The 121,738-nt window shown below is 33.8% G+C and overlaps 1 protein-coding gene and 2 pseudogenes across 15 annotated transcripts; 2 read left to right on the plus strand and 1 right to left on the minus strand.

Moving 5' to 3' along the window:
• Positions 1-2,078: 2,078 nt before the first annotated feature.
• C2CD5 (C2 calcium dependent domain containing 5) lies at positions 2,079-82,197 on the plus strand. Of its 15 annotated transcripts, XM_039882515.1 has the most exons (28): positions 2,079-2,343; positions 2,426-2,544; positions 11,187-11,273; positions 16,689-16,860; positions 18,914-19,009; positions 21,244-21,399; positions 22,566-22,764; positions 27,737-27,888; positions 30,995-31,186; positions 32,804-32,889; positions 38,045-38,153; positions 49,601-49,715; positions 52,336-52,431; positions 55,323-55,514; positions 58,210-58,396; positions 61,183-61,347; positions 64,203-64,343; positions 66,229-66,292; positions 66,684-66,745; positions 66,957-67,055; positions 67,549-67,638; positions 68,118-68,205; positions 68,999-69,085; positions 74,776-74,826; positions 75,720-75,821; positions 77,101-77,291; positions 79,895-80,041; positions 80,732-82,197. In XM_039882515.1, exons 1-28 carry the CDS (start codon positions 2,226-2,228, stop codon positions 80,861-80,863), a joined length of 3,495 nt encoding a protein of 1,164 aa, XP_039738449.1. In that variant the 5' UTR covers positions 2,079-2,225; the 3' UTR covers positions 80,864-82,197. The 15 variants fall into 15 exon arrangements, with proteins under 15 accessions (XP_039738449.1, XP_039738438.1, XP_039738437.1 ...); XM_039882504.1 differs by lacking the exon at positions 30,995-31,186 and having other exon boundaries at positions 52,336-52,482; positions 75,750-75,821; positions 80,732-82,063; XM_039882503.1 differs by lacking the exon at positions 30,995-31,186 and having other exon boundaries at positions 2,080-2,343; positions 52,336-52,482; positions 80,732-82,063.
• On the plus strand, positions 19,365-21,212 carry LOC120618576 (leucine-rich repeat-containing protein 34-like; annotated as a pseudogene).
• LOC120618690 (uncharacterized) lies at positions 42,856-42,974 on the minus strand (annotated as a pseudogene).
• Positions 82,198-121,738: the final 39,541 nt, after the last annotated feature.

Below are 121,738 nucleotides of genomic sequence, written 5' to 3' on the forward strand. Positions count from 1 at the left end.
ACTGAGAATTAAGAGATGAGTAGGAAATAGTCCTCTCTTCAAGATGCTCAAAGTTTAATAAGGGAGAGGAAGACAGATAATTATGTATAGGGACAGTGCAATAGATGTGTTAGATTTAGTGGTAGCACAGTAGTGAGAGTAGAAAGTATGTTACCAGGCAGGAGATCAGGGAAGACATTAAAGTAATATTTAAACCGAGTTATGATTTTTTTTTAAAATACCTACGGCACCTAGTATTCCTAGGTGGTCTCCAAGTACTAACCAGGCCCGACCCTGCTTAGCTTCCGAGATCAGACGGGATAGGGCACATTAAGGGTGGCAGGGCAGTAGACTGAGTTATGAATTCTTAAGTGTTTACTAGAATGACTATGAGAAAGACATCCCAGATGGAGAAAAGCATAGTTTATTGGAAAACTACAGTAGCTTTTAAAGAGCATGAGTTCTTAGAATCACCATGTCTAGATATAAATCTTGCCTCCAGCATTACCAGCTCCATAACTTTGGGTTATCATCATAGCTGTGTAAAGCCTCGAATTCCTTACCTGTACAATGAAGGCCAATAATTCCTATCTCACAGGATTTTAGGGAGGCTTAAAAGCTGTGAAACACTGAATTCAGTAGCTGGTACTCAATATACGTAAATACTTGTTATTATTGTAGGATTTAAAATGCAAAAAGAGTAGCAAGGTTATGAAGCTAAAGATAATCAGAAACCATATCATGAGATATTTATTACAAAAGTCAGCATTGTTCCCAGCATTAATTAAAACAAACTAGTACAATTATTAGTAAACGAAATGAAGTTAGGCTTAATTCTACTAAAAAAAATCTTCAGGAAGCATCTTAATTATAATTTCCTGTTGATGACGCCTAAGGCACCAGGTATGTACAAGTACCTTACAGGCTACTAATTAAGAGGCTGAGATTGCTAACCTCTAATTGTTCAATTTGTAAATTATTATTTTTTACAATATCTTATAATACCGTGCATTATTTTCCATTAACATTGTTGATAAACTTCATGTTTCTAATTTTTTAAAAATATATTTTGGTATTTTTCTATTTTAAATGAACTGGTAGTATGGTAATTCTTTTAGTAAAAAGGCTGTTTCATATCTACCACCAAAATGCACCCAAATTAACTAGATAGTGTAGCTCACTTTAAGAGTATGGTTAAGGGCATTTTAGGGTAGAATTAGGCTCCACAAAAAACTGCAGGTGGATCTAAGGATATTTGCATGGGGCCTCTATTCTTCCGTCATTTTGGATAAAGTTTTCTCTAGTCCCACAAGTCAGCGATTTATCTTTCAGATTTTTATTTTGAGGAAGCTTTATTTTCTCTTTGGAAGAATTCAACTTCTCACTTATGTGAACTATATTCCCTCTTCAGGAATAATTTTGGCATTGAAAAAATAATTACGGGTCACCACTGCCTAGATTACTAAATTTAATCCGCTGAATGTTTATATATGTATAGTATATATGGTCCTGAACTCCTGACGGCAATGTAGGTCTTCAAGCTTGTAGACACTTACTAAGCACAGAGGATATATGAGGGCAGGGCAAAAACTACTTCCAGCAGTGGCTTTGGATTTCAAAGTTTTGTTTGCCAAGATCTATAGTGACATGTGTAATCCTGCACACAGTATACGTGTATGTGATGGAATAAAAAAATGTAGCATAGAATACTTTATTTGACTGAGATTCCCCCGAAATTTCTTTATGTAAAGCGAAAACTTCACTTCTTCTAGGTAGAAACCAGCTAAAATGATTTTACGAACTACTAAAGGGTCGTTAAAGGCAGACTGAAATCGCTCCTCCAGCTATCTCCGCTGCTGTCACAGCCCTTCGGAAATTTGAGGATCGCCCGCGAAGTCACCAGCGTTTTGTCCCTTGCCCTGGGAGGATGAAGCCGGCCTCCCTGCAGGGAAGCATCACCACACCAACCTACAGCTCCAACTCGGTGGATGATGCAGGGTTCGACCTTCCAGCCCGTCCCGCCCCCTTTTCTCCGCGAATTTAATTTCGGCCCTGTGAAGTGGGTCGAGCGCCGAAAGATCGATGCTTCCTCCACGCCCTGAGAGCCGCCATTTTTGGGGGGAGGAGAAACGCTAGTAACGGCGGCAGAAGCTCAGCGTGATGTTGACTCGCTTTTGCGTCTCTTGCCAGCACTGTAGGACCGGGGCAGAGGAATCTACCAGGGCCACTCCGGCTGTCTCTCCGGAATGAGGCCTCGGTTCCCGCACGGGACGGCCCCCTTCCTCCTCCAAGAGTGCGTGGCGCCCCGCAGCGCGGCGAACCCTCGCGCGCCCTCCGCTGTCAGTTACCCGCGCGCTCCCGTTGGTGCGCGCCGCTCCCCTCCGGCTCCCGCTCCTCCCCCGCCCGCCTTGGCGTTAGGCGCAGACTCGCTTGTTTGTTTCTGCAGGAGCCCAAGGAGAGGCCGAAGCCGAGACGATGCCTGGGAAGCTGAAGGTGAAAATCGTGGCTGGGCGCCATTTGCCAGTGATGGATCGAGCTAGTGACCTGACTGATGCCTTCGTGGAGGTTGGTGCAAGGTCCTGCTCCTCAAACACAGGGAGTGCCAAGCCCTGTGAAGGATCCTACCCATCTCGGCCCCAGCTCATTCCCCTTCCTACAGTCCTGTGTGCCTTCTTGTGTAGCTCTCCCTTGAGGGCTGACTGTGGAGATTGCAGCCCATGTGATGGGCGCACGGCTTGCTGTTGTCCGCGGCACACTGCGCCGCGCCGGGAGGCTGTTACTGCCCTGCATGTTGGGGTGACCTTTGATGTCAGGACTCATAACAGGCCACCTGCCAGTACAGAGATCTCAAGGCGTGGCCCGCGCGGCTACCGAAATACACACACATACATGCATCCTTCTTTCGGGAGGGGTGGCTCTTCAACTAGAGTGATGAAGATGTTTAACAAGGTAGACACGGCCCCTACGGGCACTTGAAGACCTACAAGGCTAGGAGATCCACTCTTTAGCATGGTATTTTCTGAATCAGTATAAGTTCTAAAACAACTAACACTTTCTGCTCTTGTATGGACTGGTAGGTCTGATGAACTGTTTCAGGGTCATTTAGTGCCTTGGGGTAGGAAGCCAATTAAGTGCCATGGATTTAAATTGCAAAATTGCTTTTTAAATCTAATGATTAGTTTACAACGCATGCAAATTATCACAAGCCTAGGGCCTGGAAAGTAATAACCCAGAGTATGAAAGAAGCCAAGTAAAAATTGTAATAAAAATTGACGTGATGAGCCAGAGTATTAGAACAATAATCCTTTGGGCTATTAGTGCGTAGAGTTGATAGATACATGATAACATACAGCCTGATTTCATCTCAATATAAAATATTCCTGATGTTCCATAAAGGTTCTGTAACCTAATGGCAGTTTTGCCCCCAAACATAATTTCAACTTCATTTTCATTTGAGAAACAGTTACTGAGTGTGTTCTTGGGCCAGATGTTAGGTAATGGGGATACACAAGTTACCAAACCATAGTTTTTGCTTTCAGGTAGCTCAGAGACTGGCCTGAACACTTTAGGTTAATAACATGCATTGAGTCTTATTATTGCCAGGTCTCTGCTAAGTACTTTAAAATTTTTAGTTCTCAAAACAGTCTTGCTATTGTATTATTATTCCATATTACAGTTGAGGTAACTGAGACCTAGTCATAGTAAATAATTTGCTTAAGGTTGCCAAAACTTGTAAACCTCGGTAGCCTTGTGGCCTATTACTTTAATCACTGCTTATCTTGCCTCTCTAGGCAAGGTGATGAATGTTGTTGTAGAATGTGGAAACTTAATTCTGTCTCTGAAGGTATAGGGAAGCTTCCTAAGTGATATTTGAGCTGGGCCTTGAAGGATATCCAGGATTTTACCAGGCAGAGGGAATATTAAAGGCTCAGAATGGGTTACATGGTATGTTTAGGAAGTTTGGTATGTTTAGGAAGTTTGGCATATATATAGAGTAAAAGAGGATGTGTGGTAGTGGATGTCTTGGGGGATAAGGTGGGAAAGGTAATTTGGAGCCAAACCTCCTTTTCTATACTAAAGAAAGTTTCCTTTATTCTGTAAGCAGGGGGTTAGCCAGGGGAGCTTTTTAAGCAGAAATGAAATAAGATCATGTTTGTATTAGGTTGTTTCTTTTCTAGATCACTTGAATAATAATGTTATTGTTGGGCTGGACAGATGAGAATGGGTCAAGGAGATCAATTAAGGAGGTGGTAAAATTATCCAGGCAATAGGTGCACGTTTAGAATGGCAGTGGGAATGGATTAAAGGAGAAAGATTTGAAGGACATTTCTTAGGTAAAATTGTCAGGCCTTTGTAACAAATGGTTTTTGCTGGTGAGAGAAGAGTTGGATTCAAGGCTGACTCATTAATTCCTTTCAACAAGTAGTTTTGAGTGTCTCCTATTTGCCATGCACCATGCTAGTCACTGGTCTAGCTGATGCATATATGATGTTGAATAAAGTGTACTTGGTTCTTGTTTTTATGGACCTTATATTTTGGTGGGAGAAACACATTAGGAAGTAAAAAAACAAATATATCCATGTGATGAGAGTCATAAAACAATAGGAAGAGCATAAGAGGGAATATCTACTTAAGGCTGAGTAATCAGGGGAGGCCTCTGAGGAAGTGTCAGTTAGGCTGACCTACTGGATGAAACTGGTAGCTGCTCAGGGAATGTGTATGTGTATAGGGAAGTTTGGAGCAAGAGAGGCTGGAAGAGAAAAGAGTCTCAGCAGAGGGAAGATCCTGAGGAAATTTGTTGTTTTAGGAAGTGAAAGAAGATCTTTTGTTGCTGGCATGTTGTAAGTGAAGAGGAGAGTTCAAGATACAGTTGGAGAGTTAGTCAAGGAGCCAATTTTACAGGATCTTAGAGGCCCTGATTAGGAGATTGGATTTTATTTTAAATTCAGTGGGAAGCAGTTGTCAAGATGAGCACTTATGTTGCTATCTGAAGAATGGACGAAGAGGGGAAAGAGCTAAAGCAGGCAAATAGTTGGAATATTCTATAATCGTTCATAAAAGAGGTGGTGAGGGCCAAGGTGATGGTTTTGGTAATGGAGAGAATGTGGATGGATTCCAGACATACTTTGAATAAAGACTCTAGAGGATTTGTTGGTAGATTGGAGTACAGGAACAGGGAAAAGGAGACTAAAAGATGACTCTTAGCTTTTTGGAGTCATTGGGGTAATTTTCCAAAACTCCTTGGGGTTGATAGAGATTTATTGAGTGCGTGGAGAATCACATTCCATTTGGGAATGTTAAATTTGAGGAGTCTTTGGACCTTCAGTCAGAATTGTCAAAGAGAAAGTCCTATTTGTGAGTATAGTGTTCAGAAGAGAGGTATGAGTTGAAAACGAGCTCACAGGCCAGTTATTCTCAACTCTGTGAGACCCAGTATTCCCTTTATATAGCAGGTATTTTGAAATCTACTCTTTAATATCTTGGCATGATAATAATAGCTAGTATAACCTATCTATGCTTACAATTAAAAATATCTAACATAATGCTCTAGCTATAATATGATAGAGAAATAAAAGTATTTTATCATATGTATTTCAATATGAAAGTACGTGTTCATGACCACAGTAGAAAACATGAAGTAATAAGATTGAATCTATGAAAATTTTCGAGCCTTTGTATATATCAGATATTGTACTGGGTGTAATACGATGTGCTGGGGCTATAACAATAAAACAATTTTTTTTAGTCATGGAACTTACGTTTTAGTGGGAGTAGGGAGTTCATAAAGATAAAGTAAAAGAGAAGTTCCTCATGTGGAGAAAATAAAGCACTGATGAAGGGTAAGGGAGTGCCTCACCTATGTGTAAAATCAGATGAATATGACAGCTCCTAAAACAGACAGTTTTGTAGTTTTGACATCTCGGATAGGCCTTAGTTGCCATTGGCTATCTGATTTTCCAAAATGGTCAACTCACAGGAAAAAGACTTGTCCCTTCACATACATGATGGTTGTATTTCTTGACAATTATGTATATTAAAACCCTATCACAATACTTTTATCTGTAAAACTGAGATTTTATTCTAGGTGGGTTTTTCACCCATGTAATTATCTGGTGGGACATTTGAAAGTCATGGCATGAGACAAGTCTTCATTGTTGGGGACTATCTCTCATTGCAGGACACTAACATCTCTGACCTTGCTCACTAAATACTGCTACCTGTCCCAAACATACCCCTAGAAATTTCTATAGTTCCCGTAGAAGTTGGTTCTGTCTCTTTTGCACATTTCTGATTTAGGGTTAGAGAGAGGAGAGGTATGGATCTTTGAAAAACTTGACATTAAGAATTTTATTAGATGTGGAAGATTAGGGGAAGGGAACAGATTGTCAGCCAGTGGGTAGCCCATAAATCAGGAAAGTAATGTTCTAGAAGGCAAGAGAGGAAGTTCCTAGAAAGAGGAAGCTCCTAATTGTCAAATGGCACTGAAAGGCCAACTAAGAGGACAGAGAAATCACTGGATGGATTGTTAATGGTTGTTAATGATCCTGAGTGATAAAGGTAGACGTCCATATTTTAATTTAGTTGAAGAGGGTAAAGTACACAGAAGATGAGGAAGTGGGAGTGGTATGAATAGGCAGCTGTTTCAAGAAATTAGGCTACGAAGGGGAGAGGAGAAATAGGGTGGTATTTGGGAGAGTATGTAGTTTCTAGTACTTTTTGAAAAATAAGATAATTGTGTGCTAATAGGAATAATCCAGCAGGAAGGGGAAGATTAATGCAGGAAAAAGGGGATAATGAAGAGTTATAATAAAAGGATAAATTGTATGATGTGGACTATGATTATTATATAAGCTCATAGGAGAGGGACATAAACCTGGGCTGGTAATGAGAAATCTTTATGCTGGGCTTGGGTGATAAAATTTCCACAGGCAGAGAAGAAAAAGGGACATTTTTCAGATGAATAAGACAGACTTGGTAAAAGCAAAAGGCAGGATAGAACATATGTGATTGAAGGGAGGGTTCTTGTCAAATAGAAGTGGGAAATAAAATTTGGCTTGTTAGATAGGGATTCAGATTACCAAGTGGTCTGAAAGCTAGGGGGAGAAGTCTGTATAGTAGAAATTCTCTTAACCACTTCATTAATTCATTACAGTATTCTGCATTCCTTCTATAAGCATGTTCTTTACTACCCCGTATAGTTAGATTATTCTCCAGCGTACCTGTGTGCCTGCTTCTCCAGTCAGTAGACTTATATACTTTACCAAGAGGTGGTTGTCTATGCTGACTCTATATGTTATTGTAATTTATTTAAACCTTATATAAATCGATGAAATGTGGAAATTAAGTTGATAATGCTATGTAAAGACTTATGGATACAGTCAATAAAAAGTACTCGAACTAGATGAAGATTGTAAAAAAATTCTAGGATTCTATGTTCATGGTTTTTTTCTTTTTTTAAGAAACTCAAACTGGCAGTCACAAGTGATAAATTATAGGTGTGGTTTATGCAAAAAAAGATGATGTAGAACTCTAAAGAATGAACCCCTACTCAAAGAGGCCTTAGTCTTATATTAAAAAGTCAAAGAATGAATATATGTTTTATCTTAATGCATTAACATACATGTTACAAACTGTTCTGCTAAACTACATTATCATTTGTGTTTATCCAAGAGCCTTTGAGGGAACAGGGAGAGGAAAAGAAATTAATATTAAATGAGTATTTTCTGTTATCAGATGTTTTGCTAGGTCTCTACTTGCATTATCTCATGTACTGCTCATAGCAAACCCCCCTTTTCAGTGGGAGAAGCAGCCTTAAGTAGCAGATTAAATAACTTTCTCAAGATAATCTAGCTAATGATTGGGGAAAGAGAATGCTTTTACTTTATTAGGGAATCTCATCAAAATCCCTGATGTTCTTTAATAAAGCTGTAAGGCACTCAATTGTGAGTAGTAAAATCTTTGAATTAAATAAGACCTAATGAACTGGATTCTTTAGTAGAAAGGGAATCATCACAATGTTGGCAAAATTTGCACGCTAACCTTTTTCTAAAATCTTGTTTTTTGTATGTTTAATGCAGTGTGAGGACTGCATTATCCTCACATTATCCTCAGATCTTTACTATATCTAGAATGGACAGTTGACCAAAAAACAAAAAAAAAAAAGTGCAACATAGCACTATAGTATGGTGGGACAAAATTGAAGGGGGCTTTAAATTGTAACTTAAGAAATATGTTGTTTTTAGCAATTGAGCCAAAACCCTTAAGTACATTTGGATTTTGAATGGTTTTGAATGTTTTTATGAATCCTGACAACATTTTACTTCAAATAAAACAGTTTTTAGGTAAATTAAACATTAAATGTTTCTTTCGAATATTGAAATGTAATGAAAATTAAATTAGTAAATGAGCAGTAACCTGTGTTTTTCCTGGGTTTCTTTTTCCCTGTTAGATTTCATTTCTTTAACATTTGTGATTTAAAATGAAAAAAAAATTATGCAAGTAGTACATGAATAGCTCCCATTTCAAAATATTTGAATACCCAGAAGTGAAACTTGAAAGCCCCTTACTTTTTATTTACTACACTGTACTGTATTGCTTACACCCTGTCAGTTCCTTCTTGAGAGATAATTGCTGTCATATATTTTCTACTACTTGATCTATTTTTTTTCAGTTACGTCGATATTTTCCCATAACGGTACTTATAATTGACTCCATTCTTTAACAGGATTCTTTAGTCATTTATTCAGTCACTTTCCTGTCGAACGACTATTTAAATTTTTGTGTATTTTTTGGGAGGAGACCTTATATGAAAGTGCTTCTTTAGGATAAATTCCTGGAAGTGGGTCCAGAATTCTGTAATTCGAATCAATATAAAGTTTTTGCCACTTGGACATTTTTTAGTTTTTGGTGTTTTTGAATTTTAAAATTATACATTTATAAAATAGGTAATATATGTGCATGGTTCAAAATTAAAAAGATACATAATAAGTCACCCTCTCATCACCTTTTCTTTAACCAATCTGTTCTGTTCTTTGTAGTTGCCACTGTTAACATTTCTTATATATCCTTCTAGAAATAATCTGGGCATGTATAGGCCTATATTATATGCCTTATAATGTTTTGTTATTTCTCTATGCGAATTATGCCATACACACTGTTGTGCAGTAGAAAGATGTATCTTGGACATTGTTCCATACCACGGCTTATAGAACTGCTTTATTCTTCTATTTAGGACTGCACTGGGTGTTTTTACCATTATTTAATTTAACCAGTTCCAAACTGATGGACAATCTTTTGCTATTATCATGTTCCTTCTGTACGTCGCATACTTCTGTGTGAACTTAAAGGGTAAAGACCTTTAATATTTTGATAAATATTGTCAAATTGTACTCTGTAGAAATTGTTCTAATGTACTCTCACGTCAAGAGTATGAGAGTACCTCGCTAACACTGTTTTCAAACTTTTTGATTTTTGCCAACCTGCTAAGTAAAAATGCTGGTTTAGTTTGCATTTATCTTAGTGTGAGTGAGGTTGATCATTTCTTGACATATTTAAGGCATCTATATTTCCATATCTTTGAATTGTGTTTATGTCCTTTGCCCATTTTTCTGTTGGTCTGTTGATCTTTTTCTTATTTGTAGGAACTCGTTAAAAATTGAGTAAATTATCTCTGTGACATATTTGGCAAATACTTTTTCTTAGTTTTTTATTTATCTTTGATTTTGTCATGCTCCTTATCATGCAAGAAGTTGTTATTCCTGAGTAATTTTTAAACCTTTTCTACGCTCTAACCAAACTGCTTAGGTACCACATGGTTGGTATCATTACCAGTAATTCAAATTGAATGATAAAATAATTAGAAAAAGATACAGAAGATAAAAATAGTTATGGTTTTGGATATTGCAGTTTTAGACTATTTCCTGGACTGATTAAACGTTAATATCTACAAGTAATCTAATACCAAAAATAGGATTGTAGGTAAAAAAAAGAAAGGCAATTTCATAGATTACCTGATCGAACCAGCATTTCATAAGTATCTGCAGTGTGCAAAACTCTGTGCTGGATATTGTGATAAAGGGGAAACCTTTTAGTGAATCTTGAGGTTAAGAAAGATACTTAATGGTCATACCTGATAGGATTAGGGAAGACTTGACAAGATCAGATTTGAGAAAGGTGAGGCAGTCTGGGAAGCAGTTGCCTAGCCGTTTTGCTCTGAAACTTCCCGACCACTTCTCAAGTCCAGTCTGAGGTTTCATAGTCTCCATTCTTGATTGGAAGCAAATCCTAGGGATCTAGCCTGCTTTCCGCCTTCTTCATTTCCTTCTTTATTTTTGGATCTTTGTGATTTAGTGTTTGCCAAGATTGGCTGTGAAATAAGTTAATCTCTCCATCCAACTCCTTTCATTATCCCTGAAGATAGGAACATAAAACCCTTATTAACCATAGTTTAATGCTGATCACTGTGTGTGCACAGATAAGGAATTAAAAAAAATATGGGGAGGCTAGAAAACACCAGGATATATTACTGATTTCTTATAATAATGGGTTGTAGTTCTGGATTCCCTTGCTGAGATGTTAAGGGAAAACTGGCCTTTTACCTTCTGATTTTATCTTTGCTCGTTCTTTGCCCTTAAAACTTTACCTGTTGTCTGAGCCGTGTTTAGTGAAGGCCATACTGATTCCTTTCTCCATACTGACATAGTTGTTTATGTTTCTGATTCCCCTGTGGAGCTAGTCAAGCAGAATAGTGGGTAATTCCTTGTTCCACGTGTAGTCTGTAAACTTACCTGGACCCATCTATACTTTTACTTTGCCTCAGGGATAGTTTTCTTTTTCCCCTTCCAGGGTTAATCTTCCCATTGCTTGGCTGATAATAGATTTTGTTTTTATTCACATTCTCCGCCCCGCTTTAATTCCCCACCTCGCCCCCACTTCCACTTCTGACCTATGGATGTTGCCATTTCTTCTTAAGAACTAGATCTCTGAAGGCAGGGCATCTCCTCCCACACGCTCACAGCGTGCACCTGGTGCCTGACACACCTGGCGCACTAGGGGGCTTGGCGCACCCAGGGTATGGTCCGTGCCTCCACCTGGGGCACGAACCCAGGACCTTCTGCGTGTAAAGCAGACGTGCTAACCACTACAGTATGGAGCCACCCCTCACATTTTTGATATTTATATTTTAATTGTTTCTTATTTGTTTTTAGGTAAAATTTGGTAATACCACCTTTAAAACAGATGTGTATCTCAAGTCCCTCAACCCTCAGTGGAACTCAGAATGGTTTAAATTTGAGGTAAGTTTTTAAATGTCAGCATTTTTGAGTGTGTTTTTTTTGAGGTGACCCTTTTCCCAAAGAAAGATAGCAGTACCTTTTATTTCAGGTATGGTGGTTTTCCCATACCATAGACATATTTCCCAGGAATATTAAGTTTTTAAAAAATATTAGGAAAATAGAATATATGAATAGGAGAACCTAGATTAAAAAAAGATGATATTATTTTAGTAATTTTCTTCGAATACTGCCGTGTACCAGAAATTACTGAAGAACAATGTACAGATTAAATTTTTAATTGTGGTAAAAAATCATAAATATTGCCATTTTAAAGTGTACAGTCACAGTGTTATGCAAACATCACCACTGTTTATAAAAATGTATCACTTCAAAGAGAAACTTTCCTCATTCAGCAGTCACTCCCCATTTGCTCCTCTCTCCAGCCCCTGGTAACCTCTAATCTGCTTTCTGTGTCTTTGAATTTGCCTGTTTCATCTAAGTGGAATCACAAATATTTGTCCTTTTATGTCTTGCTTCTTTCACTTAGCATATGTTTTCAAGGTTCATCCATGGTGTAGCATCTATTAGAATTTTATTCCTTTTTGTGGCCAAATAGTATTCCATTGTTTATATATACCACATCTTGTTTATCTTTTTTTATCTGTTGATAGATACTTGGGTTGTTTCTGCCTTTTGTCTATTGTGAATAATGCTGCAATGAGCATTAGTGTACAGTATCTGTTTGAGCCCCTATTTTCAGTTCTTTTAGATGAAATGGCTGAATCATCTGGTAAAATCCGTGTTTAGCTTTTGGAGGAACTGCCAAACTGTTTTCCACAGTGGCTCTGTCATTTTAACATTACCACCAGCATCTATGAGTGTTCTAGTTTTTTCATATCTTTGTCAATACTTGTTATTTTACTTTTTTTTTAAAATGTAAGCCATCCTAGTAGGTCTGAAGTGATAGTCACAGTATAATTTTAATGTACATTTTTATTACGAATGAGGTAACTTATGATTTCTTATGGATGAGGGCCATTTGTATTTCTTTTACTTTGAACTATCTCCTCATATTTTAACCCCGCAAAGAAGATATTTAGATTATGGAGGTAGACTTCATAGGACTTGGTGACCAGCTTAATATGAAGAATGTAGATATGAGGTGGTATCTCATTGGTTTTGATTTACATTTTCCTAGTTAATAATAGTGTTGAGCATCTTTTAATGCGCTTATTGGCCATTTGTATATCTTCTTTGGAAAATTGTTCAGATCCTTTGCCCATTTTTAAGTTGAGTTGTTTATTTTTTCTTATTGAGTAGTTTTTTTATATTCTGAATATTAAACTCAAATATGATTGGTGAATATTTTCTCACATTTAGTGAGTAGTCTTTTCACCTCGATGCACAAAACTTTTTAATTTTGATGAAATCCAGTGTATCTTTTTCTTTTGTCACTAATGCTTTCGGTGTCAAACCAGAGAATCTATTGCCAAATTTGAGATTATGAAGATTTACCCTTATGTTTTCTCCTTAGAGGAGGATAGCTCTTATATTTAAGTGTTGATTCATTTTTAGTTAATTTTTGTAATGATCTGACATAAAGATATAGCTTCATTCTTTTGCATGTGGATATCCAATTGTTTCAGTACCATTTGTTGAAGAGACAGTTTTTTTCATTGAATGGCCTCGGTGCCCTTGTTAAAAGTCAATTGGACATAGAATTATGGGTTAATTTCTGGACTCTTCGATTTATTCCATTGGTCTATATGTCTATCCTTATGCCTTTACCATACTGTTGGTTAACTTTGTATTAAGTTTTGAAATCAATGACTCCTTCAACTGTGTTTTTCTTTAGTGTTGATTTTTTTGTCATGGGGTATTTTGATTCCTTTTTTGTTTTCTTTTGTGTATATGTACAGATTTTTTTTTTTAGTTGTTTCCAAAATGACATTACATATTTTGAAAGACCCAGTATTGCACATGTACTAAATCTGTTGTCCTTTTAAATTATTATTTTAAGGTAAAAATGTGGAATATATGAGTTAGAGAAAGTAATTAGAATAACTTGCTTATGTGATTTCAAATGGAATTAGAATTGCAAAGTGCATCTTCATTACCCTAGAAAAACATTAAAATACTTACATATCTTCATGTGGACATAAGAAATGTTGATGCACAAGAATAGTGGACAGGGCTTGCTTAAAGCAAAGTAAACCTTTTACTAAAAAAGTTATATGCCTGGGGCGTGACTTCCCACCATGACCTGTCCAGTTAGGAATTTCTGATCAGATCGCTCTGTGAGGTTACTTTCCTCACTGGACTTGTCAGTTATATCACAGAAACCTTTTTCATCCACAATCATTTGGATGATTTTTTCTTTTTCTCATAACCTAGAAATGATTAGAAACAAATGCTCTTGGTCAATTACATCATTTTTGCAATGGTAGAAGCAGGCAGCCTTTATGTATTAGTCATTTTCATATACTATGACATTAATATTTAAGAAAATGGATATTTCATTATATTGACTCAATACTGGTAATTTTTAAACGTACAAAGTACTCAAGTAGCTTAGATAACTTCAAAAAATAATATATTTGTACTTTTCTGGAATAAGGGGTTTTAGTAATATTAATGAGCTTTAGTAACTCAAGTTACTAGCCATTCCTCTTATAATTTCCTAATTTTACTTTCTGGCTAGTACTCCTAATAAAAATGTAGATTGTTTGAAATGTGTCCTTAAACTTTGTGTTTGTAGTTACAATTAATTATACACTTCTTTTTTAATCTTTTATCAGTTGTAAATTACATTCAGTTATATATGTCATGAACTCTCAAATAAAACAGATGTTTAATTTTCTTTCATGTAAACAAAATATTGAGCCAGGCAGTGTCAGGGTATTTTTAGTAGCTCCATGGAGTGATTTGGGACCCAGGTTCCTTCTTTCTCCTCCGTCGTCCAGTGTAGCCTGTGGCTTCCATACTCAGGTCACTGTAGCCTGACTCCAGATGAGCACCTGGAGTTTCAGTAATCACATCAGTGTTCTAGGCTGGAAGGAGCTGGAATAAGGATAGGGCAGGAGTGGCTGTGAGTTAACATTTACATTTTAGCTGAGCAAACCGTGACTAAGAAGTTTTTCCCACTAAATAGAGTTCCTGAATCCAATTCCAGTGTCGGGTAGGAGTTCCCCCCACATCAACAAACAATTCTCAAACACCAGCAGGGTATCTGAGAATTCAACTCAATTCTGACGTTGTCTACCTGGAGATAGCATCTGATTCCACAGATATAGGGCTTAGTCCCATAAGATTACCCTCTACTTTAGATGCTAGTGCAAACCTAGGCTCTTAATTGTGCTTCTGACTGGTTTGCTACAGATTGCAGGCTCCCACCACTCCTTCCTCTTGGGTTGGATTACTTCGCCCAGCACAGTGGCATGGTAACACGTGGACGCATTCTGCTTCCCCAGTGCGTAAGCTCTTTGAAAAAGGACCAGCAAACTCTCCTCTTCGGTTTTTATGGAGACTTCATTTCATAGTCATAATTGACTAAGTTGTTGATCATTGGCAGTTGAGTTCAGTCACTAGCACTTCTTCCCTCCCCGGGAGTTGGGGGCTTGGGACTGAAAGTTCCAAACCTCTAATCATGTGGTTGGCTCTCCTGGCAACCAGCTCCCACCCTTGGGTGGCATCATTAACGTAACAAAAGATGCTTTATATCATTCTTAACACTTGGGAAATTCCAAGGGTTTGGGGAGCTGTGAGCCAGGATGAAGACCAAGTATCTTAAACACTTAAAACATTTCTGAGAAAGTCTTAATTAAAATTAATTCCTGAACTTCTCTATTCCAATTATTCATATAATTTTACACACACACACACACACACACACACACACACACACACACACACACATCTCATGAACTATTTTCTAGTCACTTAGTTAGTATGGAGCCCTATAATGTAAGGGAAGGGATACCTTAGTGTCCCCTGAGACAAGATGATAGATAGATAAGGTGAATGTTTAGATGGATAAATCAGTGTACACAAAAATGTTGTTAATGGTTAGCTAGAAATTGGAGGGTTGTCTTTGGAAGAATGGTTAATGGCTTAGTTTATGACTCTTTACCTTTTGTAAATGTATAGCTCATGCATTAGTGATAGAGAAAATGCCATTGATGACGTTGATAATTCAGAATGGATTGGAATTCAAAATGATTGTTATATTTTAACCTTTCATTATGGAAATTTTCAAATATGCCCAAAAGTAGATTAGTATATTGAACTACCTGTGTGTCACCTACCTTTACCTACCTAAACTGTCTATATTCAGTTCTTGTTTTATTTGTTCCCCAATGCCCCATTTTTTTGGGGGGGGGCGCATTTTAAGGCAAATTCAGGACATTATACAATTTGATCTATAAATTTTAATTATTTCTTTCTTATAAAGACTCTCTTTTTTAAAAACAAATCATCCACTCACATTATCATATAAATGATAGCAACAATAATTCTTTCATGTATTTTAATTCTTAGAATAATCTTCAGAGGCTGGATTGTTAGCTTAAAATCAATAAGAAATTAAATAGGGGTTGGAGAAATGCATAATATTTATAATTAAATTTAAAAATTGAACCAAAATATAAGGATGCAGGGATAACACTTGACCAAAGAATATATAATGAAAGTATAGAGATTTTAACCACAAGCTCTATCTTAATTAACAGTATGTATGTCTGCTGTAATGACAGACATTCATAGACTGCATTTAAAAAATATATTTTAGTTATAATAATCCTTTTGTATTATTGCCTAGTCTTATTACTACATATTATATTGTGTTCTGTCTAACCACTATATTTGATGAGGAATACTAGAAATTATAGGTTGGCATGGTGTCCAGAGGATGGCAGTTAAAATAGTGAATATGTGTGTCTTCTAGGAGTAAGAAGTCTTTTTTTGCCTTGTTTTTTGTTTTGGGCTGCTGTAGCGGAATACCATAGACCGGGTGTCTTAAACAATAGTGTTTTATTTCTCACAGTTCTGGATGCTGGGAAGTCCAAGGGTATCACCATGGTTGGGTTTGTAGATGGTTGGATTTCTTGTTGTGTCCTTCTATTGTAGGGAGAGAGAGAATCTCTCCCTGTTTCTACTTATAAGGATACTAAACCCATTAATAAGGGCTCCCAAAGGCCCCATCTCCAAATATCATATTAGGGATTAGGGTGTCAACATTGAATTTTGGGGAGACATTCAGTCCATTGCATCTCCATTGTAGTCCCTCTCTTTGGCATAGGAGTTACAACTTTTTGTTTGCTTGTTAATTGGACTTTTTTTTTCAGAAATAAGTAATCTTTTGCATTTGCTCTCTCTCTATATGTATATGGTAATGAAGATTTTTAAGTTATAAGATTTAATTTTAAGTTATATTTTTAGGTGGATGATGAAGATTTACAAGATGAACCTTTACAAATCACAGTTCTTGACCATGATACTTACAGTGCAAATGATGCCATTGGTAAAGTGTACATTGATATTGATCCTTTACTCTACAGTGAAGCTGCAACAGTCATCTCAGGATGGTTTCCAATTTATGATACCATACATGGTAAGGAGTATATTTTAAGAAAATAAATAATGAACTTTTAAATTATCCTTAAAGACTTTTGTGCTCTTCTTGGTGGTTTTAAAATATATATCTTTAAAAGATGTTTTCTTTTTAGATGTAGTAGTAAAGTATTGTTGGTAGAATTGTCACTTTTCTGAACATGATTTGAAACATAATTTTCTGAGCTAAATTGGTGTAATATAGTAAGTGCGTTATTTAAAAATCATCTCATTCATACTCAGTACCTATAACATTTTCAAACTGTATTTCATTAAGCTAGACATTATAAAGATTTGCAAAAATGCAACACAGTGCCACTCATTAACATTTTTGTTTTCAAAATAGTTATTTTCATTAAAATATTGTTTATATTAACATATTTATTACTTTAAATGCAGTAATAAGTAAATTTTTTTTAATTCTCAATTTTAATTTATAATATGGTAAATATTGATAGATATGAGCCACATAAACAAACTCTTTGAGGTCTTCACTAATTTTTGAGATTTAAAGGGGTCCTGCAATCAAAAAGTTTGAGAACTCCTGGCCTAGAAATATGCTGTCTCTTTAGAATGGTAAATGAACCCATAAGGAACTGGCAGATGCTTCTATCTGCAATATTGCATCTTTCTGCTTATTTTACATTTTCGACCTGGCAATTCCATTGGTGGTCATTTTTTGTAAAAAATATGTTTGCTTAGATTTATTCATGTTTATTACATAGGTATGTATATGTTATTTGTTATTGTAATGTATGCTATTTGTATTCTGTTATTATTTACTAATGTTTAATTGGTAAAATAAATTGGAAAACAGCATTTGCTTAAATAATTTAGAGCATATATAGACCATAGTTGCACAGCCAGAATAGAAAGCATATTTTCAGAATACAGTGGCATAAGAAAATATGCATGATGTAATATGAATTGCAAAACATTATTATAGGATGATCCCAAAGTTATTTAGAAATAAGAGAATTGCATATATGTGTTATCATTGGATAAATTGGCAGAATACATGATAAAATGTTTATCATTAGATAGTTTTATTTCTGGACTATAATTCTGCTTTTCCTCTTTGTGCTCTTTTGCTTATTCCATAGTTTCTAGAATGCTTATCTTTGTAATCAGGAAATAAGATTCAGTCAAGTGTTTTATTACCAGTAAAAAAAGTCACTGGAGAATCTGAGCTTGGATTAAAGGCAGTAGCTATATGAGTGAACAAATTTTTCAAACATTATATTAAATATTATTTGTAATTCATTTAATATGTTATGTGGGCCCCTTGTTAGGAACATAATCTCTTATTATTTCACTTGGTAAATGAGCAAGTCTTCTTAGAAGTTATTCCACCATAAGTATGAATTTGACAGGAAGGTAGGATAGTCAAATAAAAAGACCTACCTTAATAAATATTCAGAGATAGAGGCTGGGTCATTTTTTTTCTCAGAGCATTTTCTGAAAACCCCTTTTTTTTGGAATTTCTTAACTTATTACTATATATTCATTGAAAAGAATAAAATTTATTTGTGTTAACTCAGATTCTTGCATTAGTTGTTAAGAGCATTTACTCTGGGATAATAAAGATCTGACTTTTAATCTTGGCTTCACCACTTACTGGCTATTGACGCTATGCAAATTATTTAACTTTTATTAAACTATAGCTTCTTTCTCTATAAAATGAGGATAATAATACTACAGAAATTACCTCACTGGGTTGTTGTAAGCACTGTAAGGTACTACTTGTAAAACATTTTAGAACATTACAATACTCGGCAAATATTATCATCATCAATTTAAATAGGATTTCTTTCCAGTTAGATTGGTTCAAATAGAGACTTGTGGTAAAAAGGAAAATTATTCATTCTTTAATACATACATGTTCTTCAGAAAATTTAATAAAGAAATTACGTAGAATGAAAATAAGAAACAAAGTTAGCATTGCTATTATGATCGATATATTATTTTAAAATCATTAATTGGCATTTATTTGCTTACTTAATTATACTTTATTTTCTTAAGGTAGAAATTTGATTTTCCTTTTGAAATTATAGGTATCCGTGGAGAAATCAATGTAGTTGTCAAAGTAGACCTCTTCAATGATTTAAATCGATTTAGGCAGTCATCATGTGGAGTCAAATTCTTTTGCAGTAAGTAAATACATTTTATTATTCATTTAACAGGAAATTTAATAATTAATAAATTTGGGGAATCAAATTAATGTTTTAGAAGGCTAGTGGAAAATGTATTATACTTTGGTTTTAATGCCAAAGAGAAAATTGTTAATTTTTCAGAAACAATTGCTGTAGCTCAGAGGACTATTTATCTCATTCTAAAATAAATGATATCTAATTTTTTCCAAGTTCATAGAGATTTTTGTTAGGAAAATTTATCGGAGAACATGTGCTCATGATTTTCATGACAATGCCACTGTGGCCTTTTCCTACTCCTGCCCTTTCACCAGCTGCTACTCCAGCCTCCACTCTGGCCTACTTACCAGCATGATTAGAAGGAGTAACATTAAACATCGCCAGTAACAGTTACTAGAAAGAGTAACAGGTGAAGATTTTTGGATTCTTTTCAGAATCTTAAAGGAGAATCCATATATTAATGAAACAACTTAATCTCATATACTTAAACCTTATGTTTTATAATATTGGGCCTCAAGGTAGAGAATTGATTGTTAGAGCTCCCTACCTGAGAAGATAATTCAGATACTTTAGAATGACTGGAAACAAAATTGAAAATAAAGGTGGAATGTTTTTGCTGCAGTGCTACAATTAATTCGTCTTAGAGAAGTTTTCTAGATCTGGATGACTTTTATCTGGGAAGGCAAAATGTGATAGCATTTACTATATAGTCTTAACTGAAAACCAAACAATTAAGGGAATAAACCTGAACCGGGCTATCCTTTTTGACGAACAGGAAGAGTCCACAGTTCACCTAGGCCACATGTGGAAAGAATATCACTCTTTATTGAACTATATATGCATAAGTATATTATAAAAAATTGTGGTATAGAACAGGTGTTGCACCGTATCTGAAACATAGCCTATGCTGCCTTTATGTCAGCTGGTCGTTAATAGTCAGCAACAACATAAAGGGAGAAAGACTTGTACTTTCTCAGTCAATGAAATCAAGTTTCATACTCTCAGAATTCATTCACACAGGCTGTCTAAAACTAGACAACTCAGATGTGGAGCCGTTTGTGGTAAATGGATGCATGTGTGTCTTGCAGAAGTCTCCTGTGGCTTTAAAAAGCATAATTGTTGGACATGAACTTATCGGAGAGCTTGCAGCCACTCATCTAATGCAGATTTTTCCCTTGTACCAATAGGTCAATCTATGAAAAACAAGCTCAGAAATAATTTTCACATATTTGTTTTACTACTTTCACAGAAATTAATAATTTATTGCCGATTAAATTTCATAAGTTAAAACAAGTTACTTTTGTCAAGCATGTAAAAGATATGACTATATTAAACTTTGTATAATTGTAAAATGGAAAAAAGAAAAATCCAGTAGTATTTTACTCTAATACAAGACACTGAAAGATAGGAGCAGAGCATTATAGCCAAGCACTGGTGTTATCCAGAATTACATAGGCTTCTACAGGAATGGAGACCCGTGAAAACCATGCAATATGGATTGAAATCGGGCACATCTAGGCAATTCATAGCCAGTCTGGATTAATAGAGTTAAAAGCTCCTAAGTGGTTGAATTAGCTTCAAGGTGCATGGAGACTAGTTTGATGTAGATGTTCTCAGGTTCTCCCCTTTTTGAATCTGACAAGATCTTATTTAAATTCCAATGACATTTGTTGTCCTACTTATTAAATGGATGTGTTAAGTTGTACAGTGAGTGCTGAACCAGTTAACCACATGACCATGGATTATTAGAAACTTCAGGGCTCTGTGATTCCTCAGATTATGTCAGAAAGGTAATGGTTTGATTTTTGAGGCTGCAGTATGTAGTATACAGAACTTTTTCAAAGAGCTTTGAATAAGTTTTTTGTATTCATACCTACTTTCTACCTATTTGTAACAATCAGCTAGCTGACTTTGTTTTTTGAACTTTGTATTCAATGCTGTTTAAGAAGTCCATCGATGGTTTCTAAATTATACAAATACAGTTTATATCGACTATGCTTACATGAGAGAGGTGAGAGGTCTCGTGAAAGAAAATGATTATTTCTAAGAATGAAATGAAACTTAGAAGAAGACTATTTGATTGGAAGTATTATTATAATTACATTGAGATTATTATAGTAAAAAGATGTTCTTGTACTATATATCCAAAAAGTAAGAACTTAGTTGTACATTTTTAAGAAATTGAATTTAACCTTTTGATAAATAGAAGCATAATAGACAATTTCTTTTAACAGCAACATCTATTCCAAAGTGCTATAGAGCAGTAATAATTCATGGCTTTGTAGAAGAACTTGTGGTCAATGAAGATCCAGAATATCAATGGATTGATCGAATTCGCACACCAAGGGCATCAAATGAGGCCAGACAGAGACTCATTTCTTTAATGTCAGGTATTTAAAAAAAAAAAAAAAACTTCATTACTGATTGACTTCATACTTCAAATATTTTCACTTCCTTTTGACATGCTACGAAATTTTACAGTGAAGATTGTAAATTGTAAGTGACTGATTCTCTACCCCTGGCCCCATCCTCCTGAACACACATTACGTTGCCATCCTGTAACAAGAATAAATCTGAATCAGAAGCTTATAGTTCCTTCTTCACTAGGTAGTAAAAGGATATTGTGCTCATGAAGTGGCGTAGTGGAAAGTGCCCTGAGCAAGGAAGTAGGAAATTGGGTTCTAGTTTTTCTCTCTCTAGCATTTATTTATAATCATAGTTTAGGTAATTGCTCTAATGCTTTTTGTTCAAATGTTGCTTTTTCATAGTCCTTCTCTATTTGTGGCTCCTTCTACGCCTCCCTGCCACTCCTAATCACTTTTCTTTATTTTTCTTTGAAGAATGTATTTATCATCTAAAATTCATATTTTTGTGTACACACATAGACAATAAATCAGTGTAAATATTATATTTATATATAATAAATTTATATTTTTAAATAGAAAATACAAATATATTTATACTTATTTTAATATTAAATTAATTATATTGATATTTATAAATAAGTATAAATAGGTTATATTCATTTAATGTGTATTACATTTTTAATATAGTAAATAATATATAACTATATGTATTACATTCTACATATGTATAGTAAATGATATGTAATCATATTGTATAAGTTATTATTATATTAGACTATATTATGTTGCTATGTAGTATATGCTATATTTATATTATATTTAATACTTATATTTGTTTACCTGTTTTTTTTCTGTTTTCTCCCACCATTGTGTAAACTCCACCAGATTTGGGGCTTTATCTTTCTAGTTCGTCCCTGTATCTGAACTCTAGTATGTAGAAGGAGTAACGCCAAGCACACAGTACACAACCAGAAATTATTTGGTAAATTAATGTATGAATGAATGAAGCTTACCTGCCACATCTGTAAAATGTAGCTAATAATATCTTACTTCCCTGAAAGTAGGAGTATTAACCAGATAATCTTTTAGGTTCCCTTCAAGTTCTAAAATATCTATGATTTTTTTAACTCTTTTTATTACTATCATATCTAGTTTTATATTATGAAGCAGAATGTTTTCTTCTTTTGTAGGTGAACTGCAGAGGAAGATTGGCTTGAAAGTACTTGAAATGAGAGGAAATGCTGTCGTCGGATACTTACAGTGTTTTGATCTGGAAGGCGAATCTGGGTTAGTGGTGCGAGCCATAGGAACAGCGTGTACTCTGGATAAATTAAGCAGCCCAGCAGCATTCCTTCCTACGTGTAATTCTCCATCCAAAGAAATGAAGGAGTAAGTATGAATTAGTGAATTGTTTTTATGGACCTTTTTATCTTTTACCTATATATTTTCATTTGATTTGAAACATTTTAGCAGTGTTCTTCAACATACCTTTTTTTGCTATGGTGATTTTTCTGATTAGAGATGACTGTCTACATTTGACACTTAAAACTGTTTAGATATTCCTCATATTTATAGTCTTAAGAAATTTAAATTAAGTAATGTAAAATTAAACTTATTCCAGATCTTTAGACACTGTATATCTAAAGCATAAAATGAATATTTATGTGTTGTGTGGAATTTTACTTATTCTTTTGAGAATGCTTAAAAGTTAAGACCAGGGTATCTCCTTTTTCTGCTACCCTCCAGCTTATCTACACTGCCTGATGATTCAATTATGCTTATTATTAGCAACATATTATAGAAAGCAGGAGAGGTTGACTTGTGCATGAGTCTCAAACTCTAATGTCTACAGAGGCCAAGCAGTTTATATAAATAAAACAATTGGGTATAATTAAATAGGTAATACTGGGGACTGTGTAAAGCAGGTGTTGGCAAAATTTTTCTGTAAAAGGCCAGATAGTAAATATTTTAGGCCCTGGCCACATAGTTTTATCTTCATTTTCCAGAAAAAGGAGTTTGCTGATCTTGCTCTAAAGGAATTTAGACTCATATATATTCGAAAAAACTGTGTGTGATCCAACAAAAATTTCTCTTGGCCGGATTGGGCCTATGTGTGTTATCATTCTAAATTGGTGGTGCTGTCATATGATTGGGGTAAGGGGGACAATCCTGTTGGGGACTAGAAATGCTGACTATTCTACACAGCAAAGGACAACTCCATCCTAATGCCAATAGTACTTCCATTGAGAACCACTGATGTAGAGATTCTTCTAGATCAAGGGTCAACAAACTTTTTATGTAAATGATTAGAAGGTACAGGTAAATAATTTAGTCTTTGCTAACAGCATCTACTCAACTCTGCTGTTGTGTGAAAGCAGCCATCACCAATATACAAATTAATGAGTTTGGCTGTGTTCCAGTAAAACTTACTTCCTTACAAAACAGATGGCAGGATGGATTTGGCTTGTAATATGTAGTTTGCTGATTCCTCTCCCGTATCATCAGGGAGTCAGAATTCTGTAGTCAGAAAACCTGAAATGTTTTCTAGTTTAGCAGTAGTCTAGAGAGGTTGACTAAAAAACAAATTTTTTTTAAAACGACATTTTTTAAAATGAGATTTTCCCGTTTATCTTAAGCTTATTCTTTTTGTTTAATTATTTCCTTTCTTATGGCATTTAGTTATTTGGATTAAATTTTAGTCACAAGAAGGAGAGCACATATATTACCTAATTTTATTTGGAAATAGGTTACAAGTATAATAACTTTTAAATAAATTGGAAGAGTAAATTTGCTTTATGTTCCATTTAAAATGTGTCTTAAAAAGATATAAACTGCCTGCTGCTACAGGTAAAGTCAGATTGCAGGGGTAACTTTTTGAGAGATTCAATTTTTTTTTCTCTTTCCATAGTAAAGTTAAGTAAAGACTAGAGTCTCTCCTTCTCCTGCTACTCTCCAGCTTATCTACACTGCCTGAAGCAGTCTGGTTTTTGCAGCTGTGATGCGTAAAGTTTTCCTCTTTTCACTAAATTTACTAGTGGAATGAGAAAGCTATATTACCTTGTTAGTGCCTTAGAATGATATGTGAGTCAAGAATAAGTCTTGTCCGCATCCAAGAAGTATTTCAGTAATGTAAATTTTCTAGGATTTTGTAAGTTTTCTCCTTTTCTAATTTTGTTGTGGCTGTTTGCTTTAAATTGTCAAATACTCATACCATGAAGAATTTAAGTTATTTCATTAAGATTTTCTGAAAGGTATGTTACTACACATCATGATAACTTAAAAAAAAACCACCAATAAAATACCTCAATACTCAGGCTGCTTTATTTCAACTAGCTTCTTTGTATTGTTGATAATGAGTCCATTTGAGTGCTAGTTTAAAATTGTTTTATGATTCAGTTGATTCTAATTATTCTGATATTATAACATTATGGATTCTAGACAGAAATTGTATAAAAAGGTAGTTCGGAATATATTTCTGTTTGAATGGATTTAGTACTAGAAATACCACTATGGTATCACTTACTGTATAGCAGCCTTTCATGTAAGGAAACGGATAAGAATTAGAACTCCACAAATACATTAGGGGATGCCCCAGTGTATTTGGATTTTAATGTGATGTCATAATTTGAACATTTTACAATGTTTATTTTATTTTATTCATTTTATTTTATTAATAGTGTGTTCTCCTACAGTTGTTTTTTTTCCTTTTAAATGTTCAGTGTAATGCACAAATATAAATCTCTTTGGTGTTTCCTAGCTGAATTATTTTGATGGTAGAAAGTGCATTTAAATATGATTTATTGCTTCTCTACTTTAGAAAAAAAGTACTTTCTAAAAGACGAGCTATAATTTCTCCTCTGTATGGCACTGATTTTTAGGCTTTTTAACTTTGTTAGTTACATCAACAGAGAAAGAAAAAACATAAAACCACTCAGTTGTTTGTATGCAAGTAAGTCACCAGTGAGATGTTTGATTTTTAATAGTTATGTTAAACACATTTTTAAATTAGCAACAAAAGTAGAAACATTTATTCTATTGTAAAATCAGTGATTTTTCAGAAAATAGTCTGTAGACCCTATGAAAGACTATGATTGCCAATTAATGATAGCTCATGTTTGAAACTTGACAAATTTTGATTGTTAAGAATGTTCCTTGGGCAATAGAAAAGAACAAAAGGCCAGGAAAAGTTAGCTTCTTGGCTTGCTCTTAATTTGAATTCTTAAAAAATGAGGATATGATAGTTTTTCAGTATATTCGTGTTTGATTCTTCTCACCTCATTGTGCATAAGGGAAAGCATTGCACAGTGAAATAATTGCTAATTTGAAGTCTAGAATTCTTATATAATAAACCTGTTTTCCCCATTCAATGTAACTGTCCTCTTAGCCTAATTTCTTTGTGAAAAATTTAAATGTTATATATGAATATATATCTGTATCTGATCTAAATGTATCTATACTTGTGCAGATGTGGTCCAATGCAGGATATAAGTTGATATCTTAGAAAATTTCAATTCAGAGGGTAGTTTAAATAAATTCTGTTTAACTTTAAATAATATATTATTCTTTTTGAGAGCTAGTCAAAAATCATTTACATTGCTTTATTAACGTGTTTTTTTTTTAAAAAAACAGTTTTCTTGTTTTCCCAGTGCAATCTGGTTTTAAGCTATATACTTGGTATGTTAAAATATGGAATGTTTATATCTGCTTATATCCATTCAGTTCACTCATTTCTGTTTATGTTGTCATTTTTTATATCCTTAAGTACCCCTATCTTGAGATTCTAGACACAGTTTTGTTAAACTTTCTTCATAGAAAAAGTAATTATATCAGCAATTATTCATATGTCAGTTTCAAAGGTAATATAAGAACTTTATATTTGACTTTTCACTTTTATAGGTGTTTTCTCCCTAAAATATTGTGTAGTAACTTCTATGGTGATCAAAATAATAACGAACATTTTAAAGAAACTTAAAATCTAAATCTTAGTCTTTTTAAAAATTTAATTCCACCGACAATTCTGCTTGCTATTTTTTTACTCAGTCCTAATTTATTAATCTGATCTTTTATAACTATATCTAAAGAATGAATATTTAGTTTTTTAAAAAAAATTTCAATTTGATTTTTTGCATGCTAGGGATTAAAAAAACAATTCCTCTCCTCTAACTAAAGCTCCTTTGAAATTATTTTAACATAACTTTGCTATCTGTCGAATGTATTGTTTTCTTTTCTTCCACTTTGACCACAAATTCCCTCAGGTCTCCGCTGGTTCATCCTCCAAGCCACGGATGCCGCTCGACCCACAACAGCCCCATTCACACTGCTACTGGCTCACGACTTACTCAGAACTTCTCTGTGTCTGTTCCCACTCTCATCTATACTGGTACGAGACTGCTCAGACTCCGGAGCTGGGGAAGGCAGGCCACGGGCAGAGTGGCTGCAGAGGGCAGGCAGGCAGGTAGCATAGGCAGGTACCACAAGTCTTGGCTTCCTCCTTTTCTCACTTGAAGTCCAGCTGCAGTGAAAAAATCTTATATTTAGCCAACAGAGTCTCTAACTACATGGAAGTTAAAGTGTTCTTCCAGCTTCCAAAGTCTCTTCCATAGATCCTCTAAGGACCCTATCTTGTATAGGTATACTCTGTGTTTTTAGGAGAATCCTCCAGTATGTATTTTTGCCATTATAACTACATATGGTTAGAAATAAAATTGAAGATTGGATTCTAATAGCTGCCAAAGTTTCTGATTTGCTCATTTTCTTGGTGTACAAAACTTGTTATAGTAGGATCTGTTTCATTCTGTGGAAGAGAGCTGTTGGAAAACAGGTAAGCCATTATTCTGCGTAAAATGCAATGTTTCTGTGTAGCTATATTCATTTCCCTCTCTGCTGTGTTTTTAGCTGTGGCACTCTTGATGCTATAGGATAAGGAAACATTTTTCTTTTGAAGATATTTGTGTGTGTGTGCAAATATAAAAACAACTGTGAATATTTACACACACAATTTGCAATCATCATTTTTTCATTTGCAACCTAAAAAAAAGCATCGTTTATTTGAAAGTATTTTCAGTCATGTATTTATTCTTTTTGTTTACTTCTTTTAATATTTTTTACTCCTTTAGTCTGTCATTTCATTCTTTTTTCTTTTTTACTTGGCTTCTTAACTGTTTCAATGCAGATAATTATTTATCTGAAGAATGATGAATGGTTAAACAGCAATTGGTTGTCTTTGGCCTCATACCCAGCTCCACACTTAAGAAATGACTGTTGGCCCTGCCCCAATACTTTCCGGGTGTTTGGATCATGCTGCCTTCATCAAGTCCTCTGGCACATGATTACTTAATATTTCTCCACCTTCTTCTGGCAGGATTCCCTTCAATGAAGAGCCCAACCCCAATACTCACTCATCAGGACCCTCAACCCCTCTGAAAAACCAAACTTATTCCTTTTCACCTTCCAAGTCCTACAGTCGACAGTCCTCTTCTTCTGACACAGATTTGAGTTTGACACCCAAAACTGGTAAGGCGCTTCCACCCACCTTTTCTTTATTCTTTTTTTGTTTTTCAAATTTGTTTCTGTTTCATATTAGCTTTCCATCCAAGCCTTTTTTCCTGTTTTTGGCATTTAAGTTAAAAGATAATGTGAATACTAATTATTTTCAGTTGCTACAATTAAAATATGAAAATTTCGTGTAGTTCAAAAATTATCGTGTTCAGAGATCTACATTTTGTCGATTTAATCATAGTGTAGATGTGAAGTCCAAGATTTTTTTGTATGTAGATACTTTTCATGCTCAAATTAAGAGGAATAACATTTTAAAACATTTGAATACAAAGTAAGACTAGTAGCTTGCAGTCCTCATGCAGTGTAAGCATTTTGAATTAATTGTTTCTATGTCCGAATTCTAAGATTTTATTATGAAAGAAATATTAAGAACAAGTAGAATGGTTATATTGGAGTATATATAACTATCAATTAAGTTCTTGTTATTTAAAATGTTTGGTTTTGCTAGTCTTACTTTCTAGATTAGAAAATAGCAGTTTTGCTTTACTTATTCTTACGTATTTTTCAATGTATGGAATTTATAATTTTTCCTTGTGTATTTTGATAATCTTTGAGTTTTTATAAATGTTTTATGACAAAAATTGATAAAAAATTAAACTAATTCCTTGCTCCGTAAAATAGAATTAACTTATTAATCATGAAATTAATATTCTCAAGAAAAATAAACAGTAAACAAAGCATTTAAAAGTTAATAGTTTGTAATTTTTGTAAATAGTATTTTTGTCTGGCAGTTTTTTTGCCAGATTGGTGAAAACATTTTGCATAGTTCATATTTTAAATTTATCTTTAATAACCTTATTTTTATGTTAGACAAGAAATTTATAAAATGACCTCAGATTTTACAAAGGCAATGAAAAGAAGTCTAATTCTAGAAGCACTGCTACTTCCAAAGTAAAGATAGAACATTAAAAACATAAGCCTGGAAATTTAATATCTATTTTAATGTCATAATATGTAAAGATAATCCGAATACCTAATTATTTAAAAAGAACAGCTTTATTTTTACATATATGTAATAACAACATCTAAAAATAAATGATATTTGATGACAATGCCTGCATTGGCATGTGGCATCTTAACTAGTCACGTCATAAAGTGGAACCATTCAAATTTTAGTGGGTTTTCATTTCTTTTTTTTTTTTAATAAAGAATGAGATTCTGGCCTTGAATTTATGACAATCAAAACAAGAAAGACTTAATGTAGTATTTGAAGAATAAGTTTTCTTAAAAATATTTTTGAAGCTCTGCCCATTGGCTGTTTATTTGTATATTCCAGGCCACTTTCATATATTCTTATCTTTACTTTTCTTTGCCATACCACAGATACATTTTTGAAAGTATTTCTTTGGTCTTTCTATTTCTTTTTTAAAAATTCATCATAAAGGCCAAGCCTAAAGAAGATTGTCAAGTAATAAATTAACTGAAGCTCTTCTCTTAGCTTTCTAGTAAGCAGTCAGTTGTACTATCAAATGAAAATTGTTTTGCATTTTGTTTCCTAGCTCTGCATTTTTAGTTTTTAAAAATTCATTTATGAGGTTATTATTCCATGTATTTCTATATTTATAAGCTACCTCCAAATAAATAATTTTCTTTTGCCTATAATTATTTGCAACCTCAGTAGCATATTTGTAGGATATTAGTCATTTTTAGGCCTTTGGCTTTATCATGAGTCCCTGAAAATTTTCAAATACTCCAAAGGAGCATTCTCATTTCTTGTGGAGATTTAAAATGACAAAATTATGATTGTTCTAAAATTTCTGAAACTAATTCAGCATGTATTTCATGACTCTCTGCCTTCCGATTTACCTATACAAAAAAATCAGTCTCTTGAGAAATAGAATAAATAAGCTGATTATGATTGATTTATTATATGTAAACTGGGGAGCCAAAAATAAAGTTAATAAACCCTAGATTGAGGAAGTTGTTTTTTCCATTGGTAGTTAAAGCTATCACCTGTTTTTCAGATAGGTCTTGTTTTTAAAAAATTCGGTCTGTGGCCATGCTACCCTGAACAAGCCCAATCCTGTCTGATCTCAGAAGCTAAGCAGAGTCGGGTCTAGTTAGTACTTGGATGAGAAACCACCTAGGAAGACCAGGTGCTATAGACGTAAAAAATAAAAAATAAGGGATTGTAAGCTGACAAGGTTCTTGCAATCTATGAGGTCAACCAAGGGTTGCCTTGCCTAAAAAAAAATTTTCACATTGATTTATTTCTAATAAATTCTATTTTTTGACATTTTACAGGGTTTTTTTCCCTCCATATTTTTTCCCAAGTACTCAACTAGTCACAGCAGAATTTTAGAATGCTATTAATAGGATATTGATTTGACACCTAACTCAAGCTAATTTTTACTAAAAAGTCGGATTTTAACCATGTATAGTTTTTGAGATCCAGAGGTTATTTGGCTCTTATGTACTCAGATCTTTGTAAATGCAAGCAGTACTATGGTCAGATTTGAACAGATAAAATTTTAGAGGGAAAAGTATTAACATACATCTTGAAATTAGAAAGAAGTTAATATTTTATTTAAAATTAATAATGGCAACTGCTTAAAGTGGTACTGTTTGATTTTTGTGTGTGTGTGAGTATTCAGTTTAAATACTCATAAGGGATACGTTTTAGGAACATTCGAAGAACTGTGCTTTACCACTTTAAATAAGTGTTTACATTTGAGGCAATAAGTTTACAAATTTACAAATTTGAAAGATGTGATATGTTTTAACCTTACACATTCTTAACAAAAAAGGGCAGGCAATTTAAGTGTTTTTAAGAAATCAACTAAAAGTGATTAGAATGGCGTAAAATCTTATATTAGTGGTTTAAAAAATTTTAATAAATGTAAAGTTTGTAAAGGTTTTGTTAAGGTTTAGACTATGCCTTTTATTTATATTACCTTGGATAGATGGTCTTGCTAATGACTTTATATGCTTAGTGTAATTTGTGTATGCATTTTAAAATTCATTTTTACTGTTATGTTTTGCTTCATCATTGCTTTCCTTATCCTGCATTTTCTGATCATCTTCTGAATCTACATCTTTTCTCTGCTACTTTCCTCCACAGCACCTTACCCACAGGGGCCTAGGATTTACCTGTATCCCAGCTCCCCCTTTCTCTCTTGTGGGTCCCTTCATCTTAAAAAGTCCTGTCTCCTCCTCTCGGAATCTAGCCTTCCCCCTCATCATTCTAGCCTTGTCAGCCCAGTTCTGAGGAAAAGTGTTTCTTTCAGTGAAGAGCTGTTCCTGGCTGCTTCTGGTAGGATCACATTATGTCAGCTTTTAATCCCTTTATTTTGAATCATCTTTGAAAAAAATTATTTCATACTACAAAGAAGTAGTGGGTATTTTTACACAGGATGTACTTCTTATTTTTCTTATTGGCAGACAGATTTAAATGATTGGAACTATCATGAGGACATGATTGAGGATTACTTGATGGATAATTATGAATATTCTGCTAAAATTATTTTATATGTTAAAAAAGTTTTATGACTAAGGACATAGATATGCATGTTTCCAAAATTATTAGGTTGTCATTACTCGAGTTTGTGTTTTAGATGCTTTACTTTCTTTCCCTTTACACCAACTCTATTCACATTGGACCTGTACCATCATGTTGCTAAACCATATGGTTACATTAATAAATTATTCTGTTTGAATCAGTTTAAGTCTCATTTTGGTAATATTCTTTCATTATTTTTTTCTGTCCATTGCTTTAATTTTCAAATTATTCTGCTGTATTTTCTGATATTTCATTTATCTCTATAAAATTACATTTTATTTTATGGCTTTCAATATGCTTCATATAAAGATCTTAGTTTCATTTATATGTTTAGTATTGTATAGTCTCAAAATCATGTTTAGGTTACTGCAAGAAAAGTATATTTCCTTTTTTATTTTTTAAATAACAGAATGGGACTATACATATGCTAATCTTGTTTCCTTATCCAAGAACAGCTAAAAATGTAAAAGTAAATTAATTACATTTTTAAGTTATTATAGTAAATCTGACCATTGTATCTTCAGTTTGAAAGGGTGGGATTGAACTTTTAACTCTATTCTGTAGAGAATTGGCTTCTCACCTGTCCCTTGCTTTCTATAATTCTCTGACCATGGTTGGTCTATTGGTATTATCAAAAGAATAAAGTAAGGTAGGGAAAGAAATTTAAAATTAAGCCCTTAAAAAATACACCGAAGAGCTTGGGAAATATAATTCTTTCATCCATAATTATACATTTGTGATGTGTCTATTATGTGTCTGTGATTTTTAGTTATGTAAAAAAATTATGTTGATTTTTACAAACGAATGTGGAAAACAATGGATATCATTATTGTTTTGTCATGAATGTTTAGGAATGGGAAGTTATCAGAAAATTGATTTCACTATATTTCAAAATTGCCTAAAATTCATGCTCTTTAGAGGATTTTGGAATATTTTAAGTCAGCACAATTAGTGCTTTCCCTTTCTGTATTTACTTTTAAATAAACATTTAATATTTCTCATTTCTTTTGCTATTCTTAAATTAATATAATAAGTAATTGGTATTATCTTGATAATTATTGACTAGAAAACTCATCTTTTAAAAATTGAATGTTATATAAAAATTCCACACTTTAACATAATTTAAAAAAATTTAAAGCAAATTAAGTCTAAAACTAGTTGTGATCAATAGGACTTTGACATCTTGCTTTTCAAATAAACTTTTTGAATAAAATAGGGTAAAATATGTGCTAATTAGTTGCCATCTCAGATATTTTATATGTTTGGATCATTTTAACAGATTTTGACTCATGGTATTTATGAAGATGAATGCAGTTAACCTTTATGTTTCTATAGTTGTTTTTTGGTTATTTATGTACTGATGTTCTGTAGGAATGGGAAGTGGTAGTGCTGGAAAAGAAGGGGGGCCATTTAAAGCTCTTTTGAGACAACAGACTCAGTCAGCACTGGAACAGAGGGTAAGAGTCACTCAAGATTCTTTATTCTTATACTGTCAATGTGGTTTTATTATCATGCTTCCACTAGTACTTTTCCATACTAATTTTGGTTATGTACCTGTAATATTGTAACTTCAAAGTCCAATATGTATTTAAGGAATCAAAGTAATTTGTTTATGAATAGTTACTTGTAATTTGGAATAATTTTACAACTATCTTTTCTCCTGTCTTTTATTAGAAATAGTCCATTAAGAAATAACCATTGAATGATGAAATCATTTCTAATTTTGCATTAAAGTTATATAAAATAAATCGGACATTTTTCTAGAAAAATATTTTAGTTTTATTATATTAAAATAATTCTTTTGTATATTTATACATTTATTTGCTGAGATTGTTTTTATTACTGGCTAATCTAAGGATAAGAAATGTACAGATTTCATATTTATACAGATTAACATAAATAATGTAGTTATTCAGTATGTGAGTATATTTTTATTGTAAGTTTAATATTTTATTAAATATGTCAAATAGGAAAATGAATAGTTAAAGTTTTTGGATGATTTTTCTCTTTTTATTTTTATTTTTGTATAAACTTCATTGCTAAGGGAGGATCGCCTCATAGGTTCTGTAGAAGGCGGGTATGTTTCTGAACATGTGTGAGAGCTTATTTCTTGTATTGGTAGCTTTTCTAGTTTTAATATTGATCATTTAAGTTTTATTTAAGCTTTTAACAAATGTTGCCAGCTTTTGTTTTCTTTTCATAACGCAGTTTGTTTCTTTTTTAATTTAGTAGCACTATGAAGCTCATTTTTTTTCCTACTTAACTAATATAGTGCATGATTTTATATGTCATGTCAATTACTTTAAGGCACATTTCCATAGCTCTCATTATGTCTGATCGGAAGTTATAAGCATTTATAGAATTTTTTTACAAGTTCTATTTTACATTAGCATTTTAAAAAAAGATGAAATAACATACGTGAAAAAGGATGCATTTTATAAAACAAAGGTATTTCTTTTCTAGAGATTGGCTTTTAAGAATACTAGTGGTTTTCAGATCCTATTATTATAAACAATACAATTAATTTTTTTTTTTTACTTTCTTTCCTTGTGCTGACGATATCTGTGAATGCACTGTTTGCCTTTTAGACAAGGCTGAAGAGAGCAGAGGTGAACTAAGCAGAGTGATGAGACTTTAGCTGTACCCATTTCTTGGTCTTATCCTCTATCAAGCAGCAATTGCCTTTCAGCTGCACTCACAGCTTGCAGGCATAGCGATTACTGCCACCAGAAAGCCCACCTAAACATTCAAACTATCCACTGAAATCAAATATAGAGAAAGACTAAAACCATGGAGGGTCAGAGTGAAGGTGTGTGTCTACTTATCATTTCTTAGTCTAGAATGCTCTTATACCTCCTCCTCCAGTTTTATATTCTCTACAGAGTCCTTCACACTGGGAATATTTCCTATAACCTAATTATCATTCTAGAATTCACAAGAACAGAAAAACTTGGGTTGCCTTGATATTCGATATAATGAGAATTTGCCTGTATGTTGTGCCTGTGACTTAACGCTCTGTACTAAGTAAAAACTTATTAAAGCATCTAGCTTTAAAAGAAAGAAATCTAATCAATGAAAATTGTTTTGGATTTAGTTTGGATAAAATTTGTTTTCAAACATGCTTTAAACATTCTTAAAATTTTGGACACATTAATATGCTGGACATACATTACTAGATAATCTTAATGGAATTAACAGCAAAGATGTAGAGAACTATAGTTTTCATTTACAACTTTGTAAAATCTGAGTTAGTAATATATTTACATAAGCTAACCTTGAAGTCACAGTTACTTGAGTTTATAAGACTACCTCTCTACCCCGTGTATGAAGTAAATAGAAAAAGCATTATCATCCTATTCATCTGTGGCTGCCATCAGTGTGGCTTTGTTTTGGGACAAATTTATACAGAAGTATAAAGAATTCTCCCCAGTTAAAGAGATATGCTTAACTTTGGAATGTATATTTTTCTTAAATAAAGAAACCTAATTGACTTAGTTTAACCTCGTGTTTCCTAATTATATTTTACCATGGAATCTTTCATTTAAATACCTGTTACTGAGGAACACACTCTGGAGAAACACTGATATAAAGCAAACTCTTTTAATAAATTCTGACCTTTTTAGAAGTAGAGGTAAAATTATGTAATAAATCATAGTAGGAATCTGGCATGGAGTTTTATATCTAGAAAGTTACTTTGATCTCTTGGAATAATAAAAAGAATATTTGATTAAAAATAAACTATTTAAACATCTTCTAAGAAAAAATCTTATTTAAATCTTAAAAATGATACTCTCCTTGTGTTCTTAGAATTTTCACCTAGCCTGTCTTGAGCACATGCTACTAAATAGATTTATGCTGTATGCACTTGGTTTATGTCAAAGCATCAACATATGAAGTCTTATCTAGGTACCACAGGGCAAGACACATTAAGTAGAAGAGCTTCACAGAGACTTTGTCTTCTACAGTTCCTAAAATTTTCATCTAAACATTAAAAGTGGGATATGCTTGGGCTGATCTTAAGGAAGCTGTTCTTTTCAGTGGAAGAGAACTTATAAATTCATCAGCTATAATAAGAGAACAGAAATTAAAATCAACTTTTTAACTTAGTGTTTTAACCAGAAATGACAAAAAGCCAGATGATAAGGTTTGTTGCTCAGAAAGAATCTAGTCTGTCTCAAACTCAATTTTCACTTAAAAAAAGTGGAGATAATAGTGCCTCCCTCACAGGATATGGGAAAGTTTTAAAGCGTAGTTTTAAGGTACTTTGCAAAGGCTGCTGCCTTGTAAGCACTCCATAGTAGTCACTGGGGAGGATGATGGTGATGATAGGTGTTTCACATTTGGCTGTAGGTATCAGCATAGCTCTTCTGAGAAGGTTGTTTGAAGATGTAGTTTTGGTAAAATAACTGCCACTTTTATTTGGGTTAAATTTTTTGTGTTAAAGTGAATGGATGTGCTGATTGGACTAACTGGGGACATGTAGGACAGAGGTTAAGTTGACAGAATGGGCCTCTGCCTCTTTGGGCCTCCATTCTCTTACTTTTTCTGCTATGACCACTCTAGTATGATCCTTTCCCTCTCATCGCTTTATCCCATCTTCTAAAATTTTGAGATACAGAGTCAATCCCAAATAGAGAAATCATTTAGGTTCATTTTTTTGCATACTTAATCTAAAGTCTTATATACAGATCTTTTTTCAATATGTGAATTTATCCAGTTGAATTTATCGTAGTTTTAGAAGGGAGTATTACTTTCCATTTAGCTTATAAAAACGTTATTTTCAATATCTCTTGTCCAGAATATTTAAAATGTTTAAATATAAAGAGTAAATATAAAGTGTGATTTTATTTTATGCCTCAGAATTTTGAGGAAATTAAAAAACTTTAGTATTGCTAAAATTTAAAAAAAATTTAAGATTTATCTTATTAGGTAAAATACTAAAGTTTCTAATAACATAAGCTTACCTGTACATTCTTCATTTAAAACTTACATTAAGAAAATTCAGATGGCAGTAAGGAGGCATTTTGACTAAACATTTTATAATGCATTTAAGTGAAATTTCTCTTCTGTCTTCTCTCTTCTCTTCCTTTTCCTCTGCCTGTCAGCTGGACCAAAGCAACCCACTTCTATAGACTGTTTTTTTTACTTTTTTTTTTTTTTCACATAGCTTAGGTTTTCTTGCTCTTATTAATTTAAAGATTATTTTAAAATTCTAACTGAATTAATATCTAAATATGTGTGTGTGTATATAAACCCACATACACACATATTTTATACGATATCTTCCTGGGTTACTGAGGTTGCAGGACTGTTTGCCTTTGTGCTGAATGACTCCAAGTGGCCATGCTTTGTGAACTATGCTTTAGTGAGTTCATATTCTTCATGCTTTAAGTTTGTATTCTCCAGTCAGTAATCTTGCTGCTTTCAATGTACCTGCTTTTAATCATATCCTGTATCTCTTTGTCTCCTGGCTTTTATTTGCTTCATTTAATCTACCGTGGTCTAGGGAAAAAAAAAAAAAAGTTTTATATATATATAAAACTTTTTTATATATATATATATATATATAAAATTACTATAAGCCTTAGTATGACTATGATCTATGATGATCTCTTATGAATAAAATATATAAACTTTAGTACTTAGAACTGTAGCAGTTGTTTTTACTGTTCAGAGCCCTATTTTGTTTATTTTTCAATTATCAGCTAGGTTCCGAATAGCTGAGGCTACTGGTAAGTGACTTCTGGTTAAGTGAGCTACATTAATCTTGCATCCAGGCAAGTCAAATATTTAGTTTCCCTGACACATCCAATTTGTATAATGTGAGAGATCTCTATATTGGGGCAGCTACAGGAGCTCCCTTTCTTCCTGGGTTCCATTTCAATGAATTTCCTTTCTCTACCATTTCTCTTTTGTATGCTTCTCTTTGTCTCTAAATTGACGAGGAGAATTGATATCCTTGAGAGAGAAGGGGAGAATAAAGCTTCAAGAACAAATAGAATTGTATTGCCTCCCTTATTGTCATCTACATACCTCTCCCCTTTCTTTAATATACATTTATGACCTTACATTTTCTCCTGTTGCCCTGGTGTTGACAGTGTATTTCCCATATCTTCACCTTTCTATGTATCTCTTATCTCATAAGGTCATCCCTTCACTCCCCCCTCCCTCAGTCCCACATTCTTTTGGATCTCTTGCTCTAGATCTTCAGAGTCTTTACCAGTAGCCTGGGATTGGGTATGCATGTGAGTAGGGGAGAGTCCACCCCACTGAGGAGCTGGGGAATCCCTTCATCTCATTGCAGTTACATCAGAGTAGGAAATTGATAGGAAGGAAATGAGTGTTTAAGTTTCTCAAATTGGAACTCAGAGCATTTTTCTCATTGAAAATTGATAAAAAGATTAGATTCTGTATAATATGATATATATGGGAAAATGAATTTGAAACTCTAAAACATCCAAGGAAACTTAATTACAAAGCATGTGTAATGTATAATCGGTAGCCTTTTGTTAAGGTATAGAATTCAGTTCTCCATGATAAATTTTGTATCAACAAGCAAATTTTGTATTTTACATATGGTCAGTTCTGTTTTTCCCCCATTCTTTCTACTAGGAATTTCCATTTTTTACCCTGACGGCGTTTCCTCCTGGATTTCTTGTGCATGTTGGGGGAGTTGTTAGTGCACGCTCTGTGAAGCTTTTGGATCGTATCCACAATCCTGGTATGTTCTTTAAAAGTTTATTTTCAGTGTTTCATTTACTTAGAGATTATAATTATTGAAGTGATTTTTATAATGTTTTTTAAGCCAAATGTATGTGAAAGAGAAACGAAAAAGTATAAACTGACACATGTTGCTTTAAAATATTTGCAGTCATCTTAATTAAAAATAATCAAACTAAGTATAAGTATAATTTAGTTAATTTTTTATACAAAACAGACAAATCTTGATTCATTTTTGGTCAGGATGTCTCTTTGAGGGAATCCTTAAGTGACTTTTTAGTCAGCTGTTTTCTTTGACCCAGGCAGGTAGCAATTTACAATTTGACCATTGTCGCTAAGGTGTTAATTCTTTTCGCTAGCAATACTATAGATTATTCGAGTCATTTCTTTATTCTTAAAAAAAGTATTCTTTTAAAATATAATTGTAAACATTGTGTAGAGTATTTAAGATTTAATGAAAAAGCAGCTACTGTCTGATTCCTCGGTTTCTTTTACGTAGCTATTTGTTCTATATAAGCAAACAAGAATAGTAGCTTACTTCTTTAAAATATGGGGCCGTGGTTATAAAATAAGAAAGTCCTAGTAATTTTAGGCCCTTGGATTAGAAATACTTTGGTGATTTTTCTAAATCTAAAATAAGCATGATAATTGTGGAAGGAACTTTTTTATATGGAACGTGTTCTTGCATCTCTCATTGATGCGATACCCAATAACTTGCTTAAGTCACTTATTTTAATGACATGCCTTAAACCTGAAATTATATTAGCATTTTTATTTGGCGTATAAACATATAAATTTTTGAAAATTATAAATTGTTACTTCTAATAACCTCTTCCTGAGGTTTGCACTGACAGTTACAAAAAGAGTAAAATGCTTTGAGATTATTGTATGCAAAACATTCTTTTAAAATTAAAAAAATTAATCTGTGCCCTGTGGTTTAATGTCATTTGCGTTAATAATTATAGAGAAAAGAATGAAATTCTTCTAGATCCTGAGCAAGATTTCAGAAAAGCAATACTAGCTAGGATTATTTTACTCTGAGGCTGAGCAAATACATTTTTTAAGCATCAGTCTTCTCTTTTTCCTCTATGGTTTATCCCCCTCCCCTATTTCTTATTTTTCTGGTCAATTAAAGGTCTTTTCTTCCTGTAGTATTTGTATATTATGTAATAATTAAAGGCAAATTTAGACTGATGCCAGCCTAATGTATTGAGACCTTGAAGACTATGCTAAGTTCCATATTTCTGTGTTTAGGAACTTGAATTATTTGGAAAGTGCAAGGAAGTATAGGGTTAAGATACCTGACATTGGCTATGTGACCCAAAGTTAGTTACCTGAGTTCCCGTGGACCACTGACTCAAATATTTTGATAGACGGCACCTACTGATATAATAACTTCAAAAATAGTTTCAGGAATTTTTCAATTATTAGTGATATCTTCAGTTTACTGAAAACATTTTGATTTTATTGTTGCTTCCATGTACTCTGAGTAAGCTGTAGAGTCTGGGAGAACAAAGGAAGGTTACATAAATAAGTTTAAATAGAGAGCTGTATTTACAATCATATAACTTTTTACAAAAAAACTGCTTTATGAGGTTTATCATACTTGCCAATTTGTTCTAGCTGTGTAAGAAATGTAAGAATCCAGGCCCAGGGAAGAAAATAGAAATCCTTACTACAGGATACATTTTGTGTATTACAATTACCAGCTTATCCATCCTCTTCCTTTCTTTCCCTTTCAGAAATGTTTTCAATTCCCATATGGAAATTCTCAGTTACTAATGGACTGTTTCCCAAACAATTATGGGCATATACTTATAAATGCTTTTAATGATATATGTTAAATTTTAATTTTGTTTTATTTTCAGTTAAATACAAATCAATTATATATTTGAATGGTTCCAATATTATATTATTTTGATATAAATATGACATTCTTTGGATTGCTTTTCATATTATGCATTAAAAAAGAACATTTTAAGAACATTTTATTAGTCTTCAGACCCCTTAAATAATTATTTATGAACAGTATTTTTATTTGTTGAAAAAAGCTGAATGTTAAAACAAAACTTTAGATTAGTGTCTACATAAGGAGCACTACATAATACATAATGATGAAGTATTAATTTTATGACACTGAGTTAGTCTGCTGAGAGAAACTTTGGGTAGATTGAGATGCATGTGCTAATATTAAAAGTGCTGTATTCGTACTCTCAAATGAATCTTGCAGCTATTTTTTTCACTAGTGAACATTGGAAATTTGCATTTCACACTGAGTGTAGAAGGAAAAAAAAATCTTATTTTAAAACCACTACCACCTGCTAATTCTATGGATTATTATTTTGAAGTTATTGCTTCTAGGACTTTCTCCTTTGTTAAATATTAAGCAAACAGGATTACATAACAAAAGAAAGAATGGGGTGGTTTTAAAAATCAAAGTAATTATCTTAATTAGATTTTAGTTAATGTTAGATTATGATAGCATGCTCCTTCTTCTCTTTCTATTTCTACTTCTTATTAACTCTGCTGTCTGTGTCTTTCCAGTTCCTGTCGAGTGGTGTTGTCAATTGTGTTTTGTTTGTAGTGTTTTATGTTTTTTCCCTACTATTCTGCACCTAAAACTGATCTACTAATTTGCTGTTTTGAACTCAGCCTTTGTCGGAATTATGGGTAACACAAGATCTTACAAACTGCTAGACTGGAATAGTTTCAATTCAGGTATTTTAATGGTCATTCAGTACTACATATGCTGACAAAAATTATGGCAGCTCAGTGAAGTTTTTAGAAATGTTTTAGATTAAATAGGTTTAATATCAATTCAGTTATGCAGATACATTCTTCAATGTATATGTTATAACTTGTAATTTCCATGGAAATGCAAATATAAAAATGTGTTAACTCAAATGAATTAATCAAAACCATAGAAATACCATAAGTTATTTTGTTAAGTGATTAACTTTGAGAATGATGATTTTAAATTATATTTATTATGTTTTCAACAGTTTTTTCCTATGAGATAAATGACAAAGGAATTAGCTTAATGATTAAGGAAACAAATTGTTAAATATAAATATTAAATGACTCGATAATATTAAAATATATTTAAACCAGTTCAGATTTGAATATATTTAGCATTCTATAAATACAATAAAAGTGTAACTATTAGCATTTTATTTATAATTTTAGAAGTGTTCCAAAATCTGTTGAGTAAGAACAGATTTTGAGGGGATTAACAGCTTTCATAAGCTTTCCTCCTTCCTCTTCCACGTGAGAATGTAATTTTTTTAAGTAATTTTACATATGGATATTGTTTATAGCTTTTAAAGAAACTGAACTAAGTTAACTTTACAGCTGGTGATGTGGTTTAGAGTCGAAGCTAGTTAATTTTCTTTTTGGTAAAAGCATATTCTCTCAATAATACAAATATTGAAATTTTTGTCATTTACATATTAGAATTAAATAATAGAACCATCTTGATTCAGCATCAGAAGCTGTTATTTTACCTAAAGAACCTTTCAGCTTTGTGTCAGAAAATATATTTATAGAAAAACAAAACCAGAAACATCCAGAGTCTCAGCATTTTAGATAATATCCCATAATCTTTTCAATATTGTAAACTTTTTTTGTTCTTAGGAGTCCAGGATGTAAGTTCTGATGTAAGTAACGCATGTTTGACTATGAAGTAACTCGTTTATCATGCAGATTTACCTAAATGCAGTCTAGTAAATAAGCTGATTAGGTCCAGTTGTTGCAGTTGTAGACTGACACCAACTGGTAAATCTTTAGGGAAATTATCTCTATTTTCTATCCAACTTTTGCCAGCATACTGTTCTCACATTGATTATAAGTAAAATAATCATTTTTTAATGTAATGCTGTATACTTGGTTTTTAGCAAGAAATTAAAAATACCCTGGTGGATTAGTTTAATAAAAATAAGAATATATTTTTCAAACATTAGGCAGATTAAGTGTAGTGTCAAGAGAAAAAGGCTTGCTATGTAAGAACACTGAGAGCGGATTGATCATTAATAATTTAAGGAGCCGAATCTTGTCAGGGCAAATATGTTTAGGGTGAGATTTATGTTAGTCAGATGATAGAACAGTTCTCAAAAATGGAAAAGGCAAAAGTTAAGTCTTATAGCATAATAAAGACCTTGTCTCGTGTAAGCAGAGTGACAGAATTTGTCAAGGAGAAACATGATTAAGGGATCAGTATATCTTGCCATCATTTAAAATAAAGTCTAGTAGGCAGTAAGTGTATGATAAAACAGAGATGACTATAAGTTATAGAATATTCAAAGAACATAAAAGATGACTGTCAATTTAATGTTCTCATAGTTGTATGCTTTTGATTGAGGAATTAGAACTGTTATGGTAACGTCTGGTACATATTCAGAAATCAGGCTGATTTTGGTGTTTAGGAAAAATAACTTGATAATTCTGAAAAAAAAAGTGACATTTGGTAAATATATTCAAGTTATTCATGTATTCTTCTCTGTAATTAGGGAATATTGCTGTCCTGTATTGCCATAGTGAATCAAGTATTAACCATGTCAAAGAGAAAACTAATTTTTGGTATGGTTTTTGATTTATTTATTTTTATTTTTTATTTATTTTTATTTTTTAGATGAAGCAACCTTTGGTTGACCTCACAGATTGCAAGGACTTTGTCAGTTTATAATGCCTTATTTTTTATTTTTTTATGCCTACAGCACCTGGTCTTCCTAGGTAGTCTCCCATCCAAGTACTAACCAGGCATGACCCTACTTAGCTTCCAAGATCAGATGGGATCAGACTCGTTCAGGGTAGCATGGCCATACACTGTTTTCTTTCGTTTGTTTGTTTTAATTAATGCTAGAAATTGTTCATACTGTGTTTCCTGGATTCTCTGATACCATGTATTATATGATGTATCATCAGTTTAATTATAGCCTTCCAAGAGCAAAAGGAAAGAAACACTGTCATATTAAATATACTTATCAATTATTAGACATTCTTATTTCACAAGCCTTAAAATGTCGGGATAAAACATTTATATTACACAATAATAGTTCATGAAATATGTTATGTCATGTAACCATTTACTAGAATATATTTTATGCCATGCAGTTTGCTAGATAATAGATGTGCAAAGATGGCAGTCCTCCTATTTTTACAAAGCTCATATTCTGGGAGGATAGAATAATATGTAAGTGGTTTTCTGTGTGCTGTGGTATTACAGTGTTAAATAGGAAGGAAGGCATGATTAACTCTGTGTAGCCAGGAAGCTTATAGAGATAGTTCTGGAGCTCAGTTTTTGAAGACTATATAAGAGATTCACATAAATTTATATTTCATATAGTGTACTTGGAGCCATGTTAATATACATCCTTTGACTGTAGTTCTGAAACTTCCATCATTTGTAAAATAATATCCTAGCCAGTACTCATTTGATAATGTTAGTTACTTGATACTTAAGTTGTTTGCCACTGAGTACAAAATGTCTTAGTTTAGCTTTGCTTTTTTTTTTTTTATGTCTCCTTTCTCTGCTTTGCTATCTTAGTTTGTGATAGAAAATATTTTTATAGAGCAGGAAGAAGGGAACTCAATATCTGAGAATTTATTTAAAAATTATTACTATTTTTTTAAATCTTGCTTCTTATGTTTCTGGCCTGGTAACAGACCTTGAGAAAGACAAGATGAATCTTGGTACTAGGAAGGAAGATGCAGCATTTGCAAATCTTGTGGGTGACATGCTAGGAACAGGGGAACATAGGAATAAGAGAGGGTAACCAATGGTTACATTTGTGTTACATCATTGACTGTAGGATGGAGAAGGGATATAAAGGCAGCAAGACCAGAAGCAGGGAAACCAGTTAGCAGACTGTATTCAGTGGTGATCGGAGAGCTAAAGTTTATAGAACACTTACTGTGTGCCAGGTACTCTTCTAAGTTCTTTATGGTGGTAGGTCATTTAATCTTCAAAATACAACTTTGATTGAGGTAGGAACTATTCTCATTTAATATATGAACAAAACGCAACATAGCAATTTTTCCAAGATACAATGCAAAGTGGCCAAATGACAATTGAACCTTAATTCTCTGTCTTCAGGCCTTAAACTCTTAACTGTAAATTTCTAAAATATTTAGGATGTAAAACGAGCAAGACTTGATAATCAGTAGAATGTGGCGAGTTTATAGGCTTTTGGCAATTTTTAGCTGAGAGTGAGAGAAATATAGATCATGATTATCCCACATTCAAGTCTATTTGAAAGTTGAGTTTTAAAAAGTTCTTTAAGAGCAAATTTTAATAGTCCTAGTTTATTGTTTCTTGAATGGCTGTGATCTTTTTTTCTTTCAGAAGAGTTTACCACTAGAAGTATTTTTAAACAGATCACACAAATAACTTCACTTCATAGTAGTTTTAGTGTAGTTGAGGAAAATTTGTTATTTTCTTTGTATGGATGAATGTCAGTTTAGGTATTTTTTTCAGGATGTGACAAGAAGAAATATAAAGTAGTTATATAATTGTTTGAAAAGTACTGAGTCAGGTGATATTTAAGGAAATATTTATGGAATATACACTATTAGTCCAGTCATTCAAATTTTGTTTTTAGTTTTAAGTAAAAGCCTTTTATTCAGTGGATATTCATGGAGTGCCTGCCATATATTGAGCACAGTATTGGGGATTGGGAACACGATTTTTCAGCTAGGCAAACATTCTATTTACATACCTGGTGTAGGCTATTTCTCATACTCTTTTGGTGTGCATGTGTGTGTGTGTGTGTGTGTGTGGTGTGTGTGTGTGTGTGTGTGTGTGTGTTGTGTGTGTATTAGTTAAATGAAGATAGACTTTCCTGGAACTTGAATTCAATGATGATCTCAGCACTTATTTTTTTTACTACGTCTGAGAGGTACACATGAGCAGATGTGTTAACTAAACCTGAAATAGTTAAGCAGCTTTTATTTTTTAGTATTTTAATAAGGTTTTCAGAATGTTGCTATATAGAATTCAAGAAGGCATAAATATAGCATGTATGCTATGTGAACTTTTTATATGTAAAGTGACATAAATATACATATAATTTTCTCTATATAATATAACTGGATATTACTACCTACTCTTTACTATCTATAAAAAAATCAGATATGTAATCTTTTTAATTGTGTAATTTTGCTCTTTACATATATACAAACTATAACTGGATATTCATTACATTATTATAATGTAACATGTAAATGTAATATATTATTTTCTGCATATATAATGTAACATAATGTAACTTGTTTCTAGTTACATTTATATATATGTAAAGAGTGAAATTTTACAAATAAAGAGATTACATATCCGTTTTTTTAAACAAATAATAAAGAACTCCAGTTTGGTCCAACATGAATTATATCTCAGCTGCCATCCTAACATCCCAAATTACTACATCTTGATGTTTGCTCTGAATTTGCACATCACTTCCTATGTAATAAGAATCTTTCTATTGGTCTGGTACTGAATCTTCACCCAGTTTGAGGCTGTATACTCCCTTGACCCTAAACTCTGTACTTTCAGTTTCGTTAGGAGAAATCTCTCTTCAAAGATTGTTTTGAGAATGTAGCTTTTTGTGCTGTCTATTAACAAGGTAGAATATCATTGTATTACACACCTTTATTTGATCCTACTTAATGGTTTATTTCTTCTTATTCATTTAAAAAATTTCCTTTTTCCTTTCAAACAGATTAAAAGATTCTTAAGGGCAGAGTTATTCTTTTCTAGAGCTATGTAAAAATAGAACTAAGTTTAACACTTTAGGTACTTGGTATTTCTTAGTTGAAAGTGTGTGATTGCCTAAAATCTCACAGAGATTGAGTTTGATAAAGGCATATTACGTAGAGTTGTTCACTTCTTTACTTTCTGAGATATAAATGATTTTTGTTATTTTAGGAATCTTTACCAGATTCACCTGCATTTCAGAAACAAAATAAAATGCTAAAAAGATGGCAAGATATCAAGCTATGGCCATACACTAGAAAAGTAACATTAGTAAAATGAATTGCTTATGATGTCAATGTCAACCCAAGTATGCAGACATTACCCCTAAAAGAGGCATCGGTGAAGTACTAATCTAGAGCTCAGTTCATGCCTACCATTAAAAGGACATATTAAAAGATTTGTGATATTATCTATGAAGAGTTTTGACCCATAGAAGAAAAACATAAAATAGTATGAAATATAATTTTTATAAGTAAATTATAAATACTCCTAAAATTATATCTTCATAATTATAAATACTATAGATTTGGGAGGAGCGTGGTATTTAACGTGAAGGTATTTTTTTCTTAACACCTCTGAAATGTTATCAGTTGTGACCCTCACATCTTAACTGTATATCTTCCAAATGACTAAATTTTATCCAGTTTCATGTCTGGCATGTATAGTTGCCATAAATTTTTAAGCCAGACCCTTTTGCCTTTTATATAAGTATGGTAGATCCTCAATTTTGACTTATGTAGGATGAATAAAACAATTCAAATTCACTAGTGTGTTTCCTATAAGATATAGTTAGCAGATTTTAAGCTTTCAAAATTCCGTTATAAGATTAAATACTATGGTATTTCTGAATTTTCAGTTGTAATAAGTTAGGGTAAATCATAATTACTACTTGAATTTTCTCTGGCTCATCTCTGGCATAAGATGTAGGTGTTGAAGATAAGTTAAAATTTTTCTTTAATATTAAATAAATTAACCTTAATTTTATTTTAATTAAATAATCCCTAAATTTAATAACCAAAAAATTCATCCTTTGGCTTTTTGCTTATAGTTATAGATAATTATTGTTAATCCAATTACTAGTTTGTGATTAAGTGCTCCCTACTGTATGCTTGCCTTGCTTTCACCTAGAACCTAGGGCCATTACTTTCTGTAACCATTTCAGTGAGCTGCCATAGTTTTCAGTCTGTACTGTCACCTGATCCAAGCATGCGCCAAAATATCCACTGTTTCTGGCTCCTGTCTGCTGAATCTGCTTTGCAAAACCCTTTGTTCTTTGAGCTTTTGCTTTAGCCAAAAACCAAATTTAAGAAATTCTTTGGAGTGTGGACATATGCCATTTGCTTCCTTAGCTCCCATGTTATGTAACTCTTTAGCTTTTATTAAACTTGTAAGTAAATACAACAATGGCATCCCCATGTGCAACTGTGTGGCTCGTGTGTCAGAATAAAGGCTGCTTGTAACCTTGTCAGAAGAATATGAATGCTCCACTTGTGCTGCATTCAGCTTTTTTTTTTTTTTTAATCAGCCACCTATTCTTTCATAGTGTTTGGTTTAATTATCTGATTATTTTATGTGTTATACCAAGGTAAGTTTGATGTAAATAAACTTTGTATTCTATGTGATTACATGTATCTCATAGTAATTATTATTACATACTTTTCCATTTAGACATGCTGGCTATTTTTAAGTAAATAATATTGAACTTAAACTAAGTGGCTTCCTCCATTTTTCATTAATTTAAAAAACAATGTCATGGATTACTTCTTGTAAAATTCATTTTAAAAGAGAAAAGCTACCATGTATTATTTGTAGCATAGATATAGGCATGCGTAATGTGAGAAAATCTATTTTTTAAAAATGTAGTATACAATTATTTTAGCAAGCAATATTTTAAACTTCCAGAATGATTTAAAAAGTAAAAAGCAGGACTTACTAGTGGATTTAAGAAAAGTTAAGACTTTATTTTACATGGTTTTTCAGAAAAATAATTATTTTCTAAACTGATAAATATATTATTTGTGATATCTGTTTTCAAAGAATCAAATAAGTTGATAGATTTAGCAACTACTTAAGTAATAATTTGTCTTATGATATAAAAATTCCCTGTTAGGAAAGGATGATATTAAATAGATATCCAAACTGGTCTAGAAACATGTATGTCTTAAAAGAAAAAGAGAGGATGGACTTAAAAAGTGTATTTGTGCTGTTAATGTCTGCATTTCAGTTAGGAATATGAAGAAATTCTTTAACATAATAGTGTATGTGCAAAATAAGGCCACCTAATTGTCTCGCATTTACTTCATAATGTTGATTGCTAACACCATATCGTAGTCTTTTCTATTTCTCTTCCTTCTTTATTTTATCTCATACTTTGATCCTTTCCTCAGTTTCCTGGAGTCTGCATTTCTTTCTTTTCTTCTGAAAAAGTTTTAGGGTAGCTCTGTCTTACCAAAACTTTAATTCAAGAACTGGCTGGAATCATTTGTAGTTCTGGCTTTTATCTCTTCATTTCTTCTTTTTGCTGAACACCTCCCTGTGGAGGAATCAAAATTACATCATAGAAATGTGAGCTAAAATAAACCTTTTAATTTTTCTTTACTTTGCTGTCTTCAGTATTTTACTAGTGAGTATAATTCTACTTATTCTCCTTATTTTTAAAACATACTTTGAAAACGATTTACACCAAAATTAAGAATTAGAGTTTTGGGATTATTTGATTTTTAGCTTTAATAGTGCCTTTTTATAGAAAATTTACAGTAGGAATTTAGCATCCTATTTATAGTTGGTTGAGGTTTTTCTATTTTAAATTGTTCCCAAATGGAATTGGCAACAAAAAGAAACAAATTAGGATATACTGTTTATAGACTGTTTCTGTTTTTGACACCTTTGACATAAAAAGTTACTATAATTCACAGCTGCTATTCACCAGTAGTTTGCAGCTGACTGCAAGTGATTAGGAAGTATGTGTGACAGATGCCCCATTTATAATGCTCCATTACAATCAATATTGGACTCCTCTATGGTATTAAAATACAGTTCTGTGATTCTAAGGCATTTTCTTAATTACAGAGCCATACATGAAATTATAGTTTTCTATCTGAAATTTGTTCTGGTATACAGTAGCCAAATTATTTGTATTAACTCTTTAAGTGTATTGTTTTATTTTGAATTGGCTAGTCCCTTTGTTTCTCGTCACTTTGCTTTAAGACGGCTATAGATAACTTTCTCCTTTTTAACATCAACCAATCTTTCTTTGCCTTGGAAAGAACCCAGAATATATTGGGTTATAAAAAATGAAATCAGAATTTAAATTAAATTTATGACTATGACTCATAACGCGTATTCTCAGCGAGGTGAGATATTGGATATCCTCTCAGTTTAAGATTAGAATCTGGAAAGTCTGGGTCTACATTTTAAGTTGTACCGAATAAAATACGTTTCTATAGATGTCCCTTAAAGTAATAAAGTAAATAGAACTAGATGGTTTATTTTCTAGCAATCAAGTTTAAAATGTTAAACTTTTTGAGAAGTAGCATTAAACTAAAATGTTAAGCTTTTGGAGAAGTAGCATTTTAAATATATGATGTTTCAAAATTTGTAAAACAGTAATTCTTTGCCTCCCAGAATATGTTTATTTTAAACATTTCTTGTTCATTTAGACATGTGCTATTGAGTAGTGAACTGATGTAAAATTTATTTTTCAGATGAACCAGAAACTCGAGATGCGTGGTGGGCAGAAATCAGACAAGAAATAAAATCACATGCTAAAGCATTAGGCTGTCATGCTGTAGTGGGCTACAGTGAATCAACTAGCATCTGGTAAATGATAACAACTTGATTTTCTAGATGCTGTAATTTACAGGTTGTCATCTGAAAGGGGAAAAGCCTTATGCAAATATAGAGAAAAAATTAGTGGAATGATCCAGGAGCATGGGCTTTAGAGTACATCACACTGAGGCGAGGTTCATATGCATTTTTTGCCACTGCATTGCTATGAAACTTTGAGAAAGTTACTCTGCACCCCTGAGCCTCAAGTTATACAATGAAATAGAGTTGATAATCACCTATCAAGATTATTGAGGAGTTAAATGAGAACATAATAGTGGCACATAGCAAGTATTAACTCTAGGCCTATTTTACTCCAGTTTGTGACTCTGCTAACTCCTTCCTCTCAGATCTTTGAAACCTTCGTTCTGTTGTAAATGAGCTGCCTTGTGTCTTTAAAGTTCATCTCTAAACCCTTTCTACCTTCTTTTACTAATTGTAACTTACCTTTCTCCTGCGAACAAATCGTCCTTCCTAACGCTGCCAAGTAATGCAGGGACTTCCATACTCTTAATTCTCAAAACCTTGTTTTCCTACCTTTCATTCAAACAACTTCTCCTCTTTAAAGTCCATACTATTCCACAGTTCCGACTTTCTACCTCCAAAACGTTATTCTGCCTTTCTCAATCCCTCTGCCACTCCTTCAGTGAAACATGACTATCTTCCTTCTAACAGCCTAGCATTGTACTTCTCATTCTTAAGTCCTCTGACTTTCTTGTCCTCTTGGCTTCAAATCATGTTTTGGACCTCATTATCACTCGAAACTATTGACTTTTAAAAATTTGAAACTGTGAAATTTCATTATTGGATCCCAGCTTAATATTTTTTCACCCATATTGTTTGCTCATTTACACCTGGTTTATTTTGACCCTTATCTTAAACCAAGAGTTTTCCTTACTCAGGTTCTGACTTTACTTGCTGTAGGCCATCTTTGAACCCCTACTATCAATCCCTTTAAAAGTTTATAATAGATATTACTTAGAAACTGTTTGGCCTTCTACTATTTTTCTACCTTCTACTCTTGGGTAATGCTTGCTGCCAAGTATTTCATGGATAATTCTCTTGCGCTTGTGGTGATCGTTATTAGAGAAACATGATTAGATTGTAGTAAATATGGACACCGCAGAGCCATGCTATTTCATCTTCTGAGGACCCTTTTTTTCTCTTTGTAGACCATGTATTTTACTCTTGAACTTTCTAATCCCATTGTAGTTGTTCTACTCTAAACCACTGACTTTATTATGCTTATCCTGCCTTACTCCGCAGTAGATAGTCTTGCTTCATTCATGGATTTAGTGTCATACACTTCCAGGACCTATGGATATGGTTTTAAAAGACATTATTCTTGCCATGAGATTCACATTCTCCTGGAGAATTATGACAAGTATAACATATTTTATTATGGATCCTAAGATGCTTTGGAATCCCAGAGGTTTAGAGGTTAGAGGTAGGATTGGAAGTTAATGAAATAACTGAAGTTTAAAGTGAAATTTGTAAAATGAATATAAATTATATAAATGAAGAGAAAAGGCATAGGAAAAGTGTTCAAGGCTAAAAGAACAGCATATGGAGAAAGACAGAGATGTGTCACAGATGCAAGATTCTACAGAAATGAGCCCAATTAATTTACTTAGAAGTTCAAATTCATCTGACAGTCTTTTTTTTCCTTTGGACCTCAAAAAATTCATTGTATTTAAATCTCCTCTTTAATAATTTGTTCGGTTCTAAGCCATCCTACTTACTATTACCAGGTTAAACTCTTTATAATGCGCACTTCTGCTCTTGTAGCTCCTTGACTAAGTGCCGTCAGTGGCTCCACGTTATTCCTACTGACATTCTCAGTGCCCACTTAAACATTTTAAGCTTGGCCTCTGTGTACTCAGTTACAAATCAAGTGACCATTTCTTTCATGTTCTCTTAGGCTTCTGGTTCATTTACACTTCGTTTCCAGTGTTTTGTCCCTAGGCTGCTGCTTTTCTCATTTGCTTTAGGTGATCTTTTCGATTAATTGTGTTGACTGTTTACTTTTTTGGCTTTCAAATTGGGTGATATATAATAAAGAGTTTCAAAGAATTCTTTTGAATATCAAGTTTTAACATATATATCATGATGTAGTTTAAGTTCCATTTAGTATATATTGGATATTGTTTCCGATACCTGTTTAATATTAAATTCAAATTAGGTTATAGCAATATTTACGTAGTTGTGTTTTTAGAATAATTTAAGTAAAATTTAATGTGTATTCAAAGAGTATTTTAATACAGTTGAATGAGTTATTGCTGGATTCAACAGTATGGTTTGTAACTACTTTTATTTTGAAACATTCTAGTCTTTATCAGCTTTACCATATTTTAAAGGACTCTATTATTAATATTATACTTTATCTTTCACAATTTTTAAGTAATAAAGAACTCTTGCCCTCTCCACTTTAATAACATCATATTACTTCTGTTTTCTTTCCTAGGTTTAAGAGGTAACTCTGTAATGTTATTAATGTTTAATAGAGTTTAACCTGAATTTAAATTGTCACACTTGTGATTACTTTGATAGTTAACATTTTCCAAAGTTAGATTGCCTGAAAATGTTAACTTGTTTATTTTTTTTTCTTTTATAGTGAAGAGGTCTGTATTTTATCTGCATCCGGCACAGCAGCTGTACTGAACCCTAGATTTCTGCACGATGGCACTGTGGAGGGCTGTTTGGAACAGAGGTTGTCATGGCAGCCTGGCTTATTTTCCATAAGGGCAGAGAAGGGAGAGAGGTTGACTGTTTTTCTTTCAGAACTGAGATAATTCTCCCTGAGGGTGGGCTACAGTGGTACAGTGTCAGGCCCTTTACTGACTTTTACATAATACAGCAACAGAGAAATATTAGAATTTGCATTACAGGACACACATTATAATTGACACACTTGATAAGTGACATGTATAACTACCAATTGAAGAATTTCAAGGATACATTTTCTTGTTTGTTAACATTATAGAAATAATTTTTAAATTCGATTTGTCTCTTTCTTTTCCCTTTGTCTTACTTGCAAAACAGAAAAAGGCCATGAAACAGTTTTCATATAGAAAAGTCTTCATTTATAAAACAATCAAAACACTATATTGTACCAAAATTATATATAAAAGCTTCATGGAAAGTGAAATATAACTTTAACATATGTAAAATAGAAAGTAAAAATGAAAGTATTAAGTAAAATGAAATTACTTTTTGGCTTATTTGATTATTGGTCCCTTTAATCTGTTAGCTTCCATAAATGTCAAAATGCTTTCCATGAACAGATGAAATTATCAAATAAATATGCAGAAAACTATTAGTTTGGTTCCAGAGTCTACTTGAATAATGTAAATTTTAATTACCCCTACCCCACAGTATGCATATTTGCTTAAAAAAATTTTTTTTTAGTATTAGTATATTAGTATATATTAAAGAAAAAAGCAAAAAAAATTATATATCAAATTTAGTGCAAATTTGTAAGTCTGTATAACAGATATTTTTGCTGTGGTAGACACACAGAATACTTTGGTCAGTGTCTTTTGTCAGTATTAAAAATGCATTTTGACCATAATATATTTTAGAGAATTGTAAGTCATCATAAATAGGGAAGTGAAAGTGGAACATTTGAAGTACATTGGAATGTTCTACTGAGAAAACTGACCTTGCCAGTGAGTTCTCCCAGTGATACAATATAGTTCTCACACATGTTGGTAGATTTCATTCTAGAGTAGATAGAATCTTAACTTTTTTTTAATTAAAATTATTAGGGCAGCATTGGTTAATAAAACCATTAGGTTTCAAGTGTACAACTCAGTAATATGTCATATGTGTATTGCACTGTGTGTTCACCACGCAGAGTTAAATTTCTTTCCATTACCATATATTTGACCACCTTTACCCCAATCTCCTTCCCCTCTCCCAAGAAGCCTAATTTAACAAATGACCTTTCCCATGCAGCTAGGTTATTTCATTGTTGTGGCTTGGATGGATATAGAATTCTCTTGTATGGTGGTCCAGTGCAACAGATACCATCTCTATTTGTAAAAGAGAAAAATGTCCTTTTTTTTTCTGCTGTAAAATTACTTCTGTTTACTGGAGAAAATTTGGAAAATATAGAATAAAAGGAAGAATTCCCTGTGAACTCAGTATATTTAGACAGTCTCTTTTGTACATTTCTATTTGAAATGTTTTCATAAATTTTAATACTTTTATTTTTTATGCCTTACGATGTTGCACCACTGTTCAAACTTCTGTGAGGTGTTTAGTTAAAAGTTGTTCCAGGTTTTATCCTTTTCTGTCCCCTTGTAACACATGGGCTTTAGATTTAAACAAACTGGCATTAAAATTTGAGGTCTCCTATTTAGTGCTTAGTGTAACTCAGGTTGGTTTCAGGCCAAGTGACATTATTAGTTTTTTGTTGTTGTTGGCTGGGCTTGATATTGGTGGTGGTGGGATGGTGGTTTGTGTTTGCCTGTAGTTTTCTTATTCTTCAAAAAATAAAAATGAAAAGAACCTTTTTAGGTGGATTGCAATTCCCACTTTATAGAAGAGTCTCTGAGAGGTTAAATAACTTGTTCAAAGTCATCTCTGAGAGGTTAAATAACTTGTTCAAAGTCACATAGCTTCACTCAGATCTTCTGATTTCCCTTTTACTTCTAATATAGCAGAATGCTATCTCAACAATAAAAGAATGGTATCTGGGAGTAAATTAATTTTGATTTAAAGGGTTATTGTGAAAATTCAGTGATAGTATGAGTTTCTTTTTTAAAATTTGTCTTCTTGCCAAGTTTCAATTTCTGAAAGGTTGCTTTAGTTTAGAGAGAAGTGAGAACCCATATCTTTCCAGAGCCCTAGATGATGTGGCTAGGTGAAAGTCTGAAGTTCTCCCCAGAACTTCCTGTTTCTCTATCAATTCTCCTGACTTCCTCAGATTTAATGAGTGAAAAAATACTTATTCTAAAATGAGTTTGTAAACAGCGTATTACAACAGACATTTTGCAGTGAATGGGAAGGTCGTGGGTTATTTGAGGTTTTTGTATGATATGGATGTTTTTATGAAACAGGTTTTTGGTTTCTCAGAAATGTTAAAACAGCCTTTGGAAATTAGAAATTTTAGAGTGTGCCTATTTTGACTTAATTTTTTTTTCTTCTTAAATAGATTTGTTTTTAACCATAAATTTATTTTCAGATTGGTTAAAAAATGTTTTTTCTTAGAAAATTTTTTAAATTATATTTGTGTTATATTTCTCAGACAGTAAAAAATTGTCACCCTTATTGTCTAAACATTTATATTTATGCTGTATCTCAAAGAAAAAACTTTGAAATAATAGTGATTTTTGTCAGGTGGTAGCCACCACACATAAGAATTGTTGCAAAATCACTTTCTACTTGTATAAGCCTTTTCTGTCATAGGAAAGTGTATGGTTACCATTTCACTGTCATTTGTAATTTTTATCAGTCATAGTGGTGCTCTTAACCACCTACTGTGGTAGAAGCTATGGCGTAGTTTGTGCACAAGTACTGTGTATACAATATATGTTTTTGAAAAAAGCACAGAATTTTCAAGAATGCCTTATTTTTTTTTCTTAATTATTTACATAGGCTAGAAGAAAATTTGCCTGCAGGCTGTGGATTTTGCCATATACCGTATGATGAACTGAATATGCCATTTCCAGCTCATCTCACATATTGCTATAACTGCAGGAAACAGAAAGTTCCTGATGTTCTCTTTACAACTATAGACCTCCCAGCAGATGCAACAGTTATTGGAAAAGGTTGTCTAATTCAAGCAAGGTATGTTTGCGAAAACGGTATTTGGCATCCCTGAAAGAGTATGGACTATGGAGTTGAATCGACCTATTTTCAAATATCTGCTCTACTGTTTCCTTCTTATCTGTGGGATCCTGGGCAGGCTGGGCAGTTCTATCCGAACCTCTTAATTTATTGTATGAAAAACTGGGAGGGAAAATAGCCTCTTTATAAAGCTCAAATATGTCTATATTTGTTTTAAACATTTAAATTCTGTATAAATGCTTGTTATTGTGAGAATTATTAATTAACCTGTTGCAGGCTAGGGATGTGACTCAGTATACATGAATGAAATTAAATATGTAATACATTTTGGAAGTTGATGTTTTCTTTTAAATAACAGTGCTATGTAGTATTTCTTTTACTACTTCACTTAACTGTTAAAAACTCCTTTTAAAATGTACTGCAGTTAGGCAATATTCAGTTGTGGTAGGCATATAGGAAGCAGGTGTTAATTAACTGTCTAGGTCACTAACAACTGCCAGGTGACCAATTCAGTTGAGCATTTCTGTCCTCATCTTACTTGCCATCTCAGCAATATTCATTCAAGTTGATCGTTGTCTCCTTGAAACTCTTTTGACTTCACAGTGCCACACCTTCTGCCTTTTCCTACCTTTGTGTATAGTTTCCAGTCTCTTTGTTGATTTCTCTTCGTTTCTTGATCCTTGAGAGCCATGGGTCTGGACCCTCTTTTCAAAGCTCTCTCCCTAGTTGAATTCATCATTTGATAGGTCTATATGCTACCTTTGTGTCTTTGACTTCCAGATTTATAACTTCAGTCCAGAACTTTCTTCTGAGTTGCAGACTCATATACTTACTTGTGTACTTCAGACCCCATTTTGATGTGTCAGAGGCATCACATACTTGTTCCAAATTGAACTGCTGATTTTCTCCACTTCTTTCATATTAGCCTTCTCTTTTTTAATAAATGATACCTTGTTTTATCCAGTTCTTAGTGTCAAATATGGTATTCTTTGACTGTGCCCTTTTTCCTAACCTCCTCACTTCAGAGTTACAAAGTTATGTTGCATTTTCTTCTAAAATATGTTTGTAATCCATTTCCTTTTGTCTTATTCTTTCTTGAGTCTTAGGCCTTTCCATTTTGGATTGTTTTTCTTTTGCCTGAGGTATATACTTCAGTATTTCTTTTGGTGGGTCCGATAGTGATGAATGCCTGTCTATATATGCGTTTATTTTATCTTTAAAAGATATTTTGGTCTGGCATTATTTTATTTCAGCATGTTGAAGATACCCTTCCACTGCCTTCTGGCTTTCATTGCTACTGTTGAGAAATAATATATTAGACTAATTGTTGTTCCTTTGAAAGTATTGTTTGGTTTTTACTGAGGCTGTGTGTAAACTATTCTGTTTGTATTTGGTTTTCTGCAGTTTCCTATGAAATATTAGGTACAGAGTTATCTTTATCTTAATTGTTCTACATTGGGCTTCTTGAATTTGTAGATTGGTGTCTTTCATGTGTTTTAGGAAATTTTTAGGTATTAATTCTCCTCTGTTTCCTCTCTTTTCTCTTCTTGATTCTCCACTTCAAAATATGATAGACTTTCCCACTGCCTCTTCTAAGTCTGTTACTCTCTTCTGTGTTTTCTATCTTTTTGTTTCTCTGTGCTATACTTTACATACTTTCTTATCTCTTCCAATTTTTAAATTTTCTCTGCAGCTGATTCTAATATGCTGATAGGCCAAATAATTTGTAATTTTAAATTTTTGATAATTTATTTTATTATTTCTAGAAGTTTTGTTTTTCAAATCATGTGTTATAGTCTGACTGATCCTCTAACTAATAATTTTAATATCTAAAATCTGTTTTCTGTTGGTTATTGTTCATTGTGTTTTGTTTCTTTGACTGTGATAGACTCACAGGAAGTTACAGAAATGGTATAAAGAGTCCTGTGTACCTTCTCTCATTGTTGACATCTTATACAGCTGTTGTAGAGTATCACATAGGAAATCGACATTGATATAATACTGTTAACTGTACTTATTCACTTCACTTCACTTTAGCTACAATAGTCTCCTTTTGGTTCTTCTGGTATGCCAGCTCCTTTCCATAATTGTCTTTATCCAATTCTCCCAGTTTTAGTCTTTACGGTCCCAACTCAGGTATCATTATCTTTCTCTTTAGTTATTTCCACTCGCTTCACCTGGTTTATTTTCTTCAGACACCTGATTCTTAAACATAGTCTGAGGTTGTGTTTATTCCCACCTCCCCTCTATTCTCTCACTGAGAACAGGGACTTTGTGTTATTTTCATTGATCAGTGCTCACCACCTAGAACAGTGCCTGGCACATGGTAGATACTCAAGTAGGTTTTATGTTCTTTTAATGTGTAAATTAATTTTTTCCTCTGCTATCTATCCATCATAAGATCATGTGGAATTAGGAAACCTAAGATTTTACATTATCTTCTCTAGTGATTTTAATCAGTATTTATTTCATTTCTAGAGATATTGAGATTTTTCCTTTTTATTGAAATAAGATTTTTAGCAAAAAATGTATACATTGAAAAAGTGACCGAAAAGATTACTGATATAACTTAATAAGCCCATTTGAAACCAATAAATGTTTTATCAAGCACACTCTTACACAGTTTTAAAAATTGGAAATTTCTTAAGGTGGTACCAAGAATATCATCCACTGACTAAATTATTTTTTAAAACAGGTTATGTCGCTTAAAAAAGAAAGCACAGGCAGAAGCAAATGCCACAGCTATCAGTAATCTGTTGCCATTTATGGAATATGAAGTGCATACTCAGCTAATGAATAAGCTAAAACTCAAAGGAATGAATGCTTTATTTGGACTGAGAATTCAGATCACAGTGGGCGAAAATATGTTGATGGGCTTAGCGGTAAGTTTACATGTTTTGGTTTTGTTTTTTGATTCCTATAGTTGTAATAGATTCTATTTTATGTGATTCAAAGAGTCTCCTAAAAAGAGTTATTTAAAGAAACTGGTATCAAGACCTGTAAGGGTTGGAGACATTATAAGAAGTAACAAATCTGATGATAGGCTTTCAAATATTTTATTTTTATATTTAATTATGAAATTATTATCTGTTATTTTAAATTATTATATAAAATTTATATTTATGTCATTATTATGTTTTTATATTCTGACAATAAGCCCAATAGTCAGATTTCTAAAAATTATTATGTGTAGCTTGTTTAGTAAGTTGGCCACCATAGTTTTGGATTTTATTATTGTTTATGCATCGCTAAAACAGGGTTTCTCCTTCTTGGAACTATTGACATTTGGGGTTGGATAACTCCTTTTTGTAGTGGGTTGTTTTGTTCATTGTAGGATCAGTTTAGCAGCATCCCTGGTCTCTGCCCACTAGATGCTAATAGCTGCCCTCCAGCGTGACAACCAAAAATGTTTCCATACCTTACTAGATGTTTTTGGGAGGCAAAATTACTTCTGAGGTGAGAGAAGACCATTGTGTTAAAATAATCATTCATTTTAATGGAGAAAATGAGGCAATACATATGAGACACTACCTACTGTTTGAGAATTAAATTTCATCATAAGTGTGCCCCCATGGTTAGTAGACCATGTGTGTGTTTCTTAGGTGCTGATAGATTGTGAGTCTGTAGAAAGCTCTATATCTCAGCTTCATGTTTACCTTCGCTTGTTAGAAAACAAGTCCTAACTAGAAAATCGTCATTGGGGAAAGCGAGAGCTACCTTTACAAATAGCCTGAGGCCCAGAGAACTAGATGCCTGCAAAATATATATTGATCAAATGGAATCTGATTAACAATATTTATGAAAGTCTTCTCATATTCTAAACACATTGCTAGCCAGAATTTTTGTCTGCGTCACTGGTACTTTTTAAATGGGAATTTTCAGCCATCTTTCTGAGATATGTATAGAAATTTAAGGAATTTATGGGACTTGGATTCTTTTTCTCAGTATGCATTTAGTAGATAAAATGCTAAATAGTTTCTTGCTTAATCATTTTTTTCTATAAGCAATTAGGGAAATTTTTGTATGTGGGGGTAATCGTATGATGATGATTATGTAATCCTAATTTTTTAACAAAAAAAATTTGTAATGATTAATGAAAGTAATCAGATTTATATTAAAATATTTGACATTTAGATTAACTTGAGGAAAAAAGTGTTAATTATAATTAATTTGTCTAAAAACTCCCATGCTTAGCAAGGACATAACATAAATGTGTAAATTGTACTAAACACAAAATAGTAGTTATTGGGGGTGTCTTTGAGAACTAGAGCTTGATTCCAAATCTTTTCCTTCTAGATCACTAGTGACACCAAATACAACTGTTTGAGATTTTAATCTTTGTTCTGTGTTTTAGTTTGTGCACTTAAGTCTCAAGGTCCCAAGAGTAGTTTCTGTGATAGTTGATCTCTGATGAATGCTACTGGGTGTCTGACATTGTGCTACTCCAGAAGGAATATAATATTATCTTTATAAAATGAGAAAGTCAGTGCTGTGATAGTTGAGACTAGTCCAGGGTGCTTTGGTTGCATGTACTGGAACTGGATTTCAAACCCAATCCTGTCTAGTTCCAGAGTCTGTGTTCTCAACCATTCTGGGCTGCTGCCTCGTTTGTTAGTGAATGCAGTTAGGGAAGTGTTGGAGATGGTACACTAAGACTTCCTATGGCACAGAGGGCGTTCTGAGGTTGAGCAAGGGACTGAGTCAGAGGTGTAGTCGTAGACACTAATGAACGAACCAGAAGAGAGAGCTTCTGAAGGTCAGTTTCATCTGCTGCGCAGACTTCGTCATAGAGTATCATATACTTTCTAGGATGGACTTTTATAAAATTGACAATTGATTAATTTAAAAACAATGATGACTCAATTCAAAATAAATATCCAGAGTTAAAAAAAATTATCTTCTCTTTCCCCATTCTACTCTTTTGATATTAATTTGATATTTATACTTTTATGTATGTTTTGGCTTTGCTTATATAAGCATATTTTAACCTAAATGCACATAGGATTGTGTGTGTGTGTGTGTGTGTGTGTGTGTGTGTGTGTGTGTGTTGTGCTGTTTTCTATGTCACCTAATAGTTTTCCAGTACTCATGGCGTGTAGTACTGTTACAGAGTCAGAAATTAATAAATCTGTATCAAGTAAAATTTTCTTTCTTGGTAATTATGGAGGTGGGCTGGTATAGGAAGAAGGCCTTGGCTTTCGGAGCAAGGGACAGATTCGAATCATATTTATTGACAGTATGATCTTGAGTAAGTTTCCTATCCTTTGTGCACTTCAGTTTCTTCATTTGCTTTGCAAAACTTTCCCTTTCACTTTTGCCATATAAAAGGTAAATTATCTACTTATACATGACAAATTTACTTTTAATGACTTTTTATCTTTATTTTCTAAACTTTTTTATAATCATAAAGTAAACAATTTTATAATACAGTTGGGTATGCAGTGAAAAGTAAATGCTCCTTTCACTGCTGTCCCCATCTACCCAGGGTTCTCACCAGAAGTAACCAACCCCTGTTACCAGTTGTGTTTTTTGTGCCCTTTCATATACATCCTATACATGCATGGATGGTAATTATATCTTTTTTCTACAGGGCAAAGACCACATTCCTAAATATGAAAACTGTTATTTTTTAGATATTTTTTGATCATTTCCCCATTATTTTTACAAGTCGGCCACAGGTGTATATTTAGCAGCGTTACCAACGCCTGGAGGAATTCAGATTGCTGGGAAGACTCCTAATGATGGCTCATATGAACAGCATATATCTCATATGCAAAAGAAGATAAATGACACGATTGCTAAGAATAAAGAGTTATATGAAATCAATCCTCCGGTAAGTAAAATAAATCTATATTGGGAATACATAAGTTGTTTAGATGTTAGTATATTTTTAGGTTATCTTATTTTAGACATTAAAAGATTTTTTTTCCACTGTTTGAATTCACATAGGCTGAATTGAAAGAGATGCTGGAGTTAGAATGAAACTATTTGTTTTTATGAGTCTCTGATAATGAAATACTTCTGTAAAAAGATCGTATTTGGATAAGAATATTATTGTTGTTTTTATTTTGTTTTATATAGACTTGAATTTTGTTTGGTCTTCTGGAACAGTGCATCTGACTCTAGCTTCAAACATAGCTTTCTGGCAAAGTTGTTATGCTGGGAGGAATCATAAGGATATGACCTAAAGCTACACAGTTCAGTATGGTAGAGACACTGGCCACATGTGATTGTTGAGCACTTGACGTGTGTGGCTAGTCCAAAATGAGATGTGCTATAGGTGTAAAATAGACACCAGATTTTGAGGATTTGGTAAATGAAAAAGCACATAAAATATCTTATGAATATTTTTTATATTGATTACATGTTTCATTTGTTTATTACCTATGAGGCTTGCTTTATATTTGTTGAACAATGTTGACATAGAACATGTTTAAATTCTTTGAAAATGTTGATCTGTTAATATATTTACTTCAAGAACCTTTGTAAACTCTTTCCTCATAACATTTTATTGACTACATATTTGTAGTACTTATTTTTCTTTTATAATTATATTTTGATATTTGAACATCTCTAATAGTGTTTATGCCTGTTGGGGAGAAATAATTGGCAAAGCTATATGTTAGGGTTCCATTTATCAGTTCTAATGATAAGAGCTAAATTCTTTTGTATAACCAAGTTTATCAACTCTGTTCTTCCATCCTGATCTCCCACAGGACCTGCTACCTCGTTTGTGTTCCTATTGTACTTGTATGTGCTTCTAGCATAGTGCCTGTTACATATTATTGCACTTAGTTTTTCCATGTCTGTCTTCTTTACTATAATGTGAGCCCCTTGAACAGAGACATATTTAGAGAATGTTAATCGAGTTACTTAATCTATTCAGTAAATATTTATTGAACTTCTATTTTAGTAGCATATTTTAGAGAAGGAAATAAATCTTTTATGAATTTAAACATTTCAGCATATATGAGTTTCATGTGCTGAATATGACTGCATTTCTACAAAAGGACTAATCAATTTATGAATATTCTACTATATCTTATTTCAGATACTGACATTAGTCTTTTAGCATAACATCTCAGAATTTTTTTGACAAATTTGGTGTACCACACCACTACTCATATCACAGTTTAGTGTTTTCAGTTTTCCAAAACAATGTACGCCCACCCTGTAAATGTAGACCAGAGTGTGCCTTTTCTTAGGAAGGTAGCTCTAGCTGAAGTTAATACTGTTGTTTGATTTTTTTCCCTCAATATATTGAGAAATGTTTCTAATGCAGAAATGTAGTACCACTTAACTGGAGATAAAAGACTTCTCAGTCAGCTAAAGACGTTAAAATAAGGTGCAAAACTTTTATTTGGAATAACATCACCAATGGTGAAACTTCTTTACGAATCTAAGGTATATTACATTCCGGATAGTTATATTTATTAGGTCCATGATATAGTGAACAGAGGTGTAACCGAAGTTTAAACTAGTATAAAATTATAAAAAAAGGATGATATCTATTGGGAAGAATTCTGCACTCAGTCAAAAGAACTGACCCAGTTTCTTCATTTACTAGTTTTCAAACAAAGACAAACTGCTTTACCTCTGAATTGCAACTGTTTATCAGTTTCTAATCATTATAATAAGCACTCTGTCAAATTTACATAGGTCAGGTTAATTTGGAGTGCAAACAAAATAAATGGATGTGAGAGTACTCAAAAGATAACTAAGTTATGAAACTGCATGGTGGTAGTCTTATGTATGGTATGCAGTAGAAATGAACACTTAAAACTATATTTTTGAAAAACTTATTTTTTAACGTCATTTTTAAAAAGATAGGTCTGTTACACCAATAATAGGCTATGCCTTCTGCATCTGTGCTCCCATATCCACATTCTCTCAATACTCCTGTTGCTAACAGATATTTAGAACCTCTAGTTAGCTCTTATTTTGGCTATGTAGTAGGTAAAAAAGCTTATGAACCCATATAGGATTGCACTGTACACTGACATCAAAAATATCATTATTATAACTATCAAAGTTTATTTAGCTAAATAAGTTACACACATGTGTAATAAATGTATTATGTACATATGCACACACATTGTTTTCCTCATTTTACTATGTAGAGCTTTGAAAAATGTCACTGAATAAAAAAAGATATAGAAGAGTAGAATTATATTTGGGAACATAGATCTTTAATTCTTTATGGGATATTATGACCCTTAAATGTTGAGTAGAAAATACTTTCTGAACTGGAAGGACTGCTGGTTTCCTACTCATTGTACTTTCTTCTCTGTACTAGATGTCAGTAATGTCTCTCCACGTCTGTGAAAATGAATTATATATATGTTTCCGAATTAGTATGTCAAGGCTGCTATTATCGATTACAGAAAATGTCCGTGTACATACTCTATAAACGGTTAATTAGTCATAAAGTTTATAATTAAATATAGACTTCGAATATACATTACAGACTCCCCACCCTACACGTAATTGTCTATTAGTATAAAAATTTTAAACCAAACTGAAGTATGCAAATATCAAATCATTATGTTGTATACCTGAAACTAATATAATGTTATATGTCAATTATACCTCAATTTAAAAAAAAAAAGGAAAAGAGATTGCAGTTTTAAAAAAAAAAAAAACCTGAAAAATATGATCATATAATATAAAACAGTTATTTTTTTTTAGGAGATATTTGAAGAGATTATAGGTTCACCCATCCCAGAACCTAGACAACGCTCAAGACTTTTAAGATCTCAGTCAGAAAGCTCTGATGAAGTTACAGAATTGGACCTTTCACATGGGAAAAAAGATGCTTTTGTTTTGGAGGTATTATGGCATTGGACTAATTTCTTAAAGTATTTAGAAAATAAGATGTGCATTTTTACAATTGGATCCTAAATCGATGTGATACTTTTGTGTCATTACAACTGTTATAAATATCAAAAAGTTTTATTATAGACATTACAACAGATTCGAAAATATCAGAACTTGGTAATATATTTTTTGTTCAATACCAGATGACTGATACAATAATGCAGATGGTTCTGGAAAAATTAATGTATTGGTTAAAATTAAAATAATAATAAACTCTTGGAGCTATTTTTATAAACTTGAATGAGAAATTAAAGTACTATTCTATCACTTATTATAATTACCTGTTTTGTATGTTACAACATGTTATTATAATTATAATATTTTACATGTAAAAATATAGGCTCTATGAATTCTGAGTGGTGTTTCCTTAAGTCAGAAGATTTCATTGAACTTTCATTATGAAAATACACTCAGAACTGGCTTTTCTGGAGCATTAATGTGGCACAAAAGATTTATGGAGCCTCCTCCCTCACAAATCTGTGGAACAATTAGCTTTGAAAGAGATAGATAATCTTCCTTTGATGTTGAAGGAAAGGAAAATAAATGAAGATACCAAGAAATGTTCTGATAAGGTACCAGTTGGGAGAAAAAGTCAGATGCTTTGATCTCAGTGCAGCAGGGAGCTAATGGTAGAATTGTATTGGGATTGGATAGGAGGTTTAAAGAGTTTATATAACAGAGTCCGTGAATGTGATCTGGATGTCAGCCATGGGAGATGCACAAGGCTTACCTGAGGTAAGAGTGTTGATTTGTAGAAAACTATGGATTTATGCCTTTTTCTCATATTTTTCTACAGTTTAATAATAGAAAAAAATGGAGGTTGGTCAGGTTAAGAAAGTAAAAAGATCCAGGGTACTGTTTAGAGCAGCGCTACTCAAAGTGGACTGTGACAACTTGTAGCATCAGTACTGTCTGGAAGCTTGTAAGAATTATAAATTCTGGGGCCTTTACTTTGGACCTACTAAATGAAAATTTCAAGGTGGGGCCCAGGACTCTGTTTAACAAACTCTCCAAGTGATTCTTAGCATTACCTGAAGTTTGATCTAGGATATTATTGATATTTCTGATCCTGGATCCTGGCTAAGTAGAGAACAGAAGTGCTTCACATTTGGGCAGAAGTATGAGGGCACGGTGCAGCTTCAGTAAGAGAAAGGACAAAGAGACAGAGGATTGTAGTTGGAGAATGCTTGAGGTCTGGGTGTTTCTGGAATGGTTTTGGGAATAGCATGGCCACGACTGTGGGTAGCTAAAGTAGAGTGGAAGTGATAGTGGTTCTTGATGTCCCAAGGAGGATATGAGAGGAAGCTTAAAATGTGAGTCAGGACTCAGACCCCCGATATACAGATAAAAGTCAATATATATCCAGTTGGATATTTTTACTCTTTATTATTCACAGTGGTCTATTATGATGTAAGAATAGGATTTAGACTTATTTTGTTTAGACGTGCCTTTAAATTAATCCCTACATAATTCTATTTTAAAGCATTTCTGTATTTAGTCAAATTTTTTTTATTGTACTTTAATTAATTTAAACAAATTGAGATAATGATTACTTATGATACCTTTGTGATTATTTTGAAACATGCCATGCTTGAGAAAACTTTTTAAAAACTCAATATGTTATGTAATATAAAATATTTTATTTAGAAGTATTTATAATTATTATTGTGGAGAAATTTAGATATTAGAAATGCTTTTAAAGTTTTATATTTTAACTTAGGTAAAAATGGCTCTAGTGTTTTGACTTATGTTTTCTATTTAGTAATAATAAAAATTTTAATTTGAAATGATTATATATTTACTACTTATGTAATAGTTTTAATCTTTCTATTTTCAGATTGATGACACAGATGCAATGGAAGATGTACATTCTCTACTTACCGATGTTCCTCCTCCTTCAGGTGAGCAGAAAAAAATTACCTTTGAAATGAAACTATCTTGTTTTTGCATATCAATATTTTAGTTCATAATTATGGTACTAACTTTATTTTAAAGGCTTTATCAATGTCCCATCCTTTCATGTACTTTGCTGCTTCAAAGGCTGAAAGCATATAGTTTAAGAATATTTATGTTAGAACTGAGGTGAACTGATTTTTAATCCTTTTATAAGTACACATTTTTAAAAACCTGATAATTTATTAAGGTGGTCTAAAGTTTTCTAAAGATACAGAGTTTTAGAAAAACAACAATGAACAGATCTTATAGTTAGAACTTCATGTAATAATTGAAAATGTTATTTAACACAAAAATAAATGAAATATCGTATATTTTAACTATAATTTATTTTGACAGGTTTTTATAGTTGCAATACAGAAATTATGCCTGGTATAAATAATTGGACATCTGAAATACAGGTGAACCTTTCATTCTTAATTTTAAACAAATAAAATGTAAGTGATGTTAGCAAGTTCCTATGTTTTCTTTTTGACCTTATTGCAGTTAAAATATTATCCTTTTTTCATACCACATCAGTTATTATTGTTCATTATTTGACAGTTTTATTAACTGTTACAGTATTTAGTTAAAATAATAAAATGACATGCTATTATATCTTTCTGTATTTAGATGTTCACATCAGTAAGGGTAATCCGGTTAAGCAGCCTTAACCTGACTAATCAAGCCCTCAATAAGAACTTTAATGATCTCTGTGAAAATTTGCTCAAGGTAGGAACCTTTTGACTAACTAATTTTAGTTAAAACTCATAAGAATCATGAAATTAAAAAAAGAAAAGTGTATATGTGTCTGGAATACCTTACACAGTTGTGGGCTGAATTATTTTTATTTATACAGTATATCAATCTTAACTCTCATCAGGTAAAATGCTAAAGTTGCCCTCTCCATCTTAATATACCATACTATAAAAGAAGTATATTTTAAGATATTTCGTAGCTTTAAACTTCATAAAAATCTGTTTTATATTTGTAAATTTTAAAAACCTTGTTATTTTTTATGACTTACAGATAAATATGATTACATCTTATTGTCTGCTTAAATATTAAAAATGTATTCTTAATGTAAGAATTGACAAAATAGAGGTGGGCCAGCCTTGTTTTTATCTTTCAAACTTTCCATTTGCCATAATGTACATTAAAATGTTAAGTTTTATAAATTTTTAAATTAAAAGAAGTAATATTACTAATATTTTCTGTTGTGTAGAGCCTGTATTTTAAACTACGGTCAATGATCCCCTGCTGCCTTTGCCATGTAAATTTTACAGTATCTCTGCCTGAAGATGAATTAATTCAGGTAATTAAGATTCTGTCTATTCTTAAAGAAGATTTCTAGCTTTTATCTGATCTGTTTTAATATTTTAAAATTGCCATCATTAAATAAGTGTAAACTTTTACTTCAAAATATGATTAGTAGATATTACTTCAAAATGTATTAGTATATATCAGACCGTGTATATTTCATTTTTCTGAGCTCTAGTTATCTGAAGGTAGAATCATATGTGTGCTCCAGCATACATACAAGAGAATGAGTGGGATTTTTCCCGACCCCATCTTTAAGACAAGATTCTTGAGTTCTTTCTGAAAATCTGTGTTCAGTTGGGCTTAGTTGTAGTCTGAATATCTGAATTGATGCATAATTCTGGTTGAGTATCTTAACTAGGAAAGGCACATTAGCCAATTAGTATAAGTTGTTCCATAGAACTGAAAAAAGTTTGTAAGAAACTTATTTTGGCATTGATTATTTTGCTATTAATATTGTTTCTGTGATTCTAGGTTACAGTCACAGCAGTTGCTATAACTTTCGACAAAAATCAGGCCTTACAGACCACAAAAACACATGTTGAAAAGTCATTGCAAAGAGGTAAACCTATGATGGATGGGAGCACAGTTCACATTTGTCTCTTTATACTTTTCACATAGACTTACATTGTACCATATTAATTCTTTAGTAATTAAGAGGCTCCTATTCTAGGATCTCTAAGGAGGTCCTCAAGGTGTTTGAAAACCTGAAGATGTAGTAAGCGTCACGTATTTTTCTCAAAAAAGGTCCCCTAGTATTCAACAGATTCTTAGAGTTATCTAGTAAAATTTAGGAAGTACCATTCTTAATATATTCCAAGGAAACCCAACTTATTAGAAATCATTTATGTGTTTTGAAAAAAGGGGAGGGAAATAGTAAATAGTAGACTTTCTAAAGTCAAATGACTTACTGGCTAAATAAAATATTCATGATTAAACTAAAAAATTTTAAGTTGATTACATTCTACATGTATAGCATTGCATTAATGTCAAATATATTAAACAATTATGTATTCAGATAGCTATCTAAATAGATAATAACTGGTTTAAGTATCATAGAACTAGTAAGGTACAAAGAATGGGAAAATACTAATTATTATTTAGCATTTATTATTTGCAAGGCACTGTCCTGAGAGATTTACAAATATTATCCTTTCTAAATCTCACAACAGTCCTACCAGGGAAAGTAGTCCACTCTCAACAGCATGCAGGTGAACGGTCCCCATGGGAGAAACCAAGGAGAAAATAATCAGAATAAATTGGGGGTCAGGGTATATATGTTATCTGAGATTCTTAATTTTAAAAAATTAATAATAAATTATTACTAAATAACAGTGTTTTTCTTGCCTCTCAAGCCTCTACAGATAATGAAGAACTTCTGCAGTTTCCACTGGAACTCTGTTCAGATTCACTTCCTTCTCATCCTTTTCCACCAATTAAAGGTTGGTTAAGTAAGGGAAATGCAAACATAAATCCTAGTTTCTAGTGTCTTTCCTTGCTTCTTCATTATAGGCAATCTTACTTAATCTTGAGATGATATATTCTTCATTCCCTCATTGTATGTTTCTTCATGTTTATAAAGGGGAGAAAGTAATGTTCTTATTTTAATTTCTCAAGTAATTGTCAAATTATTAAGGGAATTTTTCATATGGTATTCCATTTTAATATCTCAAGTACATTAAAGTTTTATTTTCAGAGATATGGATCTCTCAGTAATTATTTACATGTGATGTATTTGATATTTACATTATATTTGCTAAATTTTTTTGCAGCAACAGTCAAACCTTTACAAAAATTATTATTTTGAAAACGACAACAAACTACTTATTTTCTTCAGAAAGTATTTCGAGAAGTTTTGGGTGGTGGTAGTATTCGTGAGAAAGGGATGTGCTTTTTGTCTTTTAGGTTCTTTGGCTGTAATTGAGGAACATTGTTAGGTACTTAAAATATGCTGCCACTTTTTCAAATGCAAAATGATTGTCCCTTAACTTAATAGCAGTAAATCTACTCAGTCATGTAAAATATTTGTAAAAAAATGAAAAATTAGTTTTATCCATTTCTTTTCTGATTTCAGTGCAATTTTTATTACAAAATTTGCAGAATTATTGTATGTCATTTTGTAGCATCACATATACAATAAATGTAGTTTATTTTTCCCTAAATTTTTTGAGAAATGATGCATTTGTTATTTAAAACAAAATTGGCTTTTCTAAAATTTATATTTTATAATACAAGTGAAATTATTTCTACTCGTCAGTTATTTATCTGATCACAAATTAGGTATAATGCAGAGTATTATAGTCACACTGCATATATGGCAGTAGAGTCTTCAGTAAATCAGTGTAAGTCCTGTCTATGCAGATAAATAGATCCTGTCTCATTTTTTAAAGATGAAAAGATAAGCTGCTTTAAAATTCTGAGCCTTCTAACATGGTAACTATGGTTCTCTTTCCTTTTTGTCTAAATTAAAATTCTAATTTAGAACTGTATGGAGAATTTTCACATTTTTTGCAGCCATTGGTATATTTTGTGCAAATGTTACTTTGTGAATTGAAGAATAAGGAAAGAAGAATTTGAATAGAATAAGTAATATCTGAACAGTATCTCAAATATTTGCAGTTCATTTTAGGGATCATAGAGAGGAGCCATGAGGTGGAGTAATAAAGTTCTGCTACTGATAAAGTGTGAGAACTTGGGCCAATTAAGCTCTTTAAACCTCAGTTACTCATCTGCAGAATGTAAATGATTAACTTTCTCTCTAGCCTTTAAAATTCTCCGATTCTCTGGGTTTCTATAGTTTATGGTTCTTTAATTATCAACCTACTCTTGTTATTAAAAACAAATCAAAAGTCTAAATTATGCCTAAGGTCACACTAAGCTTCTGTTAAATAAAAAATTTCCAAATAGCTTCTAATTAGTTAAACTAATAATTTTTAAACCATAAAGTTTCTTCAGAGGTGCTTCATGGCTTTCCAGAAGGTGGGGTGGGAAGGGAACTGAGAAGGGTGGAAGAGTGAGGATAGGTCTCTGGACCCCCTACCCTACCTCTGAAGTAGAAGCAGCTTCGATTCAGTGTGCTCTTATGTATCAGTTTTCTATATATGATTTTGTTTGAAGAAAGGGTTTCAAAAAGTTGAAAAAAAAACTGAATCAAGTCATTCCACCTTTATTATCACCATCATCATCTTCATAATGATCAATATCATCACATCTAATACTAATATATATATACAAAACTTTTTATACTAAGTGCTTAACTGAAAAACTTGTGTTCTTTGAATATTACATTTCAAAATCATGAATAAAAACTAAAAAATTTATCTGTACCTTTTTGTAAATAGTTTTGTAAATCGTGGTTTATGTTTCATGCTTATTTATTGTCTTTGCTCCCTTAAGTCTTTTTAGGAGGACATGGGCTATACCAAATATATTTGAAAGTTATCCTAAAGTATTTTTGAATATTTGAGGATAGGATGGGTTTTGAAAAGCTCCAAAGAATGTTATAATAAATAGAGTGTTATAACATGAATGTACTAATTAGGCATTGTAACATGAAGAAGGGCTATGAATAGAGGATAGAAATATCTGGAAAAAGTTAAGTATAGCAATTTAGAAGAAACAGGCAGGAGACAGAAAGGTAAGAGCGCTAGGGATAAATGCTCAGAAAACTTTTATATGCAACCACAAGAGGCTTAAAAGTCAACTACTAAAACTGAGAAGTAAATAAATACATAGTTTTATAGTTTTGTTAGGTCAGTTAGCTAAGTTGATAGAGCTTTTTCTTTTTTTTTTAATTCTGAAAACGTTGGATTCTAGTTTATTTTTCATGTTCTCATCACAAATAGGATGATTTATTAAAATTTTTCATTTCCTTTATGTTAACAGAGTAGTTTCAAGAGCTAAGCACAGTATGTTTATTAACACTTCCATCTTTTCACTTGTAGATAAACCTTTCCTTATCTTTTTGTTATCGAAAATTAGTGAATATATGAAGAAAAGATGCTTCAATTATGTATATGCTAATTTTCTATGTAGAGTAAGCCTGGGCCTGAATTGTCCATCCATGTTCAATTTTTTCCTTCCATCTTTTGTTATGTTTGGTTTTGTTTCTCAAGGTAACAAAATAGTTTGATGTATGTCTCAAATTTATGGTAATTTGGTGTTACCTTGCTAATTATCTTGAGTTTTCTGATTTGAAATATTAAGAGATGCTGAGCCGAAGTAATTCTTAAAAGACATTATCACGTGAAGGTCATCAAAATTTTTTGATGAACACTATGAGGATCATAGATGATGTGGCATCAACATAAATTACTTAATTGAGGCTGTATTATGAGAAAAAGGGTGGCTATAGCAAATTTTTATACCACTTTCATAATCTTTTTCCTAATTGTTAATATCTACACCTATGTTTGCTCTGGAATGGTTTTCAAGAGACTTTTAAAATGATACATACAGAAAAAAGACAGCAAATATAGTTAAAAATGGGGAATCAATATAATCTGGGTGAAATGTAAAAAAATCAGTAAGATGATTGTCATGGATTGTAGTTAATCTCAAATTTATACATACTATTTTCATAAAAGGTTAACATCACTTTAGATACATGTCTAAAGACCTAAGTCTTGATATATGAGATACCATATTGTGGGGCTTAATTTATATTAATGACAAAAGTGTGTGAATCATGTACCACTATAAATATATCTCAAATAGTTTATAAATCTCATCTATAATAGGATAATCATTTTCATTAAAATTCTGAGAGTTTAAGACTTTAAAAAGGTTTAATTAAGTTAATTTTAATTTTTATATACTGTTGGATAAAAGTGTATAGAAGAAAAATTTTTTATATCCACCTTGTTTCTGCTTTCATTTTGCTTTAGGCTGGGGTGATTTCCTCATGTTCAGTTGCATAAGCTGTAGGCTGGCAAGAGTACTTTTTTCATTAAGAAGCTGCTGACTAATGAGACCAATGTAGGTCAAAATCTGGATTTCAGTATAAAAGAAAACAAGTTGGCTTATGCCCTTCATATATTGTATTCCTTAACTAAGTTTTCACATCAGAAGTTTTTTTTATCTTTATTTTTATTGTAGATGTATAAAAGTTACTCTCTTTTTATTAAACCAAATTTGATTTTACTAAATTTGATTTTACTAAAAGTCAGCTACTAATACTGAGAAGTAAATAAACACAGTATTTTAAACTAGCAATTAGAAATGTAAATCTATAAAAACTCCAAAGTTAGCTTTTGTTTTTTTCTGCCAACTAATGGTTATGAATTCTTACAAATATATGTAATTCTATTTATGCCAACTAAAATATCTTTATATATTAACAATTCATTGCATGTCTGTTTTCTTTCTCTAACAACAATAAAATAACACTAAAGTTCTCCATGTTATTGCTGCCCACAACAACCCTGGGAGATTCTGAAGAGGGAGAGATGCTGAGGGTAAGGTGAATGAGAGGAAAATAGAAACTAAAGAGAGGAAGATGTATGAAAAAGTTATCCAAGAAATGGGAAGGAAAGAAGGAAAGAGAATTGATGGATAAGTAGGGTTAAGGAATCTTAGCTTCTTTATGGCAGCTTGAGGACAGTGAAGTCCAAAATCAGAGGAAGAGGAAGTAAAAAGCAAAGAAAAATTGAATTAGGTTACTGACAGAAAACAAATAACTTGGAAGAGAAGATATAAAGGATAGTAGTGAGACGAGGAGTGGGTACCTAGCAGTGGAGACAGGAAATGGAAGGATGTGGATTGAAGAAAAAAGACAAGTGGTTTAGGGTGTTGCTCACTTTTATTTAGTTGGAATCTTTAATGACCCAAATAGAAAAGCCAAGTTTCTTCTTCCTCTAATGTATGTATTACATATGAATTGTCGTTGAATTTTTCCCCCTTGTGGACGATCCATATTGAAGATTTATATCTTTCTCTAAGCCTTAATAAGTTTTAACTATAACATGGCAATTTCATTATTAGTCCACCAATATTTGAATATCATTGTGGACAAAGTTTATACTGGATATTTATATACATCCTTTATCTAATTCAATAAGCCAGATTTTATTGTTATAGTTAGACAGTTTAGAGATTGGTAGAAATGCCTAAAGGGGCATAAACCCAAATTTTGATCATTGCTTAAAACTAAGAAACGTTTAAATAGGAAAATAACAGTAAAAAATTTAAAGACTCCAGATCACATATATTTTAATCTGCCAGAGGCTCTTTTCAGAATTTGCAGGAATTTTTTCAGTTTTAGTAATTTTCTTAAGATGCCTAGATAAGATTGTCACAACTATTTTTTAATTATTCAGAGCAAAAATGGTCTGTAAATTAAGAGAATGGAGAAGTCTCTAACTTTAGAAGCATTGGAGCATGAGGGAAAAAGAATCCTTGCCACATTTTTTTTTTGTCATCGATATACTCATTTTCACTAAACTTTTAACTTTAAGGTTAGTCCCTCTCCTCACACCACTAGGGCTTTTAAATATTGCTAAAGTGTACTAAGAGAATAATAAAACCACATGTTTCATAGTTGAGAGTAATTTCTGTGGAGAACGTCACTTTTTCATGCCACAAAGTCTTGATACCACCAGAGGGAGCCGTTGATAGTGAAATCCTGGAATGAAGGGGATGGTGGTGAGGGAGAGGGTTATGGCTAGTAAGGAGCATGTGTTTGGTTTATCCGTGAGACATCAGTCATTGGCCTGTCTGTAATTTTTAGTCTTACTGGCTCTTCCCCTCACAAATATTTCCCTTCCATGTTTCATTTCAGGTTTTGTTCCCAATCCATTGACTCCTTTCTTTGCTTATGTGTCTCACATCCTGATTTCATTCTGCTAACATTTGTTAATGTGTTTATATTTTCTCATGTTTACAAAATTTCTGAAACTCTTTCTGTGTTATACAAGTAGTCTTCCTTGGCATGATATTTATTAACTGAGCTAGTTTTCATATGTCAATAGAAATTGTGTTTTAAACCTAAATACTTCTATTTGGTTTGCTTTTATAATGAAGCCATAAAGATTTCCTCTTATTCGTCTGGCTTATACAGAGTATTTACAAACAACAAAGAGATACTGGCTTGTACTTAGCATCCAAGCTAATGTTGTTCATATTGTCTTATTAGAACACCTGGAGAGTGCAAGTTCTAACTCAGGTATACCAGCTGCACAGAGAGGTGAGTTTGTCTAATTAAGCAAATAGTCACCAAAGGTGTGAAATTCTAGTGCGGTGGTGCATAAGCATACCAACATCAGAGAAATGCACTGGACAGTGGAATAGACACCAAAATGTGGCTTTATCATAGTTTTAGCATGTGTCTTTAAAATATTAATTATTTATTTTTTTTAGCATTTTAATAGCTTTCCAGTTTTTAAAAGTAAAATTTTAGCTCTTTAACTATTTTTTTTAACTCAATAATAGTAAAAGTTACTCTTTTTAAAAGGACTTGTTAGGCTCACACCTGCACCCCTACCCTCTGTTATCACAAGCTTTGTTGCCAAAATCACACATGCAAGCAGAATATTGACAAAAACAACCCTTTGGCTTTCTTGTTACTGATGGTAGAATGAAAGTATTTTAATAAAAGATAAGCCCACTAGTGATTTTTAAAAATGTATTCTTCGACAATTGGTTTTAATTATTTTTAGTTTTGATTTTAGGGTAGAAATAGGAAAGGCAGTTATTCACAAAGTTTGGATAGCAAATTAAAGTCCTAAAATATAAACTGCTAAACATTATGAAGTAAAAATAATGGGAAATAAAGTTAGTTAAAACACAGTATCTGGTCTTTTCACTGATATTTCTGTTAAATCCCACTTCTGTTTTCCCTGAGACCACACAACTATGACATCACCAAAAATGCTCAGCCAGCTAACTGAGAACTTGGTTTTGGACAAATCAGTGTCTAAAGCTTGACTCTTTACTGTCTCTCTTATCTACTTGATAAAGACCATTCTTTTTCTAAATTACAGTTAAATTACTTCATCGGAAGGAGTGTTATGACGAGTAAGAGACGTCATACATATTTTTTTCTTTGTTTTTTCTTTTGTTTTCTGTCTGTGTTTCCAGCAACGTCAGTTGATTACAGTTCCTTTGCAGACAGATGCAGCAGCTGGATAGAGCTCATTAAACTGAAAGCTCAGACCATAAGGCGCGGATCAATTAAGACAAGTAGGCGGATGTTTCTACCACATTATGATCTGAGAAGCATATCCCTGATTTCCCAGTGGTGAAGGCTAGACCTTTCTACCCAGTAATAACATTGCCAATCAATCATGTATTGGAGTGTGAAAGCTGCAGACTCTAATGGTCATTTAGCAAAAGTTATTGCAGGGCCGTTCAATTTGTTAATTGTGTTTTTAAATTTTACTTTTTGTAAAAGTATTCTTAAAAATATATAAATAGGTACTGTATCCTTCTAATGGAAGGAAATTGTCAGCTCTCTTATTGAGGAGACACTCTCCCAGGACCCAAGGTACTATGTAACATATGGCGTGTGTCAGTTTACTAAGTGTGATATCCAGAGAGCTGAAAGAATGAAGTATTTCTGGAGAGAAAATAGTTAACTCTTATCTCACTGCTAGAATCAAGGTCATCATATGTTCTTTATTTTACATGTGTTTTGGTAGATTTTGAGGTAAATGTATTGGAGTGAAAGTTTACGGTACGTTAATAGAGAAGAAACTCTGTTTTAGAGGAAAGGTCATAGGATTATGGAACCAGCCAGATCTGGTGTTGAATCCATTTTAATAGCTATGCGACCTTGGTCAAGTTATTTAACTTCTCTGAGCCTCAGTTTCCTTGTGTAAAATGGGGACAATAATACCTATGATGCTGGGTTGTTGTAAGGATTAGATATATACATATGTCTGACTTATAATATTTGATAAGCGGTAGCTATTACTATATATGTTATTTTATCAGCAATCAACTTTTAGACAGACAAGGTCATTTTTTTAAGTTTTTAAAATTATGAGTTTGATCAAATGGTTTGAAAAAGAAACCTATTACAACTAGTTAATATAAGGTTTATCTACAAGTTGACAATGATGAAGTTGTCTGAGAAAGATGGAAAAACTGGGAAATATAACAACTTTCACACTCTCCTTGTAATAATTTGTTCCTACAGCAGATATTTTAATTGCTCTGCCGCTTTTTCTTTTTCTTCACTTTATAACGATCATTCTGTGTGTAGCTATACTGCATCAACATTTTCTTTTGCAGGAATGCCATTTTTCTTCCAAAAGAATTCCATTCCAGCATTTCCTCTTGTGTTTTTCTTTCTCTCTCTTTTTTAATTGCATGCAGTGCATGATAATTTCTTTTCTTTCATGACATGGCTTAGCCTCACAGACAGCTGAATGTTGTCACCACTTACTTGGAAACCTTGGGGAATACTTGAGTTACCAGCATCTGATCTTGATACTTTCTTTTCTTTCTCCGATTTTAGCTGTGACAGTTGAAAAAGCAAGTCCAATGGGTGAAGGAAATTTCCGGAATCGTTCTGCTCCACCTTGTGCAAATTCTACAGTTGGGGTTGTTAAGATGACACCTCTTTCTTTCATTCCTGGAGCAAAAATAACTAAATATCTTGGGATAATTAACATGTTTTTCATTCGAGAAACCACTTCTCTACGTGAGGTAATTTTATAGATGTTATTTCATTTTTGTGAATTTTCTCTAATGGAAGATGTTAGTGACAAAACCAAACCAGTTTCAAATTTTTATTTTTTGCCAAAAGTAACACATGTACACATCTTTTTTTTCAATAAACTATCTGGATTGATTCCAGATTAGACTTAGCAAATTTCATATAGTAGCTAGTTTTATCACAAGAGTTGTGTTGGGTTTAAACTTGTTTACTGTTAGAATTTCCAGATCTTTCTCATGTGATAAATAAAACAAATTTATCCATGTTTGATTAGAGATTTAAAACAGCATTGTAAGAACAGCTTAGTTTTCTGAGTAGTCATTTACTATACATTTTTAAATAGCAATTTTTAAAGGATTACATTTCGAAATAGTAGGGAACTATATTGTAGATGTATGTCTATGGGAATGGTTGATATAATTTAGCTCAATTGTTTCTTCCTTCTGAAAAAGAATGAGGCTGCACATTTTCTTCTACTTTCTCCATCACTGTATGGGAATGCCATTTATTCAAATTCTTGCCTCACACTGTGTATCATTAAACTTTAATTTGTATTTTAAGTAACAACTTATAACATTTTATTTGATGTGCTCAAAGTTAATCAGAGTCAGGCTATTACTATATCTTTCATTATACAGGAATTTAAACTCAAGAAAAAAATTATATTATGTATTATGGAACAAGGCTGCTGAGCAAAGTAATATTATGAATAGGGAAATTTTTTAATGATCGAGGTGTGAAACTTGATAAACTGTTCAAATTTTATTTTAGCAGTAGTTTATATTTTTTAAAAGTATGTTCACTTAGCTATGCTTTTTTCCCACTGTTTCACCAGCACTGTTTTTATACTTTCTTAGAAATAATAGCCCACATACTATTTTTTATATCTTGCATATAGAACAATGCCAGGCACGTGTAAATAGAAGACATTTTTTTGTGTGTAAATAAGTAAATGACAGATTAATTAGATGGGTGTTTAAGAAAAATTAACTTTTTAGTCATTCTAATTGTATTGAGATGGAAATGAAACTATCTTGATATTTTCATTAATCTTTTAATGTAGAATTAAAATAAATGACACTTCTAAGTCCATCTAAGTTTGACAAAGAAAGTTGGGTGTGAGAGGCTGGCATACATTGTTGAATGAACTTTTTCTAGTTGCTCTTAATAGCCCAGGGATAGTGCACTCTTTTTGAATCCATAAAATTTTATTTCCAAAATGCCTTTCTCTACTATTTAAGCAACCATATATTAAAATGTTGCTTCACATTAGATTTTTCCTTCAACAGAGATTTGTAGTATTGACTGTATGGATAAATATCCCAAATTTTTTCATTGCTTAATGAATAATTTGCTTAGTTATTTAATCTTTTTAAAATTATCCCTCTGTAGTCTCTGTTACTCAGCCATCAGAATTTCTTGATTTAAAAAGCAGGAGTGAAACTAATAAAAGTAAAAGAAAAAAATGCACTAAGCTCTGATGGGAGACAGGCTGAAATAACTCACTTAACTCCTTAATTACAAAAAGAGATACCTTTACAAAATTACACATTGGGTCCTCTGGCTGTTCAGAAAGATGTGACCTAGTCAAGTGTTTTTCTAACAGTGCATTCAGTTTGCCCTTAACTTTCAGTTTAAAGTTGGAAATTTCTTCTTAGACTGTAAATGACCTCCATTATAATTTATGGAAAACTTCAGTTGAAATACATTTTAAGCAATCTGCTAGCCTTTGTTTTCTGTGCTTTCTATTTTTGAACAATGAAGTTCAAAACTACTGGATTTCGTTCCCTAGCAATGCTTAGTATGAACACCTTTTGAGCTAGATGTTAGCATATAGTTGTGAACAAAACAGATGCAGTCCCTGACTTGATGGATTTTACAGTCTAGTGGAACTGGAGTATGGTAGACATTAAACAAATAATTGTATAACTAATATATAACTACTAGCAATAGTAAGTCAAAGAAATATAACAGAGGCTATCAGAATATAATGGAGGAACTCGCTTTAGTTTAGACAGTCAGGGAAGTCCCATGTCAACTAGGACCTGAAGAATTGAATGAGTTATCCTGGTAGAAAATTGAGTGAGGTGCCTTCAGGAACAGCATGTATAAAAGGCCCTGAGGCAAAAAAGTGGTTGACCCCTTTGAGAAACTGTTAGAAGGCAAGGATGGCTGGAACATGGTTCAGAAGGGGAGATATGGATAGCAGGGAGGCTTTATTGTTCATATTTACCATCAATTTATTTGAATAATGGTAGGAATGATTTGATAGAGGGAGATATTGAAGATGGAGGAACAATTTGAATTCTTGCTCTGCCATTTGCTTACTAGCCATGTGATCATAGCTAGTCATGGGCACATTACAAATTCTTTGAGCTTCAATTTCATTATCTGTAAAATAAGGAAATTCCTATCATAGACATGTGTTCAGTAAAGGTTTATTTGTTTATGCTGTAAATTCCCATTATGAAGGACATTAAAACGATCCTTACATTAAGATCATTTAAGACATTTTAATATATATTCTTTGACATTTTATATACATTCATGAATACCTGTATGTAGTTTGATTTTCCTGTGCATTATTATGTAGGAAGGAGGAGTCAGTGGTTTTCTCCATGCTTTTATTGCTGAAGTGTTCGCAATGGTGAGAGCTCATGTTGCTGCATTAGGAGGGAATGCTGTCGTGTCCTACATAATGAAGCAGTGTGTCTTCATGGAGAATCCAAATAAGAACCAGGTGAGATGTAGTTAAAGATCCTGATGGGGGTCCTGCAGATTTCTCCCATGGCCTTCCTACTTTCCACTCTCCCTCCCTCGCAAGGGATTTGCTCTTTACAGAGTTCTTGATACGCAGTGCTTAGAATGTGTTCTAATGAATATATTAATAACCATAGTCATACGTAGGTCAGGTGCTGTTTCCACACCCCAGGTGACTAGTGATTATTCCTAAATACTTCTGGAAGTTTTGCTCCTAATTTACTACTCTTTCCACCATCTCGATGGGTCTTTGGAATACAATGACAGCTGACTGAGGAGACTTAAAAATGCCCTCTAGTTTGGACCATGATGCTGTTGGGTTCTAACTGCCATGCTGGTGAAGAGTACGGTCATGTTGTTGTTGATGTTGTTTTTATATAAGTCACATAATTCTCTTAATGGGGGCGAAGGAATGTTGCTTAGGTTAAATTATAAAATAAATTTCTTTTATCAGCTTTGTTAAGATAACTCACTTTAAATTGTTAAAGATTCCTTTAAAAATTAAATAACTATATTAATGGGTTCTTTTGAGTTTCCTCTCTTGTGAATTGCGTTATCTTTTGCTCATTTTTCTCTTGAGCTGTCTTTTCCCTGATTTCTTAGAAGCCTGTGCTTAACAGAAGAGTATGAGCATATTGTTGTAACTGAACATGTCCTGTTGTTCTTATAGGCACAGTGTCTTATAAATGTAAGTGGTGACGCAGTGGTTTTTGTTCGTGAATCTGAATTAGAAGTGGTATCAACCCAGCAACCCACCGCCAACTGCCAGTCGTCATGTACTGGGGGAGAAGTTACAACCTGAAGGAAATTAGAAAGAAGGAGCTCAACTAAACGAAATTCATCTGTCTCCATTGTTTCATCATTAATGATCTCACTAGACTTTTTAAAAATTGAACTTAATTTGAGATATTTAAGAAAGAATTGATACATTATGAGTAGATTTGATTTGTCTAGAATCTCTTGGAGGCATGAGAATCTTCTAATCTTGACATTTTATTTGCCAAGCCTAGATAGAAAAGCCCGGTGGAATCTCTACCTTTCAGAAAGTTAGGATTAGTTTCTCAGAGAACTGTAGCAAAGATGGGAGATATTTGTATTTATGTTGATTTTAATAAAATCATAATTTATAAATGAAATGAGATCATCAGGAAACTAGGATAGCTACCCTAGTGTAACTTAGAAAAGCTAAGCAACAAATTCGCAAATTGTTAATGACGAAATAGTCTGATTTGAGGGATGTGTGGGGTAAATGGAGTAAAGTTTACAGAAAACTATGTGGGTTTTTAGTGTGTGTGTTTTCTGTTTTTTTGTTTTTGTTTTTTAACAGTAGAGAAGAAAGCTTTATTAGAAGGGAAAGTACACTTCCAGACGTGGAAGTGGGCCTGAGCAAGAGAAGCGTGGCTCAAAAGGCCTTCAGTGTGTTTATTTTGATGAGGAGTTTGGTCACAACTGAAAGGGAACAGTGTTTCAGCCATCTTTGAAGAAGTTAAAATTCTGCAGCTTGTAGCCATATGTCTTAGGTACTGTAAAAGAAGACATAAGTTATCAGTGCTGGTGTTCTTTCATTGAAAGTTTTAGTACTATCTCTAAGGAGGAAGGGAAGAAATTACTATATGACTTCATAACTGGCCAAAAAATTTCAGATGGTGCTTAATTTGTCTAGAAGAGGCTTGGCTTCAACAGAGAAGAAAAGAAAAGGTCAGTGAATTTATTGAAGTAGTTAAAATACAATTGATCTAGTAGGAACATAAAATTATTTTCTAATAAAATTATAATGTACTCCTTCCTACCAAACAGAATTTTAGATAATACCATAGGGACTTTTGATGGTGAGTTAGATTGTGTTTGGCATAGAATTTGGAAATGTAACTTGAATGTAAGTATGCTGCAAAATGTTGAATGTATCCATAGAAATACTTTTTCTGTCAATGCCAAATGCCTATTATAAATGAACCTTAAAGAGTACATTCCTCCTTTGCACAATAAAATTTCTTTATAGATTCATGGTTTTGCTCTTCCAGGATAACAAACTGCCCTAAAGATTTAGGAGTCATTTTCTTGTTATCACAGGTGTCAATATTTTTCTGTATTTTGTTTATAATTTTATTTTTTAAATAAAACGTTTATAAAGATAAACTAAAATATTCTTAAATCTCTTTTTTACCTCCTTGATGTAGTACAGTCAGTAGTCCAAAATCACTTTCCTTTTGATCATATCCATTCAGTCCTTCAGTCAATAAACATCTGTTCTACATCTACTATATGCAAAGCCTTTTTCTTAATTTTTGGGGAAAATGTATATATATAATTGTGGCACTTTTTGTCTTTGGTTGGTAGGTATTCATTCAGCTACTCTTTATTGAATTCCTACTTCATCCCAGAGCATAGTTTTAGGCAGTGAACAAAACACACCTAAGTTCCTGCTCTCATGGACCTTATTTTCATGGCCTACATAAGTAAATAATTTGTAAAATGTGGTATGTAGCACTATAAAAATTGTTCATGTTTATTGAATGCTTCCTATGTGCCAGGTAGTCCAATATATATATATATATATATATATATATATATATATATATATATATATATATATTTTATTATTATTAGTTTCAAGTATACGGTACATTGGTTAGACATTTATATAGTTTATAAAACGATCCCCCTGATTGATCTTTGTCTACTCTGGCTCTACACCTAGCCTTTACATTAATGCTAACTGCATTCTCTATGCCATGCTTCCCGTCCCCATGACTCTCTATCAACTACTAATTTGTACTTCTTTAATCCTTCACTGCTTTCTCCCAGCCCTTTAACCCCACGCTTCTCTGGCCCAATGAATATATTTTTGTATTAACCCTTTTAATTTTTACAGAAACGCTATGAGGTAGATACTGTTGTTAAGCCCCATTTTATAGTTGAGGCAGCTGAATCGAGAGTTTATGTGATTCGCCCAAAGACACAGTAAGTAGTGGAGCCAAGATTCAAGCACAGGTAATCTGGCTCTGATACCTACACTATTAAGCGAAAAAATGTGTGTAAATTGGGATGAAGGTAGCTTGGTAGTTTCCCAAAGGAAGTAATAGTTAAGCTCAGTCTGGAAAAATAGGCATTTTACTGGAATTGACTATTCATAGTTTTATCCATTCATCCACCCAACAACTATTTTGTGATAGCCTAGTATGTTTCAGAGTCCTTTCTAGGCAGAGAATGATAATATACCTATCACTAATTGAGTACCTTTTTTTTTTTTGGTAATTTTCTGTGCATATGCACTATCACTAATTCTTATAAAACTAGCTAGGTGACATTATCTCCATTTTGATATGAACAAAATTGTACACTCCACAGAGGCCCAGGCTGATTTCTAGGAAAGCTGGAGTTTCCTTAACCACTCAGGCTTGCTTTCTGTCTGCCCACATGAGCTGCCTCTGAAGCATGATCAACCCATGCCAACATTGGCTCTTTCCAGAAAAGCCAAGGTACCCTATGCCCCAGGGGCTGCTGCTGTTCCTATGTGTGGATTCCTTCAGAAACATGATCATTTTAAATGGATGTGCTGGGACTTACTCTTTGGGAAGTACTGAGGCCACTGTACAGTATTTAGAGCATGCCTCCTATCATTCATCCTTCATTGCTGCTCCAAAGGTAAACTATACAGTTTAACCAATAACTTTGCTAGATTTGCTTCCACTTCTACTTCCTCCTCTTCCATAATCTGTTAACCATCAGGCTTCCGTCTCCTGATCTGCCCCTGAATGTAAATATGCCAAGGATACAAGTATTGGATTGCAGTATTGCAGTTGTTGGGTAGCTGAGAAGCGTTTTTGTGCATATATAGTTTTTCATAAATGGGATCATACTATTTTTAAATAGAGTAGTTCTATTTTTTTACTTTTCACCTTCTATCACAGCCATCCCCAATCCATGTTAATAACCTAGTATGTATCCTTGCATATTAAAAATCTGCTAGAGGTCTAATTTACATTCAATAAAATTAATCTATTTTAAGTGTACAGTTCAAGGAGTTTTGACTGATTCAGTTGTGTAACCAAAATAACATTTTCATCACCATAAAAAAAACACATTTTCCCTTGTGTTTTTTTATGGTCTACATTTTCCCATCCCAGGAACTGGGATCTTGTGCTTGGTAACTTCCACCTAGTATAATGCTTTCTAGATGCATCCACATATGCACAACATTTTTGGCTATTATGAATAAAGCTATTTTTTGAGTTTGCACTTTCCTGTGAAAATTGAATTTCGGTTCTATTGGGTTGATTTTTTTCTTGTTGGTGATCTGCCATGTATGACAAATTTCCCCTTATTTTTTTGTCCATGTAGTTTTTCGTCACTTTTATCATATTCAAACTTTTCATTTTTTATGGACAATATGACTATCTTAGATACTCTTAGCTAAGTTGTTCTTTCCTTTATTTTTTGGCTATTTTGATGGTTCATCAAATTTAACATGTCCTAATTTGCTCCCTATCAGATTTACTACTCTTCATTATTTCTTATTTGATAAATTCCATCACCACTAACCCAGTTTTAGTTTGAGTCAGATACTTAAGGGAAATCCAAAGCCTGTACTCTCCACTGCACCCAATGTCATGAAACAAGATGCATAAAAATGTGGAAGCATGAAAATGTATGTTGTGTGAAAGCAATGATTTACCTACAGTTTTGTAGGTTTGGGGTTTTTTTTTCCCCCCAGGGTGGGGTCTTTTACAGAGTACTTTGAGAATCTGATCTAAGCTCCGGACATTTTCCCCAGAAAAAAAAACATACATGTGAAATTTTGCACACTACCTGAAGCAGTTCATCGAAACCTTTTTGTCAACCCCAGGTTAAATCTAGTATAGGATGAATGGAGGGGCATAAGGAACCAGGCCAAAGGAAACATTGGGAATGATTGGGTAAATGCTATCCTAAAAAATTGAGCCTTTCTCCATTAGGAAAGTCAAGACATTTTTCAGATTAGATTTTTAAATGTTAAAAAAAAAAAAATCCTAATATGACTGTGGTAGGTAGAATAATGGCCCCCCCAAAATGTCCACAGCCTAATCCCCAGAACCTATGAATATATTACTTTTCATGACAAAAGGAACTTTGCAGATGCAATGAACATTAAAGACCTTGAGATGTGAAAATTATGCACGGTTATCTGTGAGTGACCTAGAATCTAATCATGTGAATCCTTAAAAGTGGAAGAGACGGGTAGAAGAGTAGGTCAGAGAGATTCTGTGAGAGGTGGACTCAAGCTGCCCTGGCTGGCGTTGAAGAAGGAAGTCGTCTGTGCCAAGGTGAGGAATGTAGGTGCCCTCTAGATGCTAGGTACAGCCCCCAGCTGACAGCCAGCGAGGAAACGGGATTCTGTATTATGACCACCAGGGACTGAATTTCCAACAACTTAAATGGGCAAGAAAACAGATTCTCCCCTAGAGCCTCTAGAAAGGAACAGAGCCCTGCCAACAGCTTGATTTCAGTCTTGCGAGACCCCTATCAGATCTCCGCCCAATAGAACTGTAAGATAATGAACTTGTTTAAGCCACTAAGTTTGTGGTAATTTGTTATGGTAGCAACAGAAAACATACAAATTTTTATAAATTTAACCTTTAGAGATAAAGTTACCATATAGTTATGCTATTTATGATAACAACTGGTATGAAATGCTTTACAAACTCAGGGTATAAGTACAGTCACATCTTTTATTTTCCCAATTAGTTTTTTGAATACCCACTTGAATAATTAGCAGAAATCCAGAATCTCCTGCTCTTGATGTGATCTCCACTTAGAATTGTCCAACCACTCTGGGGCTCAATGAAGTCCCCAAAAGTTTAAGTATGGTTTCCACACTCAAGCTGTGCCAGTACAGAAACCTCTTTGGTACACTGTTGCATTTGCTTCCCACTGCCAAATAGTGTCGCTGTTGGAATGGGTTCCACGAGATAGAACAGAAGCTGCTGGTCTACAGTGATGATGCCAAATTGACCAAGACTTCTACACGCGTTTCCAAGATGCTTTAGCAGGTAGTCTTATTTCCTCCGTGACTACTCCATCCAAGGAAGCTTGATGAGTGTCAGGTACTAGTGCTCAAACCTACTGTCTATTGAATTGTCACATACAACACACACACACACACACACACACACACACTTCTAATTTTTCCATATAAATTTTAGAGTAGCTTGTTGATTTATACGTATGTATATATATAATTTTTATATATAAAAATCCTGGGGTTTTTTTTTTTGAGGTTGTATTGAAACTATAGTTTAGGAAGAATTCACAGGTTAATATTGAGCCTTCCAATTGATAAATACATTATTTCTCCTTATTTAGGTCTTGTTTGATTTCTCTCAATAATATTTCATAGTTTTCAGTACACAAACTTGAACATTTGGGGGATTACAAAGCTTTACACTTGAGTACTTCATGCTTTTTAAAAAATTTTATTTTAATTAGTTTTAAGGATACAGTATATTAGTTAGACATCTATATAGTTCGTAAAACAATCTCCCCAATTGCTCCCACGCTTCCTTGACCCTCTACCTAGCCAATGTATTAATGCTTACTGCATTCCCTATGCTGTGCTCCCTATTCCCGTGACCATCCCTCAGCTACTAATTTGTACTTCTTTTACCTTTCACCCCATTCTCCCAGCCCCCCAAACCCTCCTCCCCTCTGTCCATCACCAAATTGTTCACTATATTTGTGAGTCTATTTTTGATTAGTTTGTTCTTTTTATTCCTTAGATTCTGCATATAAGTGAAACCATATAGCGTTTATCTTTCTCTGACTTAAATATCTTCTAGGTCTATCAAAGCAATATATTTTTCCATCCTCTTCCTTTCAGTCTATATGTGTCTTTTAATCTGAAGAGTGTCTTTTGTAGGCAGCATATTGTAGGAGTCTTGTTTTCTTATCTTTTCAGTCACTCTATCTTTCGATTGGAGCACTTAATTCTTTTCCATTTAAGGTACTTATTGATAGAAATATAGTTGTTACCATTCTTTATTCCTGTTTTTGATACATATTTTTTCTTCTTAAAGAAGTCTCTGAAACATTTCCTGTAATACTGGCTTAGTGGTGATAAATTCCTTTAGCTTATTTTTGTCTGGGAAGCTTTTTATCTGTTCTTCGACTCTAAATGATAGCTTTGCTGGATAAAGTATTCTTGGTTGTAAATCCTGGGTATTCATCTTGTTGAATATTTTTTGCCAAGCCCTTGTGTCTTGCATAGTTTCTTTTGAGAAATCAGCTGTCAGTCTTATGGGTGTTCCCTTGTAAGTAATCATTTCCTTTTCTCTTGCTGCTTTTAACATTCTTTCTTTGTATTTAACCTTTGGCATTTTAATTATGGTGTGTCTTGGTGTGGGCTTCTTTGGATCCCTAATTTTTGGAATTCTCTGAGCTTCTTGAGGTTTTATGTCCATTTCCTTCACCAAATTAGGGAAGTTTTCCATCATTATTTCTTCAAACAGCTGTTCAACGTCTTGATTTTGTTCAGTTACACTGATCAAATGGATATTTGGACCCTTTATAGTGTCCCAAGTGCTTCTTAAATTATTTTTATAGCCTTGGCATCTTATCTCTTGCTGTTCTGATTGTATGTCCATCTTCTAGATAGGGCATTTGATCTTTTTCTTCATTCGCTTTGTTTATTCCTTTATTCCATTTAATATACTTCTCATCTCAGATAATGTGTTCTTCATTTCAGATTGGTTCCCTTTTATAATTTCAATTTCCATTTTTATGTTTTTATCTCTCTGTTGAAGTTCTCATTGAATTTATCTACACTTCTCAAAAGTTTATTGAGCATCTTTATAATGCAGAGTGTTTTGAACTCTGCATTTGTTAGATTACTTGACTTCATTATATCTGGATCTCTGTTCTGTTCTCTCTTCTGGTTTCTCCTTCTTTGTCTTCTCATTTTGGCTGCCTTTCCGTGTCTGCTTCTATGTACTAAGCAAGCTTCTACATCTCCTGGTGTAATTAGTGTGGATTTGTGAAGTAGGTATCCAGTGGCACAGTCCTGAGAAGGGTTCAGCTGCAGATCAAATTTAGCCCAAACCTCTATCCCTCCAGGGCCACCTGTTAAGATTCAGCAAGCAATCCACAGATGCTGTGCTTGTAGTTGCCTCAAAAGGCCACGCCAGAAATTGAGGACATCTGCCTCCAGTGTGAGTCTAGGTGCCGCTCGGCAATGGATGTGGCTTGGGTGGGGCTACGAGTTGGGGGAGGCGGGGTTTCAGGGAATCCTCTTGGCAGCGCGACCTCTGTTATCCAGTTTGATGACGTCAGGGCTATGGCGTCGCTGAGTCTGGCGCACTGGCAGCGGGGAGGGCTCAACAAGGAACAATGGATACCGCCGGCACTTTTGTGAGTGAATTTCGCCTCAGCCCTCACTCTGACAATGTCTCCCTGTAAGTCCTTGGTGCCCCTGCATGCAGCCCAATTGGTACTGTCATTCAGAGGCAGCAGGTCCTTCACTGCGAAAATCCACTCCTGGGCATGGCCCCTTTAAGAGGTTTCTGCCACTACCGCTGCCGCAGCCTCAGTCTCACTCAACCGCTTGAGACCGGGCAGCCCAGTGTCCTCACTCCATCCTACCTTCTGCTGTTGCAGGTTGATTTCTTATATTTCTCCCTAGTTGTATAGCTTGTTCATCTAGATCCCAGGTAGTTTTTCCTTGCTACTACTCCGTCATAACTTTGATTTCGTCATCAGAGACATGAACAGAGCCTCTAACACCTACGCCATTTTTTTAGTACTTCTTCATGCTTTTTTTTGGCCCTATTATAAATCAGTACTATCTTAATTTTAATTTCCGGTAGTTATTAATTTTTAGTGTATATGCATATAATTAATTTTTTTTACATTGATCTTGTATCCTGCAGCCCCGTATCAATTCTAGTAGCTTTTTTTTGTGTGTGTGATTTTTTTTTTTTTTTTATGTAGTCAATTATTGTTATGATTGTGCAGAGGGGGAGTTTTATTTCTTTCCAATCTGAATGACTTTTATTTATTTTCTTGTTTGTTACTAAATTGGCCTTATTAATAATTACCTTATTAAATAATTAAGTATAATGCAAAATGATAGGAGTGGATGTCTTAACCTTGTTCCACATCTCAGGGGAGAAGTTTAGTCTTTTGCTGTTAAGTATGTTATCTGTGGGTTTTTCCAGGAAGCTATGAATTTTGTCAGATGCTTATTCATCTATTGAGATGATCATATAAATTTTCTTCTTTATTGATATGGTGAATTGTACTTTATTCATTTTCAAATATTAAACCAAATAATTCCTTCTCTTCTATTTAGAAGAGTTTGTCTATAATTGATACTATTAATTCCATAAATTTGTGATAGAGTTTGCCAGCAAAGGCATCTAAGTCTTGAGTTTTCTTTGTTGGAACATCTTTAACTATGAGTTGATATTATTAATAGATATAGGGCTCTTCAGGTTACTTTTTTCTTTGTGTAAGCTTTGGTAGTTTGTGTCTAAGGAATTTGTCCATTTTTTCTAAGTTGTTAAATTTTTTGGTATAAAGTTATTATTAATACTATTTTCATAATATATTTTTAATATCTCTGGGACCTATAGTGATGTATCTGCTTTCATTCCTGATACTGGTAAACTGTGGCATCTCATTTTTTTCTTGATCAGTTGTCTAGATGATCATCTCATTTAGTGACCTTTTCAAAGAACTAGCTTTTGATTTCACTGATTCTTCCCTATTGTTTTTCCCTTTACTTTCAATTTTATTTGATTTTGCTTTTATCTTTGTATTTTCTTCCTTACATTGGCTTTGGGTTTAATTTGTTCTTATTCCTCTAGTTTCTTAAAGTGGAAGCTTACTTAAATCATTGATTTGAGGCATTTTTAAATTTTCTAATATTTAATGTGATACATTTTTCTTGTAAACTAATAGGATTTTTTAATAGGATCCTCAAAATTTATGTTGTTTTCATTTTCATTAAATTCAAAATATTTTATAATTTTTATTTTACCTTTTTCTTTGATTAATGGGTTATTTAAAATAATGTATATTTTTCAAATATTTAGGGATTTTCCAGAAATAGTTTTTGTGGTGAGAACAAGTATGTCATAGTCTCCTAATAACTGTGCAGTTTATCACACAGTACTGTTGGCTGTAATCACTATGCTGTGCAGTAGATTCCAGAACTGATTTGTCTACTATATCTCTGCACTCACTTGCCAAATCTTAGTTTATATAGAAACCCTAACTGGAATCAGTCACATACCTAGCCCAGATAGTTGCAACAGCATATTTCTATCTCAAGGCTGTATCATTGAAGCAGCTTCCGAGAATGAGGAAGGTGAGCAGAGCACACATTCCGAAGCACAGTGGTCAGTGGGGAACCCCCAACTACTTGGGCCAGCTTCTGGGTCAAACCAGCAGTCTTCTTGATGACCTTCCCCAACAGGTGTGAATCTGTTTTCCTTTCCAGCCTCTAGAGCTACATTCTTTGCATTCCCTGGCTCCTGGTCCCTTCCTTCATCTTCAAAGCCAGAAGTTTAGCATCTTGCTTCACTCATCACGTTGTCCTCTGTCTTAGCTGTCATCAAATCTCTTAGAAGGATACTTGTATTACAGTTAGGAACCACCTGGATAACCCAGGATAATCTCCACATCTCAAGATCTTTAATCGCATCTGCAAAGTCCCTTCGCCATATAAAAAAATATTTATAGGTTCTGGAGATTAGGACATGGGTATCCTTGGGGGCCATTATTCAGACTACCACATAAATATTCCTAATATCTTATATCTCTTAACAAATTTAAACTTGAGTGTCCCAATCTTTGTCCCAAATAAGGAAAGACTTAATGTTGCTGTCCATGGTTTTCAATTCTAACATTTAAAAAATATATACAAATTGTAGTTATGTTTATATTGTAAGTACTTATATAGATTACCAGTGTGCTTTTCTGATGTTCCTTTTTGCAAACCATTCTTTCTTCTTGGTTAATTTTCCTTCTTGCAGTTCAAGTATATTTATTAGAAGTTAGTTTACTCAGGTTCTTTGTATATCTAAAATTTTGTATCTAAATTGTTTTTATTAAACCTTCACTCTCAAAGTTGTTTAGATGATTATATAATTCTAAATATAATTAGATGATTATATAATTCATAATATTTTTACCTCAGATCTGTGCCACAGTTCAGAGCAGAGCACCAGACACCTAGGGTTGAATGAATGAATGAGCTTTACAGATGTTAGAGAAATAGACTAGTGAAAATAATCCTGGACTAGAGGTCAGAAGAACTGATCTTAAATGCCAGATCTACTTATTACAATTTGACTTTGGCAAAGCCATTTAACGTAATCTCAATTGAAAATGGGAATAATACCTAGATCATAGCATCTTTGTGAGTTTCAAAATAGAAATGAAATAATGAATTTGAAAATTCTTTGTTAATTGTAAAATTATATAATTTCTGAGTGATCAATGAATTCTTGTAAAATAATTAATATCAATAGAGGAATATTTCTAAAATATTGATTTAAATCTATACCCATTTGCTGATTTTGATAATGTGTCTTGCAAATAATTCAGAAGTTTTGATAAGGTTTATGTTTCATTGCTGAACAATAGAATTATTTTATTATGCTTCATAGATGTAACTCTTACTTATAGAATTTAATTATATCAGTAAAAAGTATACTACCACAGCAAAAATAGATACTGTATATTTGAAGACTCTCCTCCCATATATCAATATAGTGCTTTCTTATGATGGATTTTGAAGTAACTTTAAATATAAATGGTTAAATGGAAAACTTGATATTTCTAGTAGTAATGATTTTTTGGATAGGAAATTATTTATTTGAGATCGTTTAAGGGAATTGATTAGATTTATAGAGAAGATGATAGGTGGAACTTAGAATGAATAATGACTCAGAATCTGTATTGGTTAGAAAAGTTTTTCTCCTTTTGCACTGCAGTCAGTCACATACAACATTTTATTCTCAGAGATAAGATATTCAAAGAAACTACCATAGATCAGGTTGAGAGAAGAAGATGGATTCTTTTAGGCACAAAAATGAAGGTAATTCTTATCTTCTACAAGATACAACATACACATATATGTTTTAATAGTAGAGTTATCTAGTTAAATTTTTCTTGTCTGCTTTGCATGATGTTTGCTATGCTTATTTAGAGAAACTGGTTTATTTACAGATGTCATTCCTATCTCTTTCTCACTCTCTGAAATTGGGGAAAAATTATTTCTATTTTTGCTTGGCCACACTCAGTGATGTTTGATGGATCTCTTCATAATTTAAATTGGTCAGTCTCCTAATTCTCTACTTTGAAATAAAGTACTCAGCCATATTAGAAATACTTACTGGTTTGTAATGTTTTCCTCCATACATTGGCACCTCACTTACCAAAGTGAGGCATCAATTAGTAAGGGTGGATGGAGGTGAAAAGCAGCTGGGTTCAGTAGACTGCTATGTGTCCTCTTGTGCATTTTCCAGAAAAGCCTTTCATGTTTCTTCTTATCATGTTCCAGAGGTATGAACCTGAGAGATTGCCACTTAATAGTCCCAAATAGAGACCGATATTCTTTGATACTCAGTGGGATAGAAATAAGTATCACTTTACTCCCAGATTTTAGGTCTTAAACTATTAATAATCTGATTACAGTTGCATTTATATTGCTTCAGCTGATTGGGCATACATATTAAGAAGAGTTCTACCACTACCAGCTCAGTGATTGGTACATAATAAGAGCACAGTAAACATTTAGTGCATGTAAAATAAATGAGAGCTTTTATCTCTTCTTTAAAAAAAATCAAATTGCTATTGTTTAGGGTCCAGGATAAATTTTTAAGCACAAAACTGTTTAATCTAAAAAACAGTTAATTCTCTCAGTGCTTATGTGTCTCTAATAGCTTATTACTATTTTAGTGTCATTCTGTCTGAGTTTTAATCTATCTTAGAAGTTATACTGTATGACTTCTTTTATTACATTTTTGTATTCTTTGATTCTAATGTTTTAGGATGTTTTTAAATCTTGTCCCTTTTTTAGGATTTTTTTGGAATTCAACCTGATATTTTGAAACTAAGGTCACTGGCCAAGAACCTTTTAGTTAAGTCTTTTATAAACATCCTGGTTTTAAGTACCTGCTATCTAAACAGCAATCATCAGGAAAAGCATAAAAAGCCAATTATGTCAATTATCCCTTTACCTAAACTCAAATTTGATACCTTCAGTTCTGATATTGATTTTGTCTAATTATTTAAAGCTTTGGCAACAGTTTTGATGAGTAAGAAAGTTGATGCTTAGTATTTTTTCCTTCCTTCTTTCCTTCTTTCTTTTTTCTGCAATTCACAGAGATTTTCAAGATTATTCTCTCAATGTCACTTATTGCATCAAAAGAAATGTGCTTTGTTGTATAAAACACCACCCATCTAAGATAGTTATATTTCCATTTAAAATGACCAGATGAATGAGTAGTTTGCTTTAAAGTCCCCATCTGAAATAAACATTGTGCCACCAGAGCAAAATCAAAACTGTAAATAGGCTTTGGCACAATAATTATACCCCTAGCTTGCTGAGATATGTTGTCAAGAACTGATATTCAGGAGACTCTTCTAGTTCTGGCTGTTTCACCCATATAGTATTAGTACTTTTTCAGCTTAAAATCACCTCCATGAGATGAGAAGCTTGACAATCCAAAGAAGCCACTCACTCACTCTCTTTCTCATTACCTAATTCTAATTCTGTATATAGTACATCATTCACTACTTGATATTTTCTTTGTTTCTTTTGATTACCCTCCTAGAATTTAAGCTTCAGAGACTTTATCCATCTTTTTTCATTGCTGGCTATCCAGCATTTAGAAGAGAACCAGGAATGTACCATATCCTAATGAATCTAAGATGACATCAATTGTAAGATACACAATCATTTTATGTATGTGTGAATTTAAAAAAATGCCACCATTTAAGCTACAGAACTATGCCTTCTTGTCACTTCAGACTTTTATTTTAATTTATGGAAGAGCTCTTTTAGATTCCTTTAGAGAGAACATGGATTTATCATACATCTTATTGTGAACTCTAAAAATAAGAATATATGGAAAATAAATTGGTTAAGCAATTCCCCAAACAACTTTTCACTTAGAATCCAACTCTTCAGTATTAATTTTCATTGAAAAATTGCCGAAATACACGATTTCTCACACAATATCATTGTCTGTGCCATCAAAGGAATTGGTGAAGCAGTATTTTTTAAAAGATTGCTCCATCATCGTCTTTGAGATTTTTTTTTCCCAGATGGTGATTTTCACTTTGTAAGTTTTCATGTGCATGGGCAGTCAATGGCTGGTGGACGTCAACTCTAAGACTCACGTTGATTTCAGAGATGTCAAAATGTGAAAAATTATACATCTTAAAACTGTAAAAATAGGGTTGTAGTTAATAAATAAATAATTTTTGAATGGTTAACTTAATAACTGTCATCAACTGTCTGTCCTTGGGCAAGCCAGTTTATTCCTTGAACTTTATTTTTCTCATTTAGAAAATTAAAAGAAAAAAATCGTAGGTGCTTTGTAAGTGGCCGAAGTTGTAGAAATGTAAGGCAATATAATTTTAGTGAACTATTAAAAAAATACTCTGTCCAACCTAGTCTTCAAGGGTTCAAGGTTCTAAGACAAACAGTAAGAATTTCACTCAGCTATACTTTCAAATATTGATGAGAGGCACAAGAGCTCAGCTCAGAAGATATAAGTTATGTGAAGTGTGGGGGTTTTTGCTACACTTAGCTGGCCCCTTTGTCTCTCCCTGGTTGCTGCGTGTATATAGCACACAGAACACTGTCACGAGAGAGAGAAAAACTAATAAATGAGAGGCTTTCCAAAGAGGAAGGAACATATGCTTACCCTTTACAAGGCTCAGTTCCCAGGATATAGGGAAGGGATGGCTTCTGGATTCTTTACCAATGTTTAAAAATATTTGGAGGCATAGGACAGAGCCCGGCCCTTGTTTGCAACCGTGGTGGACTCTCTAGTCAACATGGGAATATCTGGCTTGGCTGCAGGTGACCCAATGGGCAGAAGTTAAAAAATCTTGGTTGTCAAGTAAGATCTGCACAGCCCTCAGAGTTCTGTATCTCCAGACGTGTCTGAATTGCCACTTTGTAAATACAGAATTGCTTTTTTTTATAAGCCTGAAGTCAATGTTTACAAATTTGGAGAGCAACTCCATGATCTACTAGATAACCTATATATATACACACCATCCAGCTAAAAATGGCTATAGGCCCTACCCAAGATGGCTACCTAAACCAATTGATCTCTATGGCCTGCAACTTGCTCTACATGTCATTGTGTTTCAAGAGGTCCTATTTTGAATACGGTGACCTCCTGCACATCAGTGAAAGGACTGAACTAGAATAATAAAAATTGAGATTGGTTTCTACTTTGTTCCTTCTATTACTGAAAGTATCTGACTCTACTGTAATTAATTGCTTCCTGCCTGTTTCTTTCCTTCGGTTATGAGATCTTCCCCAGGGAACTGAGAAAGAACAATAGAGTACATTATTAACTAAAAGTAGCACGTTTCTTTTCTTTTTCAATCATCCTGGAACAGATAATTTATCACAGTTTGATGCCTCAGGAAATGTGCCATTTTGGTTTCACGACACAGAGAGAAGCTGTCTTAAACTTCCCTCACAGACTCCTTCACAAACTTGGCATGATGCTAATGTTTCTCACTGGTGTGGGACTCTTCTCTTCCCAGCATAATTTGAATTTCTACTTCTAGGTCAGAATTAAAGAAAAATTAGAAAGAAGTCCATTTCAATATCTAAAGTCAATTGTATCCTGGCAGTTATGTATGTATTACATTTGCTAAAAATTAAGTACACTGCCAATATTTTTGTTAATATTATAATCAAAGTTACTTAGTTATTGGTATTTCTGTAGCCACTGAAAATGCCATGCAATTATATACAGAATATATTTTCTCCTTTGAAACAGCAAAGCCCCAGAGGTTCAGACTAATGGCCATGCTCTTGCAGATATATTATTCATTATAAACTAGCTTTCTAGAATCTTACATTATGGAAAACTAATTATCTGTCACACTGTAAACTGTCACACTATAAACCACATGTACGTTAATTTATCTCAGGAGGATTTGGAACAATCTTTCATTTCTGGTCAGCTATTTCTGTTTGTTTGTTTTTAATAATAAAGGCACCGAACATCTTTTGGTAAAGCTTAAAAATAAGAAAAATAACAAATTAGGGAAATTTGGCTAAAAAAGAATTTTAAACAGTTTATTATTAGATGCATGATAAATAAGTAAAATGGAAGATGGGTAAGAGATTTATGTGGTGAGTCAACCGTTAAGATGTAAGTATTACATATGATGCTATATAGAAGCTAGGCCTTAAATGAAGATAATAAGAGATGTGTCTCTCAGTTGAGGATATGAAAGATACCATTACCAGTTGCAGGCAACACCTTACAGAGGATTAGATGGGATGCTTTTGCTAGGTGCCCTGCTTCCCACCTGTGGAAGCTTCCCAAAGGATAACATATGGAATTATGTGCCTGGAGGGGGCTTTTAGGTCACCCAGACCAGTCATCTGTCCATGAAGTTTATTGTACAGGTTTTAGGGAAAGATGGTCAGAACTAGTCTCAAATATAACTGTTCAAAAACCCTGGGAAGTTCTGAAATATTATCACTTACAGAACAAATAAAGAGAAGAGTTAAACAACAACAAAAAACCAGGTACAATTGTATTAGCAACATCTAGAACACAGAGCGGCCCTAATCAAGTTCTCTCCATTAACCCCATCACTCTGCATTCATATCTCACTATATTTAGAATGCAATTAAAGTCACAAGATTCTATATGAACTATCCCTGACATTCCTTCTGACGTAAGAAACTTTCTATCAGTTTCCATCAGTTTTCTAAAAACTCCCATGTTCTTGATATTAGATTATTAGGACATTAGCAGTTGGTAGAAGTAATTGATAAAATAGTCAATCAATGCGTGTGTTGGTGGCATTGAAAAAATAAATTAATACAAAAATAGATGAGAAAAATGTGTTTACTGCCATCAGAACATACATGAAAAGGTCAGTGGCTCCAGTTAGACTAAAAGTGAAAATTTTAGCATGGTTCTTCTGAAAGCAAGGTAATAAAAAGTACAAAGATACAGAATGGAATTACTCAGCTAGCTAGGTTCAATAGGTATAAGGTAAAGAAGCTAAATTTAGGGGAAACTTTGTGAATCGCTGACAACATCCTCAGACCAGAGCAAAAATTCACACATTCCTAGACTGGAAAGTCTGCAGGGTCTTTAAGTCTCACTTGTATGAAGGTGGTAGTAGCATATTCTATCTTGGTACCATTTAAGAAGAGTAGAAAACCCAAGCTGATGCACCTTCAACAGGAAGAATAATTAACACGAGTATTCAGATTTTGTGTATGCTTCTGCCATGAATGGAAGTCATCATCTAGGTCAAATGGAAACAACCTTACCTGTCTCATCCTTCCTCCAATTCCCATCTACAGTGAGAGCTGGCTATTGACCACATTGGCTGTGCTCACTTGTTAAGTGTTGAGCTTTTTCCTCCCTCACTGGTGATACTGACAAAACATCAACAGAAAGTACTTACCTGTATTTTACATATCTCTGAGCTTGAGATGGGAAATTAAATGGTTTAGTTTAAAAGCCAGCTCACTGTTTGAAGAATGTTCAATGAAGGGACTATAAGCAAACAGGAGGGTGATACATCCTTCTTTCTCCCTCACTTCCCAGTAAGCATTTAAGAGAAGTATTGGCCCAGCTCACAATGGGACTAATCTGCCATGAGTTATTGTGCGGCAGATTGTATTTTCCAAAATTGACACTACAATATTTTTAGTTCCACATACTCTCCAGAACCTTGCCTTTCTCCACCAAGAGGTGTAGTTCTTTTCCACTTGAAACTGGAAATCGGATCAAAGGAACAAAGCAGAGAAGATACTGCCCAACTTTTGGGAATGCATCATAAAAAGGTAGTGTAGTTCTCTCCCCGTCTCCTTCCCTCCTTCTCTCGCTCTCTCTCTCTCACTGTCTCTCTCTGTCTCTCTCTGTCTCTGTCTCTCTGTCTCTGTCTCTCTGTCTCTGTCTCTGTCTCTGTCTCTCTCTCTCTCTCTATCTCTTTCTCCACACCCCTGCTCTCAATTTTCAGCCTTGGTATCAAGCCACCATGTTTTGAAGAAGCTCAAATGGCTCATGGCTCATGTGAAGAGACCACATAAAGAGGCTATTAACTCCAGACAGCCGGCATCACTCCTAGACATGTGAGAGCATGAGTTTTTAGTTGATTCCAGCCCTCGTTTTGTTATGCAGCAATTGATAACTAATACAGATTAAGCAATTGATAACTAATACAGAACAAAGAGCATGAATATGCTCTTTGTTCATTAACTTTTGGGGGCTTACCATAGTCAAATTCTACACGATTGCATTGGGCTTCTGCACGTGTCATACACTCCACTTAGAATACTCTTCTCCTTCTAAGCAAATACATGTTCTTCATTTTAATTTCCTAACACAACTCAAAATCTTTCCTGTAGGGACTAATGCTATTTCTTTACTCTGCATATCCCTTCGCACAATGAACTCCTGTATACTGTATTTGTTTTCATTCATTTGGTTTTTATTTTCTTTCTCTTTGCTTTTCCCCACAGGGCCAAGTTTTGAATATTCACTTAGACCTATAATGACTAGAATTTACAGGAGGAGCAGTGTGGGTCTGTGGGTTAAGAGCATTGGTTCAAAGCCCAGACCACCCAGATCAGGACAGTGGCTCTACCACTTACCAGAGATGTGCCTTGAATAAGCTACTTAATGTCTGTATCAATCAGAGTCCTACCAGGGAAACACAGCCACTAGGATCTCGATATCTCTCTCTGTCTCTCTGTCTCTGTCTCTCTCTTCCTCCCTCCCTCCCTTTCCTTACCTATAACCCTACCTCTACCTCCATCTCTATCTCTATGTCTATCTCTATCTCTGTGTCTATGTCTATGTCTACGTCTACTCCTACGTCTACGTCTATGTCTATGTCTATGTCTATGTCTATGTCTATGTCCATGTCCATGTCCATGTCCATGTTTATCTCTATGTCTATGTCTATGTCTATCTCTAACATCTCTATCTATCTCTATCTCTATCTCTATCTCTATCTCTATCTCTATCTCTATCTATCTCTATCATCTCTCTATCTCTCTCTATCTCTATTCCCAGACACAAAAGGGGGCAGGGTGGGGAGAGAATTTCAAGATACAATTGTGTGGTTTGGCTGGGCAAGTCAAAAATGTTTTCTTGCCATAGCAGCTGACAAGATCCCAACCCTGGACCACTCCAGCCATTTACCCTTTTCTTGCTGGACAGTGAACACCTCATAAGAGACTTCATCCTGTCTCTGGTCTGCTCCCTCTCCCTTTCTTCCTGGTAGCAATTTCAAATTTTATCTATTCTCTCTGTTGTCAGAGGAAGGGGAATCCCTCCTCTTTCCCCAGGCAAGTCTCTGTACCTGAGTGTTAAGTCACATCCACACAGTTGCCTCCTAAAACTCCTCCAAATTCTAGTTCATCTTTTATTTTCAAACTTTCTTTTCTAGTCATTCTTAATCTCAACATAAAAACTTGCTCCTACTCTTCTCTATGCCAGTCTTTAACTACTGGGTCTTCCTTTGTCAAACAAACTTCTTGGGAAAATAGTATAATTTACTCTATATCTTCCCTTGCCATTCACTACTCTATCCACTGAATTCTGACTTCCATCTCAACCTTTCCACCAAAACGGCACTCTCAAGGTTGATGACCTAAACCACAAATCCAAGAGATGGCCAAAAAGCATCTTTTGTGATCTTGTTCAAATCCAGGCAGCTCTGGACAGTAGTTACCACTCTGCTTTGCTTGAACCTGTTTCTTCTCTTGGTTCTCATGGCACTGCTTTCTCATAACATGTATGTCCTTTAATACTCATAATAATCGCTCAGTCTCTTGCTCAAATTAGTAGAACTTCATTTATTTCTCTTCTATCCTCCAATCAAATATGTAAGAACCTGAAGGCATACTTAGTCCAAAAAGACCAGGCCTGTGTCCAAGCGCTAGGTGAAGAAGGAACTGAAGACTCTGATCGATCCATTGGGAGACTCACTTTTCATCTGCTGTTAACTTCTGTTGCTGCCACTCAGGATTACTGTAGAAAATCTGAGATGCAGGGCCTTCGAGTCTCTTCCTTGAACAACCACAAAAAATGCCGACCCAGTCGAATGAGTGAGTTCACCTAGAAAGAAAAGAAGTTGAGAATTTCAAATGACCAGTTTTTTAAATTCCTGCCTAACTTGGCATCATAATATTTCACATAAGTCATTTTTTAATTACATGAACATATAAATATTTCTCAAAATTTAACCATGTATTTAGACTTATAAAATACATATTATTTTATGTTTTGGGGTGTGGGCAAACTAATTCTATTAGCATTAACTCCCTTGGTTATTATTTATTGACTCTGTGATTTGGGCCACTCCTGAGTTATAGAGTGTTATTAGTGTTAAATTTGTGGGCTGTAACCTTAGGGTATGAATTTTATAATCCATCATCTTCCGTGAAAATATACGAGATGGGTTTTAGGGATGTCAAACTATCAAGCGTAGAGATCAGAAAGCTAAGGGGTTGTATAATAATTGCCTCAACTGGCTAATGGGAAGCTATAAAGAAAATGCAATCAGTGAAAAGGGGATGTCAATGCCTTGAGGTGAATAGAGTGAGTCAGTGGTTTTCCTGAAGACCAAACAAGAACTACATTTAAGTCATAATAGAAGGAAGGGCACTAGCTCCATCCTTGTTGCCCTTCATTTCTACCTGAACAAACAACAGCAAAGATAGCTGACATTTATATCATGCTTGTATGCAGATACTACTCTGATGCTTTACATCTTTAATCCTCACAACAATTCTAATGTGTGAGAATTTTACTTTTAGTTCTTAAAAGTAAATTTTACTTTTAAAGGGGAATTTTACTTTTCTTATTTTTTTTTCATGTGCTTTATGAAACACAGATAAAAGAAATTATTTTCCCCAAAGTTACACAGCTAGTAGAGGAAAAACTATCATCTCAATTTGAACTCTCTGAGTTCATCATTTCAATAAAAGCTGGACAAAGCATTATGGCCCCATTTCACCAATGTGAGTGACCACAGCTGCTTTTGTTTTTATTTTAATATTCTTTTATATTGCTTTCTCTTTTGCCACAAGAAAAGGACAAAAAGGGTGAGTGATACTATAGAACAAACAAGTGCTTCTCCCCTGGGATACCTACTCTTTACTGAAAAGACAACAAGAACAAGATGTTACTGATGATACTCCAGGGGGTGAGGGAAGAGGTGAGGGAGGAAGGGGAGGTGGCTGGCTGAGGAGCTGGGGGAGGTACACGCAAGAGGGTTGGAGAGTTTTGTGGGTATCTGCAGTTCTTCTGAATCAGTGGCATTTGAATATCTACAATTCTTTCAAAAGAAAGAGGCACATTGGCTTCTATTTCACTTTACATCATCGGAAGCTGCTAAAACAGAAATTACTGTGAATGGTCAGCAGATGTGGAAAAAACCCTTCTGATAGCCTTTTATTGGCTGCATATAGAATAATGTCTTGCTTATATTTCTTGTGGAGGCTGAGATGCTTTGATATTTGTGTTGTTGAGGTTATAAAAATAAGAAGTGGAAAAATTGTATACGCGAATCAACAAGACCATTTCCTAATTATTGAATATATTTTCGTTCTTAAGAGCAAAACTTTTTTTTGAATGACATAATTTTTCTTCCTCAAATCCAAAGGTCATATTTTGTCTTTTTGCTCTTTTCAATTGAGATTCTACAGGACTATAGATCTTGTAAAATGTAAATTAACAAAGAATCTATTTTAATATTTCAATAATAAGCCTCAACAGCTTCTATTTGAATACTTCCTGTGACAAAAAAACAAAAAAACAAAAAAAAAACAACAAAAACCTTACTACTCACAAGGCAGTTTATTCTCTTTTTAAAAACACAATTCAGAGTATCAGAACATTGATATTAGTTAATTGTCAGAAAATGTTTTCTTGATATGTAAGTACAAAATATTCCTCATGGTTGTGGCTAAGCAAACATCTATTGGACGGAAGTGAGGCCAGGATGTCTTTTTGGATCTTTAACTACCAGTTTAAAAAACTCCTCATCTTCTCCTTCTCTCCCCACATGCAGCATTTGGCTCCATGGTTGCCCAGATGCTTCTGTTTCTCCTCTATGCTCACCCAGGACTGAGACTTGAATTTAGGGACATGCTTCAATGTAGTCATGTACTCAGCGACACTGCCACACGAAATTCTGGCATATAGCAATTCTTCATGTAGAATGTATAGAATAGCAAACCTCTATGATTACATTTCCTGATTTTTTACTTGAGATAGTTTTTTTTTTCTTTTTAAATTGAGGTAGCATTGGTTATTAACATTACATAAGTTTCAGATGTACAAAAACAAACCTATAGATACAGACAACAGATTGGTGGTTTCCAAAAGAGAAGGGGATGAGGAGAGGGTGAAATGGGTCATGGGGGTCAAATATATTGAGGCAGTTTTTCTGATCTAAGAGCCAGATTTCTAGCACCAAAAGCAGGCTTGTTTCAGAAGTCCCATTTAGAAATTGTACTGGTAAACAAGAAACCTTGACCTTTTAATTGTTAATACTCACATGAACAAGTGAAAATTCTAATAAGACAAGAGCTCTCTCTTTTTTATTAATAACACTTTTTATTTTTCAATTATAGTTGGCAATAGTATATTGGTTTCAGGTGTATAACATAGTGATTAGACATCTATATAAGCCATAAAGTGATCATCCCAATAAATCTAGTGTCCCTTGGACACTGTCCATAGTTATTACAATATTATTGGCTATATTCCTTATGCTATACTTTCTATTTCCATGACTATTTTGTAACTATCAATTTGTACTTCTTAATTCCTTTCCCCTTTTCTCCCTTTTTCCCCAAACCCCTCCCCCCTCCTCCTTAACTCTCTTCCATCTGGTAACCCTCAAAATGTTCTCTATATCTATGAATATTTTTTCTGTTTTTTTGTTGTTGTTTGTTTACTTTGTTCTTTAGATTCCACATGTACATACATATGGCATTTGTCTTCCTCTATCTGACTTACTCCACTCAGCACACTACTTTCCAGGTCCATCATGAAATATCTTTTTCCATCCCATTACTTATAGTCTCTGTGTGTCTTTTAATCTGAAGTGAGCCTCTAGTAGGCAGCATTTGTAGGGGTCTTGTTTTCTTATCCATTCAGCCACCCTATCTTTTGATTGGAACATTTCATTCTTTTTTCATTTGAAGTACTTGTTGGTAGATATGTAGTTATTGCCATTCTTTATTTATACTTTTGATACATATTTTCCTTCTTTTTCTTAAAGAAGACCCTCAAACATTTCCTGTAGTAATGGCTTGGTGATGATGAATTCCTTTAGCTTTCTCTTGTCTGGGAAGCGCTTTATCTGTCCTTCGATTCTAAATGATAGCTTTGCTGGGTAGAGTAATCTTGGTTGTAGGTCCTGGGTTTTTATCACTTTAAATATTTTGTGTCAAGCCCTTCTGGCCTGTAAAGTTTCTGTTGAGGAATTGGCTGACAGTCTTATGGGTGCTCCCTTATAGGTAGATAATTGCTTTTCTCTTATTGCTTTTAAGATTCCCTCTTTGAATTTAACCTTTGGCATTTTAATTATGATGTTCCTTGGTGTGGACCTCTTTGGGTTCATCTTGTTTGAGATACTCTGAGCTTTCTGGGCTTGTATGTCTATTTACCTTCACCAGGTTAGGGAAGTTTTTTGTTATTATTTCTTCTAATTAGGTTTTCAATTCCTTCCTCTCTTCTCCTTCTGGTATCCCTATGATGTGAATATTGATATTGTCCTAGAGGTGTCTTAAACTTCATTTTTTTGGATTGTTTTTCCTTGTTACTGTTCTGATTAGGTATCCTCTGCTACCCCATCCTTATGTTGCAGATTTGATCTTCTAGTTCATCCACTCTGTTGATTCCCTCCAATATACTCTTCATCTCAGATAATGTATTCTTTGTTTATGACTGGCTCCCTGTTATGTTTTCCATCTCCATTTTTATGTTTTCTATCTCTCTGTTAAAGTTCTTACTGAGTTCATCTACTCTTCCTCTTAGTTCCTTGAGCATCCTTATAACCAATGTTTTGAACTCCGCATCTGGAAATTGCTTGTCTCTTCATTTTGGCTGCCTCTCTGTATTAGGTAGGGCTCCTAAGTCACCCAGTCTGAGTGGAGTGGCTTTATGTAGTAGTAGTGCTGTGGAGCTCAGTGGCTCAGTCCTGGGAGGGGTGCAGCTGCAGGCCAAGTTTAAGTGCAGCCTGTGCACCTCTGGGGCCACCTGATAAGAGTCACCAAACAATCCACATATGGCTGCCACCTGTGCTGGGCTTATAGGTACTTCGAGGGCCAAGTCAGAAACCGAGGTTGGCTGCCATTAGTGCAGGGCTTAGGGCTGCTCAGCAAGAGGTACAGGGCATGCGAAGGCCAGATGCTGCTTCTTTGGGTTTTGTGAGCCTTTGAGGGTTTTTGAGAAAATTTGCAGCAGGTGCCAAGACAGCTTGTTTGTATGGAATAGATCACTGGAAGCACCTTAGGTGGACCCTCGAATGGGAGAGGCGGAGTCTCAGGGAATAACTCAGGAGCAACCTGAGTTATCTATGTTGATGGTGACTCTGCTACAGGGGCACCTGTGTCTGTAGGCTGGGAGGTGGGAAAGCTCAACAAAGGAACAATGAGAGCAAGCCACCGCTCCAGCCCTCACCTGAAGCCCAACAATTCAGCTCCTCCCCGTATGTTCCTGGTGTCCCTCGGGCAGCTGCCCTAGCTCTGGAGCTCAAAGCAAGTGAGTCCATCAGCAAGTAAGGCTGGGTGCAGGCCCTTTAAAAGGAAGATCTCGGCTTCCCGCAGTCCTCCGTCTCACTCAGCCTCAACCTCCCCTGATTTTCGGAGCTAGAGGTTGTGGAGACTTCCCTTCATGGCACTGGAACCCTGGGCTGGGGAGCCCAGTGTGCGGCTGGGACCCTTCGCTCCTCAGATGGGGGCTCTGCTGCAGCCAAGATAGCCCCCCTGATTCTTGATTGAAATACACGGTTGTGGGACCAGGCTGGTTCATGTGTCTGCTGCTCCTACTATTTTGAGGTGACCTGTTATTTTTGTCTCTAGTTGTAGGGCATCTGTTCAGCCAGACCTTATGAGACTTTGTGTGCTGGTTGTTCTGCAGTTTTGTTATAATTTCGGTGTGGTCGCTAGAGGAGGCATACATAGCTTTTACTTTCTACGCCATCTTGTGAGGAGCTGGAGTCTCTATCTCTTTTTAAACATAAAGTAGCCACATTGACATTTTTAGTGTGGCTTTCAAACATTGGACACTAATCAACATTCATCTGGGAGAAAGGGCCATAGAAATAATTTCTAGAAGTTGGTCGTGTAATATTGGACTTGAAAGTCATCCAAGATGTTAGTGTTGTCTTAGACAGGAAAGTCACGAATATCCCCAAATACTACAAGATAATATTTTTTGCAAGTGGTACTGGAAGAATATTTGTTGAAAGGAAACATCCATATTTTTAGCAGCTTTCCTTCAAGAGTGAGAGTGTAACAGGTATGCATTTGAAAGAGTAAAGTGGTATATTTTCCTTCCCTTTAAACCATAATATCTTGTGACTTTCCAGATAATGAACCAGTGGGTTTCAGTGCTTCAGAGGAAGGACAGAATATGCTATTTATTGCACAGATGCATTTAGAGTTCCTGAGAGACAAGTTTATTGAGAGAGAAGAGGATTTTTACATTTTCAAACTCCTTAAAGACTGAAGGTCTAAAATTTATACTAAGGATCACAGGAAGAAATAGAATACAGGCCACGATGTAGAAAGGCTGCTGTTTGTGTAGGAAAGAATGGGAGATTTCTAAGGGTAAATGGAGAAGAGGGAAGAAAGAGGAAGTGGTCAAGCCCTGGGGCATTAAAAACAACTAGATAAGGTTATGGTATATCAGAGAAGAGGAACTTCTCTCTCATTTCCTTGGGCATAGGCTAGGATTCCAAGTTCCTTCCGAGAAGAACAACCAACACTGTACATCCCATAGGACAGGTTAGAATGATTGAGAGGAAGAGTCAATTCCTCTTCTATCCAACCAAGGCCAAGTTCAGTCATCATGAAGGACTAGCACAAAGATCTGATCAAGAAAGAGAAGATTACAAGTTTCCCTTACTGTGGGTTTTAGCAGCAGACACCAGAAAGATGTCCAGTGTCCAGGCAGAATGAGAAACAGCCTCACAGAAGTCAGGGAGGTCCAGGAGCACAGTTCAGGACCCACCCAGAGTCCCAGACCCCAGGATCCTTTTCTCCTCACTTCCAAACCCAGACATTCTCTGATAGAGGCAACACTCTGAATGACTGAGCAATTGCCAGAAATAAACAAAACTAAACCCAAACAGCCTTTTAAAAAAGAAGGGAGCCTACGTTATCTTTAATTGGCAAATTTAATTCCCCTTTTGCTTTAAGCCTTTATAGGAGAAGAGTCTCAGATCAAGATGAGGCCTTTTTATTTTCTGGAAAAAAAGAAAATGCACCATCTTTTTTCTTATTATTTCCCTTGTTTGAGAGTATTGTAGAAATGCTGATTCCTCCATTTACAAAAAAACAAAACAAAAAAAACTAGATGTATTTGTTAATATTATTTGGTCCACTAGCTCCCATTGAGTAAATTCTAGTTCCAAAAATAATTTCATGTTTTACACGATCACACCAGCATGATGGACTGTGGCAAGGACATCACTGTATCCTCTCCAAGATGTGTTTTCTTTCTCTTCTGAGCACACAGTTAAATTACATTTAAATTACATTTAAATTATATCTCAGCCTCCCCAGTTGTTAGGTGGGGTCATAAAATTATTTTCTAGTGAATGGAATGTGGATGGAGAGATATATGTCACTCCTCAGCCTGGTCTCTAGAACCCATTATACTGTTCATGTTGGTCCTTCCTTCACCTGTCAGCTAGAGTCTGAAGATTAGGTGAGGCTTCTTTGGCTGGAAAAGCCTCTAGAGGGAATATGTCTGGGTCCTGGAATGGTTCTGTGGAACTGAGTCCCAACCTTCACCTGTCAAGAATTGCAAAGGTCAAGGATTTTACCCAACTTACAAGTTAACAAATTAACCTGTTACTGTTTCATAGATCCTGGCAGAAGACACAATATTCTGAGCCAGAGAAAAAGGACTTTATTATTCATGGCAAAAGCAATAGCCAGAGCTTTATATTTATATTTATTCTTGTTGTCTCCCAAGTTCCATTCAGGCAACACAGAACACATATGAGAGATGTCTACACATGCAATGGCTACATTTCAGGAGAGAAACACTGAGATTGGAGAATTCACACTTTTATAGTAAGCAGAAGCAAGCCTGCTCTTTGCTCATGGGGAAGATGTTACCTCATCTTTCAGCAAGCATAACCCTGAGAATGGCCCTGGTAAAGAATGCTCAGGGTCTTGACATGACTAGGTAAAACTTGCAATGATGTTGAGAGTCCATGCAGGATTGGGTAGGAAATAAACCTCTACTGGGTTAAGTCACTGAGATATTGGATTGCTATATCTACCTGATACATGGACTCATCTGGGAAAAACCTTCCTTGCTCATCCCATAAATCTAGCATTAATTCTTTCTTTCCTTCTACCTCTTTCCTTATGCTTCATTTTCTCTCTCTACTGTTGATAAACGTCCAGGGGCTAGATTTTTAAACTAAAGAAAATGTCCATTTTTTCTAAGGTAACTTTTTCCCCTCAAAAACTATGACTAGTTTCAAGGTTCCAGTTTAATTAGATTCAGTATTAATTTTATTATTTAAACATCTATGTTTGAAAAATTCAATTATTAGCAATTCTGACAAACTGGCAAATATTTTCAAGGCATCCAAATTAATGAGCCATTGTTAAACATAATAAATACTGTTACTTTTATTATACTGGTATTTATATACTAGTAGTAATCGTATTTATACTGTAGTCATGCACTGCTTAACAATTGGGATTCGTTCTGAGAAATGTGTTGTTAGGCAATTTTGTCCTAGAGCAAACATCATAAGAGTTTACTTGCATAAACCTAAATGGCATAGCCTATTACTGTAATTGTATGTTCTATGCTTTTATACAGCTGACTATGCAGTAGGTTTGTTTACATCAGCATCACCACAAACATACAAGTAACTGGAGTGTAAGCCCTGACAGTGGGCTTTTCTTTTTGTAACGTGAATGCCTGACTTAAGCTTCCATTGCCGAGGCATCTCCTTCAAAAATGCATCCATTTCCAAAGGCATACGCTTCAAGCCAGAGGCTGCTCAGATAAACACATTGCCAGCCATGGCACGGAAGGGCCAGACTACCTCCCCCAACTGCATCTCCTTTGTTTTATTTTGTCTGATTTGTTTGTTTATTTATTTATTTTGTAGTTAACTAAGTATTTTATTTTATTTTTAATGTATTTTATTTTTCAATTATAATTGGCATACAATATTTATTAGTTTTAGGTATACTACATTGTGATTAGACATTTATATAACTAACGAGTGATGACTGATAAATCTCATACCCATTGGACACCATACATAGTATTACAATGTTATAGACTATATTCCTTATGCTACGCTTTATCTCCTCCTGATTATTTCGTAACTACCAATTTGTACTTCTTAATCCCTTCCCTTCTTTCACCCACTTCCTTAACCCCACTTCCATCTGGCAACCCTCAAAATGTTCTCTGTTTCTATGAGTTTTTTCCCCCTTAGATTCTACATGTAAGTGAAGTCATACAGCATTTGTCTTTGTCTGATTTACTCAGCACAATACTCGCTAGGTCCATCCATGTAGCTGTAGATGGCAAAATTTTTTTCATTTATTTATTTATTTATTATTTATTTTTTATTGCTGAGTATATTCCATTGTATATATGAATCACCTCTTCTTTAGCTATTCATCCATTGATGGACACCCACAATGTTTCCATATCTTGGCTGTTGTAAATAATGCTACAATGAACATATGAATGCACCTGTCTCTTCAAATAGTGTTTCGGTTTTCTTCAGATAAATACCCAGATTACTGGGATTACTGGGTCCTTCTTTGTCTCTTGTTATAGCCTTTGTTTGAAAGTCGATTTTGTCTGCTATGAGTACTGTTACCCTAGATTTTTTTCATTTACATTTTCTTAAAGTTTTTTTATTTTTATTTTTTACTTTCAGTTTGTGTGTGTCTTTTGATCTAAACTGAGTCTCTCATAGGCAGCATATGTGAGGGTCTTGCTTTCTTATCTCATTTAGCCATCCTATCTTTTGATTGGAGCATTTAATCCATTTTCATTTGAAGTAATTATTGATGGATATGTAGTTATTGCCATTTTATTATTCATTATTTGTTATATATATTTTTCTTCTTAAAGAAGTCCCTCTAACATTTCCTGTAATGCTGTTTTGGTGGTGATGAACTCCTTTAGCTCTTTATCTGTTCTTTGATTCTAAATAATAGCTTTGCTGGGTAGAGTAATCTTGGTTATAGGTCCTGGGTTTTCATCACTTTGAATATTTCCTGCCAATTCCTTCTGGTCTTATGGGAGCTTCCTCATAGATAGCTAAATGCCTTTCTCTTGCTGCTTTTAAGATTCTCTCTTTGAATTTAACCTTTGGCTAAAGGTTAAACATTGAATTTAACATTTTAATTATGATGTGTCTTGGTGTGGGCCTCTTTGGATTCATCTTGTTTAGGATTCTCTGAGCTTCCCGGGCTTGTATGTCTATTTCCTTCACCAGGTTAGGGAAGTTTTCCATCACTATTTCTTCAAAGAGGCTTTCAATTCATCCCGCTCTCTCTTCTCCTTCTCTTACCCCTATGATGCAAATGTTCGCATGCTCGATGTTGTCCCAGAGTTCTCTTAAACTATTCTAATTTTTTTGGATTCTTTATTCTTGTTGCTGTTCTGATTGGGTGTTCTTTACCACCTTATTTTCTAAATCGCTGATTTGATCCTTGGCTTCATCTAATCTGTTGATTCCCTGTAATGTATTCTTTATTTCAGTTATTGTATTCTTCATTTCTGACTGGTTCTTTTTTATGTTTTCTATCTCTATTTTTGTGTTTTCTACCTCTTTCATAAATTTCTCACTGAGTTCATCTACTCTTCCCTTAAGTTTTTGAGCATCCTTATAAACAATGTTTGAACTCTGCATCTGGTAGATCGCTTGTCTCCATTTTGCTTAGCTCTTTTTCTGAAGTTTTACTCTTTTCTTTCATTTGGGACATGTTTCTTTGTCTTCTCATTTCTGGCTGCCTTTCTGTGTTTGTTTCTATGTGTTAGATAGGACTCTTAAGTCTCCCGATCTTAGCAGAGTGGCTTTATGAAGTAGATATCCTGTGGGCCCAGTGGTGCAGTCTTCCCTGGTCACCTGAGCCAGCTGCATAAGAAGTGTCCCTTGTATATGTTGTGGTTGCCCTCCTGTTGTAGTTAAGCTTTAATTGCTGTTTTCACATCAATGCGAGGTATTGACCCTTAGGCTGATTGGTTATGAGGATTGGCTGGTGAGGGGCTGACTCACAGGAGCAGGATTCACTTTAGCAGAGCCCTGGTGCCTGCCTATCCCCAATCTGCCCTTTAGGTATGTTATCCTCAGATGCAGCCCTGGGTGGTGCTCTAGCTTCGGGTCGAAGCCAGCTGCTGGGTATGCCGGCCTAAGGCCCTCTTGTGAGGGGCCCAGCAAGCCAAGTTTAACCACTACATAGGGCCACCTGGCAAGAGTCACCTAGCAATCTGCAGATGGCCACCACCTGTGATTGGCTTAGAGGTACCTTGAGAAGCCAAGCCAGTAACCAAGACCGGCTGCCAGTAGTGTTGAGCTTGGGGCTGCTCAGCAAGAAGTACACAACACTCTGAGACCAGATGCTGCTTGTTTGGGTTTTGTGAACCTTTGAGAGATTTTAGGAAAGTCTGCAGCATGAGCCAAGATAGGCCATTTGTTTGGAAAAAAACACTGGAAGCAACTTGGGTGTACCCAGAAGTTGGGAGAGGCAGGATCTCAGGAAATCACCAGGGCCGGGTGACCAGTATTAGCCAGGTTAATATTGCTCAGATATGGCTGCTGCCTGCCTCCACTCGCCAAGAATGGGGGAGGGCTCAACAAAGGAAAAATGTATTCTGACAGAAAGCCGCCCCTCCAGCCCTCACCCTGAAGCCAGACAACTCAGTTCCTCCCCATATATCTCTGATACTCCTTGAGCAGCTGCCCCAGCGCTGGAGTTCAGAGTGAGTAAGTCCCAGCATGGGTCCCTTAAGGGGAATGTCTGCAACTCCCTCAGCCTTCTGTCTCACTTGGCCACAATTTCCACTGGTTTTCACTGCCAGAGGTTGTGGGGATTTCTTTTCTGGGCACTGGAACCCTGGGCTAGGAGGTCCAGTGTGGGATTGGGACCCCTCTGTTTTCTGGGGAAACCTCTGCAGCCAAGATATCCCTCCCAATTCTCAGCCACCACTCGGCCCATTTCACATCTCTGCCCCTGCTACCTATCTCGAGGTGGCATCTTATGTATGTCCCCAATTGTAGGACTTCTGTTTAACCAGACCTCAGGTAATTCCCAATAATGGTTGTTCTGTCATTTAGTTGTAATTTTGATGTAGTTGTGAGAGGAGATGGACACAATTTCTACCTACTATGCCATCTTGACCGGAAGTTTGAGGCTCCTTTGTTTTAGATCTTGGGTAAGTTTGAAAATTGACCATTTGGTCTACTCCCCTCCATTCCTGAGCTTTTAATTTCTGCTCTTATGTTTTAAATTCGCCAATAAAAAGTGAGCCCGTGAAATCCTATTCCCCACTCTCAACCCCAACAAAAGCAGAATCCCAGCACATGCAGTGCCCCCCTCTCTCTGCAAGCTTGCTTTGTGGCCCCCAGGTGCATCTGGTACACTCCAGGGCCTATAAGTAATACAATCTTTTCCTCTTCAAAGTTTTCCTGATGGTTATAACTAGAGGGTGTCTTGCAATTGTCATAAGAACCACAAGGGTACAGTCCAGTTGTAACTCTGGTTTAGAACCAGGAAATGTCTGTGAGAGGCTCACTGGGCCTGGGTGAGTGTCCCTAGACATTGTTAGCAATAGAATTACTATCGATAGATAGGCTGAGAGCTGGCACAAAACAGTGATGCTTTGCACTATGACTTTATGATGTAGCCATCACTAGATGATAGGAATTTTTCAGCTGCATTAAAATCTCATGGGACCACTATTGTATCTGTTGTTGGCCATTGACTGAAATATCATTATGCAGTGCATGATTGTATTACTATTACTATTGTTTTTAATAGTTATTTCTTTTACTCACAACGGAAAAGTCAAGTGCTAAAAGTATTGTAATGGCAAGTGTTATGGAAAAGAACTAACAATACGATGTTTTGTAATATCCAGGGCAAACTAGCAAGATCATTAGAATATGGTTCTTCTCCATGAGGTACCATGGTGAGTTCTTTTAATGTTTAATGTTCAACTAGGAAAATTCAAAAGACACTATTTTCTATGGAAAATAGTGTAAGTTCAGTTGTTACTAGGTCCCACATGGTCTAAAAATACTTTATCTCTGTATATTTGAAACTAATAAAATAAAAAAAAACTAATAAAAATACTTTATCTCATATCTAAAGTTAAACAATAGGTTATATTTTTTGAAATAATATTTAACATTACCACCACTGATATGAGTCACAAATGTCTTCTGTGTTCATAATGATTGTCTCTCTTTGATTTTAAAAATGATTTTATTGACCTGCCACCCACAGAATAAGCTGTTTGAGTACCTTTCTAGTAATAGAGATAGAGTCATACATTCCTACTGTCCCCTCCCTTTTGTCCTATTTAAGGGAAAATTGCACAATGTAGCCTGAAAACAGAGAAAATCAGTCCACCAGAGGATTAAACATACAACTTTGACCTCATTACTGGTACATTATTATCATTTTCTACCTAAAAGAGCAACTCTGTCACAGATTCCCTATCCCTGCCATTGTAATAAGTGTGTTCTTAACTTTCTGTTTTCTCAGGGTTCCATGTAGGCTGCACTATAACTACATCACACTGAGTTATATTTCTCTTCAAATGCAGAGGTATAATGTATGTTTTCTTTCTAGAATTGATCATTCCGAGATTTTACATTTTATAAAAATGGGAATTTCTTATCTGAATTTCTAGATGACTTACTTTATGACTATTCAACCAATTTCTATGAATTATATCTACTGTGGTAAAACTATTGACTGTCTGTATGATATATGGATAGATACTATTTCCTGAAGTGATTTGTTGATGTTTGTTTCTCCAGCAGATTTATGTTGTCTACTAAGTCTTCCATCACCATCTGGTATAATTAATGACTTATGAAACTTGCCTCTTATAGCACAAAATCCATTGCATGGCAGACAATGCAGATGGGCATTTTATGAGATCAGCCAAGATTTTGAACACAACAGCTTCCTCAGCCAGCTTGGAGCAAATATATGAAGAGCACTTGACCCCTGGAATTTATTCTCCTTCACCATTCATAGGGCAGCAGCTAGAATTTGAAAATAAAGCTTCAGTTAGCCATAGTGTGAGTCTAGACCAAACATATATCATCATCCAGATGTTTATTTCAGACTTCATTATTTACCTGTACCTTTGTTTTCTTGTTCTTCATTCACACCTCTTTTCTTTACTCAGTACTCTATTCTCCCTTGTATCTCTTCCTTGACCTGATAAATCATCATTTTCTTCTCTCCACATCTTTTCTTCAAGAAGTAGTACATGCTTATGATAAAACATTAAAAAGTATTACAAAGCAAAAGTCTGATATGCAAAATAAGTAAATATTGTTAATCAGTTCTTTTGTTTCCATGAATAAATGTCCTATGTATATTACAGTATAAATAATACATATATATTTTTGTTTTACACAAAGACAATGATACGATACCTACTATTTTGGATTTTTTCCCATTTAGAATATGTTTCAATATCCTTTTGAACCAGTACATATAATCTCAAACCATTTTTTTATACAATGGGGGACATTCATTGTGTTATGAACAAGAAGTTCTGAGATAAGAAAGCTCCAAGGTTCTACTCAGTTATCATTGGCAAGGTGGCTTTCTCTTTCTGGTTACAAAATCACTGTGATAGTAGCAGGGATCATATTCTGACATGCCAAAGCTCAGTATTAGAAGGACTATCTTTTCTTATCTCTTTATGAATGAAGAAATCTTTGCCCAGAAGGCCTATGGAAGGTCTCCCCTCACACATCGTTGGCCAGATCACACCAAACACCCCTATCAAACCCAATTGTTGGCAATGAGAGTGGAGCCACAATGATTGTTTAAGACCAATTAGGATGTACTCCAGGAATGACGTAGGAATGGGGCATTCCTTCAGTCACATAGAAGGAAGTGAACATAATTGGAGCTCTACTAATAAGAAAGAATGGGGAAATGGTGGTTGTGTGGGTAACTAACTATGTCAGTTGCACTCTCTTCACTCTTCTTTTTTTCAAAACTGTGTCAGATGTCCGTAGACATTTATTCTTTCATCTAAATTTCAGAATCTGTCATGTTCTTTCAATGTGCACCTGGATTTTGATTTGACAACAAGGAATTTCTAGATTGTTTGCCTTTTTGTGTATCTGTGTGTGGGAAAAAATATCTTCACAATCTTATGTTTTTCAGCCGCAAACATGGTTATCTCTTCACTTATTAATTACTTTTTTTAAAGTTCTTAATAGAGTTTAAAATTGTTCTTTATGCAATTTTATTTGTTTTTTTGTTGTTTTGTTAGATTAGTTTCTAGACATTTTACAGGTTTATTGCTATTGTTCAGGGTATCATATTTCCTAATATACTTTCTAGTTGGTTGTTTCTGCTGGAGAGAGATGTTGTTGATATTTATGTTGTTCTTTTATTGAGCAAACTTACTGAACTTCCTTATCCTAATAAGATTCTCTGTACCAGTATTGGTTATTTTGTCTCTTTCCTTCCAATTCTTATGCCTACTATTTCTCTATCTTGTCTCATTATGTTGGCCAGGACTTCTGTTCTAAAGAAAGGATGGGATAGTTGATGGTGTCTTACTAGTTTCATCATGAAATCAGATGACTGTTGTGGTCTTGCAGTAAGTAGATTCTATTAAATTAAGTAAGTTCCTTTTCTTAGTTTTCTAGGAGAAGCACATTTTTTTTGAATGACTGAATAGCATTCTTTTGCACAACTACATCCTAATTTATTTAAGCAATCTCCTATTGAGAAATTTTATTTTTATCTATTACAAAAAAATGCTATAGTAAAGCTCTTTGTACATGTTTCTTTCCACATTTTTGTAAGTATATGTGTAGGGAAATTTCTAGAAGCATAAGTGCTAAGTAGAAGGATGTATTCCTTAAAAATTTTGATAAATGTTATCAAAGAGAGAAAAAGCAAGGTATTTATCCATTTTATTCCATACACTATTTCAAGCTAACTAAAGAGCCTTGGATAATAAGTTGGCTTTATAGAAGAATTCAGATGAAAATATAGGCAGGGTGGTAGCATTATAAATGGGCCATTTTGTAACTTTTAAAGTAATAATTGATTTAAACAGTGATTATTAATGGATCTCAAAATCAGCAAGAGGAAAATTGATAATTATAACAAAAGATCAGGCAGCCACTATCTGAACTTGTTAGTCTTAAAATCTACACAGCTAAACAAGCAGACTTTATGAAATATATACCACAACATGTGAAGTATTCTTACAAGAAAGCTTGAATCTAAATCTAAGCAAGATTATAGATCTAACTTTCAGTTTAATGGAAGAGGGAGAAGAAGAAAAGTTAAATGGCTCCAGGGAGAAGCAAGCAGACAAGTCCAGAATGGAGATATTCTACAGGACTATCTTATTTTATCAGCAAGTAATGAGATGAATATAATGAGGGAGAGGTGATTGTTCTAAATTAATAGACATTTTTTGGTTTCTGTTTCAAATGAATCTGTAATAGTTTTAAGACAATTGAGGAAATATTATTACAAACAAGGCATTAGATGATACCAAAGAATTATTAATAATTTTGTTACAAAAGAAAATAAGATTTGGCTAAGAAAATGCCTCTATTTTTTAGTGAAACTTATGGAAGTACCTATGATTTTAAATAAAACAATTCCAGAGATTTTCTCAAAAGTACTATAGCAAACCTCACAATAAAACAAAACAAAGAAAGAAGAAAAAAAAAGAGTAGTTGAAATAGATATGGCAAAATGTTGATGATTGTTTAATCTGAGAACTATGCAGGTCAATTATACTATTCTCTGTACTTTTGTGAATGCTTGACAATTTTCATCTTAACAGGTTTTTTTTCTTAAAATTACTGAAAATTAGCAAAAGTTCCAAAGGATTTACAGTCTGAAACTAAATTATTTTGCTTCTGCGAGTTATGATTCCAAAAGATTTTAAATTCCTAATCACATTTTCTTTTTCTTTTTTGAACTTAAAATTTGGTGAAGAAATAAGCAAAATGTTAAAATGTTAAAATTTGGTGAAGAAATAAGCAAAATGTTAAAAAGCATTTAAGAAGCTAGGTATATATAAGCAATTTACAAGTATTAGGATTAGACTACTGGGTTAAGTACAAACTGATTAATGTCCAATGGGGCCGTAAACCATGCAGAAGTTATTTAAATCTCTATTAGATGAAAATCCTTTGGACAAGATAATTCTGTCCGTATAGAGTTGCGAAATAGCCCAGACTGTAAGAAGTCAAGCCCAGCACTGAACCAAAAATACTTTCCCCCCAAAACACCCCAGTTATCTTTTTGCTTATTTCCAAGTTTTATATAATTTGCATGACACAAGTAAGCTTTCCAAGTACTTATATATATAAACATATCATTATTTCACCCTTACTCTTGAATAACAGTTTGGCTGGGTATAGGATCCTGGATTTAAAATATTTTTTCCCAAGACATTGAAAATGTTATTTCATTATCTTCTAGCATACAATGTTGCTAATGCAAAGTTAGAGGTCAATCTGTTAATCCTTTCTAATACCTGACTATTCTCTTTCTTGATTCTCTCTCATGCATTTTATTTATTTTTTAAAAGAGTTTTTTTTATTAAAATATGGCTAACATACAATATTATATTAGTTTCAGGTATACACCATAGCTATTCAACATTTATATACCTAAAGAAGTGATTACCATGATGAGTCCAGCAACCATGTGATACCATACAATGCTATCACAATATTATTGACTCTATTTCCTATGTTGTATACTACATTCCCATGACTCATTTGTTTTATACCTGGAAATTTGAACCTCTTACCAAATTCAGTTTTCTTGATCTTTGAAAGTCCAAAGAAATTATAATCCAAATTACTTAGATTACTTAAATCCCTCTCTCCCCAATTCTAATTTCCCAATCTCTTTTCTGCTCTGTCTCAGCCAGATGAATCACACTTCAATACTTGGGTAGATTCAGGGTTTTTTAATACCATGATTCTTAATCTGATGTCCTGTAGTTTCTGATTTCACTTGCTTGGGATGAGGTAGGCCAGTAGTCCTCAAACTTTAGTGTGTCTTAGAATCCTCTGAAAGCCTTAGTAAATATAAAGTGCTGAACCCTATCCCAGTTTGCAGTTCTAACAAGTTCTCAGGTGATATTAATATTCTAATACTATAACAGTCTTGAATTCCCAGGAAAATACCCACTTGCTCATGATGTGTTATCCTTTTAACATGTTATAGGATTCTATTTGCTAGTATTTTATTGAAAAAGTTTATATCTGTATTCATAAAGGGTAGTTTTTTTTTATAGTTTTTATTTTCTGTAATGACTATGTCTGGTTTTGATATTGGGGTAATATTGGTCTTATAAAGTAAATTGAGAAATGGTCCTTCCTTTTCTATTTTCTTGAAGAGATTATATAAAATTGGTATTATTTCTTCTTTGAATGTTTGGTAGAAAGGTCAAACACTTTATCTGTTTTTATTTTATCTGTTCTTAAATGAATTTTGGTAGTTCCTTCAAAGAATTATTCAAATTCATTCAAATAATTATTCTATTTTATCCACATTTTCATATTATGGGTGTAGAGAAATTGGTAGTGTTTTCTTACCTTTGAAATGTCTGTATAGTCTGTAGTGATATCCTTTCTTTCCTTCCTGATATTAGTGTGTCTTCTCTCTTTTTTTTCTTGATCAGACTAGGGAGACATATTCCATTTTATTCATCTATTTAAATAATTGGCTTTCCACTTTATTTACTCTATTTTTTAAAAAATTTCAGTGTCATTTATTGCTGTTCTTATTTTTGTTATCACCTTCTATTTGCTTCAGTTTTGATTTGCTCTCTTTTTCTAGTTTCCTAAGGTGGAATCTTAAATGACTGATTTGGGACCTTTCTTCTTTTCAGATACAAGCTTTTTAATTTTACATATATGTGTGTGTATGTATATATACATATGTATAAATTGTTTATATAATTTCCCCTAACCACTAAGTTAGCTGCCTGATACAAATTTTGATATATTGCATTTATATTTTTATTCAGTTTAAACAACTAACTTTCCCACTACTTCCTTTTTGATCTATGTAGTGTGAAGAAGCAAGTTGTTTAAGTTCCAATTATTTGGGGATTTTCCATATATCTTTCTATTATTGACTTACGATTTAATTTTGTTATGGTCAGAGAACATACTTTGTATAATATAAATTTTTCCAAGTATGTTAAAGTTTGTTTTACAGCCAAATATATGGCTTCTCTTAGTGAATGTTCATGTCAACTTGAAACAAATGTGTACACTACTATTGGTAGGATGTTCTACAAGTGTCTGTATATATGAACTAGGTCAAGTTGGTTGATGATGTTCAAATCGTATATTTCCTTGCACGTCGACTGTCTTTTTGGTCTATCAGTTACTAAAAAGAGACTTTTGAAATCTCCAAGTATAATTGATAATTCGTTTATTTCTTCTTTAAGTTCTATCAGCATTTGATTAATATATTTTGAAGCTCTATTGTTATGTGCAAACAAATTTAGAATTGTTATATATTTTTGAGGATTGCAATATACCTTCCTAACCTATCACAGTTAATTTAGAGTTAATATTTTGCCACTTCAAAGTGTAGAAACCTTGTCTCTATCCTCTTCCTTTTATGTTAGAGTTATCATATGTTTTAAATATGAATAACTGAAAAGGTTATAATTTTGCTTTCAATTGTTATATACATTTAAAGAACTTGGGAGGAGGAAATAATTTTAAAAATATTTATCTAATTGTATACCCATTTACGCTGCTCTTCCGTCATTTTTATTTTTATTTCTTTATGTTTTAAAATCTCTTAAAAAATTATTTGGGTGACATTGATTAATAAAATCAAATAAGTTTCAAGTGTACAATTCAACAATATGTTGTATATATATTGCTTTGTGTGTTCACCACCTAAAGGTAGATTTCTTTCCATCTCCAAATATTTGACCCTCTTACCCCTATTTACCTCCTCCCTCCCCTTTCTTCCCTCTGGTAGCCACTAATCTACCATCCATGTCCATGATTGTTTATTTGTTTGTCCTGTTTGTTTATTGCTTTCAGTTTTATATCCCACATATGAGTGGAATCATATGGTTTTCAATTTTTCTGTCTGTCTTATTTTGCTTAGCATGATTATCTCAAGGTCTGCTCTTTTATTTGTAAAATTTCAAGCATTTCTTTGGTATCGATTTCCTTTAGCCAGAAAAGCTTCTTTTACCATTTATTTTTGAGGAAGTCTGCTGTTAAATCTGTTGCTTTTCCTTCATTTGAGAGTATATTTATTTTGCCATTATTTCTAAAGGATATTTTTACTGGACATAGAACTGTGGCATGACAGTCTTTTCTTTTAGTATTTTAAAGATATTGTTTCACTGTTTTCTGGCCTCCCTAGTTTCTGGTGAGAAATCCACAGTCATTGCAATTGTTGTTCCCCTGTATACAATCTGTCATTTTTTTAAATGACTCCCTTTAAAGTTTTTAATTTTTATTTTTCAGCACTTTTATTATTATCTGTTTGAGATTTTTTTTTTTTTTTTTAGTTTACCTGGGTATTGCTTGCTGAGCTACTTAAATATATACATTTAGGCCTTTCTTCAAATTTCGGAATGTGTTGGCTTCGCATGTTGCCAGGTTGCACATTATTGCTAGCTGGGAGGAGGAAGTATTAACTCAGCGCTTTGCACATTATTGCTAGCTGGGAGGAGGAAGTATTACTTCAGCACTTTGCCTAAAGAATCTTGTTATAGTCACTCGATTTATTTTAGCAGAGAAATAGAAACTATAATAACAAACCAAATAAAAATTTAGAATCAAAACGTAAAATATTTGGAATAAAATTTAGTGGATAGACTCAATAGCACAATGGAGATGAAAGAGGAATCTGAAGATAGGTTAAAGGAAATTATCTAGTCTGAAGAATGGAGAGAAAAGAGATCAAAAATAAATTAACAGAGCTCTATGGACTTGTGAGACAATTTATAATGGTCTAATATTCATATCATTGGCATCACAAAGAAGAGTAGAAACAATTAGTAAAGCAAAAATATCTAAAGAAATCACACTGAAAAGTTCCCAAGAGAAGTCTGAGATCCAAAATCAGGATGATATTCTAGAAGGTGAATATTGGCTTGATATCATTAATAGGAAAGACCTATTAAGTCATACAAGTACAAATAGTGAGATGGCTGCAGGCTTGGCAATTGGTCTAGAAAGATGATGAAACAATATGAGAATGGACTTTACTTGTTACTAAACTGATATACTTAAAAACACAGTGCCCGGGTATAATGGGGCTCAGGATAGAAGCATGCATTTGTGGAAAATCTATGACCCAACTAAATTATCTCAGGAAGTCACTGGTAAGTGTGTTATTTTACTTCCACCGCACCCACAGTGCCACAATTAAAATGTTATTTATTTCCCTGTGGCATAAGCTGGTTGAGTTTTGATAAATTAAAGATCATTCCTTACCGCAGAGAACATCAGGCTCCAAAATCTTCTGAATCAGGATCTGCATCTTAACAAGATCCCCAGTGAATCATATGTACATTAAAATTTGAGAAACACTATAATGGGCGTTTTCTATGCTTCTTATGATGTAGATTGCCTCTATTTATGTCCATAGATCTGAAAGATTAATTAGGGACATCACCTGGTTTTGATATTTTCAAATATTTTGCATAAGAGAGATGTTTCAAATGTCAAATATTTATCCAGAACCACCACTTTCACTGGATACACAATCCTAGGTTGGTGATTTTTTTCTCTCAATACTTTAAATATTTCGCTTTATTATCTTCTTGCTTGCCTGATTTCTGATGAGAAGTCATTGTAATTCTTATCATTTTTCCTCCACAGATAAGGTGATTTCCTGCCCACCTTCCCCCTTCCCCCACTGGTTTCTTTCAAGATTTTCTCTTTGTTTTTGGTTTCTATCGTTTGAATATGATAAGCCCATGTAAAT

This window comes from Pteropus medius, unplaced genomic scaffold (assembly GCF_902729225.1).
Source record: "Pteropus medius unplaced genomic scaffold, Ma_sr-lr_union100, whole genome shotgun sequence".
Lineage (NCBI taxonomy): Eukaryota > Metazoa > Chordata > Mammalia > Chiroptera > Pteropodidae > Pteropus > Pteropus medius.

Excerpts from the sequence above, each read along its gene's own strand:
- C2CD5 (XM_039882515.1), top strand. The coding sequence starts at position 2,226 with ATGAGGCCTCGGTTCCCGCACGGGACGGCCCCCTTCCTCCTCCAAGAG. Across the intron at positions 27,889-30,994 it reads GAGTTTGACACCCAAAACTG|CACCTTACCCACAGGGGCCT; the intron begins GTAAGGCGCTTC and ends TTTCCTCCACAG. Across the intron at positions 49,716-52,335 it reads AGTGAATCAACTAGCATCTG|TGAAGAGGTCTGTATTTTAT; the intron begins GTAAATGATAAC and ends TTTCTTTTATAG.